This window comes from Lepeophtheirus salmonis, chromosome 5 (genome assembly GCF_016086655.4).
Source record: "Lepeophtheirus salmonis chromosome 5, UVic_Lsal_1.4, whole genome shotgun sequence".
Classification (NCBI taxonomy): domain Eukaryota; kingdom Metazoa; phylum Arthropoda; class Copepoda; order Siphonostomatoida; family Caligidae; genus Lepeophtheirus; species Lepeophtheirus salmonis.
Window position 1 is genome coordinate 66,555,229 of NC_052135.2, and position 144,179 is coordinate 66,699,407.

Sequence of the window (144,179 nt, forward strand, 5' to 3'; positions counted from 1 at the left end):
CGAATAGCCTGTAGCCATTCAACTCTTAATTGTGGAATGCCATGAAATGAAATTTAGTTTAATTTCCATACTACATTACCATTACTACATTTATTGGAGTACAACTTCTAGCCATTTTGCCTTTTTCCACAAAAGTAAAATAATCTATTGATTATTAAGCACGTAATTTCAAAATAATTCCTCTTGCCCCCAACTAGTCGAGCCAAGTCAACAAGTTTTCGTATATCATATTTTGATAGGCCTCTCTACTTATGTATATTCTCTATGGAAAACCCCCTAAAAAGAAAACGTAGTCAACTTTTACTGCATCCTCCCCAAGATATATACTAATCACGACTCGCCTAAACCATTGGGTCTACATTGTACATTTGAACATTGGTTATGTTTCTTTGAATTAAAATAAACATAAATTGTAGGGCGTATCAATTTGTAATATTATGAGATGTGAAAAGGGGAAAAATCTTTGGGAGTGTAAATTTAAGAAATATGCAAATGTGTTTAATCTTTAAATTACTAGTAAAAATTATTAATGATATACTTTATTTGAAAATCCAAACGAAATACCGAGCAAAGATTATAATACTTGTATATTGTAAGCATTTTTCGTATGTACAAAAGAAACCAAAAAAATAGTATGGTAACCCTGACAATTGGGAGAATGTTTTGAAGGAGAGCAGTTTAGCTGTCATACCATTATATTAGCTTACCTGCAAAAAGCTATGAGATGAAGGAAATACTGAAAAAACTTACAAAAAATACTCCCTTGTCAGTTTTCCATTCTACGCTGAGTCAATCTAATACGTACATTTATAACTTTCCAATAATATGATTACTTCTTTACTTTGATCTTCAATTTTCAAGATTGAAAAAATAATGGAAGCAACTTTTTAAAATAAAAAAACTTGAATGATAAGAAAATCTGATGATTTACAACCTAGCCTGGTGTCTAAGACATTTTTCTTAGTATACTTTTTTACACGGACAACAATGTCGAAAAATAGCACATCTCTAGCAATATTGTACGATTATTGCGCACTGTTGTGGAAAGACTGTTTTTAAGACTCTTTTGAATTTATGAAAGATCAATTGCTCATGCTTCAAATGAGTTTCTTAGGTTTTATATCATAATAATCATTATAAATCTACAAAGAATTAAATTAAAAATATAAATTTACGTATATGTATATAGAAATGTAAAATTATTATCCATATAACAAAGCATCAAAATGAGGGACACGACTTTGTATATTGAAAAAACAAAGTCAACAATCGATATATGTGTATACAAGCAAATATATATATATATATATCTTAAGACAAACATAGCAATATGTCGCACAAAATATCTAGCGCTATAATGTACAAATATAATATAAGTTAGATTAGTTATTTAGCATGATTGTTTATTTTGTTATTAAAAAGTGATCAAACAGTTAAAAATTAGATTGCTCCTATCTAATTGCATATAATTATAAAATATCTTTCTTTTTAACCGAATTAATGTATAAATTCTTTAAATTAATTTAATTTGTCTTCTCTTTATTACTAAGGTCTTATATATGGAATATTTTAACAACCTTGAAGATTTAAAGCCTCATAAACACGTATATGTACAGTCAACTAATTTGTCAAAATGGCACAGAAGTGAAAAATTATAAAATGTGATCAATATGTAAGTAGTCAAAGAAAATTTATGATGTCCATCACAAATTTCCAAGAAAAATTGGTAGAATCGTTAACTTTCAATGATATTATAGAGTATCGTAAACTCATTTATTTCAATGGATTTTATTTAATCTGATATAAAAAACCGTTATATTGTAATTTTGAGCTCAATTCTCATTCTATTCTCGAATTAACTTTTTTGTTATGTTGGTACATATATCCACAATGTTTGCATTAATCATTTATTTTAAACAGATAAAAGGTTAGATGACATTTATGGTTCTCTGAAATTTTCTACTATTTAAAAAAATAAAAAGAGTAAATCAATTTGGGGGATAATTTTTTTAGAAATTTTAAAAGATTATTAATTCTTCAAAATGTATCTTATTAAAAAATAGTAGTATATTTGGCTATTGCTACGGAAAATTCTGTTTTTCTTATTGTTCCCCTTATGAAAAATGTTACTGATTCTACGTGTAAACTTTTGGTCCTTTTATTTGAAATAATCATAATCCAAATTATTCATATCCCTTTTTGGCTTAAAATTCATTTTTGTACACACAAAAGAGATAATAATTCTACATTTTCACAGAATGAATTGGAATAAAAAACATAATTCACATTATTTTATAGAAAATATGTTATTTAAAAAACGGACTGCTGTTGTCTCACTCATGTAAGTACGGAATTTTTAACTATACACTTGATTTATCTATATCCTATTTAAGTAATTTGTAAAGTTTTTAAGATGGGGTAAAGGAAGTATAAGTACCTTAAGTTAGTAGATGATTGATTTTATTTCCTTACGAGATTGAGTAAAAAATTGAAGTAAAGAAATATTTCAGGACAAAAATGGTTTTCTCCAATTTAAAACTATCATTTTTTTTTTTTTTTTTTGAGCTACACAAATCCTTTAAAATAATGTTTCAAAGTACAAAAATTATTGAAAGAAAACCACTAAAGTTATGGATCATTTGGAGGGTTCTACCGCTCCTTAAGTTTTTGAAAAGAATTACCATTATACAGATTTGGACTGTACATATAAAATAACATAAGAATGAAGTTTAAAAAGTATTATATTACTAAAATTAATTATCGAAATCATAAATGAAAGAAATGAGCAAATTAAGTTTAGAAACATGACTATTTGTATAGTAATATATTATACTCCTCAGAATGTTTGCAAACAAATTAAAAGTATATATATATATATATTTGTTCAATATAGTATTTAGGTGTAAGAAATACACGACGACTTGATATGCTTGCAAAATCATGTTATGAGTTGCTGGAGTATTTTTTAAGGTATAAAAGTACAGTTGCACCAGTATTACAGTTTAAAAAGTTAATTTTTGGCTTATAAATAATGAATTTGAGGTGGTAATAAAACTGTCTGTTGTATATTAGGAACATACAAAGAACTTGATGATCAGCACCTACCAACTATTTGGGACGTAATTAATTTTTTTATATTTTTCATGAACGACTTGAAGTTAAAATATAATGGAAACGCTCTATCCAATTAAAATATTTATGCAATTATTTATAAAGAGGTAAATAATATTTATACCAAAGATTTGATTGAAACTGTAACTAGGGATCGAGCTATATGCCTTATAAAGTGTAACTAGCGTTAGTTCTAAAGATAGTTGTATTAGAACCCTGTTGTAATCTCGACATAATTGATATATTTTAAATGCAAATATAAGTTTAAATTATATTTATTTGTCGTAGTTTGATAGCTGTAGTTTAATTATTTTATTTGTCTATGTTTTGTACAATTTGTTTTATTACTAAAATACCTTTCAAAATTCATTTGTATATTATTTTATATATGCAAAATTTGAATATATGCAAACATATATTTTTTTTAATAATTCGAAGAGCCGTATATCCTTCTAAATTATACATCATTTTGGTTATTTACTATATCTGTAATTTGTGTAAAATGAAACAAATTTTGATATCTCGAGCGTTTGTTTAGCTGAAAGAAGACATGGACAGGATACCCTACCCTCTATGCTTTGTAGTGTTAATAAGAAAAGTTATTAGTTAGGAGGGAAAATAGGGTACAAATATAAATAGTTTATTTTGTATTTTAAGAAGAAGGTTTATATTTTAAACTAGTCGTATTCATAAATAAGAAAAAAATACAAAATTTGTCTTTGTTACCTACATACATTAGAGGGTGAAGTTAAAATTAAATATACATTTATAAGTTTTTACAAGTGTTTTTTTTAAACATCATTTTTTATGGATGCACATACTACATCATTAGCACTCTAGCATAAAAAAACTTTATCTTAAGTGACTTTATTCATAAGTATTCATTTTTCATTTAATGAGTTACACATTTAGGAAGCTTCAACGGGGAAGCCTTGAGACAATTTTCAATTGTATTTTTTGAAAAGATTAGTAAGTTATATCAAATGTTTCAGTTACTCAACGGATTGATGTGGTTCATAGCTTTCCTTTGATAGATAGAACATAAGCAATAGAAACAAGATAACTGCGATGTAAGAAGAAACAGCTTACATTGACTTTTAGTCTGTGACGGCAAGACCAGGATTATTCCTCTCATTAGTTTCTAATCCCTAACGTAATTATAGAGTCGTGATGCATGGTCTTGGTTGAAGTATTAACGTTGCTGCTTGTATTATCCAACCAAAGAAGCAAATTACTTTGCTTGTTGTAGACAGGGTCAACAGTGAATTAGTTCCATATAATAAATATTATTCTATTTCCAATGTGTTTTAAGTAACTTTGAAGCTTCTGACAATGCTCGTGACAGATTCTTTGATGTTCTATTAAAAAGAAGGCCCTTTCATTCTCTTTCATGACTTACCACTAGCCTTTTTTTACAGTCTTCCCAATCTTGTATTATACCTTCTTCTTCTTTGTGTACCCGATTAAATTCAATGACGGGTTGTTTTAAAAGTCCATTTTTACCTCTTAGGCCTTTAACTTGATAGTATATCATTCTCAGATTTTTCCTTTCGGTTGTCCACAAAAGCCAAAGGATTTCTTACTGGACACAGAGAAAAAATACAAATTTTCTTTTTTTTTATCATAATAATTAATCATCTATAACAACTAATAAATAGTTACTCATAATTAAAATAAGTAGGGTGATCTTTTTCTACCATAGAGTGAGCAAAGGTTACTCATTATCACAAAATAAATCAATTATATAAAACATAAATATTTTAAAAATATTTATATATATTGAAAACCTGTTAAACACACTCCCTCAAGCTCATACTTGACGGAATTTTTTTATACCAATATATAACTTTCATCAATACCCTTTATTAAATTCAAAAAGTTTGATAAAAAGCCCTCAAAACGACTCACCCTAATATACATCAATATTAACATAGAAACTGAATTTCCAATTAGGAGGTAAGTAGCTCTTAGTTTGCTTCATAATTGCAATGTTAATTAGTTATAATGAAAAGATTTGCAAGATAAATTATGTAAATGAGTTCTTATTAAATTGGAAAGTAATTTGTTAATATATATAATATGTACATATTATATATATTAACAAATTACTTTTCTATATAATTTTGCATTTACATATTTATCTTGAAAAGTAAAAAGACTTTGGTTCTATAATCAATTTTCGAATACTTCTAACAATCTAATAACATAATGTTTTCTTCAAAATTTGATATTAAAGAAGTGACGATCAGTATCATAGATTTATTTACTTTTAACACTCACTCTTTTTTCACAAGCAAAGACAAGTGTTGTACTGCGTATAGTGCGCACCTTTTTTACTACATATATATTGCATTCATTTACAAAACAAAATCAACATAAAATATTATTTCAATGAGAAAAAGTTTTAATCTTAGCTTATGTTTGTTACATAAACTTGTCTGTGAACAATTATTTTTATTCCAAACATGAGATAACTTCGAAAAAATGGAACAACGAAGCTGAATGGCCAATGTGCTCGGGAGAAATTATTCTCTTGAACTCAATGTGCGTAGGCTTGTGTCTCGGTTATTCCACGCATTATATATGTGGTAAACCCAAATAATTCAAAAGATACATTTTTGAGATAATGTTTTCTCATATATTTTTTTGTTAAATTACAATATAATTTTGTCTTCACGGTTTACCATAATAATAATTCTTGTATCCTGTTGCGTCTGCTTGAACATAAACAATAGACACGATATCGATATTGTTGGTAAATAATAATTTCTTTTGCCGACTATTAGTTGACATGAATTACGATAAATTGGGATTCCCAAGGATTCCACCAATTTTTACATATTATAGTTTTGCCTGGAGATGTAAAAAGGGGTAAATCTAGGCACAAATCAAATTGCGAAAAAAAAGGTCATTTAGCAACCGGTCAACAGACTTAAATATATTCCTCATATATAAAAACTCTAAATTTGTTAAAAACAGAATAACAATGTGTAAGGAAATTATCTTTTTATTATACCAAATTTGATAATACAGTTATGGTGAGTAGGTTTCAACCGAAAAAATAGGAGGCAAAAAACATAACAAAATATATATAAATTTTTTTTTTCCAGAAACCAACTTACAAAACTTCGGAGTGATCTGCACAAGCTGGGAAAAGAGCTGTTTATACAAATTTCTGTATACTATAACAACAAACGTTTAAATTTTAACGCCTAAGTTTTAAAATTGTACTGGGTCGCTGAGATAAATCTGGACAAAATTCTAAAGTGTCTCTCTAAAATTGTAGACTATTTAAGCAATAAATTAATAAAATATTTGTTTGACATTTATGTTTTATTTTATTCAATGTGACTGCCCTCAGTGGCAATCAGTTTCTCGCTCCTGAAGCTCTTGCAGGCATTCTCTACATCTCCAGCCGAGATCCTTGCCAATTCCTTCTTTCGTGGTTGTCTTGAGGCTGTCCACGCTGTTGTGGTGCTTTGAGCAGACTCAAAGTAATGCATTGGATTGCAATCGGGAGAGTTGGAGGGCCTTGTGTTAGGGGGCCAAAAATCGTAAAAGTTGGTCCTGATGAACTCTTGGGTGATCTTGGACGCGAGGCAGGTGGCAGATAACTGTTGCCACATGTGGGAGTCAGGACGTTTGCCTGCACCCACGGAAGCTCCCTGGATCTCCAGCACTCCAGATACACAGTAAAATTTACCTTTTCTTCCTTCTTTAAGATGAATGGTGGCATGACCATTCTTGTGCTGGCGATGACGCCCAAGACCATGATGGAGCTAGAGTTCTTGGACTTGTACACATAAGAAGTATTTTCTTGGGACATGGAGAACCATCTGTCATTTTGAAAGTTCTTTTTGCGTTCAATAGTGAATATTTTATCATCTAAGAAAATGATGGTGTGACCTGTATCGGACGTTTTGAGCCTAGAGAGCAGAGTCTTGCAGTGGGCTGACCTCATTCTGTTTCTCAGTCACCAAATGACTCATTGACAACTTGTAGGAAGGCATACCAAGCTCCCCTAATGCCTTTTGCATGGTGCTGTAAGCCACACCCTTCCTCCTAGCAAGTTTCGTCTGATTCAAGGATGGATCAGCGTTCGAAGTCCTCTTCAGGACTGTCAGAAGCCTAGGAGTGACATGAGTATCATTTGTAGTACTATGTGGGGATCTTTCCTCCTTTTCCTCATTTTTGAGCCTGGTATAGATGTCGTAGACAGTTTTCCTGGCGTATCCCGCTAGCTTGATGATAGGTACTGTTCCATGGCCTGCACGAGCAAGTTCGATGACAGTTGATCTTTTGGTTTGCTCCATGACTCTAAGTCTTTATTTTGAAAACAAAATCAGAAAAATATTATATAGAGTTCGGAAGAAAAACGTAGACTGTTAATAAATGCTAATTACGTAATTAAAATATTAAGCAGTCGCTTTTTCCCCGTGCATGACTGCTGCATATAGTTTCGACTGTATGCAATAAAAAGATTATTAATTCGAGAAAAAAAAAAATGAAATTTTATAACTATGACAATCCGATGTTGCCAACAATTCATGGATAAGGAGCTAAACACACTTTTTCGTTTTTTATTAATAAAAAAGTAATATTATTTTAAAAGATCAGAAAATTCAGACAACGTAAGAACGTACTGGGCATTATTGGGTAACCCTTTTTGAAAATAAGTATCAGACTTATCTTCAATCTAAACTGTTTTCATTTTAAATTGAAGTAAAGATTTTATTATTCTTTCATGTATTTACCTATGTTAGAGGATCACTATTTTTAAATGAAATAGTATGAGTAAGACTGTTCGTAGAATGTGGTTAATTTTAGTTTAAAGTTAAGAAAATATAGAGATTTTAGACATGCCTCAGGCAATATCTAACTAAGTTGATGGGAAAAGGCCAGTTAATCATTGTCAATGTATCACATAAACTACCAATTACCAATGATTTTTGTTCATTATTCATGTTTCAATTTAATTTGAACCGTGACACAAAATGATTCTTTCTTAAGACATTTTAAAAGTTTATAATTGAGTTTATGATAATGTTTAAATTATGAAATTATGTTGTAGACTGTTTGTTAGTGCTGTGAAGAGCAAATTTAATCAAACCACATATGAATCAATATATATTCTTGCAACTTCATACTAAAATTAGCTAAAATCTTAAAAATAGCTATGGTGAGTTTTGGTAAGAATTAGAGTTAAGTGATATTTTTTTACTGTTATCCTTATATTTGCTGTATTTATTATTTTAATGGACATTTCCATACTCTTTTATTTGCAAAATAGTTACCATTCTAATATGTTCAAAAGAATGGGTCTAAAATCAGAATTTTAGAAATCCATGATGGGGAATATTGAGAAATTTGTAAGAGTATAAAAAACTATTCAATTCCTAATTCAGGAAAATGATACGAAATTTTGTGGTTTTTTAATTGAGTTGAAACTTTGTTAATAGGTATTTTGTGGGTTTTAAAAAAAAGACTTTTCCATTACTACAAATTATGGTCATAAATTTGATTTCAAGATTTACTGGACTCGTATGTTTAAACCAAAATAATCAAATGGTAATATTTACTACTAATCAAATTTTGTATTCCCTGTTAGAGTTTGAGTTATTTTACAATAATAATTTCCTTATCATCATAATTAACTATTAATTATCCTCACCATCTAATCGATAGTTTCTCCGTATGGTAAAAATAAATAGAGTAATCTTGCCTTTTGAATAGAGTAAAAAAGGATTAATCATTTCCATGTAAGAAAATAATTATGAAAATACATATACATTCTAATAATGTAAATGTATTGCAGAATCTCTGAAACCCACACCCTCGAGCATTAATGTTTTCAAAATAATTTTCATACATAGAAACAGCTTTTCTTCAACCTCCTTTTCAAAATTCGAAAAAGTAAATCAAACCCCCTCAAAACAACCCACCCTTATATAAAGTCGTGTATTTCAGACCCATTCTATTAAATTTATATAAGTGGAAAGTAATTTAGTTTATAGTTTTCTATACATATGATGTCGGAAACACAATCAAGCTTTATCATTAGGAAAGAGAAAGACTAGTTGGTGCACGGGGCATGTCTGCCTTCTTATATTTATATCAAGTTTCTACAGGTTTTACCAAAGTAATATTGTGGAATTTAGATACAGTTGTTACAAATAATCATTAGATGTTACTTTTTTTTCTGAATTAGCAGCCTTGATAATTTTTTTATGCTTATTAATTTTCTTATAAAACTCAAATATTAGATAATTTTTGAAACCCTTTAAATTTTAGTTGTCGAAATTATTGATGGTAAAGTAGATTAGCTATTTTAATGCCGTTTTTAAAATCGGTGCTATTATTTTTATGGACCATTTTAAGGTTTTGTTTTGGTTTTATTAATTTTTGTTGTAACATGTGTGACTTTAGTAGAATAAAATATATCCCAATTGTAGGGTTATATGTTACACAGTTTAATTGGGATTTTCATGGCTTTAGGCGAAGCTGGCTAATCCGTAGATGTATCCTTAACTCGTTTATTAAAACAATATCTATAGTTAAATTTATTTAACTCCTCACTAAAAACAGCCCACCCTAATGTACATACAAATGTATCCAATCCAATTAGTATTCTATACAAATATAAAATTCTACCTCTCTTTCTTCACATGTTTAGTCATCATTAATAAATAAAGAAATAAATCATTTTATTTTATATATACATTCACGCTTATTTCAATTTGTGTCAATTCCTTTCAATTCATATATATGATGCTGACTCAAAGTTTTAATGATAACATGTAATATTTTTTTTGTATATTTGCATTTTGTTAGTTCATACGAGGACCTTGGGTGACTTCCGTTATTCTGTAAATCAAAATAATTAAATGTACATTAGTGTTCTTGGTATACACGTACTAAACTAAACTGGTTAGTGTTGAATGTTGTTTAGTCGTCATCCATAAATAAAGTTGGACTTTCGGTGATTAGAAAAATTTTAAACGCCTTTTGTATTAGTTTTAGTAAAAATAAGTCCACTATTATTTTTTTTTTTTCTCACTGATGTTTATCATCTTGGCAATGCTTATATGACGGTCGGACTCGACACGCCAGTGAACATATTAACACCCCTTCCTGATAAAATACCTCGCTACGATGACAGCACCTCGGAGCAAATCCAAACTGGTACGGTAGTCCTCTAATACACATTTGTCATTCATCTCAAAGTCGAAGGTAATATTGTAGCTATATAAATTTTGATTCTTCTTAGTTGTATTGGACTGTAATGGACTTATTGATATTGTAGACAGCACATATTGAGATGCCAACGGTCTTAGAATGTTTATTCATGTTTGGGGTTCCCTCTCTGTATTCGTATCAGAGCCTGTACAAAATATTGGTACTGTGACAACACTTACATTTAAATTATATATGAATTGGTAAAAGTTTATTGGTTATTTATATGATTATAACTTTTATTTTATAAAAAAGAAAACGATTCAATTGAATTTCATAATTGAAATATTTAAATATTTGCAAAGAAGCTTCAAAAAGTAGTTAGTACAATGATTACATACATCAAAGTGTTTATCGTTAAATCTAATTCAGCTATTTCAAAAAAAATGCTCATAGCGAACAGATGGAGAAAGTTTCATAATTTATTTTTCTCCATAAAAATATAGCTTATTAATCATTAAACAACTCTAATTTCTACATGTTCTATAAGTTTTATGTTTTTTCAATATATCCACGTCTAATTATTTTGTTGTAAAGCATTAACAATACCGATAATTATATTTTTTTTAGAAGCTTCATCCTGAATAATAATAAAAGAATAAGATTATTTTTTACATTATTTTTAGAAGCTTAATGAATGCTTTGATTTGGATATGGAATAATTATGGTAAATACGAGTAAATATATAGATAGGTCGTCTAATTTTTACCACAATTAGGACTGTAATGTTATCACCCATGGAAATGTAAAAAATGTAACTGTATGTAACAAAAATAAACGCAAAATTAAAGTGGTAACCCTGACAGCTTGAAAAAGTTTCAGAGGAAATAATTTCAGCTAATATGACGTGAGAAAAAGGAAATAGATACAAATCCAACTCCTTATTTAGCAGGGACAAAAGCAGGAATTACTTATATTTTGATCTTTAAATATAATACGTGTCCAAAAAGGACATACAATTTTCCCTCCCCAACAAATAAAAAGAATTACTTTCCGACATTAATAGAGCACGTGCTTCATACTTGCAACTACAAAAGTTTTGCTCTCGTCTAAGGTCATATTATTTACAAATCTAATCGTATATCCACTTCCCTTTTATGAATATTATAAAGAGTGTCAAACTAAAACAAGAAAAAAACCATATAAATAATCAGTCCCCTAGAGATAGCGAAAATAGGTTCTGAAGGGGCGGGGCGTTTTATGTAGTTAAGAGGGTGTATAATTAAAAAACAATCATAAATTTGTTTTCTAAAATAAAATGAGTCGAGTAAAAATATTCAAAACTCACTTGATGAAATATTTTTTTAAATATTTTTGTTAAATAAAAAGGGGGTATAACTATTGTAAATCTTGTCGTTTCACTTTGTCATTCAATAACTTACAGCGTATTCCATGTACCGACGCTTCAGGTTAGAAACTGTTCTCAAATATTTAAAGATACTTGACATTAAACTACGCTGACAGAAGAACAAATTAGAGATTTTTGTTCTATGACACAGAAAAATAATTATTCGAATCATATTTTAGACAGCCTTCCCTAGATCGAAGTGAGTGTGGGGGTCTTTCACTGGCTCAACGTTTTTATATGGTAATACAGATAGGGTTTAACTTTAATAGTAATACAAATAAAAAGTCGCTGAAATGGCTCCATGAATTCAAAATTTATCAAATTTTGAAAGATAATTTTTCCATTCCATAATGAAACGTGTCTATTTTTTCAATATTTTGTTAATTATTTTCACTTCTAAAACCATATTGTTAATTGAAAAATATATAAATTTTTATAGAATTTTGAAAATTGAGACATAACAAAAAAAATGGTATCTCTCTTGATGTCTAATTTTAAACTAAAATATTTATTTATATTTTTATAATGCAATTCCTCCAGGTAATTTATTCAGTTATTAATTGCAGTAAAATGTAATAGATAATAAAAGAAGACCCCAAAAAAATTAAAAAAACAATAGCCTGAGAGATATCAAACATAGCCAAAGTCGGTTTTTTAATTTTTCAAAAGCAGAATAAGGTCTTTGTGTAGGGGAGAAAATATTAACTTCAAAATGGAGAACATTCCTCACACCCAAATAAAAGATTTTTTTTACTTTCTTGTACAAATTTTAATATTAGAAATTTCATTTAACTTTTCAAATTTGTTTTCAAAAAAATTTAATTTTTGTGAAAAACAATAGATTTTTAAAATTACTTCCCAAAAAATTGAATATTTGCTTTCGTTTTTTAAATTTTTTGTGAAAAACAATTTGATTTTTCTAATTTCCTCCTAAAACAATTAATATTTGAAATTTTTTTCCACAATAATTTATATTTCAAATTTTCTAATAAAAATGTAATATTTCAAATTTTTTTGAATAAAAAAAAAAATCTTAGCCTCCCCCCTCCCCATATAAACCTGCATTCATTTGCTTATAGTAATGGTCGTACACGAACCATAATATAATAGGTATAGTGAAAACACTAACACATAGGATGTACATTAATCAATATTTCTGTTGTAATAAAAGCCTAGCAAGATCGGTATATATTGCAAAATTGATATTTTTGATTTATTAGATCTATTTTATTTACACACATTTTTATGGATGCCACATGCTATATATAGAAAGATACATCATATTGGAGACAAAGTTATCGGTATATCCATTAAAAAAATGCACACTTTCATTGAAATCCTTCAAAATATTCCTGCATGTTTAGACATGAATTACAAAAGAGATTCATAGCGTTTTCACATGAAATAATGAAGAAGATAATTTGCTATTGAATTTTAAGAGGTATGCTATCTCTTATTCTCTAGAGAGGTTCAAGGTCAATCATATTCAAGGACTAATCATATGGTATTCCTTATTCGGATATTTTTTCAAAATCCAAAGGAATATAATTGAAAGTTATTTCTCGTCTCGTGAGTTATTCAACCAAAACTATTACAGTCGAGGGACTTTTTCATGGACTCAGACTGAAGTTGGACTCAGAACCAGGATGACTCAGACTTAAATTGGACTCACAAAAGAAGGATTAGAATACAGATTTGGGTCCAACTCCACCCTTTATCCATCTGTAAATCTTAATGATAAGATCTTGCCTACGACAACACAATTAAGTATCTACCATGGAAATGATGAAACTTTAAAATGATTGAAAGGTAGAAAAATATCATGACACCAAGAGATTTGTTTGAATTTATAAGTGCTAAGATAAATTTATCAAATGTTGGTCACTTATTTTTATTAAGTATATAACGTCCTTTTAAATTTAAAATAATCAAAATGGAAAGAGATTGTTAAAAAGTATAAAAATTAAATTAAAAAAGATCTGATTTTCTATGCAATAATATAATTTTAACAACTCATATATACATATCCACACTCAAGAGAGCAATATCTATTGAATAAGACCAATTTGTCTGAGTTTACAGGGATCCCTTTAAGAAAGTTCAATTCGATAAATTTAAAAATGAATCAAAAGAAGCACTTTTTTAAATGGTTTTGCAATGAAAAATATTGATTATTTGATCAAATCAAATTAAAAGTGAGCAAAAACCTACTGAACGGTCCAGATTTTAATAATTTAATATAATTGATATGGATCAGGGACATAAATTCGGCAAATAAGGCTACCATTTTCATTTTTATTGTTTATTTTTCCAAGTGGTCGACTTCGATAATGTCGTATCAAAACCCTCCATATGCATAGTTCATTTAAGATATTAAAATTAGTCTTCTTCAAACATTGATTTTTTTAAAAATGAAAGTGTTAATTGTGGATTTAGGAAAACTGCCCATGATCGATTCCCAAATATTTTCTAATTCTCATCCTTTCACATTTTGAATATGGACACCTTACATCTTAAATTGCAATTAAAATAGAAAAAAATAATATTCAATAATGAAAAAATGAGACTTTTATAAATTTATTTAAAAGAGGTAATATCAAGGCCCAATAAAGCCAATAAAATTGATTAAACTATTGGTAACATTTTGGGAATTGCAATCCTCTATCTGACATAAAAATTGTCTTTGAAATCCATATACATTAAGTATATTTCTTTCTTAAGGAACAGCCGAGATGCTACGCACCTTGAGTCTTGTCTATTGAGCTACCTCGTCCCATTTCTCGTTTTCTTGATTTTTGTTCAAGATTGTTTTTGTGTTAACTTACAACAAACATTATATAATTTGTGGTTTTGTACGATTTATGTGTGGAAGGAAAATACCTTTTTTTATAATGATAAATTATATTTTCTTCAGTATCTGCAAATTTTGGTTTAAAAAAAAAAGTCTTAATGTAACATATTTGGTATTTAATATTTAATAATTTACTCGACTCTAAAGTATTCAATATATTATTGTGGAGGTTTAATGTTTTGATATTTAGTCGTTTTTCCTCAATATGCTAGGTATAAGCATAAAAGCTAGAAATATTGAATTATCTAGCTCTAACATAAAACAGGTATACCAAATAGGGAATTAATCGATAATCGGTTATATGCTGCCAATTAATCGATAATCTGCTAATTTTTTGGGTGGTTTTTGTGCATATATTAGGTGTAAATAATAAAAAATAATTTCATTATTTTTTTCTATAGATGGTTTTTGTAATGTTTATATTGCGTTGTGTAAGTTTGATTAGTTTCTGCTAGACAGTGTTTGAATTATAGGATTTCGTACTAAAAAAATCTCCAAGGATGTTTAGTAATTATTCGGTACAGTATAGTTAGAGTGTGCGTCAAAGATGGACACCTCCAAAGTAAAAATACGCCATATTTTATAGTTATTCTTTGATAAAAATCGATAAAAAGGCGGCTAAAAATGTCAATAGTGTTTATGGGCCTCATACTGAAATAACCATACAAACGCAATTTTAGTTTTGTTGATTCGGTTCCAGACAAATACACCCCGCTCTTGAAGGGAAATTGTCGAAAAAGTGTAATAATTGAAGTCGTAGAGTCTGACTGTCATGTAAACACAGTTTTGATTGCCAAGGAGAAAAACATAAATGGAAATTATAACAACTGGTTTCTTTTTAATAGACCTTAAATTTAAAAATGTGTTAGAGTAGACTGTTGTAGATTCTGGATATTCATCACTTAAACTGTTTCTAGCCTAACAAATCCGAGGGTTTTGAGCTGTTTATCCTTCTCACTTCTTCCAATGTCTATTTCTGGAGTGACATGTATCTGAAATGTAAAAATTAACTAAATGATAGATTGTGCAAAGTTCTATAATTTTAAACTGTTATAATTATTTCTACCTTTTAATGGGTTTGTTTTAGTTGATAACTTAACAATATCAATAGTAGAAAAAAACCACATGATTATAATGGAGTGTTCTTGATCTCTTTTACTTCAAAAAAATGAAAATATATTTATAGACCATACTTTCGGCAGCATTTTATATTCTTCATATACAATTTGATAGCTTAATAAGTGTAGAAATAATATTTTCTCAAGTAACAAATTTTACATAGATATTAAAATAAAAAATAACCATAAAAATCCTATTTCAAAAGTTATTTTCACTTGACACTAAACTATGATTTTCACTATTGTAATCAGAATTGGGGAATTTTGTAGGGTTTCAAAGAGAGAGTTAAGAGGTTTTTCATTTTTTGGTACTCACAATGATCTTTTTTTGATTCAGAAGAATATATAAAAATAGTAAAAGTATTTTTGGATTTGAAAGTATGTACATACGACTATATACTTCGTATACGTAGAAATTATTTTTATATTTTTTTCTTTTATTTTGATCTTTCAACGTAAAATAAATATCACTAAATCACGCAGGGGTTGTAAAAAAAATGCACTATGTAGGCTACAATTAGCTTATTGGACCGATTAACAAATGTCAATTAATCGGTAATCAACCAAATTGTTTATCAGTGCATATATGTTTAGATACCTATAAATATTTATTATTTATGATTATCAGCATGAACACTTTGCCAATTTAATCTATATTAATAGGTTAATTTAATAGACACTATATATTTCCACTCCATTATTTACTTTTTATGCTGAGTGTGTACTCTAAAATTTCGAATAATTTGCTTATAATTGCCATTTTCTCCATGTGATCAATTTCTGTCTTGACTTCTTCTCTATACACATATGGAATCGTTCTTGCTGTTTTAATCGCACAAAGATTGTAGTTTTCTTTTAATTGAATGTTCATAGGTTCAAGCCCATGGGTTTCAATTCTTCTCCATTATAAAAAAACATCTTCAAACTCATCCATCATGTGCACATGTGATTACTTATTACATCTCCTCAATGGTGCCACTTAAATTTAAATGGGAATTTTTTTTGGAATTAATTGAAGTTCTCTACACACTCTTTGTGATAAGTATAACTCGGGAACACGTTCACATACTATTACTGTATCTTTCACTCTCACTGTATTTAGTGTAAATGTAAGAAATATTTTCTCAAGGATCCTCATTTTTGATCCTTCAACACCAAACAAATCTTCCTTACCATTGTATTTTACCATTTTCTTCCATAAATCCAAATTTTCTTATACTGCTTTCATTTAGAACTGAGACTTCAGCTTCTGTATCAGGGATTGCTTTGATTTTCCCAATAAATTTTTCCTCGCAACTAACATCGAGAAATATCATTCTCTTATCTTTTATTTTCTCCACACCATTCACTCTAATGACACCAGTTCGAATATCCTTTTCTCTGACAATTATTGCACCTTTAACCATATGCTGAACATTTTTCACCTTTTTTATGAAAATCGTAACCACCATATGAACACTTCTTCACCTGAACTCCCTCTCTTTTTGAGTTTTTCTTCTCGATACGATGATTTACTGGACAGAGCTTCTTATTGAACTTTGCCTTTCTCTTCACTACGACAAATTGATATCACTTCTGACAAAAACATCATAGGTGATTTTGATAAAAGTAGTTTTCTAGTTTCTTTGCACTGGACTCCAAGTATAATTAGTGTAGACATGCAACCTTCAAATGTCATTTCTCTCAGTCCTGCATATTTGGCTTAACAACGAAGTGACGTATAAAAAGAATCAAAATTTTCATGCCCCCTTATTTTCTTTCCACTAATTTGACCCGTTCCAAAGCGATATTTGTCTGATTTCGCAGGTAAAATCCTATTTGTTCCATAATATCTTTCACCATCTAACCGTCATCTTCTATTTCAATAAACATTGCATGTTCTATTTGATTAAGTATATTTGATATTCTATACCATATCATACCATTGTGGATTTATGTGAATTTTGACTTCCTTATTACTAGTTGAAGATCGTTGTATCTCTTAATTTTACCATGGACATTATGATTACTCATCATTTTTCCCATGAATTGACGATATTCTTCATCCCTTCTGATGGGGCCGCCCCGGGTTCGTTTCTGTTCTTCCTTCCGCATATTAACCAATATATTTATTGAAGCTTCCTGTTGACGTCTGACATCTATCCCAACATTTTCCTCCATTGTACTGATTTGATCTTTTAATGCTTCGCTTTATGTTTCCAATTCGTTTTTAGTAGGCATCTTGCGTTATGACTTTTCCATGCAAATTAGGATTGCCACTTTTAATTAAATAATTACATAATTTAATTTTGTTTAGGGTTCCGCATATTCTTAGTTCTCACTCAACTGCACAAGATTATGTTCCGATCATCTACAATGAATTGCCCCCAAGAGTTCTTATGATACAACTAACTTTGTTCTAGATTAATACAAATGTACATCACACAAAATATGTTATATTTAGAAGAAGATAATACATCTTTTATAAACTAGCTCGATATATATCTAATATCACACTAGTGTATACTCTAAAATTTCCAAACAAATTGTCTGATATCTCACTACAAAGGGAGTAAAATATACTGTTCACTGCAAAATGTGAATTATTAATTGATGCTTATTATTTTTCTGTTATACAGAAAGGTTTATTGATTATTTTTTGACATTTTAATTCTGCCATGCTTTGTGGAGAAGCAAACTAGAGTAAGCATCTCGTCAACTCGTCATCGTGAGTGAACAAAAAAAGCCAAAAGGCTGCAAATCTCAGATCTCCTAGATGCCGATGTTGAGTGCGAAGATTATTGACATTATGAAGTGCTCAAGGAGAAGAGGATGAAGAATGATGGGGAAGACCTCTCCAAGAAAGCAAGAAGTGGGATGCACGATTTAATAGAGGGATCCAGAGTTCCTTTTCAGCTTGGAGAAGGGGATCAAGGAAGACCCTTCCAAATTAATTATAGGTTTTCCCGAAATATATATATTTTTTTATTATTGAAAATGAAAAATTATGAAATTATTTCTAAAGCAACCTTCCGAGTCCACGTTATGCCACCCAATATTCTATAAATAATTAATTTACTAAAGAGTAACGTCACCGAAATTCACAAAAAAAATTATTTTCTCATTAAAAAGGTTATAAAAAAGCTTTAAAAACTAAGACCAAAATATCTACACAGAAATTTGATACTCCCTACAAAATACACCTGGGGGCTCTGAAGAGATGAAAGATTTAAGAACCACTGGTCTACATTGTTAGAGTGAATATCTTTCCGTTCGACGAATACAACATAATTAAAATTCTGGATTTGAAACTAAAAGAGTGCAAGAAACAAAGACACCTATTATAAAGGATTTGAACATATATTCTGAGAGTAATATACTTGAGGCGTATACCAAGCTTAGGGCCAGAGTTGAAGTTCTGATAATGCTAGAGTGGGACATACAGAATACTTTTATTAGCTTTCAAATATCATTTATTTTTAACAAAAAGTTAATTTATCAAACCGTACATTTGTACGCACCCACTATACCTATTTTTTTATAAACTTCAGAAAATGATCCTTTTAAAACACAACATTGTACAGGTTGTAGTATTTCTTAATTAAATTAGACTCAAAAAGGGCCTAAAATAAATTACTCAAGGGATTATTTATATTTGTTAGAATAACTCTTGTCTTAAAGAGTGTTTTTATGTATAGCACAGAGTGCATACTAAAGCAATAGCGACGCTATTTTGAAGACATAAATGAGAGAAAAGCAAATATAAAATAAGTTATCCTCTTGATAGATATGATATTGATTGTTTACAAAAAAAAATAAAGATCTTTATATTTCCATGTAATGGCAGTTGATTTTTGCAAAAGACATTTTTCTATTTACTTATTCGTAGCTCCAACAATTAGAGGTGAATATAAAAATATCCCAAATTGTAAGAATTAAGAAAAGTTTCATTGTTAGAAAACAAGCCAGATTGCACACTATACAGAATATTAAATAAGTAAGTTTATAATGATAAGGTATTCAAAAGAGGTAAAAACTCTTATTTATTATATGTATGTTTTGTGACTTTTGCATGAAATTCAATCTAAAAGAGCTGTAAAATATATTTCAATATGAAATCTTGGTTTTTTATGGTGTATAAAAAAGCAAATATTATATTCAGCTCTTTTTTCTCCTATTCTTCTTCTTTTTTATTTTTTACTTTGTTTATGATTATTCTTTACTAACGTATTAACACAAAATGGTGAATAGCCACTGTTAGCTTCAGTTGATTTCTGGTCCTACTTATTTAGTTTTCTACTAAATAAAATGTATTTTTTTATAATACCAATATAAACAAGGCCCACCGACTAAAATGCAACACTTTCTTAAAACGGGAACCTTTGTCTTATATGCCTTTATACTTATCGTAAAAAATTATTTAAAAAAAAGTAAATAAAAAAGTAAAGTAAATGGAAAAATAAGAGTGTCATAACGGACAACATGGAGCAACGGAGTGCTACATTTCTGGAGCTATACGCGAGTGGAAAATCACCATCAGAGATCTTTAAATTGCTGTGCTGTAACTGCTCTCATGCGTCATGAGTGACCTCGAGAGATACGCTAAAAGCTTTTACAAGGCCTAGATCAAGGCTAAAGAGCCTAAAATAATTGTTTCAGGCAAGGTGACCTTCATTGACTGTGCTCATGATAACAGCCAGGCCACTATGCACCACTTGGTGAAGCAAGACTTAAACTTTAATGCCTACAAGAGAAATCCTTTTTAGGTTTTAAAGTCCTTGGATCGAGTTAAGTGTGTGACACAGTAAAAAATCCTCTCCAACAAGCTTGAGAAGCAAGACTTTTGGCCTCTGCACACCCCATACTGTTCCTCCTGGACTTTGGTATTTTTGGGCACCTCAAGGGGAAGCTTTCGATGGTCCATTACACATGAATGGATCAACTGTAGGCCGCCATCATCAATGCTTTATCCAACCTGGAGCTAGGCTTGGTAAATAATTATTGCGTAAAGTTCACAGCAGGCTGAAACTTATTTTTGATGCAATATAATTTTTGTTTGAGAATTTAAATAGGACGTCTGCATTTATATATTAAATTTTACAAATTTGGTGATACTTTTTGAAATATAACAATTTTTGTAATTTTATAAATTTGTTCCTTTTTGATGGAGGAGCCAGTATGCCGTCATTTAATCATGTTCTGTCATTTTGTCAACTTTTTTTCCCATTGTCTACCAATTTATCTTCGAACTTAATTAAAAGAGTTAATTTTTGTAGGATTTATAACTAGTTATAAATAATATTTATATTTTATACAACACCCCTAGCGGAAAAAAGTACCACTATATATATAACATATTAATCATATAGTTTTTGTTTCTCCACTTGGTCTATACGATCCACATGACCATTAAGAAATACAAACTAAATTATTAAATAAAAATCTTGCTGAATCTTCATTCTATGGTTATAAAAGCCTCTAAAATAAATTAATTATTTTAAAATGAGGAGTAAAAGTTTTTATTTTTATAAAATTTGGTTTCTATGACTTTTTCTATTGACGTCACATAAAAAGTGACTTAATGAGACTAATTGGAGCATAAATTTGATGCTTAATCAAAAGCATCAACTTAATGTGACTAATTGGAACATGAATTTAAAGGCTTAATGCTTATTTTAGCTTTTTTCTGAAAAAAACTACATACAAGAGACAAAATATGTTTACTGATTTCATTTATCTTGTATACGAATGTTTACCACATAAACCTACTCTGTGTAAGGATTTATTAATCTTTAAAATAAAACATCTTTCAGACGCTTCTATCGACTTTTCTTTGTTATAAATTTTGAAAGACTAGAAAAAATTCATTTTTCTTTATTATTATTTTTTATTGTCAGTGATATGTATGTAATTAAAAGATAGCATCATCAATTTTTCAATATTATTTTTTTCTCCTTATTCAAATGAGTAACAATTTGTATCAATAGAAAAACTAATCAGAAAGATAAAACACATATGAATAATTAAATCAAGAACAATACGTCAATATCTTTAAAGAAAGAAAACATACAGGATATTATTTCTATCGATGGAGTTTATTACAGTTATTCAAGCCTCAACTAAGACGACGAATTATTGGCGTTCATATTGTTATCAACAAGATTACATTGAAATCCTTTTTATGTACTGGGTACTCCTGGAATTTACCACACAGCTTATTGTAAATATTTATAATATTTAGATAATCGATGTCTACAAGGAGAATTGTATCTGTTTGCTTTTGTTATTTCTCCCTTATTTATATTATCATAATTCATATGCATTTTAATTATATGTTAAGATTTGAATACAATATGTATGCCGGCTGTAAACTCTGAAGCCTTTTTGTATGTAGCATCGAGTATCTATATATGTTGTACTGCTCTTTTAATTGAAGTCTCTTGAGACTTAAGTACCCATCAGTCGTTATTTTTCTTCTCTCTCAAATTCTAATTATTCTTGAGAAAAAAATAAATATTGTTTAATATATGGATTGAGTAATTACGTGTGAGTGTGTTCATGAAAGAAAGTGAGTATAACTGGTTTTCTCAAGAGTTATCTTCTATTTTTTAAAAGCAAAAATTGTTTTTTAGGCCCCACCTAATTACTCAAGACAATGCTGATTCTACCACTTGAATAAAAATAGAACAAAGTATGCCTTGATAAAGGGATGTTTGGATGTCGTCAAGTAATTTTTGATCTGAGAAATAAAAATGTGGGAACGCATGGGTGTACCTAACGTTCAGTGTCTTATACTTTAAAAAAAATATATACTGTATAGCAAAACTTAGCGCGTCATATTAAAAAATCAAATAAAAACAAAGTACACATTAATATTATTGAAGCAACGTTAATTGACACCTAATCCCTTCGACCAATATTGGGTATAATAATAATAATTAAGCAGAAAATCTTCGTATATTTTATTGTTAAAAAGTTATTGTTGTTTTAAACAGGGTTTGAGCAATATTAGAATACAAAATCAGAAAATTAATTATTCCACATTTGCCATATGCCCCTACAAACATTAATGCCTTCATATAAAAATGTTTATAATGTATAAAAAATACACTATTTTCCATGTTCTTTCTGTATTTTTTTACATCAAAATATACTATGTTGTAATAGTTAAAGAATAAATACATAAAAAGTTTTCATGATTCACTGAATTTTGACTTTCCTACACTGCAGCTTTTATCTCTACGTGTATATTTTAAATATAAATTTCTTAATTTTTATCTTTTTGTATGTACACTACATAGAAACATATAATATGCAGAATCCACAAAAGAATTCTTTTTGTCAGCCATTGTCACTTATTTATATATTAAAATTACATTCATGTTTAATGCATGCATCCATATCGTGTTTAAAGCAATAAAAAGGCTTTTGCTTGTTAAAACCTCTATTTAATCAACCATGCAGATAGGAAATATAGAATCTAGACAATTAAGAAAATGATGGACAGAGTCTTTTGCCAAATAGGAGTCATAAAAACATGCCTAAAATATTTTTTCATTGAAGAAAATGAGGCTTGCGTTCTAATTCACGAGGCATAGATAAAACCAATGTAAGTACTTCTATATATTATCATATCTATTTGGTTTATCATCTCTAAAAAAACAAATTGTCTAAGGTCACTGTACTTTTAAGGTCGGGTCTTACCATAACAAAATTACATTTGTTAAGCGATTTTACTGGCCTCAGAGGTTATTTAATAAAACAAAAAAAAAGTAATGGCTAACAAATTTATACGATTTTTCAACAAAATTTGAATTTTTCTTTACTATTCAATAATGATTGATTTTATGACAAAAATGATCTTGATAGGACAAGATTTTTGGTTTTGTGCCCTACAAAGTGATTTTTTGATAATATCATATCTAGGTATATGATTTAGTGCTGTTGTTCAAATTGTAAGATCTTAATTTAAGGAACATTATAAAATATGAGTTTGTAGGTACATATCTCCAAAATGCCTTGTAAATATTAAAAAATGAGAAAAAAATTACTGTTATTTTGAAAGTCTTTTAAGTTTTTCATTTTGAATCACAATAATAAAAAATATCTAATATTTAAAGTGAAGACATACAAATTCATTTTAAAAAAAGCATCGTAAAAAAATTAACAGTTCCAAGTAATTTAAGATTAATTGCTGGTTATTATATACTGTTTTTCTTCGAATATTCTAGGAATTATTATCAATTAGTATTGAATTTGATTTTTTGGATCAAGGTTTTATGAAGCAAAAAATAAGTATTGAATGATAATTGATCTGGAAGTTTGGATACCTATTAGCAAATTATAATTTTTTATGTTACAAATTCTTTATGGGTTCCTCAATATTTTTTATGTAAAAATTAAGGCTTCTATCAAAATAACAACTATTCATTACCTCAGAAAGATACAATAACGTTAAATTCAAAGTTATTGAAAATATGATACTCATATTTGCTCGGTATTGAAATTTAAAAAAATAAAACATTTTTTTTCAAAAATAAATTTTGTATAAAGTTATATAAACTCTTGTACATGTATATATAAGAAAGGGATTTTTAATTGCCATCAACTTGCTTGTGTATGCCTCTTCCAAGATAGTTAAATTTCAGAATGATGTTGTTTGTGAAAAAGCGCTATTCATAAAATTACTATATCTCTTTTTTAGTAGTCATAAAAGCCTAGATCATCAACAGGATGTGTGATTTGATATCTCCTGGAGATTTTAATTTTTTTTTATCTTTTTTTAATACTGGATTATCTTTTTTAGTTAAAAGTATTACTCGATAATTAGCAGTTGTTTATTCTTTCTGTTAATTTTTTAATGCCTGAGCGCCTCAACGGAAAAAATTGAATGATAAATGGGGGAAATCTTTGTACGGAGTTCACTTAGACGCTCATTACTTGGCTCTGTTTTTATTGTTGACCAGAGACAAATTTACCGAAGGACCATAGCTAAAACCAAGGGCTGAAACGATATGATTGATTTTTGTGCAAGTTCAATTGACTATAAGAATAGGTTTTGCCAGCTAAGGGATACTAAGGGTATATTTAATTAACTTACAGCTAGTTAGTGAAGCCAGATAATTAAGCGGTGTCATTGGAGTACCTCAAAATTCACAAAAAAAAGTTTTTTCTATCCAACTAAACTCGTACAAAAATTGATCATGTGGTCGTTGTTTCGCTTAAAAAAATGAATTATTGAAATAAAAAAAGTTTAAAAGGGTTTAAGCCATGAAAATAAATTTTTCTGTTATGGGAGAGTAGTAAACAGTTTCACTTTGTTTTTAATATTGGTATAAATAGGTAAAATCTGATCAGAAAGATTAAATGAACTTACCTAAAAATAGAGTTCTGTCTCTTATAAAAAATTATTTAGTTCAAAATAATTTACACTTAAGAACTACACTTTTATCAAATTTTACAAACATTGTATACATATATTGTTGTATATAGTATACTTGAGGGTAGAAGATACAATGGAAACAATATATCATTATAATGTATATATACACAAATTAAACATAGATACATAGCAACAATCGGTAATTGATACATTTTCTCAGAAATAAAGGTACTTAAGAGCCATATTACAATATGGTAGTTAATAGTGGAGTTAATGTATAAGTCAAGGTTCTCTAAGCTAATAATGATGGTTTAATCAGTCCCCCTGTGATTATTAATATATAAAGAAGCTAAGATTTGTAAACTTAAAATACAAAGTAAAACTGTCTCACAAGGATAAAAAATGGCCAAAGCCAGCATTATCGAACATTTTTGTACTTACTGGATAAGGTTTTGTGACATTATAAATATACGTGCTTCAAATTGGTAGCTAAATAAATTTTAATTAAACATCAAATAAAATATTTTTGAAGCCCATCTAATAAATAAAATCTTGCTCTTTACTTAAATTTTTCTCAGCCTCTGAAAGATTTTATTATTTAAATTTTTTCTTTTGCCTTATTATCACTGTTCTTAACTTGAACTCATTTTCTTCAACTGAAGATCTTTTAAAGCTCATTTTTGGTACGTATGACAAACAAATAAAATGAAAAGTGACAAAAAAAAGGAATATTATCTACTCTTCAGAATACACTTTCATATAAGGGCTTGATGGACTGTCAAATAAATAAAAAATAAGCAAATAAGTTTATTCAGTATCTGAACTTCATATAAAGTATGTAGATCAAAATAATCTGATATATAATCTTTCCAAACAAACATTACACAGCCATTTCACGACCTTCTTAAATGTCCAATTCTGCAAACTAGACCTTGAACCCTTGTTAAAAAAAAGTTAAAAAAGAAAGTTAAATAGAAAAAAGAGGTTAATCAGCACTTTGGTGTACACAAAAACTTAACTGGATTAAGTTAACCCTTTATATACACAAGGATTAAGGTCCAGTTAACTTTTATAAAAAAATATAGTATTTTATCCACTCTGATTAGCCTACCAGTAGCTTGGTATAACTATTATGCCAACTTTTTTTATGGAAAAAAACTTTTCCAAAGTATTTATGTGTATTGTTTACCCATTTTAAAAAAAAATTGTTTTCATACATATTTTAATTTTATTTCATAATTAAACAACTCATCTCTCAATTTGATGTACAGGGGTATGCAAAAGTTAGATTTGGTGGGCAAAATTTTGGTGCTAAAGTATACTACCTGCAATCTGATTGATCGTTATGCAATCTGAGTTCAACCCCTTTCTTCTGATATAAAAAGAGGACCATTAAAGATATTCTTATTAATCAAGATGTATAATCTAAGAAAAGCCGATAGTGTTTGATGCACCTTAGTGCTAAGGGTAGATAAAAGCTTGTATATGTAAGTGTAAAAAAATTTGTTTATCTTAGCTCAGAAGTCATGCTGTGAGATGTTTATACAAAGTATGTTAATATATTTTGTTGATAATCTTGCATTGCTACAAAATTTACCATAGATAAACTGGTCATCTATAAATTTAAAGTGTTTTAAGCGTTTAATGATAAAAATATTATATCTTTTGTTGAGCTGTGACCCATTCCTAACTACTTTATGTATCATATTTAAGTTTCCACTAAAAAAAAGTTCAAAACTTTATTAAAAACTAGTTTGTGAAGACAGTGAGAACAAAATTAAATTTATATCTAGTAAGCTAAAACTAAAAGTGACATTTTTATTAAATTTGGGCTGCCTTAGCCTCAATGACGGTGTCCACCCTCTTCCCGAAGCTGAAATAACTTTACAGATGTAATTTTCTCACGAGTCAGTCCATGTGACTTTGATGGTGGATTCCTCAGATCTCACAGACCCGTACATGTTGAAGGCAGCTCCCTCTACCTTTTCCTAGATTGAATTATCCAAAGCATTAAGATTGGGGGAGCTAAGAGGCCACATCTTCTTGCAAACATTCAAAAAAAGCTTGGCTCGATACAACCTCTTCCACTTTGTCGCTGTTATAATGAAATGTTTCTTCCTCGCTGATCTTGATTTTATTTACACATCATTATCCTTTGGAACTTAGTAACACTCACTTTCATCTTCAAATAGCTTTTTAATGCCGTACATGGTCCTTCAGCTGATCCAGGATCATTGGCAATCTTGGTTGGGTCTTCTGGCTTGCGAGCATTTCAAGCATAATAATTCGTGTAGCTTTCATATATTCATAAAAATATATACAAATTATTATTAGAAAATAACACAACCTTATTTTTGTAAAAGCTTCCATCAAATTTTGAACTTTGACCATTTCTTTAAGTGTAAACTTAAATATGAGACACTAGTATATATAAATAAAGAATATTCCCATCTTTGCGAATCATTCAGTAACAACCGACAAAAAATAGTGTATCTTTGTCTTCCTCTTTTTGTGGTAAGAAGGGGTGAGATATAGATAAATATAAGTGCATCGGATATACACCTTTAAATCTTAAATTTTTCTTTCTTTTTGAAATTTGAATTTTCCCGCGATGAATTAGAATTGAAAAAGAAGATAAACTAAAATAAAGTAAATAACTTTATTAGAGAAAGGCAAATGAAAAAAAGAAGGAATCATTGATTTTTTTTGCTTCCCCTCTTAGCAGAGACCAAGAAAGAAAGGGCTTTCATCAACTAGCCTCTATAAAAACTTCCAACAACATAAATTGCTTTCTACTCTTTCCTCTTATTTCTCTTCCCCTCCTCTTTGTGATAGTAGGAGAAGCAGCAAAGAAGGAAAAATTTCCAACGCATTTCTAGAATTACATAAATAAAAGTCAAATGGCTCTATAACTAAGTAAGAATATATAACAAAAAAGGATCTTTTAATTTAAAAAATCATTGTTAATGCCTTAAATACAATAATATATATAGATATCTTTAAAATTCACAAGTTTTTAGAATAATTTCCTATATTAAAAATGAAGTCTTTTGTATATTAATAAACATAAAACTAAATACATAAAAAACATAATAGTATTCGAATCCTCTTGTCTTGACTTGAGCGCTCTCGCTTCATAGTTGTTGGAAGAAGAGGAATAAAAGAAGAAGAAAAAATACTCGACTATATAGAAGAAGGGGACTCCTTGTTTGCTTCTTCTAAGAGTAGTCGTTAAGTTATAAGTGTGGGGTGAAGTCTTCGGAAGTTTTATATTTCTTGAAAACCCACAACACCAATAATTTTTTTTGTCATATAAAAAAAACCAAAAGAAAAGAGAGAAACCTCAGAGTGAATATTGATAAAAAAAATAATACACAATAAAGTAAATTTTTTTACTAATATTAGAAGATACACAACGTTGGATGATCGAAATGCAATCCCTTTTGGCCGTACTTGCTCTAATAGGGGCTATTTCAGCTGTTGCTCTGGCAAATGAGGTATGAAGTTATATACATAATTTTTCACTTTCTTGAACATAATTAATTTATAAATGCATATAAAGGATTGTAAAACTCAATCATTTTTTGGTGATATTGAAATCCAAAAATTTAGTATAGTTTCTTTTTCTCCCTGAATTATTAATGTTTATTTTTTCTCTATACGTATATACAAAAAAAACAAACAAAAAAAAACACGATATTATTATATTATAAAGTAGAATATAAAGATATACATATATTTTTGTACATGTTTGTAAACTTTTTACGTAGTAAAAAGTATTTTTCTCTCTCATAGGGCGTTTCATTACTAATAAAAAATATATGTCCAAACTAACTTTGTGGGTGTTAGTATGTAATTCTATCCTTGTTATACCTTATATATATGAGTTGTATATAGCTCCGTATTTTTTATAAAGAAATAGTTAGCTTATATATTCTTATATATATATATTTATAAATACATGTGTAAGTTGTCAATACAAAAGTAAGCATGGATGATTTTTCTCATGCGAATGTTCAATTTGTATTAAGAGTATTTTATTTCTGTTTGCAAATTTTTCTCATTAAACTTTAGAAAGGGCCTTAAATCCCTTTTAAAGATCATTGGTCATATATAATGTATAATAATAAAGAGGATATATGGATCATTATATTTGAAAGGTCATGTATTGAATTCAAATAAAGTTTCATACATCTCCAACGAAGGTTATATGCATTCTAGTTAATATATCTCAACCAATTTCATATATTTGAATGTAAAGTGTTAACCACTATAGCCGTATCTGGTTGCTATAAAATAAATTCGCCTTGTCAAATTAATTATTTATTTTATTAAAACTAACTCGGGACTTTCTAAAAGTCATCTTTTTGTACATAATACCCATATTAAGCGTGTAAGGTTTAACGGGGTAGTAAAGCTTATCTATAATTTATTGGAATAATTTATTGCAGATTTTGTTAATGGCTAATATGTATTAGTTATTGATACTTACTTTTTCTTTGTTTTATACTGTTTTTGTGTGGACGTATTATATTTATAAAGCTTATTCAATTATTGAATATTTTTAATAAATGAGAATTAATTATAAATATATTAATTAAGTTGGACTGTATATCTATAAGTGACCGGAATAATATATCAAGGACATATTTAGGGGGGTTTACATGTATTAACTTTATAGTTTTAATACTCTATTTATGTTGACGTATCACATTTATAAATGTAAAGAGTGTTTAATTATTGCTTTTTGGATGATTGAGGATTTTTGAAAACAAAAGGAGGTGAGCTAAAATAAAATAAATTACTGATAACTAGTGCATTTTGTTAACTAATATGGAGAAAAATTAATGCATTTAAAGTTTCTTTTTATAGGGGATGGGGGGTAGAAATAAAACAATGGACTACTTTTATATAACTATTTCTTCTTATAAGAATGGATATCTTAATGAGTTAGTTAGATATCCATATATATCTACCCGTACAAGCCCAACAGCTTATATAGATATTTTATCATACCAAAAAACTCATATTCAAAAAAATAAAACATTATAAGCCCGACTGGAGATCAGTGGATTGTAAATGTAAATGTATATTTAGGTAGAGGTTTTGATCTACAAATATTAGACTTGTCAAATACCTTTATAATTTTGAGGGAACCTAAATAATTTGGTCTTTTACAAAAGTTCAGTCTGGACCGGTCACAAACAAAAGTTTGGTCTGGATCGGTCCCATTTAAAATTAGGTTTTGACTGATTCTATAGATAAATTGATGATCAAATCACTTGTGTTGCAAAATGGTGAAAATCAGCGTAAACGGTATATGTATATTGTAATTTTTTTGCCTCACACAACCTTTCCTCCGAATAGAAACAAAAAAGGACCTAAAATCAGTTGGTTTTTATCCAATCTTTTCAATCTATGGAACTATTATTCGAACAATTGTTCACAGATGAATCCCCATTTAACTAATCAACCTTTATAACACTGATTAGGGGATAATAAGCAGAAAAATTGACAGCTGACATCGAATATACTACTGTTATTGGGTTATAGAGGAAGGCCATGTACGAAGTTTAATGAGTTGTATAAATCATACTTATACGACTCATGAATCAAGACAGGGTAGAAAATCGGACCTAGGAGTGATACTAAACAAATATCTGTTTAAATCGTGTTAGAAAAAATCCCATAATACTGAAGAGAAACATAAATTCGGTTTTGGACCAAGACTCAACACTATTATTTATATTCTTCTATGAATCAAATATGTTAAGTAGAAGAAATAGCGTGCGTACATTTTATATATGTACATTCTACAACTGGTATGGTTCTGATATTTACACTTGCGTGGGACGACCATGCATATCTTTTCTTTCCTTTTTACTATTTATTTTTTTAGTGCAGAGTATACCAGGTGTGAGATTGGTGGGTTTATAAAGTCTGTGAGATAAGTGCAATTTATTAATTCATAAATAATAAATATGCTCACCATTGTCACCCAATGGTGTCTGCATTCATTAAAGTATTGTATGTACTTTATTTGAAACTTTACTCTGGAAATAAAAGTATATGATAAAAACTGTCAAGTTTTGTCAACTAACAAATAAAATAGTCCAAGGCCAAAAGGGATTGGACTTTGTTTTAAATATAGAGAAAAGAAGTGAATATATATAGTTACATATTGTTACTTCATTATTTAAACATAATTTAATTCTATTTAAACATTTTGAACCTAGAAAACATCACTTTTGAAGGAGTTTTTATTTTCTTCTAAATCAAATGTTTACAAAATAAGATTTGAATCATGATCATCAAAAATAAGGCAATTATAAACCTTCAAATAAAAAGTTCATTATTTAATTACAATTAAGCAATTTCCTCAAATACAGATTTAAATACATAAATAAATTGTAAATCATATGACTATTGAGTATGTTAAATAAAAGAAACCAAAATCAGTATGAGATTAGCTGCGAGCAGATAATCACAAATGCCACTTCTTAACTGGTAGGGATATAGCAAAAATAACTTAGAAGTCAATCCACAGGTCTACTCTGATTTCAATAAGGACTTACACTTTTAACTCCCACATAAATATTTAATGTTACTCTCCACCATTCATACGCACATTCACTTTATACTCTGATAACCTCTCCTCAAAAATTAAATAATAATGATAACAGGTTAGGAAAATAAGCAAGCCAGTTCAAGTTGCAACTACAAAATATTTTTTACAGCTATACAGTATAGACTGTACTGATTTTTAAAAAATAGGAATTTTAGTCCACATAATTTTAATTTGATACATTTTAACGAAAAAAATAACAGAAAAATCTTTTTTTTACCCCTTGTTATTTAAAGATCTGTAAAGTATTGAAGAAACGATTTTAAGATAATGTTCCTTAATGGTTAAGAGTTTCATAGACGGTTTTTGTTCTGTAAAATAATACATAAGTATAATAATTTTTCGTATTTGGCATAAGTGAAATATGTTTCGTATTAACATATAGAATACCAAACTTGATGTCAAACAACGAGGATTGAGTAGCTAAAAGGAAGAAAAACTTCTGAATATATGCGCCTGTAAAATATAATAACAATGTTAACAAAATATACCTTTTATTTACAATACTTTATTTTAGGAATAACATTTATCGTGATTACACTCAATAATTTTTAAGGAACGATATAAAAAAAAATTGTTTATTTCTGAATATTTTAAATATTTTTAGATCAAAGTGTAAAACATTATTGATGATAATTTTTAAACTTACGCAGATGGAAGATAACCCTGAAAAAGTTTGCTTTTAAATATATTAATATTTATTTAAATGTGGAATTACACAAAAAAGGAACTCTTTGAATTTTGCATCGACTGATTCCACTTGAACAATTTTGGGTTTACAATTTAAATGTGATATTGAGATAGAAAAAAGGAAAAAAAGACGAGAGGGAAGCTTTTTCTCTGTAATCATGAAAATGTGAGAGAAAGAAAGAACAGAATAAAAAATGAATAAATCAACCAATTATAAGGAAATGCTTGTATTAGTGGCTATGAAAAAGGAGAGAGAAAGATTACTCATTGGCTATAAGTTGGGCCTTGAATAACTCTTGATATATTTATGACTTTGTCAAATATTGGAACACAACAAAATATGTTCATAATACAAGTGTTGAAATTCGGTTCGAACCCGATTTCTTGGAGAGTCCGGTCTTAAGTAATAATCAATATCAACCGTAGAATAATTGCTCATTGGACTCAAACTTTCGAGTGTTATTTAACCAATTGTAAAAATTCATTATGCTCCTATTTACAAATCATCCAAATGTTTGTATGACGTCAATGTATAAAATTCTAACCAACATAACTTAAGCTTAGAAGTATTAACGTTACTGCATTTAAGCAGACCTACATTTAAGCCGAGTTGATACAACCCAAGCAAATAAGAAAGAGACTATTTTAAAGATAACACAGATGATGTCACTTTATTTTATGTCCTCGTGATGTATGCAATTTATCAATTTACTTCCCTGAATGTACCTTTTTAATTGATTTGAAATGGTGAATTTATAAATATGACCTACCGATGTGTACAAATTGAAGAAACCGAAAAACGATATTGTAACCTCGACAATTTGAAAATTTTTATAGAGAAAATCAGCCTAGCTCTCATAAAGTCTTAGCTTATCTGGAAGCATAGAAATAACCATAAATCACACTCTGCATATAGAAAATTCATAGGCAGTAATTAATCTGATGTATATCCTTAATTTTGCTTTGAGTCCAACCAGGATTAACACTTCTAACTAAAGCTCTATACAATATACCTGCCGGTATGTAAAAAATAAAAGAATCCACAAAATGATAAACATAGTAGCGCTAAAAATTTGAGTATTGTTTTGGAAGAAGACCGGCTTAGCACTCATGTCATGTTAAACACATATCCAATTACTTATTATGTAAGGACATAGGCACCAATGATTCCGAAGTTAGCTATATAATAATTCATAGTATCTTGAACACCCCAAAAGTACCTTAATGTAGGAGTTGTTTGAAAAAAATAACAAAAATCCATAACTATTCATGAAAAAAAATCAAAAATTAACAACCAAATTTTTTACTTTTTGAACAAATATTTCAAATGTTAATTTTTTTGAAATTTTTTTCATAAATTCACAGTTAATTACAAAAATTGGATTTTTTTTATTTCCAAAAAATTTTCAAAATTAAAATTCATGTATTAAATTTTTTCGAAAAAGATTTCCAAAATGCACAATTAATCTGAAAAAAATTCAAAAGCCTATTTACAAGAAAATGGTATCTATTGAAAAAAAAAATGAATATTTGAAATTTTAAATCTTTAGAAAACATTCCAAAAATCCTCTGCTCTTGACAAAAAAAATATATTTCTTGGAAAAATATGTCAAAAATTAAATTAAAAAGTATTATTTTTTTTGTATTTTTTTTATTTAATCCATAACTATTCACAAAAAATTATTTTTTGCTTTGCTGCATAGTTTACCCAAATGAACTTTTGTAAAAGAAACGAAATCTATGATAAAAATTTTTTACCCCTATCTTTGCGAATATTTTATTCTGACCCAAAAAAAAACTAGTTAAAAGTAAAAATTCGTTAGCCTAGGGGGGTAACAGCATATTCAGCCCACACTCTGTGGACGCCCCCAATTGGCAATCCACTACCAATCCATTTCGGCCTTCTTTGTTTTAGTTCCCATTTAAAAGAAAAGGTAAATAATAAGTAATAAATAAAGGTAGTTTACTTTTGTCAATTTGGTAAAAAGTGGACCACGTGATCGTTGTTTCTCTACTGGGACTGATAACTTGAGTGCAATTGGAGCGAATAAATACATTGAACGCTTTAATCTATTTTCCAAATAAGTGTATGTTTCCTATTTCTCTCTTATTGTAAAGCCTACAAATGTATGTATGCTAATTGATTTTATTGCAAAGCCTGATTTAGTTTTTTTGATGATTCCCCTTCCCAACTCCCCCCTTCAATATCATCATTACTCACTATATTATCATTTTACTTCCATTCCCTTATACAAAAGAGTACCTAACATACATATCAAAATAAGGTTAATACTCTCATGTTATTCAATACCGTGAGTTGAATAATAATAATATGAAATTAATAAAAACTACACATAGGACGATGATGATGATTCGTCAGAGCCTTTAAAGAGTATCGGATGTATGCATTGTTACCAAATGAGCAATCCTCATTTCATTTGCATAATCACTGCCTCATATTTCCGTTATTGTCGTTGTTTTTAATGAAAAAAAGATTATTGTATGTATATATGTTCTACAAAAAGATGTGGTGTCATTGCTTCGAAAATATGCGCAGTAAGCATACAAACTGTTTTGTTAAGTGTTTTTTTAACTCTCCCAACCTTTCCTACACCAAAACAAAAATTGACAAGTAGCACTAATTCATCGGTAAATTATAAAATTGTCCCACTCATACATTTTCAATGCTCATGATTTTCATTTCCATTATTATATATAATAGTACACAGATCCCATGGGCTTAACCCGTCATTTGTGAATATTCTTTTTATAAGGTAGTTAGTGAACTATGTAAAAAAGAAACATTTAAAAATAAAAAGTACATCATAAATATTTCAAAGATTGGAAATAATTGTATTATATATATATTGAATCATTTTTCCCCCTATTCCATTGATTTGGCACTCGTAAATATAAATTAAATTTCTACAAAAACCTATATGAATAGAAAATATCGGGAAAAAATATGTCGATAATCTTAAATAATCTTAATCACAAAATTTAATTTGTAATTTAATTTGTAAAAACATTACATTTTTTGATAAAAGTTTCTATGACATATTCATTAATTTATCCAAATTTTGCAAATCAAATTAGTAGGACCTTATTTAAGGTTGTTTGTATTATAATAGTACAATCTACAATACTACAATTTCATCTCTACCGTTCCGCGCCTCAATCCTTCCACTGTAAAAAAGTAAAAATTAAAAATCAAAAAGAAACGAGTAACTTTTAGCAAAACAGTACCTAAAGTTCATTAAACCTTCATTAAAAATGGCTATTTAAACGAATAAATCATATACGGAGTATTATCAAGATAAATAAAGAATTGTATAAAATTTGATGTTTAATGTTGTAGGAGCATACTAAAGCGTATTGGCGATAAAGTGTAGATTAAAAGGAATTAGGATTATTTTCATACATCTCGGGTTGTATAATATCCCAGTTCAATATGAAAGGGTTAAACCGATCCGAAAACAATCATAAATAATTAAATCGTTAGTTGATGAATTATCTAATTTTGATTGGATTATATAAATAAATAAATGAAACTTATTCCAGACAATAATTAAATGCAGGATTACCCAATACAATCTGAGATCCGTAGAGAGAAACTCTTGTAGTGGTAAATATAATTAAAGTTCAAAGACTCATTATTTTCTCGTCAAAGAGCACTGCTCCCGAACATTCAAAAAATTACATTACGTTAACATGTAATTTTCTGCTTTTTTATATTAAGAAAATTTAAATATAATTACGTTTACTTAGTTGCTTTTAATGAAAAAATGGATATGTATGTAAGACTCAAGCTTTGCATGCTTTTAAGGTATTATTTTTTTTATTGCAATCTCTTTTTTCCCTCCACTTTTCTCGTTTTTTCCCTACTTTTTATACGCTGGAAAGATATCCTTAAAAGTAATCCTTTAAGTACTGGAAAAATGTAACTAATAAATTATATAAAAGAAATTGCTTTTGTAAGCATATATTAATAATTATTATTGAAGTAGTATTTTATAAACATTAAAGAATTATATGCTTTTGGGAATTTAGGTCTATTTTTAGAGGTAGATGGCGCATAGGAAGCATAAGCGCATTAAAGGAGATCAGAGAAGAAAAAATTGAGATATCATTATTTTAGGTATCTCAACAAATTGCTACTGTGAAAAATAAGTACTCACAATGGAATGCATTTTTCTGTGATGTCCGTGTTCTTTTGCTGCAGAAGTTTATCTAATAGTACGAAGTAAAAAAAATTTCATACACCTAAAAGTTAATAAAAAACAAATACAATAATTTAAGTCATTTTAATAACTAATCTGATTTTCTCGTTAACATTCCATTCCATGGCATTTTTCGCTTTTACTTATTATTTAAAAGTCATATTTTCTACAACACTGCACAATATCATGTTAAAAGATAATAGTTCATAGCTAAAGAAACACATAGAGTCGACAAAATGCAGAGATGATTGAGCAAAGATATCAAGTGACATAAAGGATAGAATAAGACCTTTCATTTATTTTTCTCCTTAAATTAATAATTGGCAATTCCAAGTAGATAAATCATATTTAACTCTGTTGATGTAATAAAAATTTAAAATATGAACTTATTTCCTTTAGCTTATGTTGAAATTATAATGCACACTTATAGTCAGAGATAAAATTATGTAAAGTTATATTTTGACCTACGAGTTTAATTCGTTTCATGACGGAGATTGTAAGTCAAAGTAATTTATTCAGAAATAACTTATTATAAAATAGGTCGCTTGAAGTGGCTCTCGCGTTCAGTTGCCAACTCTGAACCAGTTTGTATCATAATAAAAATTCATTATTTGTGAAACTTGTTTTTTAAGGGTATTACTTTATATTTGTTTCTAGACCTTTGTCATCGATGACAAACATTAATTCAGATAGAAAATTCTAATCTACTACAGCCTTAATTTGCCGAACTGCTAATGTACATACATTTGTTGGCTCTATGTATTTCTTTATCTATAGTAAGAAGAAATGACGACATTGGTGGCTTAGTCCTAGTTAGTTCTAAGCTCTTTTTCTTTCTCTGTTTGTAGAGGAAAGTTAGAGAAATACACAATGAATGAAGAATTTTGAAAGAATTTAAGATGCTCATTCAAAAATATTTACATCAGTTGTAGATATGTTGTATTTACTATTGCTTATAAAAATACAATTATTGTGCCATTCAAGTAGTACAAATGAATCATTATTACTCTTTGCAACTAGCACTCTAATGAGACTACTCTAATTACATAAGCCTTCACGCATGGGTTCTAGAATTACATAGGTGTTAGTATGTATAGGTATAATGAGCTCCATTATACTCGTATGCTACTTTTCATTATAACTTTAAAGTATTTTTGAGGTAAATTATTATAAAAAAACACATTATGGACATTCTTAAGTTTGATAAATAAGTATAACTATAAGAAATAAAAAAGATGAATTGACTAATTAGAAAAACAACTTTTCAAATGCAAAAATTAGTTCTGTACAGTCAAATTGATAAATCATCCATAAAGCCTATAATTAATAATAGAATATATTTTATTTTAAGCCACTTATTTACTAATTTGGATACATTTTTTTAATGCACAGTTTGGCTTTAAATGTGACAATGAGTCATATACTTAATATATACATATTTATTGGTCTATTTTCATAATTATATATAACTCTAATTATTAATACCCACCATACCTTAATCAAAAAAGGTTTCTAATAACAATTAATGATAATTTCTTAAGAGATGTGGGAGGGGTTATGAGGGGGGTACTTGGTGCAGAAAATCTATGAGTTCTTTCATGTTTTTTCTTTGCATAAATTACATTAAATGGAAAGTTCGAGACTCCATAACTAAAAATTAGTGTTGGAGCAGTTTAAAAAAATAATTATTTACTTCTTGATTCTATTTAATAGTTCTTTGTCGATATTTAGTACTAGATTATTTCAATTGTTGAAGTTTCGTCAATAACCGGGATCATAAATGACAAGGAAATTAATTTAAAATTAATTTTGAGTATCTTTAGCTATATAGTATTCTAACTATCGTCCATTCTGTTACCTTTATTTCATCATGCAATCTTTCAAATCAAAAGAAATAGAAAAAAACAACATTTATCAGTTGAAAGTTAGTCAATTCTGGGCTAACTATAGTATTATTATCTAATAATTGTTTGGAATTGTGCAAAGCATCTTAACAAGAGCTAATTATAATTCGACCAATTCATGCTTGGAACACTGCTTTGAGAAAAAGAAATGGAAATATCGACAGCTGAGAACAAAATACTCGGCACTTTTTTCTGGTAGTGTAGTAACACCATGTTGAATGGATATACAAGTTTGTATTTATTAGAAAAAAGAAAAGACTCATTAGTAATTCAGTCCTAGAATCGATGCAACACTACTAATAAACTGTACATTCACCTCGTTAATGAATGAAGCTCCACACTTGTTTATGTACAGCGTACATAAATAGAATATATAAATATCTATTAGAGGATTTTTCAGAAAAGAGCATCACAATATTGTTAAACTTTTTCTGATGCAGTAACTATGTATGTATGTACGTAGGTATTGAGGAACTTATCAACAGCATACCACAAAAGTATGAATTGTACACTGTTTGTTGTATATACGACTTTGCCTATCCATTCATTTAAATATATATTTTTCATTTAAAGAAAAACATGACAACTTGATTACGTCATATTTATGTATATTTATATGCTTAATAAGCTCTTTTGGAAAAAAATATTGTAATTTAATATATTAGTCATGCATATGTAATACTTCTTTCTTGTTAAAGAGTAGACATTAATCATTTAACATAAATATAGGTATAAAGTAATAAGGTTGATAAAAAAAGTTATAAAAATGATATAATACCATGTATGATTCATTGAGATGAGATTAAAAATAGAAATGTGATTAGAAGACCACCTGATCATTATTTGTAGAACGTAGTATTCTTAGCAACACTTTTTTGTCTTTTGAATAATATTCCAAAATTAATTACTATGAATTCACCATTTTAACTGAATTATCAAGTTAAATTCTTCTAAGAGAAAAAAACGTTGTTTACGTCATATTGAGGAAATGAATTGTGGTATGTGATAAAAAGTAATAACTTCCAAAACAAAAAAGATTTCACAAAGACCATGAATTTAATCAAGGTGACAGCTGTGATTAATCATATTTTTTATCAAGTTATCTATTGACCTATTGAATTATGCAATCCGTCAACGGCAATGCAATCTAGAATGAATTTTCTAAAAGTTGAGTCTGGATCATACTTGTTTTTGTAAACGAATCCTCCTAAAGTTTCATTATCAACAAGGATGGTTCAGATTAACCCTTTTGAACTATGTATAGCGCACCTTAAAGTAGAAAAAATTGTTATCATAATTAAATAATTATAAATTGATAGAATTGGATTGAAAGGGTCAATTTAAGTCTCATAAACCAAATAAAGGTTTCAAAATATAGTTCCCAATCTTAAGAATTTTAAATCATCCCTGAAATTATGTAATATATATACTTTATTTATCCAAAATATGTCCATGAAAAACTGAGCATTTTGTTAGTATGTTTTAAAAAGTAAGTGAAGGAAGGCTCTTTTTTAATTTAATATTATTTTGGAGTTGTCTCACCACAAATTTGTTTAGTACATTGATTTTTTAAACTATTATTCCTATTTGAAAAGGCTCACAAAATTTACAGCCTTTATTGTTTTCTAAGTTACAAGGGTCTGTTTTTGTCCCTCTACTTCAAAGAACACATTAATTATTATAATTTTTATTTGGAATTTTTTTTAAATATATATAATTTTACAGAGTATGTAAAAGGAAATCAATTTTATAAGTATGACTACACCTATTGATGGTACTTAACAATTTTTTATTGCTATAATATTTGATAAAGTTAGAGTATTGGTGTTAAAATTTCAGACTGATATCTTACATTTTTCATGCTGACATCTCATTATTTCTGACTCTGATATAAAATGAATTTTTTTCCAAAAACAAAATATACGTCTTTGTGTTTCCTATAATAATAAAAGACCTATCTTAATATATAAAAAAACTCTTATATATCAGGGTTTAATGGGGGACCCTTTCCTAAACTGTATAGATATATAATTTGATACTGTTATTACATTAATAGTTCATAAGTATTATTTCGATTGTCCATGCAGACTGGCCCGCTTGTCCCCACTCCTGGCTTCGGTGCGCAGTTTAAATACACTACCTCCTACGATTTTATTACCGGCAATATTTTTATTTCTTAATAAAACAACCATTACAATATCAAAAATAAATGCCTCATTTGCATAGTCGAATGAATTTATGGATTTCATAGCCATATGTTTATTTTATACAGCCCAACTAAGGTATATATAGCAATGTATATCATCCATCCAAAAAATATTGTATAATTAATGGCCAGTATTTTTTTAAATGAGCAAATGCTGTGTTACGTGTTGTGTTTACGACTATTATACCTTCACAGATACATTCCTATACACATTTATATATATTTATCTGGAGATAACATCTTTATTCTATTTTAAATGCATATACCTACATGAATGAATGAAAGAATACTTCCCCAAATGGAAAAGTGAAATTGCGAGGAGTATATGCTAAAGACCTTGAAGTCATACTGAATTGTCTAATACAGAATAATACTGTTTATACATCCTATTAAGGAATCTTAACAGTTCACGAGTCCAATTTAAATTTCTTTAAACTATACATTTACAATCGAAGATAAAAACTTCAAACTAGAATTATCCTCGAGGCTTTAACTTCACACAAATCCTTGTTTATTGTAATCATTATTTAGTATAATTTACGGAACTTTTTATAAAATTAAATGTAATTACTGATGGTTCTGATTGAATTAGACCTACAGATTTCTATGCAGACATCCAATGGGACGACATAGCTCAATGGACAAGACGCGCAAAAGAAATTTTTCACTTAAGCTCAATGTACGTAGGTTTGGGTCTCGGTCGTTCGTAGCCAAAAAAACAACTTAATGTATTCGGAATTTAGAGACCATTCCTTGGCCAGATGGAGTAAATGTAATAATGTAATGTCATAATCTGTTTATGTAGACATGTAAATAGGTTGACATCCTAACGAGTGTAGTTTTTAAATAAAGTGTAGTAAGACATTTCTCCCAACTATTATTTATCTCAATAATATCTAATTCAACTTCAACCTATATGTGTTTACAACACTGAAATAGAAAGCAAAGAAGGAGTAAAAGCGAGAACTTACAACAAAATACGCAATTAATGTCAGACTCTGTATGAAAATACTGGGAATCTAGCTTCTAAAAAAATAATTTATAAAAAAACACTACCTATCTTCAATGTTGTTGCGTTCAACATATTATTTTTCGGGTTTATATGCAGTAAGTATCATTATTAAAAATGAAATTCTTAAAATATTTGCATTTAATTTCAATATTGAATCATCATTCCTTTAATTCGTGCACGGAAAACTATCCTATGGAAAATTGACAGTGGAAGATTGTCATGGAAGGAAATTGCCTAAACTTATTCATTTGTTCCATCCCCCAAGGGAGTATCTTCAAGTGTGAGTACTATTATTATAATGTTTATCCTTCCTGAATGTGGAGGAGTACGTTGAAGAAGTAAAGCAATTTCAAATCTAGAAAATATTCTTTTTTCACAACTCAAACTCAAAAACAGGTCATTTTGACCAGCAAGACGACACGGGGGTTAAGACTTTATAACTGCCATCATATTCATAGCGTTAGGTTACAGTAAATAAACTAATCCCTACCATATTGCTTTTCATATAATCTGGCAGAGAATTAATTTTTAAACATCAAATACATTCATTTTATCTACATAATTCATCAATTGAGAAGTGAAAATGCGTACATTCTTAAGCGATCAAAGATATATTTGTGGAGATTTTTATCTGTACAATCAAATCGCTAGGGTAAACATAGATATCTTCCTGATTTCGTTAACAAAATCTGTTCATACAACACTCTTAATTTAATTACGTTTAAGTTAAACCCACCCCGTATAAATATATATGTAAAAAGTATATCTTTATCTAATAATTGATTACTATTTTTTTGATCAAAAGTTAATAAATATATATTACAAGAACTTTTAATTAATTGATTGTACAGAAAAGTATGTATCAATATATCAAAATATATAGTTCAATTTTTGAAAAAAAGAAAAGGCTAAGAATAAAAAAATAAAATATTTTTTTCTCATTCTTCAAAAACTAATCTTTTTTTTACATATTCTAAGATAGTTTTTTTTTCTTGTTATATATGTAAAAACATATAAGATATTCTTAAAAAAGAATAGAACCTCTTAAGAAACTGATAGCCTTACTTCCCCTTCATCATTTCTACTCTAGTTTTATCATCAATGAGAATTTATAAATGAGCCTTCCTCTCATTTAAGAGAAACGTAGATATATGGTAGGGATACAACATTCATAAAACAACCCTATTTGTAAGTGTGAACAGATATTAGTATGACTCTGCATCAACATTTATGATAAGTAGGTAATTAGTAATTAGAAAAAAATCCTTAAATCGTTTTGTTTATTCATTATATTACTTCTAGGAAAACGTTTTACACTGGAAAAAATATTTTTAAGCCAAAAAAAAAATCATTGAAGGATTAGATTGTAGCACCCAACAGTTCGGTAGTGCTATTTAATGTATTTAATGAGTGCATAAACTTTTGATTACTTTAAATTTGTATGTTATCAACAGCTTTAGAAAAAATATAAAAGACTGTTCCGATTGACAAATACAAAAAATCGCACGATTAGAAATGCTTAGGAATTACAATTCTACAGATGAATAGATAAGATTAAAAATGTGCGTTTTTTAATCGCACAAAGTTGGATGAAGGTCAAAGGGGAAAGGGGCAGTGCAGTTTCTAGGTTCTGCATGGACTCTCAGATGCCAAACCTGGAAGCCGCCTGGGTAAAAAATCAAAAGACGTTCTTTATGTTTTCTGATACGAAGGCCAATTTTTTAAAAATACTGCTGGACCTTTATTCATTTATAGATACATCGTAGGAGTATGTTTGTACCCTAAAAAACGCTACTTAGTTTTAGTTCAACGAATCAATATTTAGCTCAATAGTAAGAATATTAAATAAATTACATTAATTACACAGAACAAAGCTATAAACCATGTGACAAAACGAATATCACATTATCAGCATTTTCCAAATATAGTTATTAAGTAATAATATTTTGATCTACTAGAGGCGTTGAGTATATGTACCATAGAGCCTGTATCAATTCGGCATTTATACTGAATTAACAAGGTTGGGTCTACAAACGGAAGAAAAAGTTGCATACGTTATGAGGGAAAATGATGAAGTGTCGTCCTTTGTGTTATAATAAAAACGACATAATGAAGGGAAAAAAAGATTTCATATTGACTGTGAACATACTTAAGTGAACAGGGCGGTTTGTCACTTGGTTAATAGTTATGAAACTGAGTATATTTCCGTACTATTTGTAGAATAACACGAAATTAATAATATAAGCTAACGTAAATCTAAATTAATACAAAAATAAATATGTCGACATGAACAATATGTTTGTAGATGTAAATAATACAAATTAAAACAAAAGATGGTTAAGATCTTAGGATCATCCCCCTTCGGATCTTCAATAGCTGTACTTACATAATAAAAATGTATTATATGTGAGTTCCACTTCCATAACAAGTCAATTCAAGGTTAGTGCCCTTGTAATACCATTATTGATTATACAAAAGAGCTAAATAAATATATCCGTCATGTAGACTGTCGACTTTGTAGTCCTACATAAAGAAATAAACATTCCATATGTACATTTACTTGTATTATTTTTGAAAAGTCTGAATTTGACATGAATAATTGTATGTATTGCGTCAACATAGAATTAAGATAAAATAAGAAATCAAACAAATGGAAAAAAAATCACTTTTAAAAACCCAGCTGATAATTCCATAGTATTTGAGAGTTTTTTTGTTGTTGTTTTTTGAAATATTTCTGCTTAATATCTAAATGGTGTTGTTTTTTATTTACATACCTGGATTGATTTTTTTTAATCTACAGTTAGGTGTTTGCAAAACTTAATCCATGAATATGTTTTAATAGCTCATTAGGTTTATATTTTGCGGCCTATATCTGAAATTTGCAACGCTTCCAAATGATTATTCAGAATAATTTATTAAGAAAAAAGAAATATAATTATTGGGCCGGAAATACAAAGGTAACCCAGACTTAATTAATATGAGAAAAATCTTTTTTACTTGATTTGTTTAGACAAATTAACTATATATCAATCATTTCATAATATTACACTTAGATGAGATATAAGACAAACATAATTTGAATCACTTTTCGCCGTATAAATTAATATGTATTTTTTGTTCTTACTTTTAATATTTACATTTATGTCAATAGTAATACTTTATCAGGTTTCCTAAAAGTATGTACAAAGAAAAACAAATGTGTGTTTTTGTTTTTTTTGCATAAAATAACATTTTGAAGCCACTAAAAGTCTTTGAACTATATACATATATTTACTTTACAATATTAAATACAGATTGTTTCAAATATTCCCATACATCTTTTTATGTTGCTCGGCGTTTCCTACCTAACACACTAATTTACAACGTATTTTGAACTAAGCTGTGGATACTTCTGTTTTTTTTCTAATAACCAGTGTACTGGATGTTGATTGGTTGTATAAAAGTAACTTTGGCTAAGTAGCTGTGAACGATTCCTAACAATTATTTAATAATAATTCTACAGCTGCGAATTAATGTTTTTTTATACAGAGGTTAGGAGATAATTAAAAAAGGGTAACAACCTGGTTGGTTGGTTATTTATTATTATTTAAAAGATATTAAGCTTGCATGGATAAAGTTGAAGCATTAGTCTCACCCTAATGTAGTTATACATATTTCTCAATTCTCAAATATTTACCGTTAATTGTACTTACTGATATTCAATGGATGATGAGCAGAAAAAAAAATCATAAAAGTACAAAGTATATTTATAACAGTCAATATACATTGTTGTTGTCATGGGAGGTAGCATTGACTCTGTGGGCTTTTGTTTCTATGGTACCAAGAGTAACTTGTAGTCTATTTAAAAAAATGTCTATTCATAAAGAAAAATAATATTGCTTTCATACTTACTGCCTATTGTATGAAAGAAGCAGTAATTATTATCTTAAATTATATGTCGAGGCACAAACATAAAAGAATAATATCCCGCCCCAACAAAAAAAAAATATATGAGTATCGTACAAATTCTTACTTCTGCACTAATCCTCTTTAATTTATATAATATGTGTTGTTGTAGTAACCCTTTCTAAACTCTGATGAAGATTAAAATAGACCAATAAAAATAAACTTACAAATTGATTCATCACCACATTTAAAGCAAAATTGGAGATTAGGCAAAGAGTAATTAATTGATGTAATAGGAATGATCGACTCGACTGTTGTCTATTATACCAGTATTATATATATATTAGTAGCGTCATTACTCTCATACAAATACTGGCCCACCGATGACGTAACCCCTTTATTTCTTCTTAATCTGTTAAAACAATAGTTTTATTTATAAAGACTTGAAATATTTGAGCTAAAACTCTCTCAACAAAATCATGTGGACGTCGCTGTAAGTGGATAATATTTATTAACGACATTTTTGTTCCCATGTACGGGTACTATATTTGGTACCTGAATAAATACGAACATATCAGTATCGTGACTACATTAATAAACTCTTATTTAATAATAGCAGGAGTATATGAATAGTTTAGATTTATTATTCTACACAAACAAACTAACCCAAAGCAAACTTTGCTTAAATAACACTTCAATCTCTACTCCCCTTTTATATATATATATAACGTATTGAGCTTTGACCACACACACGCGCTGCTATATTATTATTTATTTGAGTAAGTAGTCAAGCAGTTCAAAGATATTAAGGGCAAGCTCAAAAATCAGGCGTAGACAGATAAACTTAACTTAATTAATATTTAAATTCCTTATGTTTGTTTTTTTTTAAATTGATCTAATTGGGTCTTGAAGCAAACGTACTTTATACGAAGGGTTTTGTTCTCAAGAATTGTTTTGAAATATAAAAACACTGTTGATGTTGCTACTACAAAAAGTATCGCGCTTGTTTAAAGCCATCTCTTTGACAACTCTAGGGATTGTGGTTAAATATGTTATCGCTTGGCAATGTCTATACTAAGTTATATAAAACTTGTTTAAGAACACCAACAAGGCTGCGTCTCACAGTCACATTTATATTCACGTAATTATTCATCGATTGCCAATTTTCGATAATAAACTACTTAATCAAACACATATATATTTTATTCCTCCATATTATATATACATATATAATTCAATTGTGCCAAGAATATTTCGCCCAACTGCCTTTGCCTATAAAAAGGAGGAAGAACATATTTAAAGGATATTATTGGTATTTTTTTTTAATAATAACAAAACTCACATTTTTGGAACATGGCTCTTATAATTTTATACATTACTCCTCTCATACATAATGAGTGTTTTTGTTAACACATCTCATAGGTTTGATTTTGAAAAAGAATAGTTCAGCAATGTTCAATAAGAAATAAACAAAAATAATATTTTACAATTAGTTGAATGATTAATATATATATTTATGCTATTACAGCATTAAACTGTATATTTTGCAAAATTGAGATAATTAAACAAGTAAAAAAATTAAAGATTTTAACATTTATAATGAGGATTTGTAATATTATATTTTGCTTTTAGCGCAACCAAAAAAGGGAATTTTAGCATTGGTTTTTGGAGCTAAAATAAATTACGTATTCAAAAAAAAAAAAATGTATGGACATCAAAGACATAACTTCAGAGCAACAATTTCAAGTAACAAAATAATCTATCATTGTAAAAATAATCGCAATGAAAGAAAAATTTATTAGCTAAAAAAAGTTATGTTGCTGTCAATAAAATTTTTGACTCTTGTTGTCAATATTTCAGGTCATATATATATATAATGATTATTTCATATAAGTAAAACTAACAATCAATTTTCTTTTTGTTTTTTAGATTTTTTGCAAAGGTTAGATTTTCATGTTGAAGTACAATATATACCTACATTTGTACACTTCAAAACTTCTCTGTTTTTATTGGTCAACTTAACAACAAAGCTCCACTCTCTATATTTTTATTGTACAAAAATATTAATCTATGTGAATGGATTTTTTCAAATTGTCATCCTATACCTACCCATCATTTTTTCTTTGCAAAAAAAGGATCAGGCAGGCCTTGTTCATTTTTGCTCACATTGTATATGTTTAAAGCAACTAGATTTAAATAACTTTGTTATAATATATACACTCAATATCTTTACAAATATTTGGTTGCTTAGAGATAAGACACAAAAAATGACCTGTTTCAATCATGACAGAGAAATATAGTAATATGAATAAAAATAATAAATTACACTCAACGTGTATATGTGTACAAGTCAAAGAGAACTAATTCTGAGTGTGTACATAACTTAGAAAACTAAAGAATATATCCTATGCAAAATTCACAAAGATAATCTTAACAAAAATAAAGAAAATGAAAAACTTCTAAATTTATTATTTAGATTTTATGAATAACAGCGGTTTAATATTATTCATACCCATGTTATTTTACTCAATTAAGGGTGGTACATTCAAATTACTTTGTTTGTGATAATATGTAGAACAAAATGTTATACGATGTGAAATCATGTTTCTACGACTTGCCTATTATCAATTTAAATGCAGCCATCTCCTTATTTTAAAACCAAGCTTGCGATATTTGTTCAATACAGGGGGTATACATTTAAAAATCGAACTTTTACGGGTTCAAGGCAAGTCGGAGTCCATTAGGCTCCGAGTCAAGTCTTCATACATCTTCTGCTAATCTGCCACAATCATGAATTCGTTTTGAATGTGTAACTTAGAACAAGTGATATTTCACTTCTTTTGGAATGAAAAACCCTTTCCCTCGAATTCCCTTACTGATACAAATTTATAGAGAGTGTATTTATGTACATTCAATTAACTGTAGGAAAATATTATGTATACATTGGTACATTCATAAAGAAAGAAGGGAGATGAAAAACGAATATATTTACACTCAATATAAATATATCTTTATGTGTTTGCTCTTAATTCGGAAAAAGTAGGGAAAATCCTATATTTATTTCTTTTTTTCTTGGGGAACAAATATTATGTTGTGTACCTAGGAAGTGAGTCATGATTCTATTTAGGGTTTCCAGCAGTATGAACAAAAAAAACATAACATGGAATCGGAATTATATAAATACATAAAAATGTACATTAAACTGTTCCATTTTTAGATTAATATTTTTCTGGTCCTGCTCAAAGACCTTTTCTATTAAAAACAATCAAAGAACTGACTTTGAAAAACTTTTAAGCCTTTTAAGCAATTTTTGGCATAGTACAGAGCATTTTGCTTAGTAACAAAAAGATTACTTTTCTATTAAAGTTTGTTATTCTTAGGCCTAAAAAAATATCCATTTATGAATCAAGAATTGTATCATTTCATATATTTTATAGTGATGAAGTTATCAATTAAAAATATTGTTTCATAAAACAGACCAACTGCAATGCCATTGAACACATCAAATACTTCTTGAATTATTGAAAACAAGTTTTACCATATTTTTAACTGACAATCAGAAAACCAAAATAGTATAAAAAGTATAATTTTTGAATCATGGCATCATATTTGTAACTGTAGAACAAGAGACCTAAAAATGGCAAATTATGAACCAAAAATAACGTTTTCATAAATTAAAATGGTTTTTACGACTCCAAAAAAACCCTGAAACTTGCCAAAGTTAGTTACTTGATTTTACCCAGAAGAAAAGGTCTTTGTGAAGGGGAAGAAAAATAAGAAACCAAAAATGTGACATTGTAGTGTACACATACATCAATAAAACAACCAGTAGAAATCATCCACAAACAGGGAAATGTTTAACTTTATTTATTTAGTGATAGTCTGAATTAAATACATTTTTTCCACCCTATTACAGTCTGAAAAACTACATAAAATATATAATTAATTTATATATATATTTGATACATTTTATGTTTGCTCCTGTAACAGCACGACGTCCAAAATAGTCACAATAGTCAAATTAAAGATAATTCCCCAATGAATCTCCCTTTACCTTACTTTTATCAAACACCAAAAAGAAATAATAAGCTATAAAAACAATGTCTTTACATTTCACATTGGGGATTATATAAATGCTAGAAGAAAATATTATGGTCAAGCTGTTCATGTGTAATTTTAATGAGTTAGCTCCATTTTCGAGTTTTGTGAGAGCAATTCTTAATGCAAGTTATCACATATATCATGTGTGTACACGTATATACGTAAATTTGTATAAAGTTTGACCTGAAAGAGTGCAATATTCTTTGTAGTTGGTAATCTAAAGAGTATTTTATTTTCCCAAGGTGTTGCCATAATTATTTCATTCTTAGGGAGGGAACATCTAAGTAAGTATACAGTTAAGTTTGTGTGCTCATGAAATACTTAGGGTAACAATGATGGTTTTTGGGAATATTATAAGTAGGAATGGGCAAAACCCAAAAAAAAATGATAGTTTTGAGATTATAAAAGGAGAAATGGTTGATGTTAGTATTCTTTTTTGTCGTTAGTTCATTCTTTAAATCATTCTTTTGTAATATGTTTTGGCATGCATAATAAAGTAATCATATAATTATACAATATTTTCCTAGCTGTACGCGACGATAAATAATGACTGTTCTCCGCTTTAAAGCAGTAATCGACTTTATTCCCCTCCCCCCAAATTTATATAACAAGCAGCTACTTTAACAGGGAGTTTAATTCAGTAGTACCATATGTGATGATCCCACTTTCTCCTTGCACTATCCAAATATCCCATCCCTAGTAATACACCTTTGGTTAGACTCAGAGCACAATTGAGGATCAATATCGAATTCATTCCTCCCAATGTATTTGCTTGATACGGTGTGAAATTTGAGTTTATATTCTTGCTTGCAGCATTTATTTCTAAGGACTTTTCATTTTGTAAACTTCCAACCTCAACAATTCCCCTTTCAAAATAGAGAGATTTTGGGATTTTAAATGTGCCTTGTTTGTAGAAATGGAAATCCCACGATACATTTTTAAAGTTTTTCAATCACAAAAATCACTCATGGGGTATTTTCTCTCTCCCAAACAAAAAATGTTTAAATCACAGAACCTCGTATCATGGAGGTTGTAATTGGTTAAGTTTAAAATGTAAAAGTTATTTAAACTATGGATAGTTCCTAAAAATATATATTGCGTGTACACCCATGATAAATGTTATAACCTCTATTTTGTACTTTTCAAATAATACTCAATATAATTTCCCACATCTACGAGGTGTGTACTCGTTATGTTGCTATTCATTTTGGAATGGATCAATGAAATATATTTATATGAACTCTGTATATTTTAATCTCCCATTATCAACCATTCCAATTTTTCAAAATGAATAAGTGCTGTGTTTTAACAAGTATATCATTTATAGAAGCAAAAATGTCATAGTAAATCAAATTTTGGAAACAGGACAAAGATTAACTTAATTATAAAAAATTATATCTTCGTGTCAATTTCTCGGCTACCAACGAACAAAATTTTAAATTATAAGACCTATTCATTTTGAAGAGGATAGTTGTTGATGTTTTTAGATTTTTATAGTTCCTAAAAATAAATTGTTCACTCCAAAACTTGCCGGATAGGTGGGGCAACTCATTTTTATTAGCATGTCGCAAATACGAGTTCCCATCTCTGAAAGATAGAATGTTACTAGTCACTAAATAATCGTACAAAGACACCATTTTACAACATACGTTTACGAGTATTAAAGAAATTGCATCATTGCATGCACAAAATGAATGTAGTTTTATTTACTACAAATCCCTATACTGCACATGTAAATAAATTTATTTCCAAATGTACTTAAATTATCCCTTTACTAGTGTATTTATAAGGGTGTCTTCCACAAAAAATAAAATATCTACCCCATTAAAAAGTCTCGAAATGCTTTCCAATAAATAAAACTTTAACAAAAACATATGGTACAATTTTTATTATTTTCGACCATTTTTTTATTAATATCAATACTCTTTTTTTTTTTTTGCTTTGATTTGTTGTAAAATTATTCCTATAAAAAATCAAACATTTATTTTTCAACATTGTTATAACTCTTATAATTAATACTTTAATTTAATATTAACTTTTTTTTATTACAGGTAAGAATGTATATTAATAGACCATAGGGACAGAAATAAATGAGAACAGGGATTATACGGTATTTAATTATAATTCTTTTTGCAATTATGTACAATTACTCTGAAATTATGCGTACTTAGTTATTTCAACTAATATACCAGAAATCTAATAAAATCAGCTTTTAAGCTCTTTTTCAGAATAATCAAGCAATATTTTTCATTTATTATCGATATATTCTTCCATCAAAATAATTAACATTTTTAGTACGGAAAAAATATTAAGATCAAAAGTTAGTTATTATACCATAATCTGATCATATACAAAACTAAAAAAACCTTGTGTAAAACCTTAGAAATATCCATATCGATCATTAATACAAAACACCTTTGTGTCTATGCTGCAATCCATTAATATTTTATGAATTTTAGGCGGAAATTGTAAAAAAAAAATTAAATCTAAAGTTAAACAGTGAAAAAATATGATATGCCCAATATTTTCATTATCGGGGTTTCATATCTTCATTTGATAGACTTTACATGAGTTAATTTTTAAAAAAACTACTTTTTTTCGTTAAATATTTGTTAATGGCGTCAAAAATTCATGTTGGTTAATTCTCCTTTTTTCTTATTCTTCCATCTGTCGAATCAGCCAAAATAATTATTTTTCAAACATAGTATTCTAGTAAACATTTAAATTCTCCAATCTCTTTTTCTCCCATTCCACACCCCCATGACCAATTAGTTGACCATAAAGTCTTAGCTAGGACTGAATAAAAGAAGGAACGATAGCTTTATTTATATTATAGAAGTTTGTTATTTGACTTGATAGACGCAAAATTAATTCACCATCTATGTACTTTTTATAATTGATGATGTATGGTCGAAGCTGTTTATGAAACTTCAACACTTGAATTGATGTTATTTAATCAAACTGATAAAGTTCGGTCCAACTACTGATAAATTAATCAGGACTGAACTGAAAGAACTGCTGTCTTTTTGGTTTTTTACCGATTCATACTAACTACAAATGCTAACGTCGAACTCCGAGCATAAATAATACTTTTTTATAAGAGTCACCTATTGGCTAAAAAACGCTAGCATTTAGCAAATAGGACCCATTGCAACCATGCTACATTTATCTGCTGTATTTTTTTAAGTAGCTCACTATATAGCCATCAAAATATTGGCTCAAAAATGTTCAAGCATACTTAAATACTGCAATAAAGTTGAAAGTAATTTATAGTAGTGATTCATTTTTTAATAAATAATTGCTTGTGCAATAATAAACGCCTAAAAAGCATGATTAATCATTAACAATATTAATAATGTTTTAAAAACAAGTCACATTTTTTTCAAAACGTCATTTCTAGTCATTTTGTGCTTTCTAATTAATATTAATATACTCAAAATTAATTTTAAATGCTTTCTTTCTACTTTTGTAACCATGATTTATATTTTTACGTACGTTTAAACTAAAAAAAATATATTAATCATCTACTTTATAAGATAAGAGTGATTGAGTCATTAGACGATAATCAAACCATATTCTAATAATGGTAATTACTAGAGGTAGTGACATGGATATGAGATTTGTGAATCTATTTGGAGTCGATTCCAGATTTTAAAGACTCGATACTCGACATCTACTTAAACTCAAAAGTCGTTTCAATTTATTGTTGGATATTAAGTACTCTTTGGAATATATTTTCGTTTCTGAGCACTTGATGAACATATTGAAAGACTTAAGACTCGACGCTGACCGGAAGTATAAGGACTTTTTATCACAACAGCCGACATTGCATTGCTTTCTACTTATATTCCTTTTGTTTTACACCAAAAAAAAGTTTTGGTTGCTATTAATTTATTACGGCCTTGTAATACTAATAGCATAAAAATTAAAATATTTTCTTTTTGTCAATTGGCAATTTTTTTTACTAATTTTGTTATGGACAATAGTTGATTAAGCTCAAATCAGCCTTTGTTAAGAATTCCGATAACAAAGTATTTATTTTTTGTTTGCATTAATTTAGTACCGTTGCTTCTATGACAATTTGTTGTAAACATTTTCAACAATATTTTGCACAAGGACAATTTTGGGACATTTGGTTTGAAAAAAATATAATCGACTTATTATAATATCATTTTAAATTATATGAAAATATACAATAGCCAGAAATGTCACTCATTTGGATTTATCTCAAGATTTTGGGATATTGACGTTATATTAGGATTCATTTCTATCAAAATGTCGAAATCTTGAGATTTTATTCATTTAACAATTACAAAGTACTTTCGTTTGATTATATTAATTAAATATTCAAATTTTGGTTATATAAATTGTTAAGAATGTAATACTCGTTTAGTCATTTTCAACTAGTTGAAAGCCCGTTCTACTTTTTTCTGATTTATTAGAAAGAACAGTTTGAACTGGGAGCACCTATAGCCATAATAACAAAACTTGAAAACGGAAAAGTTCATCAAATGTACAAAGATAGCCTTAGAACACATATAGAAAATGATTTGATGCAGTCATCAGCAGATATTATTGAAAGTGCGGAAAAACAAAAAATAAAACTTGTCAAATTGTATAGATATTTTGTTAATTATCATTATTTTCTTGTGATTAAAGGGTTGATTCTTGGAATTTTAGGGGAGAATCTAGAGATATTATAAAATTCTGAGTGACATTCCTGGAAATCGTATATTTTTCTATATTAAATATCTTCTTTGATCAAACGTCTCTAATTGCCCTTCGGCAAAAAAATTTATACCGAATAGTTATATCAAACAAAACAATAGATAAACGATAAGTAGGTCGGTTTACATACATAGTCACATATTAATGGAAAAGAATTGGACAGTTTTTTTTTATAGAGGAAAGGTTGAGAGATATATAAGTATATACAGAAGTAACCTTAGAAAATAATTAGAGCAGGAATATTTATTACATGTAGGTATCAAACGCTATACATTCCTAAATATATGTATGTATAAACATGAATACATAAGACACAACCATGTTGTTATAAAATATGAGTATATTAAGGGATAAAAAATATGTATGTAATTTTAAATACTACATAGGAGATAAGAGCTTTTCTGCCTGAAAACAGTTCTTTAATGAAGCCATAAATATAGCTGTAGTAGTTTCTTTTTTCTAACTCCTTACGGAGAATGAAAAAGGAAAGAGGAATATTTATATAAGTGGAGAAAAAAAGATAAAACTTAATTTCCGGCTGACTTAATTATACTAACTCAAGCATTACATATATTAAATACACTCACACATGTATATATATATATATAAATACTATTAAGATTCTACAAAAAACGATGCGATCTTTTGTTTGAATCTCACAACCTTTCCTTCCACTAAAAATTAGTTTCAAATAATATTTAGAGAGACTTTAAAGAAATAAAAATCAAGATTGTTTCACTAAAAATGATACAAAAACATGTTTCTTAATTATGTATATTTATTCACACACTTTCGATCAAAAAGTTACACGGGATGAGACTTTTGTTGAGCGCGAGGAAAATAAAACTGTAACATTTATCTTCAAATATCATATCCTTAAGAATAATGCAAGTTAAATAATAGTTCTAGAGCAAGTTGACAATTTTATATTTTTCAAATTTGAGTTGTATAAAATGTGACATGTTGGTCTGGTAAAAAAATAACATGGCAATTATGACAATTTGAAAAATGTTTTGGAGGAAAGCATATTTACTATTGTTATGTTTGTATAGATTAGCTACAAACAGTTAAAAATTAAAGATAGAAAAATTGCAATCCTTAATAAACAAAAACACATTTAAAAAAAATATTCCCTTAATGATATTTTGTAAAATAAGTAGCAAAAAGTATTGAAAATTTTGATTACTTATTTATGTACTTGAACTGCTATAAATGTATTAAAATCGTAATATTTCTAGTTGTTAGTTTGCTAGTTCTTCTTAACTATGGCTCTATTCACCATTAAATAGTTACATAATCATTAGAGTTAATTATCATAATACCGTCAACTAAAAATATAATATTTAATTTGTATGGACAAAGAACTTATTTGGTGGTGAGATACACTTGAGTCATCAACAATGATCAACTATTCTTATTATGACGACAGATCTGTTTATATGGAATATAGGACCACTCAAAAATTATTTCTTTATAGTTAATGATATGATGATAGAAAACGGTACCTACCGGAATAGATAATTGTGATCATATTAAATTTGAGTGCAACAATTACCTTTCAGAACCCTATTTAATAAAATGTAGCAACAGATAGAGTTGAAAAAATATACAGTGAATATTATCATATAGTTTAAAATTAACGCCGAGTTTCCAGAAATCTAAAAATATATTAGACACGTATATTTATCAACTCTTAATAAATTTCAATAAGTACATATTTTGTAAAACTGTTGTATATATTAGATGTATCCCACAAAATTTTTAATGTTCTACTCTAGAAAAAAGTTCGTTAAAGTATGTCAAAGGTGGTTTTTGATTTATTCATAGTGAAGTTAAAAAATAATTGACAAAAAACTACAAAGGGTATCCAATTTCGAAAATAAGTATTTGATCCCTTGGCAATTTGGTAAGTTTGCGGTATAATAAGAAAAAAAAATCACATTACTTCATCAGAGGGATGATAAAGGGCCCATGTAGCCGGAAATTTAGGACAAAAACCTCTTTTTTTCAGGTCAAAGTACTAAAAATTGATTGTTTAATGGTATTCCAGTACGACAATGTCCCTAATTATACGGAAATGACAACACAGAAATGGTCTAAAAGCAGTGCATTAAGGTCATGAAGTAGGTTAGCCAATCCTTATACCTTAATCCTATAGAATCCTGAGCAAATTTACAAAATCAGTAGGGGATTGAGAACTTATTTCTTCCACTGCATATGCCGAACATAAAATAATGTACTAATAAAAGTCTAAATACCTAAATAACTCTGACATCTATTTGTAAAAAGTTGTGCGGTCATGACGACATTTCTTTGCATATGTATAGTTCACTAATGTTTGCTACATATTTATTCATTACAGCCCATTCCACTAAAAACATAAATATTTAAATTATTTTTTCTTGTCGGACGTGAATTTTTCTACTACTCTTGTTCAAAACTGTGATTGGTTGAACTCGAATTATCCCGTGTTAAATTGTAAACAATTTTAGTACAATATCAAAATGAAAATTTGGCCCTTCTTTCTTTTTTTTTCTCTCTTTTTTTGAGGAAAAAAGGTTGGTAGAGTTAATAAAGATAGCATGAAAATAAATAATTGACTATCAAATAAAAAATAATTGTTGTTATATTTGTATTTATACTTATATTTATATAAAACTGCCAACGTTAGTCTTAATAACATATTGTTATATCAAAAACACAAATGGCTTGAGGTAATTTATTGTTTGAAGCTGTTTTATGAAGTAGAAAAAAAGAAAAGGGGATATTTAAACTTTTAAAAAATCATATAGTTTTATTATTTAAAATCTTTAGTAGGGTTTTTAGTGGGTAAATTATATGGTGTTGTTGAAAGTCTGAATTGTATTTTTTCCTTCCAATGCTATTGTATATGAGGAAAGTTGAAAGTGTAACCACAAATGCAGGTTCTCATGAATGGTTGGGAGAAACATTGATAACTTTTTGGGGATTTATAAGCCTGGGGTTTACTCAACGTGGAATTAAGGATCGAAAATGGAGTCATTTTTTCCTTCTGTATATTTCCTTCCTCTTTAATCTAATAAAACTTAATGCCAACTAAACTTCTTTAGTCAAAAACATTTTTAAATAATTAGTGTTACCATGTTAATTTTTAGATTATTTTTTTATTCATATACAAAAATTCGTAAGATTTACAACCCTAATCATCCTATTTAAAATTGAAGTTGTATTAACTTCAAAATGAACAATATTAACGTATGAACGTAATATGAACATTATTTCTTCTTGAGATGGATGTATTCTCTTTTTTAAATAACTTTCTAAATTAACTCTCTCTCTCTCTCTCCTTGTTTATTTTTTATTATAAATATAATAATTAAAAAGGAAAACTCTAAGGAGTGAATTGATTCATAACAATCATTTATGAATATAAACAATATTTTCTACTTGACATCAATCCATTTATTGATAAAATAGAATGTTTATAGTATGTGATGACAAATTTATTTGAAAAAGGAAGATAATTGATTTTGTTTTAATATTTTTTTTACTACTTCTTACAAAAAAAGGACTTGACATAAAATTTAAAAGAGTCTATATGTGGATTATTTTGAATTTATTTATATATAATTTATGTTCCTTATTGATGCATTGCCTAATGCTTCAGTTGACTGAATGCATGTGCAACGATAAATATAGTTCTTGATTCTTATTTTTATTTGGATATTTCTATCATTAATTGGATTTATTATTTGGAATCATTTGGCATGCAGTATAATTGTTGTGTACACAAAAATCATCTTTCTGGAAGCAAAAACACGCTCAAATAGCATTAACATGTCCAGTTGCTACTGTTACATCTACTTGGAGCATTTGATGGGAGCTCACATAAATAACCACTCAAGAGCTAAAGGGGATAATTTTTTCCAAATTTTTCAGGCTTCTTGCATTTTTTTTTTACATAAAAAAGGGAACAAGGATAAAATACAAACAAAATTCTGCTCCTTAATGATATTTTTTTACATGTACCCAGATTAAAAAAATATTGACATGTTAACCCTGACTATTTGAGGAATGTTTTGGGGAAGAGACGCAAAGCTTTCCTAAACTTTAAGCCGTGTGGTCCATTAAAATGTGATTCCTTTGAGTTTTAGACTTCAACATGATATAATTTATTAATTAACAACAGAATAGAATAAAAATTAATACTATTAATAGATGTGTATCTGAGTTCTATTAATAATTTTTGTAGCTACCCTCAGCGCCAATTATGGCTTCCATGCGGTACTGGAAGGCTTGTAACCACCTGCATATGTAGTCTTTTGTCCGTCGCAATGCTTGAACTTGAAACTTTGAAGGCCTCTGTGTTTGGATGACGAATATTGCAGGTTCCTTTCATTGGTGGTGTCAAAAGCGGCCTCTCCACTCCCACAAGGCTATTTCCACACACTTTTTGAGAACACTCTGGACAGTCTGGTGTGAAATCCTGAGATATCTTCCACCATGAACCCTCATAGACATGAGGAGATTGGTGATGGCTGTTTTCTGTAACTCCTTCGGGTCCAATTTGGCCTTTTCGACAAAGTTCTTCTCCCTCTTGCGCGTTTCAGACTTGTTGACAGTGTAAACGGTGGTCCTGGAGATGCCAAATGTTTGGAGTGCGCGAATGGAGAACTGTTTATCCCGTTGAATCTTTATATTACTCGTACTAATGCTTCAGATCTTAGGGTTTTTGGTGTTGTAACTAATTGTGCATGCTTTAATATATCGAAATATAAATTGATTTCAATCACTTAACTTTAAATAATTATTGAATTAGTAAGTGTTCATATTTCAATGGACCACCCCAGGTAACCCACAAGTAGCCGTAAGAGGAAGAAAATAAAAACTTTCTCACTCCGTGTATAGCATGGACATATATAGAAATTACTTCGTGATCAGCCCTCAATTATACTGTTAATGTAGTTATATTATAATAAAAGTTTATCTCCTTAGAAATGGAAAAATAATGATAACAGTTTTGGAAAATAAACAAATACTCCTCAGATTGATAACTAAAATATTTTTTGACTGCTGATTAAGGATATATTTTTATTGCTCTATGTTTTCATTACTTATCTATTTGAACATTAGTATTATTGTTGTCATTAAGGAAATGTTGAATAGTGTCTGGAGTATAAAAGGGGGGATGACTTTTTATAAGACCAAATATCTCAATTTATTTCTAGTTCAGAAATTTAGAGGGTCATCTGATATTTTTTAAAAGAAACAATAAATGACAAGACAAATACCTTTTCAATCACAATACCGGCATTTAAACTGGTTTTATTACATTTATATTTCAATTTATTCCAATGCATGTCTTTTGATTCATTTAATGCTTCATTGCTTTTCAATTTCTATTCAGATATACATAAAAGAAAGAATTGTATGTTCTTATTGAAGGATATATATGGATAGGGAGGTACTAAAGTGTATTTTCTCCCGGGAAACAATCTTTTTAAATTACGGTATTATTAAAATGTCGGTGTCCTGTTATTAAATAATAAATACAATGAAATTAAAAGATTAATTTGTATACTTTAAAAAGATATAATAAATTCAATAATAACTTTTTCCCCATGCCAGATGTCGCCATTAATTCGTAATTGTCCTTTTTCTTCCCTTAAGCATAATTTGACCTGGTAAAAATGTTAATTCATGGAGATTGCATATTTAGTTATGGAGTCATATTTGACATATTTGAAGGGGAAACAAAATTATTGCTGAGACCAATACAAATATACGAGTAGACCACGTGGTTTTAATTAAACCACTTGATTTACATATTTAGTCTCACTTATATTTTCTCAATTCCCATACTTTTCACGAATGGTGCAAGGTCGTTTCTTAGAGGCATCGAGTACAGTGTTTTGGAATCCCGTAATCCAATATCACCCGTGTTTTAAAATTAAATAGGAAGTTATGATTTTTTTTGTGTGTTAATTATGAAATAGTTTTTTCCCGGGAAACTGTTTGTAAAATGAAATCCATTAGCTAAACCTTCTTGGTGTTCTATTACACTAGATATATGGATATAACTATATTTTTTTTTGCTTTCTTTTCCAATACCTGAGTTTTCAGCTTCTCTCTTTCTCTTTCATTCTTCCTTCCTCGCCTCTTTATTCAGTATCAAGGTTGTATGTATATATATATATATATAGTAATTCTATTTTATGTGTTTTATTTCTGAAATATCCATACATATGTATATTTATTAAATATATGGATACAATTTATACACAACTCAGAGGTTTTTTTTTACATACAACCAATTGTATATTTCAATTCAAAATTGAAATGTCAAAGTTACAATCTGTTTCATTTATTATTTCATAGGTATATTTCTTATTCGTTTACACTGTTTTATATATAGGTATATTATTATCTAGTCAATGATTTTTAAACAGACCGTTATTCCAAGGATTTCTTTCTTTCCTTCCTCTTTCTCTCCTAAATATTACTTGTTTACTTCTTTACTCTCATGAGGCCTAACAGTATATACATATCAATTATTTCAACGTTTTCCTTTAGCTTATTTGTAATACGTAGAAAATATACCTAGCTTATAAAAAAATATAAACATTTATTATTTTTGATGGATTAATGTATTCCTTTTTTCATACTTTTTTCTTGCAAAATTTGATATGATCAATTATTTATATACCCTAGTAATTTTTTTTATCCTCCCACTCATAGGTACATTCATATTTTAAGACAAAACTAAAATACCTTTCAAGTCTGTATTTGTAAATTTAAATAATTCATTGATTGATGATTTAAAATAGATATGTATATTTCTTATAAAAGAAAGTTTATCTGTTTGATTGACAGAGAACGATTCATTTGTCATAACGAGATTGTATAGTTATATCTAAGTGAGTCACATTGGGAAAGAAAAAAAAGTAAGTACATAAATACAATAATGACAATGAGCCTGGTGTAGTAACGGACGTGTGTATGTTAAGCTCAACTTGTCATATTAAAAAATAAAATATATGGTGCTGTAAATCCTAAGCTTTTTTTAACTAACAAATTTTGTTGGCAAACTGAACAATGTTTATTATATTTTCAATCCGTTTTCTTTCATTCTCGAGGAGAGAACGTCTGCGTGTGAGTGTGCTTTTGAGAAATGTTGAGTAACTCAAGGAACTTCATGGGTAGTTATCTTTTATATAAATAAAGCAAATATATATTGTTAAATAAACGTTTGTTTGTTCTCAACGACTGATAACTCCGATCAATGCCGGATACTGCTACTAGTATAATGTATAATAGTAAATCAATTAAGGGAGTTTTTTTAACGGTACACTACTTCCTTGTGGTTAACCTGGAAATTTTCTTCGTGAAGTAAAAATATTGGGGGTATTTTCTAAGCAAACATCGATTTGATCTATATTTAGTGATTTCCTAAAAAAGTATATATTATTTTATTTTTTGAGAAAATTCAATTTTCAGAACTTCAATTCCTTTTGGTGATTTTGTATTCTAACATAAGTTGATGAATTTTTAATTTGATTTTTGTATTAGCATTTCAAGTCCCAAAGATTCTTTAATGTTCTTATATTATAACACTCGGTTAATCCCTTCATGGCTTACTTTACCCCCGAGACTGAAATATCCTTATGATATCTTGTATTAATAATATTTTTGTTCCACTTTGCATATATATTCTTAATTTATCATATGCTTCCTTCATCCTTTGTTTTTATTATAATAATTTTTTATGTTATTAACAAATTTTTGAATTATTAATCAATATCGAAGTTTGTATGAATGTTTTTTTTTACGTTTTTATTTTATATCTAATGATGAATATGAAAAAGAAAGATATAGGAACGAGTAGAAGATGTATTATTCCTTCTAAAATATGGTTTATTAGATGTTAATGTATAAATAAAAAGAAAATTTATCTGCTATGTGGTTTACAAAAATTTTATGATATAATTTTTAACTACTAATCGAAGAATATGAATTCAAAGGTACATAAAAATATGTTCAGTAACGCTTAGTGTATCAAATAATAATGTTCTATATGCTAAAATATTAATTTTAAACTTTGGATTGCTAAACACCCTTGGCAACAGAGGCACCAAAACAAAAAAGGGGCAATTTTCTACTCTTTTGCCATTATTACAGTGACTTTAAAAAATTGTCTTGCCTAAAAAAAAAATTTAAATTAAAGATTTTTTTATTTCTAGTTATCATTTTTATTTAAATATTTTTATTATTAACAAAAATATATACAAATCATACATAACATCATACAAAAATTAAAAAAATAAGAAAGTGTACGAAAGTAAATATCATTAATAAACGTTTTAACTTTCTAATTTATCCCCCTTAAATATAGCCTTCATTCCATTTATATTCCTTTAAAACATAATATTGACAAAAAGTTTTCACTAGCGATTGTAATTAAAATGTACCCATTTAGTCTTCATTAATATTCTATAATTTGGCCTCATTACTTGCAAATGCATTCCAGTAATGATGTTTGGGTAAAGGTTGCTTGGTATTTGAAAGGGACATCTGCAAATTGCGTTTTGGAGGGTTTAAAAAAAGATCTCAGTTTGATAATATACCTTTGAAGGGAGCTACTGGTAGAAAGTTATTTTACCTTATCTTATATATTAAAAAAGCTTTCTTTCTTTTTCTTATTTATATTTCATAAAGTTGAAAGGCGAGTAAACAATGTTGATTATGTATGTAACTACCGTATTTGTGAATATGTCAGAAATAAGTTACTTTTTATTTTCTTCTTCAAAAGTTGTCCAAAAAAGTATTATTTTATATTGTAAATATATATATAACTATACCTTGGAGGTAATTTATATATACAACAGCATAAACAATAGAGCCCTTATCTTAATTGCTATTGTAGGTAGAAAAGCAACAAAAGTAATTAACAAACAAAACTTTTATGGTAAAAATTAATACTGAATTATGTAATTTTTTCCTTTGCTTTTGTATATAAAAAAGTATATGAATAGATCTATTTATACTATACATATTAATAAAACAGTTTGTCTGTGAATGCCTCATTTTGAGTATTTTTGAATATTTTCAAAAATTTAGAACTTATTGACTACTTGATCTTAGAAATAACAGTGTAGGAACGAGCGTGTGCTCTTAAAGCTCAGAACGTCATATTAAAAAAGAAAACAAAGAATGAATACATATTTGTATTGTAAAAACCAATTTTGACCATCTTTTAATTTTTTTTCGACGCTTAACGCTCGGAGTCATTATGAGTACTCATGCTAATACATCATTTGCTACTTTTCTATTTATACCACCTCACTTGAGGCTAAGGAACCCCTATGGTGTTGTTAGGTAAAATCTAGAATCGCTATGAAAATTCAAGTATTGAGTCATATCTTCAATCAACGAACGAATATTTTCAATTCGAGTTATTCAACCCTAAAGTTGATAGTATATATTCGAAATAAAGGACATTAATTATATAATTTAGGGTCTAATTCTACTTAAATTTGTCCTCACCGAGACTCAGATCAAAGCTTAATATTTTTAAAAGAAAATTTCATCTTAACAGCTCGGGCATGACATTGAAAGGGCTGATATAGAGAGAAACGATACCAGTACTTTCAACAATTGTTCCCAAGAACTACTTTACAATAAAAATAACTATGATGTCTTTCTTCGTAGGAACACAATTAAATCTTCACTATTTTAGTTTTTGCTTATAGTTCAAGACTAATGCTTTTAAGATTTACGACTTTTTTTCTTTTTTCTTCTAAAGGGGAAGAAGTCCATCTTCAAAGTAATATGTTTCAACAGTGAAACATCAAAAAATAAAGTCGTCTAAGTTTTTATTTGAAAAAAAAAAATGTAACTTTTTTATGATGCTAAGAGGTTCTTTTCCTTTTATTTAAAAAGTGTCATATTAAGAGTTAAAAAAAATATTTATTATTATTTACATTTCCATGTAGTTATGTGAAGAACCATTCGTTTTGTAAAAGAGTAAGTTAGGGATTCTTTGAGCTTTTTGTACGAAAAAAAAACATAACTTTTTTCACCTTTTAAGTAAGTTTGTTTTTAAACATTTCAAAATATTTGACTTTTGATATAAAACATCTATAAAAAGATGTTTTGCTAAAATATATTTATGAATCATAAAATTTATCAAGAAATAAATAAAATAATAATTTTTTTACACTCTAAAGCAAATTGAGTATGGTATAGTAAAAGTCAAACCAAAATTAATAAAGATATTTTATGTGTCTTTTTAATTTATGACATCTATTTCCCCCCTTAAAAACTAATCATTTTTACTATAAGAAAAGTGGCAGCTTTTTAATAAATATAATATGTAGAAAAAATTATGGTGTTTTATAGCTTAGACCATTAAATGTCTCTTTGTATAGAACATTTTGTAATAAAGCCCCATTAACGCTCATAAATGTACCATTATTTTTATTGAAAATGAGTTCTTTCCAACACATTTTGTATGGTTTTATAATTTAATTTCATTGAAAAAAAGGTTCGAGTTACCTTGTATTTGTGTATAACTACACCTTATATTAAATTGAAAAGATATAAATGTTCAATGAATCTGTGCGTCTTGTAACCCTATACTATCATCTTTTATATTCCAAATGTATTTATGTACATCAGAGGGGAAAGGTAATACAGAGTAGATGAATTTCCTCTTCTATTATAAAATAAGATGGATGGACATTACATACATAATTGAGAAGTTGCTCAATATTATTATATATCTTATATCCCTACAAATATTATCATATTTCCAATTTGAATAATTGAATTTATAAGTGTTTCTTTCAAGAAGGAAATCATAACTTAAGACAAACGTTTTCATATCTCAATAATGATCAAAAAACTTAAACTTAATATATGTTCAAAATTATATTAATTGTAAATTATACAATTAATTTGTTACCAGTTAAGAGTCAAGACGTTTATGTTATTCTAATAAATCACCTGTAAATCATATTTTGAAGAATAAATTATTGACCTCAACCTTATACTAATAGTTTTAAGTGATTAAAAAACAATCAAACAATTAAATACATTTTTTATTAAAGAATAAACTGTTTAATTATTTTACCTCATCACTGCCTGAAATTGTCCCTCGTTCCCAGTTTGGGAACATAATTTTTTTTGAGATTTTTAGAATATTTTTTTTTTAAATTTGTATTTTTCTTCTAATGAGACCAAAAAAAAAACAATACCTGTAAAAATGTCTAATAAAAGGATTGTTTACGCTGAAAAGATAAAAGCCCAAATTTTTATAATTATGTCTTTGGACAGCTAGTTCAACTTAATAATTTTCCTGGATGGGTGTAAATTTTTTTCATTCTATTTATTGCATATAACTGATGCAACTTTCGTCTTTTTGTTTGTTGCCGAACAAAAAAAATTTATAACCCGTGTTTTTGAGCCTCTAACGACAACATCAAGAATCTGAAGTGCACCATAATTTTTCTTTATTTGAAGGGAAGAGCTAAAAGTCTCTTATTGAGGCCCTCGAAGACTTCAATGTGTCCAAGCCATTCGTACACTACACAATAAAGTGGTAAAAGGACAATTGGACTGTCGATTACAGGCCCAAGAGCGGTTGTCCTAGGTCCATGAGGACACCAACTTTGATTAAGGGAATGCCATGGAGATTAATCTGAGGTCTTACCAACGTTTTGACCCCTTGAAGGCACCATAGTGTCAACACGGGACAACTTGTTGTATGATACCATCTTTAAAGTATTTTTAAAGTGTCTGTGGACTATAGTTGCCGCAAAAAAAGACAATGGTGAATGAAATGTTACTCATTTTGAAGAAAATTTTACGCTGATTGAAATAGTGTAAAAGATGTTTCAATAATTATACATTTGTGTACTTTCTCTGCTGTTAATATTTTCCTAGGCCTTTTGGGTCACCCTGTACATATAGCATGGTATTTATCCTGCTATTATTCTATATTTCTCTTTATGGATAGCCTTTTTTCTAATAAAGAAAGCCAGTCAAACTAAATCACACATTTTATTTTCTTTATCCTCAAAGTGACCAATATTCTCCATATTTGTCTTCTTACTTAGACGCTCTCTTACGTCATGTTTATTTCTCAACTGTATTAATAGAGTACTTATATATTTATGTGTATAATGTATTTAGGAGTAATTATAACACTACATAGAAAGGGGAAAGCCATTTTTGGGAATATAAAGAGAGTAAGAATAGGAGAGAACAAAGATTAAACTAACGACAATAGATTTCTTTAATAACTATTATTATATTTATAAACTAAATACAATAGGCCTTTCTTACACAGTCGCTGTTAAGTACTATAATATGTTCTTTGAAACAAAGGAACTACCAAAATAGAATAATAATATAGGCAAAAAAAATTGGTTCATACACTACAAACTTTTTATCTATTAATATACGTTAAAATATAATAAAATTTAATGATTTTTATTATATTTACATATGAATTGATTCTGTAAGCCTACCTGAAAATAAATTATTACACTTTACCTTTGAAAAATAACAATATGTTTTTTAAATAATATTGAGTGTAAAATAATTAATTAATAGGACTGATAGGGATCCCTATCTTTATATAATACGTAAAAGATTATATCTAATTTTATATAATCAATTCTTAATTAATCAAAGCGGATTATTTTGGAAAAAAATGCAATGATTAGAAAAAATTCTATAAAAGATTAAATGTAAATAAGATTCCACTAATCCCTTAAAATACTTTTAATCCATATTCTGATCGTATATCAAAAAATGTCACATTTTAAAAATTTAGCTAAAATAAGAACTCATCCAAAATATATAACTATAAATTCCCAATTATTAAAGATTATAAAAGAATCCCATGGTCTTTATATATTAATTAGCTTATACCAGGACGAGGAAAAGTCTAGTGACAATTTTCAATTGCATTTTTTGATAAGGTTAGATTATAAAATTAAAAAGTTTCTTTCACTTAACTTAAATTTTAGGTTCTTCTCATACATTTGATGTATATAGCATAAGCAGAAGAAGAAGTATAATCATGATAGATGACAAATGAGCTTGCAATTGCGTTCTAGCCTGCAGACAAGAAAAATTGTGGCTTTAATCTACAATACTATTAACGAAGCCGATAGCTTGGTATTAGTGCCTAATGTTGCTGCTGGTATCACAAAAGCAACCCCCAGGTATTTTTTCTTGTTTTAGGGAGGGTCCATAGTGAATGTATTTTCATCAGAAATAAATATATCGGATTTCCATTGTTTTTTAAGTCATTCAGGAGATTGTGACAGTACCGTTACCCGATAAATATATATGTATAAATGTGTAATCATTTATACCTAATTTGTAAAGATTGGGCAATAATCCTTAATTAGTACACATCTGTAGTAAGTTAATACAAAAGCAAACTTAGTTGACTTTTTCATCATAGATGAGAATGGATTGCATTGGTATTCTGGAATTTATTACTTATCTTCAGTCTTTATTTTTAAGTTATTTTGACTAATTCTTTACATTTTTCTGTAATTGTACTTGTACATTAATAACACAAATGAAAGTACTAGACCAGTGATTCCTAACCTGGGTTTAATTTTTATATATGCTTATAAGAGTATTTCAATTATTTTCAAAATCCTAGCCTAAACATTATTTATCATAGTGTTATCCTTCTATAATATGAACATCTATACAGAACTATTTATTTTTAAGAATTCAATTTTGTTTACTCCTCTTGCATCCACTATCTGAACGTTGATTGGTTGAACTTGAACAGAAGTAAATTAGTAAATAGTTCCCTATAATTTATAAATAGAGAATAATCCATCAGTAATTACTAACTAATTTTGGACCTCTTTCTTTTTTAATCTTTTTAAAATAGGAAAGGTTGAGTTATTAAAAAAAAAAAAAATTATGTTAGAAATAAAATTAATAATTTAAGTAATATATATCCATTTTTAATATGTCATAAAATAATTTATAATTTTTAGAGAAAAAAATATTTCTCTTGGGACCTTAACTTTTCAACTAATACTGTTTGATTTATATTAGATATACTTTTCATTTAACTTATTCTAGGCTCAAATGATTAGGGTATATAAATATGACAATATTCAAAATTTAATAATAAATCAAGAAATGTAAACATCATTGTTGCATATAAAGCCATATTAAACAATAAGCATTTCATCAAAGTAGCAAGTAAGGTTTTCAATATATATTTTGGGAAATTTTATAAAATAAAGCAAAATATTACATGTATTTTGATAGGTCCATAGAAAAAGAAAAAAAAAGAATTATATAATTCATTTTTTTCCCAATTTTTATTCATTTTCACAAATAAGGGTTATATATAGATATAACAGCAAGAACCGGACATTTTGATGCAATTTGGGTGTGTTTTTTTCTGTTTTTTTACATAAAAGCCCTTTGTATACTGCAGACAAAATGATTCCAAATATGTTTTTCTTTTTAATATTCTTATACATAAAAAAGGGCATTAAACGGGAAATTGGGCTCGTCCCCACCCTTATTTACAGATGTAAATATATGTAAGATTTAAAATAAAATGCAGTGGTTGGTACGCCCCCTTTTTTTCGAGACATCGTCGATAGTAATCTTAATCATAAAAAGAAGCAAAAGATAAGAAAACATACAACATTTCCTTCCACACCCATCGTTTTTACTGGCTTTCTCTTTTTTTATAAGTATAACAAGAGACGGCCGGAGAAAATGTAAGGGGAAGCGCTCTTGGAAAAAGATGAAGGAGTGGAGAGGGGGGGGGGAATGTTGTCAATTATCGATCCTAATAAGAAGAAGTCTTCCTCCCCCCTTTCCTTTACTTCCTCTTCTTGCTAGTATCACACCCAGTTGTTGAAGAAGAAAAATATATGACTCATTTCTTACTTACTTTATCCATGCATTCATTCCCTCATTCAACATTTCAAACCATTTAACATAAACTAAAAGAATTGACCATAAAGAGAAACGTCTCTAATACAATATTTGTTTCGGAAGAACTGTTGGCAAGCAATGTAATCAAGTTCTGTATCAATCTTCCCCATCTTTATTAATTAAGAAAAGTATAACTGCTTGTCTGTGAAGGACGTTTTGAACTGCACTTACAACATTAGAATTGCTTGACTACTTATATCTCAAAAATAGCAATGCAACAACGAAGGAGTGTAGCTGAAACTAAGACAGTTATATTTTAAAATAAAAGACAAATGGGGTACATATCTATATTATTAAACCAATGACTTTATATATGTTTATAGACGTCAAAATAGCTCTCCAAGCAAATTGGGGATTCCCCGAAAAATATTTGTCTCATGGTCATTAACCCAAAAATGACTCAATTGAACAGATAAAAATAGATTCTAACCAATATACTTATAATTTCGAAATAAGTAATGCAACGAAAAGAAAACATTAAAAATATCCCTCTAAAACAGTGCTGGTCAAGTATTTTTTTTCAAATCTAGGACGCATTATTAAGATTACCAAACTTAATGAACGTAGTATTGAATAAATTGTTTGATTTGTATTTACTTATAGATAAGAAAAACATAAATAGTATTACCATTTATTTGATTCAAGAGACTTATTTTACCCTCTATATCACCTTTCGAATATAATATACATATCAATTTATCATTCTTTTATTGTGACGATCAATTTTGACTATTGTAAGTACATTTTGCAGCGCTTCCAAAAGATTATTTAGATTAATCAATAATTTATCAATTAAACGATAATTCTTCAAAGAATATAAATGTAATCTACCATTTCGGGAAAAATCATTCTCACTTGCTTTTTTTTTTTTTTTTTTTTTTGAAAATCAAACATAAATATACAATATCCTTTTAAGCAAGTACTTTTCTTGATCTATTTGAAAAGCTTTCCATTTTCTATAATCATTAATAAAAAACATCTGTATAAATTTTACATAAGAAATGATCGAACCATGGGTATAGGATCCGTACTTTTAAAGTTCCTTTTTCTCTAATATAATAAAGATAAATTATTTTTACCCTTTCTATGATTTGTAATTATTAACACAGATGTTTTTTTGAATTCCATAAATCATTCATTATTATACATAATGTGAATATATGTAATATACAAAAAAATTTGTGTTCTTATTGTTATACATAAATTTGTATATAATTATTTCAGTGACGCTATCATTATGTAACATGACCATTTTGAAAGATATATAAAAACCATGATTTATAAGAATAAATAACACTTTTTTCAACATATATCAACAACAATTTAATTTATATCATTTTTAAATCCTTTTTTTAAGATTAGTTTAAAGGGTTTCTATCTTTGCTGAGTCAAATTAGTATTCGAACAATTTACTGTATCTTGGATTCGGGAACGCTCATCTATAAGAGAATTTCTCTGTTTTATACATCAACTATTCTTTAAATAAGTGTCTGTTTGCAGTTCTTTTTTCTCTCCGTTTCGGTGTTTTGAGTTTTGTTTATTCAAGTTCAAATACATTTAAATTTTACCCCAAAAATCGGAAAAGGGTTAGTGATACCATATGTCTTGGTCTCATCCTTTGCTAGCACTCTACAAAATACCAATTCCTACTACTGAGTAGATTTTATGATTCTTTAAACAGTATCAAAATAATTTCCGTCAAATTTAAGTTAACCAAAATAACGCAAGGTTTCTATGTTTAGGTATATTTGGTTCCAAACACACATTCTTTATTTTCCTTCTTTCCATATTATTTAAGCTAGAAAGCCAAAAGGAATAAAAATTATTTTTTTCCTGACTATTATATATTATTTTTGCTTTCGGAAAAATTTAGTTTTTTTATTTGATCAAAACCACTTTGTTTCTTTTTATGTATTCTCATTATTTAACTATGAATGTTAGTAACGAGCGTAGTGTGGCAACTTACTACGTAAATAAGTTGTTTTAATAAAACTAACAGACTTTTGATTATCAATTCATACACATTTTATCTAATAAATATTAAGTCTGCTATTTATCCAATGTTAATGAAAAACATTTGCATCCCGTAGACTAGTGGATTTTAAACTGTGAGACTTAACTTTCTCCCACTGCATTAAAAATAACATAAAATTTTCTAGTTTGCCCTCACAAATTTTAAATGTTAATTTACTTTTAAACTTGCACATCCACCAATTCTGTTAATAAATAAACTACAAGTGTGTTTTATTTATGAACCCTCCCCCCCTAATAATTTTAACTTAATAAATAAACAAAAACCAAGAACATTTGCTTTACCAGATTATTCCAACTTCAAATGTTAATGTTGTATACATCCATTATTAGATATCCCATAAATTAACAGTTTAGCCAATAAATTACAAAATTAAACTGTTTAAATTTCAATTAAATTAATTATATTAAAAAGCTTTAATATGATTAAATACCTCATGAGGGATTTTATCTTTTAAACTATATAGATATTGGAGAGCATTCAATAAAATTCAAATATATTTTTATTTGCCAAAAAGTATTAACTTACGTATCCATATAGTTTTGTATATGAAAGGATTGCATATATTTGGCAACTCTTCATTGTTTCTTTGTCTTTTAAAGTATGAGTAGTAGTCAAAATATAAAACATCCCTATAAAAATTGATTTGACAAGATATCAGATAAGCTTTTCAAATTTAATTAAATATTGATTAAAACACTATTTACTAAGTATGTTTTTGAGAGTTTTTTTATGTTTGTTTTATAGTTTTATATTTAAATATCTTATCTATTTAGTTATATATCTACGTCATATTCTATGGTAAAAGCAACGTCCATAAAATTAGTAGGTGTTTAGAGGCGTTGGATCTTATTGACAAATTTATGGATCAATATCAAATTATTTTTTCATCTTGTCATTACGTAAACTTTTAAAATATCTATTATATAAACGTAACTCCTTCTTTTCTCACGTCTGGCCTATCACCATAAATGCAGGAGAAGATCATTTTAAAATTGATGACATTTATTTTGGAAATACAATTTTTGAAGATTTTTTTTTTTAATAAAAGACCTTTTCTAATGATATTTTTTGGGAAAAGTCAGATATTACCCAAATCTCCCACTATACTTCCTGACTTATTGACACATTTTTATTTGGAATGACACAACTCCCCTCCTACTTTACTTTTGACTATAGCTACTCTAATAGTCTAACATTGAATTTTTCATAATTGTTTTCATAATTTTCAGCCCTCTTCCCCGCCCCTAGCTGAGTAAATAATTTGTCCATAAACTCTTATCTATGTAAGCAGATGGTGGTACATTGTTATTTAACATAGAAACTCTGATATTGAGCATGTTCAGAAACACATTTAATATATGTACATAGAATTGGATAGCTTTCTATATGATTTATTGGATGACTGTGTTTTTAATATACCTGATAATATGTGTTTTTCTCCAGATAAATATATAGGTACGTAAATATACAATATGATTTGGAAAATGATACGATATACTTTTATATACTTGCATGTAGATATATATACGCTTTCAAAGGCATTAAAATGGCAAAAACAAAAATTTAAGACAGGTTGGGAGATAAAAACACCTCATAAATAAAAAATATTAACGATTTTTATTTTTATATATTTTTTATTCAGTGATACCTGATATATCAAAAAGTATATATTTATTATTATTGACATTAATATAATTAATACTAAGATTACAAAGTTTTATTTGAGTGATATTAACTTAAGAAAGGTATACACCGATATATTAAATATTTGTACACCGAAAGAGGAAATTATTAAGTGCATTTTCTTATCGTAATTGAAATTTGAATATATGTAGTATACAAACATTTACTCTATATTTACTTTCATATACATATGTATAAGATTGAAAAACCATAACGACCTCGATATTCAAGTAATTAATAGACTGCAAGTATAATTTAATGTGAGTAAATATTATTTTCTTTGTCTGGAAAATATCTTAACGTTCAAAGTTCGATAATTAAATCTTAAATTTATTGCTTGAACATTTTCAAAATAATTTCCAATGAACACACTTATTGAGAGATGGAAATCCTAAGCATTTTTAATATATACAAAAAAAAACCAAAGGTTTTGATGGTACGGCTGACAATTTGAAGTATTTATAAGAAAAGAGCATTTCATCTGTCATGACGTTTTATTAGATTACCACTCCAAATAAAGTATGGATAAATAAAGAAACTACTCCGTTTTCAATCTGAATCTAACAGGAACAATTTTTTTTTCAAAAAAAATAAAAATACAATAATAAGTTAAGTAATAACCTTGGTTACAGTTTATACTTAGATGGTCTTTCCATAACAATTTAATAATATATTTATCAGATTTAGAAAATAAAAACAATGTTCAGGGTCTCAAAAACGACCAACATCCCACTCATTAACATATTTAGAATTTAAAAACTTACATTTAGATTTGGAATTGATAATTCTAAACATTGCCGGTTTGAGAAAATAAAATTCTCGATCATTGACGTGGAAAAACTGATAATTTGAAAAATGTGTAAGAGGATAGCAGCTTAGCTGCAACAACGTTTTATAAGATTAACTAATAGTAGCTTTGGAGATTGACTGTGCTGGAAAATAACACTATTCAGATTGTCAATTATAGATGATATCACAATTCTAACCATATATTTGTTAGGAACAAAACTATCATAAGTAATTTTTACCTTTTGAAAATTGAATGTTAAATGGAACTATAGTATACTTCATATACATTTTAGAAACAAGTAATTTTTTATCTAATAATTAGAGCTGAAATTAATCATGAAAAAACCCCAATAGTTTTTCAGAATAAAGAAACTATTTTCCAAAATTACGGACTAAAAAGTGCATGAAATTAATAAATAAGGGATTTAAAATAAAATATAAGGTTTTGTTAATAATATGTTGATAATTTGTTTTTTTTAAATTGAATAAAATAAAGTTGAATTTGTATTTCAATATTTCTGTTGATTTTTTAAAAACTAATAACATCAGTTTTTTCTCCTTTTCCTCTTTTAAAATGATGCAATTTCATAATCATAATGATAAATTTACAATTTTTTGCATTTCATTACCAATTTATGATAACGATGTCGGAAAATATAGATGAAGAGGTTGAAAATACAAATTTGAAAATTAGATTAATATTTAAACATTTTATAATAAATTTTAGATTGCAATTTTTCTTCAAAAAGAATGAACATTTAATAAAAAATAAGCACTCATGTGTACATTAACTAACCATGAAAAACCCAAATATTTATATGCAGCAAATAAAATTTATGTATGTATTTGTGTTACTTAAGCAAATAATATTTTAAGAAACATCTTTTTTTAATTATTATTTTTCTTTTTCTTTCAGGTAAATTTGTTGATTGTAGTTTTTTTACTCCTGTGGATAAATAATAGTACAAAACATCAAAGCAATTCTTCTTTGATCACAATCTCTGTTTACTAGTTTTTTTTTAAACAGCAATGGAAAACTTTTGCTTGTAATGAAGAGGAGAGCAAGTGCTATGGGTTTGTATGTAGTATATTCTGTTAACACGGTTCCTTGTAGGGCCGTACAAATCGAGCTTCTTTGTCCTTTTCAAAACTCGGCTTTTCTAAATGGGAAAGGAAACATTTAGGAAAACTCATAATAACCATATAAAGTTATGAATTGCCAATATTCCTTGTGAGAATCTAAGAATCACTCCTTTTAAACTAACAATAGGAAGAGTTAGCTGCATTTTTTAATGTTCCATAGTTAGGCAGATTCTGTTGCACAACTTTCAAAACTTGCAGCAGTATTTTATAACAATTTAATCACTGTTGTTTTTATCTATAATGTTTCACTACGCAACCAAACGGTCGCTAAATTACATGCTTTGTTTTTTACCTATGCCTCTAAGTGTAAAAGGGTTGGTACAAAAACAAAAGAGGAACGTGTGTTCCATCTTCTCGGTGCAAGTGTCAGTGCCAAGAAAGTTGGAGAAACCGTAGGCATTTCTGTCTTGAATGCTTATTACATCAAGAAGTGCAATAAGGATATGAATGATGTTGAAAGCCCCTTACCCCCAAGAATACCCCCTTTTCTGGCCGCCCTCCATGTGAACCTCCTCCAGCCCTAAGTTCAACCCTGTAGACTATGTCTGCTACACCTCTCATCAAAATTTGGATTCGCTCTTAGATGCACGCGTGGGGCGCACAGAACACAGCCTTTATCATCAAGAGCTGCCAATCTGATTGCCGACCTGTTTGAGGCTGCTATTGAGTATAAAGAGAATCATATTGAATAAAAATATATTTTAATAAAGTATTTGAACAAATCACAAATTGGTTTTGTATTGTCTTTTTTTATTCAATAAAGATCACGTTTCTTATAATTTAGTCATGCTGCTCCAAGTTGTGGGACCTCACTTTAAAAGTAAACATTACTTTTTTTAAATTACTCTAGTGTATTTCCCCGTAGGTTAAGTTGCTCAAACTACTTGAATTGATTAACTAGTCAACTGTTTCGAATAGCTGAAGGGAAAATAAATGGTATTTTTTTATCAAAAAAAGGTTGTCATTGTTAGTAATTATTTTTGTATCATTACTGGACGGCTCACAGATTTACATGAATCTTTGTTTTACATTAACACAATCATGGTCTGGTAAAAATCTGTCAACCCGTTTGTAATCTGAATATGTGACTCATATTCACGTACCAAAAACCCTCACAATGATAACGTCATGGATTGTAGCAGGTCATTAAAGCAGTTTGACCAAAAATTGTAAATAAAATAAAACCTAGTTTATCGTTTCTCACTTCTCAACAAACCAAGCAGAACTTGGTTGTAGTTATGACTATTGCGATTGGAGGTGAACCAAGCATTTATTTATTGTGACTTACAAAGTATAACTTGAATTCTTACCAAAGATTAATATTAACTATTATGGGGATTTCAAGATATATTTCATAAATTTTTACATGTTCTTTCTTGAAAAAAAAATAATCTATACTTATAATCCTTGTTATTTTTTACTTTGCACGTATCTTGTCAATATTCATAAAGCTATATAATCTATTTGAAGAGTCAAATATCACGTATAACAAATCTTTCAATTTTCTTTCATAAAGGATTAATAGGATTTATGAAAGTTTTCATTTCATCGACATTTAAAATTCTTTAAAATATATACATACATATATAAAAAATTAATGTTTATCATTAATAATTCATCAAAAATCCTGTCTTTTCAAATAATAATATTTTCAATCATTGAATTCTTACTATCACATTAATCAAATTTCGAATACGATATTGATAATTCCTTATGTTTTTATATATGGAAAAATACAAAAGAAGAAAGATATGTTCTTATTATTTGAATAAAGATTAAATACAAATTCTTGATATTGAAATTTTAAATCATAATATTGTTTGGCATCCCGTTATTCTCCTAAAAATCAATGAGCACGCATTCAATACCCAGTAGCTCCTAGAGAAATAATCATTATCTTTTCTACCATTTTCTAAATAAAATGGATTAGTTATAGCACTAGAATGGCGACTTATACCTGATCGATATAACAAAATCAGATCTAGAGGTACAAAAACCCAAACATACTACTATCCTTCATTGATCATTTAGACGCAATACATGAAGTACAATACCGTCTTACAAAAATATCACGGGGATAACTTAACCTTCCAAATTTATGAGCTAGAAAATCGTTTTTTATATTTAAAAAAAGGCAAAAAGAAAAGTTTTTGTATATAGTCTTCAAGTTTCTGAGCTAATTCCTCCCTTCACCCCCAAACAAAAATCTTCTATAGGTCTCTAAAATTGTCTTTCAAGACACTTTTGTTTATAATGTAAGTTGAAAACCAATCAAAATACCGATATGAAGACCAAAATGTAGATCTTTCTACATGGCTATTTATACCAATTTAAACATGTAATATCTCAATGAATATTTTATTTATTTGAACTTACTTTTTTCTTTAATACTTTGCTTTTGTAATATTTGTTGATATATTTATAAGAACAAAATGGTTCACCTCAAAATTTCAACGTAGTGTAACGGCATTTTATCCTTTTTTTAGGTATACTATTATTTTATTTTATGAAATACATTAAAAGAATAACAAAGTTATTTTTTTTTAAAGTTATCATTTCAAAAGAAAAAAGTGTTCAAATTGGGTAAAAATATTAAAGGGTTAATTTTTTGAACGAATCCCGGTACATAAATATTTGTAGCGTGGAAATCATAGTTAATGTAAATGTGATCAAGAACTGGTAATCCAGTTGGAATTCATTAATTTAAAAGAGAGATAACCTTCAATCTATATATTTTTTTCCATTAGAATACATTAAAAGAATATAAATTTTTGGATTTTTTGAAAACAAGTGAAGGAACTTGTGTTTTAATAATCCTATTGTGCTTTCTTATGACGCAAAAATAGTAAAAAGTGGTTGTTCTGTAGGATATAATATTTATGAATTGATAAATTATTACCAAATAAGATTTTGTTAATCAGAATAAGTCATCTTTTACACCCATTCCCTCTCATTTTTTCATATTCATCGTTTGGGAAGATCAATAATAGGAAACCATTAAAAAAGTAATTTCAAACATTGATCATTAATTTAAGGATTTCTTACTAATTCAGAAACCCATGAAGTAACATTACAATAAAATTGGAATATAAGGGATGTTTGATAAATAAGGAAGGGTCATAGAGGATTAAGAAAAAAAAAATGATACACACAAGGAATTTTACAAACACCTTAAAGGAGCAGAGGAAGGTAAAATTATACTTCAATTTAAAGAAACTCTTTGTGCCCTATTCCAATACCAATTGTAGAAGAGTTAAACAAATTATAGATATTATATAAAAAGAAGTATATTTGTACAAATACTTTTAAAACTATATACCTAGTCTTTTATTTTTTAATATATATATATTTACAAAATTAGAAACTAAAATGTTTTTATTTATTTTACTTTTTTAAGAGGTATCAAATGTCATGTTTCTAATAAATATAGATGTCATGGAAATCCAATTTATTAGACGATAGAAAAAACTAAATAAATATAAAAAAGTTTTGTTTGTATCAATAAATATACTTGACTAATACAACTCAGTGATTTACACATGTTGTTTTCAAGTTGTAACTCGAACATTTTTCTTGTACGAACTACAATTTGTATCTTTTAGGACTTGAGTTAGAGTGTGAGCGTGAGCTTTGCTCTCAAACAGCTTTGGTTATGTGTTCAACGGATAAACATAGGGTTTTACATTATGAGCATTTTCTGTATGTACAAAATAACAAATAACATGGAAATTCAGACAAATTGACGAATATTTTAGAGTACAATTTGTTCAAAAATTGATGGCGGTGTTAAAAATATCCGTTTTATAGGTTTAAAAAAATATTTTTGCCCGGGATAAAATGAAATTTGGCGGATACAATCATAAGAAAATATTAATTTTTCTGATTCAATAATTTTTGATAATTGCATCATACATCAGTATGAAAGGGATCAGAAAACAAAACAGGATGTTAGTTGAAATCCAATATTCGAAATGGAGAGAGAGCACTCTTTGGTGACTAGGTCCAAGGCTGTTGGCATGATAGAAGGTGAATCAAGCCAGAGAGACGTTGCTCAAAGGTTATAGATTCCTTTCAGGACCATTGATAATTGGTGTAAGAAAAGTATGGATGGACAAACCTACAAATCAGAAGGGTCGAGGAAGGAAGAAATAATTAGGAAAGTTCCCGAACTGATGATTTCAAAATCTTTGACCAAAAAGAAGCAATCCCCAATGAAACTTGCAGCAAGATTGAATCCAATATCCAAGTCATCTGTTCACAAATACCTGAGGCACTCTTTGAATGCTTTACCATACATTGTTCGTCTGCACACCTAACTTTCAGAAAACCAAGGGAAGGCCCGACTTTAATTCTGTCGTGAGCAGAAACACTGGACCGAAGATGACTAAAATTGTATCTTCTTCCTCCATTTGAGCTATTTCATGCCCCAAATCCCCAAACAGATCGGGTTGGGCCACAGATAAGGGAGATATGGAACGAAATCCAACTGTGAAATTTCCTCTGATCATAAGATTTGGGCAAGTATCAGCCACCAGGCAGTGTCAGATCTTCACCTGATTCCACGAAACTAAACTGTGATTGCCGAATACTACGTAACGGAAAATCCTCAGCAAGTGTCTGATATCAGTTTTTTCTCGTATTGAAGAAACTTACCTCCTTTGAAGAAGAAAATGTTGTCTGACACATCAAGATCCATTTTCCAGGAGGATGGTGCCCCTCCTCACCACTCCAAAAAGGTACAAAAGTGGTGTTCAGACAACTTGGATTATTTCTATGGCAAAGACACATGGCCTGCCAACAGTCCTAATTTGTCTTACATTGAAAATTTGTGAGCCTTGGTCCAGAGGGAACTCAATGAAAATGCGCCAGCAGTTTCAGAGGATGAATTAAAAAAAAACAGACAAAAAATTGGGAAAAAATATTTCCAGATACTTTGAATAATCTGTAGAAAAGGATGCCAAAACGCATAAAAAATGTATTAAGCATAAAGGTCGTCATATTGGGAAGTAAATCAAGTTTTTGCCAAAAAAATCACTTTTTTAGGATATTTTATGATTTTTTAAAAAACACCATCAATTTTTGGGCAAACAACATGGGGGTGTAGAGCAGCTGGCCTATAATGACGTTCCATTATATTAGCTAAAATCCTTTAAGAGGGGAAGGGGGGAAAAACAAGTTCTACGTATATAAAGTAAGGACATTATGCAGGAATTAATACCGTAATCCATTACTTGCTTTCAGTTTTTAATTTTGATATGTTTCAGGGATAGTATATTGCCAAAAGAGAAGTAATTTTAGATTTTGATTTATTCTCTTCGGATTTTTAACATGTTACAAGGTATAATATCTCAAAGTAAACACAGCACAATACCTTCAACTTCTCAAGATCAGAATATTTATTATCTGTCTGACTAAATAAACCATACAGTCAAAAAAATCCATGTCATTTCTGTGCTTCATACTTACTTTCCTTTTGCATTAAACTCTTTCTCTTAATTCTGTATAGTTTTTTAACATTTTTAATTTATCAATCCTTGTATAGAGATAGAATGCACTTAATACAATGTTTATTGTAAAATAAATAAAAACATTGGTCACATAATTTTTTGGCAGTACTGTAATGAAAGATCTAAAATACAAATATAGTAGAAATGAAAATAAATTGGTGCTACTCAGATTAAACTTTATAACGTAAAAAAAGAATACACATCAAATTAAAAAGTGTTAAAGCCTAGCCAAGTTTTTTTTTCATGAGTGCAGGATCTAAGCTGCTGAACTGCTTTATAATGGTGACTACCAGAGAGATGCTGGTGTTGTAGGTGGGCCTGCTGATAAAATTATAGACATAACTCCACACAAAAAAGTCAAGGGGATTTAAATATGGAAAGACAAGAGAACAATGGTTAAAAAAAAAAGGGTAATAACATTTTTCTCTGAGCCATTCTTGAGCCGTATTGCACTAGTTAAATGGAGAAAAATCATGTTGCTAGACCTAAGGCCTATTCCCAGCTACTTTATAATACCAAGGGTTAACTACATCCTTTTGCAAATCCAGGTAGACAGAAGTTTCAGTTTTGAGTCCCTTCTTGAAGATATGAGTGGGCATCCTATCTCTTTCACTAGAAACAACGGCAAAGACAATGGCAATGCCCTAAAATTTGGTCTTCATGATCCTGAAGACAGCATTTATGTTGTTAAAATAAATCCTACAATGATTGTTATTGTGATAGTAATGATTCCATTATCCACTTCAAAATTAGTATTGATTAAAATTATAGTCACAACGCATCTTGAATCTCTTTTGTTGATCTTGAACTTAATTTTTTCCATTGATTGATGATTTAATGTAGTGAAATTATGAAACAAACTAACTCACAAACGTACACGGTACACTAATCAACACTAATATGAAATCAAAACATTTTAATTAGAAAATTCTCATTTTATTCGATATTAGTCTAGTATTTGATGCACCACAATTGCCTCTTTAGCTCAATAGATGAACGTACGAAAAAAACATCATGTTAAATTTCAATATTTCTTGATAAGTTCATGGCAGGATTCTCTTTTTTGGTTTTATTTTTTTTATAAAAAGTTGTAATCTGTTGGAATAAATATTTATGTATTATCAAAGTTTCTTCAACCTCTAATAAAATAGTTAAAGTTGTTTTTCAGGAAAGAGAAATAAATATTTTATTTACAACTTCTTTTTCGGCGAGTCGGGGGAGGGGAAAAAAGTGGTTGCATTCAACCATATATTATATATTTTCGACATAAAAACTAAAACAAAAACTATATGGCTGCTATTAAATTCAGGGCAAACTATAATTTTGCTCATTTGTAAGTTTTTATTTTTTGTAAAATATATTTTATACATAATATATGCTTAGTTTAAATAAAAAAGTTATATAAAATATTTTTTAGATCATGGTTCAACAATTATAAACAACATATACATATGCCATTTAGCAGACATAATCCTACTTAAAACAAAACGATTGTAAGGAGATATATCAATTTAAGACTAAAAAAAATGCTCAGGATTTCCTTTTTATTTCTCAGTTGGTATCTCCTTTTGAATAGTCACGGTTGACATGGCCACCCTGACAATTTGAATATTGTTTTGCAGAAGAGCAGCTTAGCTCTAATTACGAGTTTTTATTAGCCACTTGCAGCTATGAGAGGAAAAAATTACACACTAGTGCAAATCTATGCTTAGCAAAGACATATATAAAAGTTATTTTACTGTCGATCTTTAATTCTACTTTGTGTTCATCAAAAATGGACACTGATAACTATTTTAAAAATTATCAATGTAACATACATAACTTATAGGTATAGTCTATATTTAAGAACTAAGAGATAATGAATTGTGGTTTTTAATAAATTATAAGAGACACTCTTCACATTGCAAACTTCAAAAAAAATAAAATATATATAGGTTAGTAAATACTAAGAATTATCAACATTTATAGATTTGTTTTAATGTAGAAAAAAGCAAAACAAAAAAAAACTAATTATAAGTCATTTTTACTTTCATATTTCGTTATTTTATAATTCCTAGAATATTTTTGATTTTCTTAAGCGAGAAAAGCGATCATTTTTTCTTGTAAGCAAAACATTTGTATTTAATTTATATACTTTTTTGTGATGATTAATTCCATCACATAACGTAAGTGGACTATAAAATGAAGTAAAGATATAATTGGAATATCTTTATTGAGAAAAACATTAAAATAGCTGAAAATTCAGTTTAAATCTAAAACGAAACGTTTATGATAATAAAACTTTTTTTATCTTGGCGCTTTAAAAAAAATCATACTCAGCTGAACACAATAACTCGCTGCCCCGATTAAAAACAACCTTTTTGATATAAAAGGCTAATTTACATTTTTTATAGCAGGTATTATTTATTTTATGTTCTTATTACTTTTTAATGGCAATTTAAAAGGTACTCACTTTTAAATAGGGAATATAAAAGACATTAAAGATTCTTAAAAAGAAGTAGAAAAAACTCGGTAGAAGTTTGGTATTTTTCTTAGATTAGGAAACATAAACTTCGATTTTATTTTATTTTTCTCTTCGAGTCGATTTAAACTACTCTGCATTTCTTTATTCCAGCATATGTCATTTTATACATATATATACTTTATTTCTAGGACCAAGTATGTGACAGTCCTTATAAGACAAAATGAGTAAATAAAAACTTTTATTTCATCTCAGTTTTTTTTATATGAACATTCTTTTTATTTTTTAGAAAGTTAATAATATATAGAAAGTTGGTAAAAAAAGAGCATAATAAGATTTTGGACACTCACAAGTATACCATAAAATGGTCAATGGTATTTTATTTATGATTACTTTCTAATAAGATCAAAAGATGGTCGATTTTTTATCTTCAGTCAAGCTTATTGCAGACGTGTATTAGTTCTTGTAATGTTGTGGGGGGAAGGGATAGATTGATTAGGTTTTGCTCATTTTAAGCCTTACTTTAAAAAATCCTGTCAAAATAGTAAAGGAAACTCACATAAAAATATTTTTCGTAAATGAAATTGTCCTCAAAATCTGAAAAAAAAATATGCTTGAAATTTATTTATCTGTATCACTTTCACTCATCCAAACTTGTACTAAAGTTTCTTCATCTAAAATACTTTGAGATAACTCATTTTTGGTATATATGACATGAAGATTGGAAGGGCAATAATCAAACAAATAATTCACTGACATAATATAAATTTCAAGTTCATGCAGCCTTTTCGGGATATGAACATTATATGAAGTCTTCGAGTCCTTTTGAGCCAGAGACAACATACATTTATATAAACCACTTTTCAAAATGTTCAAATTTTGTACACCTGTATTTGATCCTAGATGAGGAAAAATTCAACAAATTTTTTTATATTAAAGTTGAAAATAATCAGTGCTTTATATAAGAGAATGTCAAAGTAATTTAAAAAAAAAAATCACAGTACTCTACACTCAGAAGTACAGTTAAGAAATATTGAATACTGAAATGTGTCAAACTGACCCTTCACATATAAACACTGTCAATGTAATATATGTAATAAATTTTACTTTTTCAAAAGTCAAATAAATTATCTATTCAATTTTAGGAGTACTTTACGCATTGATTACAAACTTCAAAATAGTTTGGTTTGTCCCATCTGTTTTTGAGAGTTGGGGAATAAATTATAGCAGATTATTACAAAAAAAAAGTGTCAAAAACCACTTTAGAATAATTTCTAATAATCTTAAATAACTCAAATATTCTAACCACTTTTGTTCTTTAATGTTACAGGTCGACCCCCCTCAACATCATGAGCCAATGGTAGCCATGCTATGTCCCGAGAACGGAGGAGATAAAATGTCCAAAGTCTATCATAATCAATACATGAACAAGAATGGAAAATGGGTTACTGACAATGATCACAAAGCTACATGCAGACAGGACAAAGTGGAAATCCTTGAATATTGTAAAAAAGTAAGTATTTATAAAAAGATATACGATTTTTTTTTTTTTTTGTAGAAATAATGTTTATTGTTATAAACTGAAATGTTCATAAATATAAAATAATACATATATATTTTTTTTAAATTGAAATATGTCCAATGCAGCTGGCTTATATATATACCCCAAAAGTACTTTTATTTATTTAAATAATATGTACATTGTACATACGTATGACATAAACAGACATACGCATAAAGAACTGTCTTTTTAAGACATTTACAAAAACATATCAAATTTTTCTTTATAACGAAGCAATGTATCATTGTAATATATATAATATTTGTATTTATAAATAAAAAAAACTTACATTATTAGTCAAACAAGTTTCTCCATTTGTTGGCAGAGAAAATCAAAGAACCAAATTTTTTGTCTTCATTTAAATACAAATGTATCAATTAATTATTCGAAGGAGGAAAAAAGTCCTTTTACTCACAAATAAAGTTATTTTATAAAACATTTCTATGTTCATGTACTCCAACCAAAATAAAAAATAAAAAGGGTTCCCTATTCATTTTTTGTTTTTTAAGTCTTACTTTCAATTGTAAATCTAATATTTTTTTAATAATTATCCTTAAAGTGGTCATACAGAGTTGCACTGATTATATATAACTCTACAATACAGTATTATTTTTCCTCCATACAATTTAGTTATTGTCATTCAAGTCTATATATAAAATGTATATTTTAATTTCTAGGAACGCCCGAGTATCGAACATACGCACGAGTAATTTCTTCTTGCGTTATTCATTGAGCTACGTCGCTCAATTCAAAGATATGTAAATGTAATCCTGTAACGGTCACTAGGTTAAATTTTGGGCAGAATTTTCTAACTATATGAAATTGGTATTCTTACATTCCTTATTGAGAGCAAAAAAAAAAATTTTTTTTTTTTATGAAATCAAAAGATTTTTGATTTTCTTAATCATGATTTTTGCGTTTATGGTTAAAAATTAAGAATTTTTTTATGTTTTTTTAATTGCTTGATTCAGTTGCACTGATGAAGTATAAGTAAACATTATTGTATTACATTTATGGTACACGCACATTAAAGAGCGCATTGTTCATTGAGCAACTTTGCCTTATAATTTAATAATAATAATTGACTAACTTTTCTTATTGATGATTGTAAAAAAAAATATTTTCTTTTATAATGACACCTAAAAAATCAGACTTGTAATTTTCAAAAAAACAAAAAAACATACAGTTTTAACAATTTTTCCTTGATCATAAACTTTCGCAACAACACTAGAATTTTTAAGATTGGAAACATTCAAGTGATTTTTTCTAGAAAGTGATTAGGACCAATTTTTCGGTCCAGATCGTACATTTGACCGAACTTTATTTTTGTTCGTCACAAATTAAAAAAAAATATACTTTTTTTGCATCAAAATATATTTTCATGCAGAAAACAATGCGGAATCAAGAAATATTTCTTTTGTAGACTGAATTATTACTATTTCTATGAGACCAATCTAGATCGAAATTGAATCAAATTAATTTGTTTTTAAACGGTTTTAGACGGATTTATGATTCTAAACCATAGTCAAATTCTAGTTTTATGAACATATATCTTACACTGATATAATTTATCCTTAATGAAATTTTTATTACAAATGTAGTATGTAATCGTAGTTATGTAAATTAATATAAATTCTACAACATACTATAATTCCTAACATGCATTCAGAATAGGAAATAAGGAGATATAATTTTAATATCTAATAATATTAATATATAAAAGAGAAAGCCTTCGTACTAATAAGTAACTTATTAGTATTTTTACTTTCTTTCTGCAAAGGTATACGACTTTTACATAAATACCCGTACGCACTATTATGTAATAAATTATTATTATATATTTTGCTCAGTAATTGATTAAAAAAAGACGGAGAAAAAACGGAACAGCCAAAGTAGATTAGAATGATGTATGAGAGATATTTAATAAAAAAAGGACTATATATTATATATATATATATATATTAAAGTCTGCTTAAAAATTTGTCTGGTCTGTGAACACAAAAACATAATTTTTTTCATCAATAATCAATCTCAATTTTCTATATTATACATTACATATAAGAACTTCAAAAAGATTTTTGTAAAAGGTTTTAGAGAGTTGAATACTTTGGACAAAAAACTTACCATAAACTTATTTGCCAATATATTTAATTTAACGTTTGAGACAATCAGATGATTAAATCATGAGATATCTGCTATTCTGCAAAGGTTTAAGAGAATATATGCTTTCCCGAAAAACTCTGGTTCAAGATGTCATGATTTGAACAACCCTGGTAATTAAAAATTTCTTTGAGAAAAAAAAAATAGGATGAAATCTAGCAATTCTCACTCTCTATCAATATTGGTTTTAGGAGTAATTCCTGATCAAAAAAATTTGAAAGTTTCAAATTTGTAGATATTATAATTAAAATTTGGAACTTTTCTGCAGCTCCCAACAAATAATAAAGTCTTTTTTCTAAACAAAGTTTTATAAATCCATCCACCTGTTCTTCTTACTGTATTGTTTTTATATTAATTAATTATTCTGACTAATCTGGTGTGACGCCACAAAATAAACTTAAAAGTCCCTTTAAATTTAAGAAATATATTGTTTGAAAAATTATTTAAGGCAAGGCCTCAAGGCCAAATGTAGACTCTACAGGGTAGAGTCCTAATACTATATAAAGAAATAACTTGTAAAACTGTTTCTTTGAGTGTATTGTCTTTTCTTTCGTAAATTAGGGATAACAAACAATTGTTTGAAGGAAACTTTCATGACAATTGATCATTAATTTATAACTAAATTTTTTTCAATATTATTTCTAGCGTCTATGAGTTATATAATTCATAATTTTTTTAAACATAATTTAGAGTACATACTGTAGACCAAGGCTAGTCAGTTACTAATTTACTCATACAAATTTTCAAGTCAAGGTATTAATGTTGGCCAAAAGTTATAATATATTATAATTATCAGGCCAATACCTACTAAATCACAAAAAAAAAATATAGTCAGAAAGTTGTTTGTCAGAATCCCGTCCTGCCCATTAACAAAAAAGTTATCAGAGCGCCAAATAAATAGTTATATTTATTTTATCTAACGTTCATGAATAACTTTAGCCATACAATAAATTGGAGTATATAGGCCATAATTTAATATTGACTGAAAAAAAGATGTTTTCTTATTTTCTTTCATCCCGGAATTTCCTTAAAGAGATTGTAAATATTTAATATTGTAAAATGTAATAGTTTCAAATCCCAAATAAATATTGTTAAAACAATATTTATTTTCCTCCTCAGTTGAAAAGTTGTAGACTTTTGTTAGCTGTGGACATTTTGAGAGCTTCAACGGTACATAATACGACTCCATTAGTCCCCTTTCTGTCTTAAGAGTTATGAACTATTTCATATTCTACCCTTGTGCGTAACCTGAGTCGAATAAAACAGAGAGAATAAAAAAACGCAAGAGCACAATCATGAATAAATAAGCATGACCAAAAAAAACAACATATGAATCCTTATACATATTAAGCTTAGTTGTAATCCTTTGCCCTCTTTTCTCCTTTTTTTAATATATACTGATATGTTTATTATTATGTCGTGATCTGAATATTTAAACAACAACATTTTTCTCTCCCCTCTCCAACCAAAAAACTTCATCCCAGAACTAATTTTATTTTATCTTATCTTTTATTTCTGTAGGTATATCCTGATATGGACATTAATAACATCGTCGAGTCTTTTCATTGGGTTAAGATTAACAATTGGTGTAAATTAGGCCGTAAGAAATGCAAAGGACCTGCACGTTGGGTTAAGCCTTATAGATGTTTAGGTAAGGGTGTTATTTTATTATATCAATTTATAATTAATATATATATACTAGGTCTTCTCAAACTAACTGATGAATGCGCCACACAAGAGGGGGGGGGATTTACTTACTTTTGTATCGACTTAACTTATAATGCTAGTCAATTTTCTAGTTTAAAAAAGTCTGAGTACACTTCATATTTTAAATAGTCACCTTGATTTTTATTGAAAAACATCATTTGCTGTCTTTAAGTCATCTTCTAATTAATCACAGTGTCTAATAATGCTCTTGTATTTTCTGAGGAGATAAGATTTTCTGACTATACATTAAAGTTGAGCTTATTATTTAAAATACTCGAAATATGATGTCCTTAAGGTACCGAAATGTTTCTTTTAGTCTATAAATATCATTGGCTTATTTTGAGCTATTTTGTAAAACATTTAAAGGTAGCTCAACAGCCTTAAAGCTTGGAAATTTTAGACTTTTTTAGGAAAAAAAATATTCTTTTGATATCATCTATATTGTACACATTACAACATATTAATTAAAAAATCAAATTTTGTTAAATAATATTGCTATCAACAGTATCATATACATTTTTTTTTAATAAATTTCGTCTCTACGTTTCCAAAAGAACGATAAGTGTTATAAAATGAGTTATAGATTTCCACCTATTTCTATTATACCCTCTTCTATAACATATCACAGGCAAACAATTCCACTGAAACTCATCAAAATTTGCAAGTATACATATTGTTTACTTCGATAAACAAAAAAGTGCAATTTTGAATGACCTTGAACTGAGTTAAATGTATTATTTTTACTCTAAATATTTTTTGTAAATGATTTAAATTAGACAATGAAATTGATAAACTAAAAGGACCATTTGAAGACCTAAAAACTAAGTTCTACTCCACTTGAAATATAACACATCACAATAGATGAAAGTTATGGAAGTTATATACAAGGTACAGACTGAAAGTACTTCTTTTAATATTGTAAGTATTATATGGGCAGTAATACTTCTCAATTTTCACCTTTTCGAATTTATCACCTCGAGTCGATGCCTCACAACTCGAATTGACACAAGTCATCACCACACTAACTCTATCAAAAAATTTATTTATCATTTAAAAGATGGGACGCAAATCAAAAATTTGAGAAGTACCTCAGTATAGTAATAATACTCGGTGTAAAGTTAATTTTATTTTTTTACATAGAAAAAATTATATATTTTGAGACTCACTGCATGAGTATAAATATATACTTATATGTATATTTTTTATCTATAGAATAAAGGCTCTTCATTTTATTTTAAATATAAATATTTACATACTATGTATATTCAAAAAGTTATTCATAATTGGTTTAAAGTATGAAATTTTTCATGAAATAAAAAAAGTATTTTCTTTTGAATCCTAAAAGAACTTATTTTAAATGATGTGGTTTCGGTTATTTACTTCTACTGTACTATAATTATTTTGGATAACTATCATTATAATAACTTTTTATTAAAAAAATTAGTTGGTTTCAAGTGACTAATATTATCTTCTCTTTTTTTTCGCTTTTTCTTTGATTGCTTTCACTTATTTTGGGACATGAATCTTCATTCTTCTACTTGTTAAAAAATTTGCTCGTAAATGTTACTCTATATAAAAATAACAATAATTCAGCCGGACCTTTTCAAAGCGATGCTCTTTTAGTTCCTGAACACTGTCTTTTTGATCATATTCACAATCAAACCCGTTGTCTCGCGTTCGATACTTGGAACGTAACAGCTGCAAGTGCCTGCTCTGACAGAGGAATGAAAGTAAAGAGCTTTGCTATGCTTTTACCATGTGGAATAGATGTTTTCTCCGGAGTGGAGTTTGTCTGTTGTCCACGTAAAAAGAAAGGTATTTGAATGGTTACATAAATTTAAAGCTTTTCACGTACGTCACAGGTTGTATAATCCATGCAAAGAGTTGATCCAAAGATATTTCTTAAATGAGGTTTATAATTATTTTTTTTCAAATTTTCCAAGTTTTTTTTTTAAATATAAAAATTTATTTAATTTCTACCAAAAATAATAAAAAGGCCTTTGTTAATAAATAATTTTGTTTAAATTACCATTGACCTGACTGTGGTTATATTTCCTTAAATACTATTTTTTCAAAAGACCCACAAATTTGAGTTTTTTTTTTTTTAAAGTGAATGCATAAATAGTCGAAAATTTTAATTCTGAAATCACATTTTTCCTATTCCAATACTGTATGGAGATGTATCATAACCGTCCCCAGCCTCCCAGCCACCTCTATGTGGACCAAAGTAACTAAAAATGTACTTATTTCCAAATAAAACAAAAAAAAAATAGTTTTTATAAAATTAGATTGTTTATGTCTATATATGGACAATGTGATGACGTCACGTGATAACAGGCTATACAATACTTCTATTACTAAATTATTAATTTTACTAATATTAACTTACGATCAATATTGGAACTTTACATTCTACATAAATATATTACAATAAAAGATGTGAAAAAGAGCCCTTCCCAGTGGACATGGCTCACTCCAAAATCATATTTGCTGCCGAAATTCTATTACATTTTTGTTCTTTCTTAATTATTGTTGAAGATGCATCTAGTAAGTAGAAAACTGTGTTTTGACTTAAAACATTTACTTAACAATATTGCCTATTTCATATTATTACTCGGCAAAAAAAAATAAAAAAAATAAAGAATGTTTTTAAATTAAAAACTAAAATATAACATTATCTTCTGTTCCGTTCTTAATTAATATGATATCTCAGGGCTACTATACATTTTATTACATCTTTTCAGGCGTCGTGGTTTTTATGCTCACCGCGAAAGACTCTTTTTTAACGTCTTGTAACAAGTAGATTAAATGTTACAAAACCAACAATTTTCAATGAATGAAAGAAACAATTATTGTATATAATTTATAAAAACTATCAAATTGAAAAATAAATGCTTTTTTGACATATGTTTTTATTTTTTTTATAAGTAGCTGACAAAAAGGCAAAACCCGTGAGTTCATCCTGGCCTAATGAATTAAAGTTGCAAGAGATTGAGGACGATAAATTGAAAAAGGACTCACTCACCGATGAGGAAGAGGATGATTATTATGAAGATGACGAGGATGAAGATGAGCTTGAGAGTGAATTTGACGAAGAAGAGGATTGGCTCGATGATGAAGAGGACTATGATGAGGACTACTATGATGAAGAATACTACGAGGACACAGATGACTCTAAGGTAAGATAAATATTATATTTACATATGTGTATGAAGGTGAAGTTTAGTGACCGATATAGTAATAGCAAAAAGACCAAAAAGTGTTTATTTGGTTATTTATTTACAATTAAAATTTTGGCTAGGAAAAACTCGGAGATATTCAAGTAGCCGTCCATTTCCCACAGGAGGAGTCCTCATCCACACCATTGGCCACATCAACCACTACCACCACAACCACCACAACTACAACAACCACAACCACAACAACAACCACTACTACCACAACAACCACCACAACTACTACAACCACCAGACCTACAGCTGATCCCTACTTCACTCGCTATGACCCAAGAGAGGAGCATGCAGCCTATGTTCAAGCTGAGAGACGTTTTGAAGAGCATCACAGAGCTAAAGTATCAAAGGTAATTATGAGCTAAAGTTATATATTACTATCTACTATCCAGTATAATCTAAAAGCCATACTGCGCTAAAAATCCAAGTAAAATAATATAAAAAAACTATTTTTTCTTTGAAAACCCCTTTGATGCTTATTTAATTTCCACAACAATGCCCCAAAATAGAGAAAATGTTTACATAATCGATTATACAACGTCCCAAAGGAAGTTTATTTTCACTGTAAAGGTCGAATAATAAATTACACGGGGATATTACATAAATTATTTTATTACAAAGCTAAGACAAATATCCTTAGATCATTTTAAGGCTCAATTGAAGTATATATTAACAGTTAAAGTTCGTTGAGCTTTGGAAACGTCGTTGATTGATATCTAATTACTGTTTTTAAAACCCTGAGCAAAAGACTACTAATTAAGTGCTAAAGGTAAAATGTTCGACATAAAACTATTAATTATATGCTAACAATTGAGTACAGAACACATAGAATATAATAAGAGTAACTTAGTGACGCTGGTAAATTTCAGTAAAAACTCGGTCCAAACATCCCATCTCATAGCTTGCTCATCTACTTACATTTAACTTGCTATATACCAGCTTAATGTTTGTTGTGATGTATAAAGGGTTGTTAATTTTGTTGAGGTGCGTGAAAACTAAACAAGTTGTTATTGAAAATAAATAACAAACAATAATGCTACAAATGGCCAAAATACATGTACCAACTGTTCATTTTCTCTCATTTTGTAAACACAACATTACTATGAAACCTTTTTATGCTTTTCGTTATATGTGCATCTATGACATAGCCATAGATACGTTCCTCAATTTTGTTCTTGGGGGTCTTTTTATCATTCCAGCCGCCACCGTAGAATAAAGTGAATATACATATTATATGTATACATAAAAATGAATAGATCAAACTTTTTGAAAAGAGGGAAAAATATACTTTCTTCTCGAATGATCATTAATATTTCATATCAAATGAATAATGTATAAGCAGAAAATAAGAACTTTCATATTCCCGATATAAAATGACCTCTTTTATGCGTAAAACTCGAGCACGTACATAAAAAGAAAGCTTTCAAAACCTACAAGGATAGAAATGGATTGAAATTAGAGAGCTTTAGAAATATATATACATAGTAAGTTTTTTAACTGACGTCATAGATTGTATTATAAGCCAAACGCAATGCCATAATAGACTCATATTTGTCTATATATATTTGTATTATAATAACGTACCTATGCACATTGAGTTCGAAAGAATAATGTCTACGTAGCCACTTGTTCACTGTTCCATTCCACATATTTATCATTAATCAAGAAAGAGAAATATCTAAAGGATACAAAAGGATATTTTATCAAATAATTATCTTAAAAGTTAAAATAAGATGTGTATATAAAATAATTCAAATAAAAACTGATTAATTATACTTTGTAATGAAATCATAAAAAGATGCCAAAGAGTAAATATTAGCTCTGTCACAATATCTGTATTGCATCGTAGAAACGTGAAGATGTGCACATTTCTAAGTGTGTAAGACTAAAGTTGTATAAATAGTACAAGATGTAACTTTTATAATAAAAAACAAGTTAAAGTGAGGAGTAATATTTTACAATTTATAGTATTCTCTAACTCAAAAAGTTTATATTTTGATTGTTACCAGTAAGTATACAACTAAAGAAGCTCAAGCAAATGTCATTATCATTTAAAATAACATTTTTATTTTCTATGTCATTTTGCATCCTATTTTTGTTTTACATACCGGCATACTCACAAACATATCAAGCAGTCCTTGAGAGCGCTCTCTACTTTATTTGTAAGGATATTTAACGTTTCCTAATTAGTTGTAGGTTGAGAAATGATATGACAGGAACAGCGAATAAGAAAGTGTAAATACTAACATTCTTCTAGAATAAATAGCCTACAACTATTATTACTTCCCTTTTTTTAATAATTTATACACACCGGGATGTAGCTTTTATTTACGTCTCTAGTTAGGATCTATAGCCCCTTTTTCTAAGATATCTAATAATAACCAATTTTAATCTGTATCGAATAAAAATTTAATATTTTATTTGAAGGAATATTGAACCAAATTTAAATTTGTTTCATATCCAAATGATTTGACTATTATTTATTGATAAGATCTAAGTAATCTAATCAACTTATTTATATTTAAGTTTGTCAACTATTCTTGAATCTAAAATATTGAGTACTTCTAAGAATTAGTTAATTATTTCGAAACATTTTCTTGCAAAGTTACATTTATTTATTAAATACTCTTTAAGAAAATTTATAGTATGACTAAAAAAATTAGTCAAAAATAATTTTTTTCACAAAATATCTTTCTTTTAGATATAATATGAAGTAAATAAAAATATAAAAACAATATCAGTTTCTAAATCAGACCCTTCATTTTAATGGATTTTTGTACTACCAGACCAAATTCTTAGGAACTGTACTCAAGATAACGTAATGCATATTGTATTTTTCAAACGCCGGAACGTTTCGTATAATTTTTTTTTTAACTAGGTATATAGATATATCATTTCTAAATATGGCTGTGAATGAAAATTATCTCTATAAATGTGATTTTAAAAAAACGGGCTAAAAGGCCAAACTTCCTGGTATTGAATATTTTAAAGATCATTTTCGTGTTCTATGGCTTAAATAGCAATAAGTAATGTGGGTTTTAGCTGGGGGGTATTACAAGACCTGAGTTTAGTCAATACTATTATGTATGGCTATCGATATTTTTTGACAGTCCTAGTAAAAATAAATCAAATGTACCGAGGCAGTATTCTGTGTGAAGTATATTGTCCAATAGTTGAAGGGATAATGATGTCAAATATTGAAGCCTTTCATTTCAACTTTTTTACCTTCTAAGAGCCTCCTTTTTCTTTCATTTCATTCTCTCACCTTATATAATTAATCATTTTTATGTAAATTTGAAATTGCACATGCTACAAAAATACTCACGAACACATTAAAATTAGCTTCTACTAAAAAAATCTATCATTATTGTTACACTCCATCATCTTTATTTATAAAAAAGCTGCTTCAAACATACACATTACGCATATTTTTTTTTTTCAAGATTTTGAAGAAATTTTGTAGTTTTTGAAATACAAAAGATTTTTTTTTGATATTCACAGGTTCTTTTCATTTCCATACTAAATATTCAGGAGAATAAAAAATATAGAAACGAAAAAGGAACCCTCTATAAACTCTAAATCCTCTCAAATAAATTAAATTAATGATTGGAAAAAAAAGTCTAGGATTATGGAAAGTATTAGCATAAAATAAAAATTCTTCAAACATGAATTTTATCTAACAGAGGGCTTTACCGAAATTACATTATTAGTTTTTTTGTTTTTTTTTTCACTTTGAAAATATATATATGTATATTTTGATACAAAATTAAACTAATTCGTAGCTTAGTAGGGAACTAAACTTAAAAAAATTGCTAATATTAACTAATAGAAGAAACATGTACTTCATTGATTGAATAATATATGCTAATGAAGGAACTTAATTTACATATATTAATTAAATCATTTGGCTCGCTGTAAACTATTTGGAGGTTGAATGAATTATTTAGTCTGAATTATTACTCAATTAGAGTGTATTCATATGACCAATGATCATTATTTAGAAAGCACATGATATTTAAAAAAATGTATTTTATTAATCCATTCAAGAAATTTTTTAATTAAATTTCCAAAAAATGTCATTTAATGACGTGTTTTGATTTGAAAATCTGTGAAATGTTAAAACAAACTATTCCTAAAAATGATGAAGTTTAATCGAGATACAAAATTCTTATAAATGAGATATTGTATAGTATAAGTAAACTTTTTCAACATTATTTTAAAAAAAAGTTATTCCAATTTACCTCATGTTATAGTTATTTTATTGTCAAAAGCCTTTCAAATAAACATTTGATAACACATATTACCTTCATATATATTTTGGAGTTTTTCTTTACATTAAATATTGAACTATCGCTATTTTATACCAAGTGTATAATACATGATTGTGAAAACATTTTTATTTTTGTATTTCAGCCATATAAGAAATAATATTTTTTTATCATTTAAATCAACAAAAACGGTCCATACCCCATTCCGTATTATAATCTAAGAATTTAAAATGACCATCCGCAGTTTTCAATTATTTAACATTATTATTTATATATTTAGGTGATGAAGGATTGGTCTGACCTTGAAGAGAAATATCAGGATATGAGAGAAAAGGATACGAAAGCAGCCGAAGGATTTAAGAAAAAAATGACTGAGCGATTCCAAAAGACGGTGCAAGCCCTTGAAGAGGAATCCCAAGCTGAAAAACGACAACTACAAGCCATGCATCAACAACGTGTCATTTCACGTATTAATCAAAAAAAAAAGCTTTCCATGAATTGCTATACAAATGCTCTGAACCAAAGCCCGCCCAATACTCATAAAGTGCAGAAATGTCTTCAAAAACTTCTACGAGCTCTTCATAAAGATAGACACCACACCATTCAACATTTTAGGCACCTTTTGGAAACAAGTTTTGAGCAGGTTAGTGATGACGGGTGTCACTTTTTTAGAGTACGTAAAATCTTTTATTTTCTTTATACAGGCTGAGCGTGAGAGAGAAATCACGATTGAGCATTTGGCTGACATTGATCGACTCATTAATGAGTCCCTGGAAATGCTTTCTCGATATGAGGATTTGAATACCAAAATTCTACCCTTGATGGAAGATTATCTCATTGCTCTTCGATCCCGTGACAACACACCAGCTTCTCTTCTTCGTATGGACAAGGAACACGAAAAGGAAATGATTGATAACTATACGACTGATATTCATGAGAGGATCAAAGGTGCATAAACTTATTAAATTATTTGCCGACTTTGAAACCTGATAAGAAAGTGGTATCTGCTTTAATTGTATTAATATATATTCATACGTACATAGGTACAATGCCAATATAAAAAATGACTTGTATTTTTATTTGTATTGTGTGTGTGAAAATTGATCAAAACGCTGAAATGATCTTTTAAACTCTGGTCTTTCAAATATATATATATATATATATTTTTGATTAGTTAATTATCATTTATTTATACTTTATACAATTTAACTTCCAAGTTAATTTAAGAATTATCTTAGTTTAATCAATTTGTGGATGCATATACTTGAATATTTTTACCATGATAACATTTTCAAAGGGTTTTTGGGTTTTAAACCTACTAAAAGTTTCCGAGAAAACAAACATTTTTCGAGAAATCTTGCATCTCAGTCTTTTTTATAACACATGTTTTCGAGTTGTAATCAATTTAATGAAAAGTCTAACACATATTGGACTAGTTGCCAGAATCTCCCTGCGCCCTTTCTACAAAATATAGCTTCTAATATAACAATAAATAATGCTAATTTATAATTTTTACTTACAATGTTAGTAATTTTTTATGTCCTTTGTAGAATTCACCTTGTGAATACAAAAGTAAATGATTGATTTCTAAGAGATAACGTATTTATTTATAAAGTAATTCATGACAATATGAGGGCCTCAAGTAGGGAAAAAATTGTTTTTAAAGCTGTCTCAGTTTTGAATTGTTTTGATTGCATGGTATTTGTGTCACCAGTAGGATTAAAGATTGGGGCTATGGCTTAGTTGCCACATCTATCATGAACTTTGTTACTTGTTTAAATAATGCCCATTTTTAATCACATGACTTATTTATTTTGAAAGGGAGAATGGTTGAGATTTAAGACTCACAAAATTCAAATTTCTTAGCAATAAATTATATTTTACGTTAACATGGAGGATTGATGTGCTAACTCATCATAACACTAGCTTAAAATTTATTTTTTCTCCTAAAAATAAACAATAAATTACTCTCACTTCCCAGTACTAGGATTGATCCTTTTGCAGGACATTGTATCTTAGTGAAATCCCGGTAAGTTACGGAATAACTTACCAAAATTTCCCTGAGATACATTGTCCTGAAAAAGAATCCAGCCTAATACATATATTGAACAAGTAAGTATGTATCTCAACACAACATTACCCTAATGGTTTTTATTGTATTTGACAAACGAAAAAATAAATATAAATTCAATTTATGAAATTGAATTGGAAAAAACCAACATGTTTCTCAATTCACTTTCATACCATTACCCCCTCCTCATACTTTTTACTTATACAAATGTATATAGGTAGAGTGGAGATGTGAAGTGTGTTATACTCGGTTGACTACCAAACCTCCCTCTCTTATCTTTATAAATTATCTTTGGTTTTTGTAGGTTAAGTTTATTTTCATTCAACTTAACAGAAAAGTCAAATTTAAAAATGGGATAAACATAGTAATATTTATGAATTTTTACTTTTTTAAATGTTAAAATTATAAAAACTATAGACCTTTCTTGTGTGAAATTGCACTATATTTATTCGTGTTGGGCTTACATCCATACCAAGCCAGCGTTTTTGTTTTACCTAAAATGATTTTTTTTGTAAATGGCTTCTAAATTTGTAGAATCTAAGAACACTGTTTTTAAGCGTTTTTGTGTTTACAGTATTTACAAAATACTTTTATATTTAACAAAATCTTTGTTATGTACATCAAACTAACTCTAATGATGCAGTGTATCTTTAATGAATAGAAAAAGTAACTTTTAAATTCGAACAAAATAAATAAAATATCACCTTATCAACGTGGTTGTGTAGACCGGGCCTAACTATATAAAATATACATGTATGTATACTAAATATTCAGAACTTACAATAATCTTGAACTTTAGTTCATAAAACGTCACGGATCTGGCCATGTGTTTTCTTTTTTTTTAAATCAAAGTAGGATCACCTTGGTAAGTTTCTTACGAGTTATTTGTAATAAAAGAAGTTTTTTTTAATAGCCCTGTTCGTATTTTAGCATTTTTTAAAAAGCTTTTTATTGTTTTATGTTTAACAAATTATTATTTTTATTACATGAACATAGAGCGTGAGCGTGAAAGACTCGTAGAGAAACGTCAACGTATTGAACAAAAAAAGGAGGGCCAATCTGCTGCTTCCTCTCCTGTTTCTTCTGAGCGACAAGGCAGAGAAGAGACCTCTACTACAGGAGGAGTTATGACGTCAATTCCTCCAAAACAGGCCGGCAGTACGAGTAAAACAACTACAACCTCTGCCACAAGCTCTGGACAACGAGGAAAGGAACTTAAGATCGAAGTTCATGCCACAGCTATTCATCATAATAACATCAATACTAATAAGAATGCTGAAGAACGAATTGAGCCTAAAGTGGCACATTCGAAACTACATGATATTTCGCATCAAGCGGTAACTAATATATATAAATATATAATTACATATGTCATAAAGTGGTGGTAAAAATTGTAAAAAATTTGTAATTTTTTTTTGATAATATGCGCACGCATAACTAACTAACCAAGGGGGAACTTAATGAGCACTCATGACTTTAAATATAAAGAAATGATTTCCTCTTTGGAAAAAATATAAATAAAATGTCAAAGGAAATGATTGCTATTAACAAAAAAATATATACATATATAATCATAATATTATTATGTTGTAGTATTTCAAAAAGGGTCTTTTTTTATAGACTGTGCGTGCAAATAGAACCTGCAAAAAAAAAAAAAAAAAAAAAAGAGCAAAAAATAACAGCACCACTTGAGTTATAATAATGTAGAAGTACCAACTACTACCTTCCATGCAGCTTTTTATTGCCTTATATATTATTACTCCTATTCATTAGAGTGTTTGTTCCTCTTTTTATATATTTATTTTTACTATACTTACTCTCTGTATGTAGTCTTACTCCGTTCGTCGAGTTGAAATGAAAGAAAACGGTTCTGTTTACATGACATTGGCTTTCGCCGGAATTGCTCTCGTTGCTGCAATGGTTATGGGAGTTGTCATCATCAAGAAAAGAAGTGGACGTAGTCCTCACCACCAGGTAAATTTAATATGAAAGTTGAATTTACAAAAAAAAACATTTGACAAAATTATTTATGAATTCCCTTTGACTCAAAAAGTACATATAACAAGATATATAAATAATAAATTTTGAAATAAATGAGTACTAATATAGAATGAACGAGGAATAAAAAACAAAACTTTTGATATGAGCACATAAAAAAACCCTATGACTAATTCAATTTTGATTCTTCCCTCTCCTGTCAAACAAAAAAAAAAAAAGAAGCTATGTCCATGAGGTTTTTCTCTTCTTTTGTTGACTTTCGTTCATATTTTCTTTCCGTTTCTTCTGTTCTAAAAATATAAATTCAATTCTAAACCAGGCACCCTTATTCACTTCCTTAACAAGGGTTGTTAATCTTAAGCATTTTTTGCCTAGAATGTTGTTGTAGTAGGGTTCTTGTGTAATTTTCTAAAGCTGTTTATGCTAATCTTTCATTCATGAGTTGAGAATATCATAGTATAGAGCGTAACCAGGACTGTGTGTGCGTAAATATTTTTTGAAGAGTAACTCAAATCATTTGTTGTGAGTTATAAGGATAAATCCTTATTAGCCTCATAATAGAATTAAAATTCGTTAACTGAGAAAACCGTTTCAAAATAATATAGAGTTGGATTTGAGTTTTTTTCTTCCCTATCTAACCGCTAACAGCTAATCTCATGAAAATTCATAACAGTTAAGCTGCTTTAACCTCAAATACTCTTCACTTTGTCAGGGTTACCAAGTTAATTTTAGGGGTGTTTTTTTTAAATACATACAATTTGCAACCCTTTCACATGGGGATCAGTATTCTCATTACCACACAAATATGTAAATTGAAGAAGTAATTCAACCTTTTTGTTGTTTGATATATATTTATGAATATTTATGTGTTTACCCCTTTTTTTAAATAACTATTCACTATTTCTACAAAAATAGCAAAATCCAGGGTTTTTTGACTCTTTCAGGGTTGTATATATTCTTCTATTTTAAAAAATAAACAAAGTTCTAAATCACCCCTAAATCCCTTTCACCTGGATATAAAGTTCAAATATGTAAATTGAAGAAGTAACTTCAACATCCTGTTATTTGAGTAATAATAATTTCATTTAGTTAACCCATTTATGTTTTTTTACTATTCACTATTTCTACAAATATTATATTATATATTTTTGCAGTTGGTCTCAGTTCAGACCACACGCTCTGGATTAGGGAATAGAGAGGTGGGTTTTTTCGCTTGTTTGTTTGTTTTCTTACATTACAAATCAAATTTGCTTCTTTAATTTATATATTTGTGACTCTTTTTTTTTTCTTTACGCGCTTATCATTTTATCATTCTCCTTATTTTTTTAATATTTTTTTTGGCAGCGTGGTTTCTATTTTTTCCTGCTATTTGTGTGTGCTTTTTCTAAATACATCTATAAGATAACATAATTTTATTATATTATTATTTTCGTTTATTAGAATTGCCTATTATTTTTTTTTTTATTATATCCCCTATATTAAATAAATACATTTTATAAACCGGGATGTATAATGTTAAAGAATTATACGATATGGCTTAAGTCAAAATAACATTAAACATTTAATGTACCCTTTACTTATTTGGCAAAAAAAAGTGAGAAACAGGCGATGAAGAAGGGACAATTAAATGCAGGGCTCTTTGATAAAAAAAAATCTCATAAAAATGTATAAAACTTTGAACGCCTGCTGTTCTAACTCATTTTTTAATATTCAAGTTGTTTAAGAACGCACATCTATTTTATATGATGTTCTTAATTGCACATAAATTTAATTTCTATGAGGTAGATAAAAGTGATGTGGAGTATAAAAAGAGGCTGTAATGGTTTTTGGTAAAATCGATTAGTAAGCGCAAATAATCGGTAAATTCTGTTCTTGAAATTACGTTAACAATTTTTTTGGACTCGTTGTGTGGAAGTTGTTTTTTGTAAGCTATTTTCCTATGTGTGGCCGAAATTCAATATAGCATGTTAAACATAAAACTATGGCTTTGATTAAAAAAACATCTTTAACAAAAGATATGATCCTTTCCTATGAAGTAAAAAAGTATCAAAAAAATAACGTTTTTATCGATTCCTTTTTTCTATTCCTAGCCTGCTTATATATTGACACGTCACAAATACTCTACAAAATTACGTAGCTGCCATATATTTATCTCATGGGCAATGGATCTCTATTATTTTCTTTTTTATAATTATTGTACATATAATTGATTCATTTCTCCTGCGAGCATGCTAGTTAAAAACCAATCTTAGGTATTACATTAATTCCCTCAAGATAGAAATTAGGTTATTTATAAATATATATTCCCTTCAATTATATATAAAGCTAACCTACAGAAAAAAAATAGGTACTTAAAGTTTTAATTTGATAGAATAAGCATAACAAATTTTCGACAAAAAAATGTTTTTAACATCCTTAAACTTTTTATACCAATTGAAGTGATCTTTTATAATGATTTCATTATTCATCTTTGCCAATTTTCTTTCCAAAGTTTATCACATAATTGAATTTGTTTCAGCTATCATGTCAATAGTAAACACATTTGTTTTATCCTTGGATTGGTGTGTTCACAACTGCTTTTACCTCAAGAAATTTAAAAATATACACTTTATAATACAAAATTGATGCTTTTGTACCATACAGAATGCTGCACTTTATGCATTAACAATAAATCTTGATAGCTTGTTATACGTACAAACATATTATTTCAAGCAACTAATCTTAAATTGCATATAATAAATATACTTTTATATTTTTTTATAATTATTCACATATATCTTTTTTTTTAATGACAAACTATGCAAACAAAAATGAAAAATTTATTAGACTTTTGATTAAAAGCTTATGTTTGGTCATTTTTTGTATTTGCATTTTCGCCGTTATAGAAAAATATATAACTACAATATTTTTTAATCTAAAATCTATATTTTATTTTTTTGGATATTTTCAGACAAAATTTCACACTAAATAATGTCAATTTGGTGAATAAATATGTTTTAGAAAACTACTGTACTAGCCACAAAAGCAAAATTTATGTAAAAAAATCATTTTCAAGTTTTTAATTGTAAAAACTATAAAAGAGGCCTCATCTCAATCTGAGGGCGGAAAAAAGTTAAAATTTTGTTGATTCGTCTAATCAATATAATTTATTGTTAACGAAAATAATATTCTTCCACTAATTAGAATATTTTTATTTGTATTAGAATACTTGTTTGGCAGTTTTATCTTATAGTATCTTTTTATTTATACACAATGTGATTTGATAATCGTATATTTATTTTATTTTATTTTCTAGGGATTTGTTGAAGTGGATCAAACTGCAAGTCCAGAAGAACGACATGTTGCTAATATGCAAATTAACGGATACGAAAACCCAACCTATAAATACTTTGAAGCCTCGTGTACATAAAAAATCAATTGTTTTTCTTTTTACAAAACAAGACAAAATGTAAAACCAACCAGCAACATCAAATGAACTTACTATAACATCAAAAAAACGCGGTGAAAAACGTCTAACAAAAAAACTTTTTATCTTTCAAAAGAAGTTCAGAATGAACAAGGCGTGTTTTTCAAATAAGAAATTCAGACAAATTTAACTATTAATATTTAAAAAAAAATCTTTTACTAGTCATCAAGAGTCAAAATTGTCTAAATGATTATTTTTTTCTATCAATTCAAAAAATATTTATTTTTTGTTTAGATGCGTTATGTATGTTTCGATAAAGACCTTCAATAACAACTAATAAATATAAATAATTCGAGATAACCCTTTCCAAAAACATAAAAACCATATGAAAAATATATTTTTTTTGTGAAAAATTTGGTTGTCCCCATTTGAAAAACTTTAAAAAACATTAAAAAAATAAATAAAATACAATATTTTTTGGATCATTTTAATATATTTTTAGGTATTAAAAAAACTGTTAAATCTGTTTGATTGTGTATTTTGATCTCCTTTACATATGTATAAATATGTTATATATATCTATCATACATTTATTTCTTCATAAAAATCTATCAGCAGTAATTATTCAATTTTCTAAAAAAATATAACCTTTTTTTCTTCAGTTTTCCCCCAAAATATTCTTGATTATATTTAGTGCTACAATATCTATCTTTGAATATTTGTAAACTTTCAAATATATATATATAAGAAAACATGTGCTAAAGTTTTTGACAGAAGTGCACCCACAATTTTTGTTGCAAATTCTTTTTATTTTTAATTCATTCAATTCGTCGTCAAATCAAATTTGTACTTTCAAATTACTGCTGATTCTACTACTACTATAATATTACTTCTTTATCCTGGCTTAAATGTTTCTTAAATGTAATAAAATATTTATAAGTTATTTTGTAATCAAAATTGCCCACAAAACTCGTATTAGTTCAAATCATGTCAGTAATTTTTTTTTGTAATTACAACACTACACATTTAAATGTTAATTATTTGCTGTTGTTTTTCATTCAATTCGTAGTTGTGATTGATTGTTGACAATTTTCGTATTAATTAGTCAAATTTTGAGATTACATATATAGAAAAAAATATATGTAGTCATAATTGGTTTTAAATAATAATAATAATTAATCAGAGTCTAGTTAAGGGCAGAAAAACAAAGTAAAAACTCATTTTTAAAAAAATAAAAAAACTAGGTACTCATAATTATGCTTAATTTATTATTTTATTTTTATTTTTTTGAAGAAGAAAATCTATTTAGTACATAAAAATACATATATTTAAAAAAATCTGCTTTTTTGACTTTTTAGCAATTTTTACATTTTTTCGGATTTGATTTGTCATTATTTGTTAATACAAGATAAAAATATTATTAATTTTACTTCTGTCACGACCGATGTAATGTACCTACAGTTTTGGAATAAAAAATATTTTAAAAAAATCTGTAAAGTGTTTAATGAAAAAACGTATAAAAGAAAACAAAAGGACTAAACTGTTTGAAAACAACTTTTCACATAAGTGACTGACACTATCTTAAATTACATTTTACTTTTGTATTCCTTGTTTTTAAAACTTATAAGTACATTATAGATTCTAGCAAATCAATGGTTTCTCATATACTTTTCCGTATATAGTATGTTTTTAAATATGGCGAGATGCTGAAACAGTTAGTTTTGATTATACTATTACAAATATATTGCAACATATTTGGAATTTATATTTATTCAATAAAAATGAATATACTTGACTATAATCTATAGTAATAAAAATATATTTTCAGTCCGGTATGACTTACAAACCTATCCATATAAATTCTTAAAGTTCATCCATGTAACATGAATGAAAAAGAAGAACCAAATATTTAACAAAACAAAATCACAATTCTATATCCTTTTTGATTATACAAAAATAATCTTTGATAAAAATCATCTTGATATCTATATGATATCTACCTTTGTCTTGGACTTTTCATATTATACTAAATTAGACAAATATTTTTGTTGGGAGACTGAGCATTCTGTTATTACTTTTTATTTCCTATAAATAATCCGTCTTCATTAATTAAGAAATGATGATATCAAATAAAATACAATTTTATTTGTATTTTTCATAAACATATCACTCTGTTTAAATTAAAAACTATTAATTATATACAGTAATATTTATTACAAGAAGGAAATGAAACTTTAGATAAGTATGACTTTTAAGTTGTAAATTAACTTAATTATAATCGTATAACATGATCATTAAGAAACTTTAGTTAAAAATTATTACTTACTTAACCTTTTGTTATTTATTTTTAAATCCTTGGAAAAGTACTTTCTTTGGGCATTTAGCCACTACAAAATTTAAAATTATATTTTAAGCAATGTAAAGCTTCACTTGTCGGTAATATTTTTAAATATTATATGAAAACATCAATGAATAAGTTGAATAATTTTTACAATTATATTTTATACTTATGAGTTGATAATAGTAACTTAAGATATTAATTTCAAATTTCGTAGACTGTAGAAAATGTATAATTTTTAAACTATCATTAAAAAGGTATGTTCAGTACAAACTAAAACATCTCTTAATTCTATTCCATCTTCGATTGTATAATAATTGTTGTGGGTATATAAATAATAAGAACGCATAAAAATGTTATAACCTTAATTAAAGATTACAACATACTAAATTCTTTCCACTGATCTTTTTTTAAATCCTTAAAAAAGTACTTCTTTTCGGAAATTAGCCACTACAACATTTGAAATCATATTTTGAGCAATGTAAAGATTTATCTGCCTTTAAAAGTTTTTTCATATTAAATTATAAACATGAATGAATAAGTTGAAGAACTGATCATCACTAAAGGTCTAACTTTAAGCCAAAATATTTATTCATATTGCTATAATGCAATTCCTCCAGATATTTTATTTAATTATTAACTGTAGTGAAAAAAATTAATAGTTTATATCAAATACAACATCTTTAAAAAAATCTTGCAACCCTCCATAGTTAATTCTAACATTTGTTATTAAATAGTAAACTAATGAATTAGGATACACAAAAAAACCAATGAAGATTTTTATATGATACAGATTAAATTTGGCTAATAAATGTTTAAATAAGAGAAAAAATATTCCCCCTAATGGTCAACTTGGGGCCTAAAAAAGGCTGTGTTCATATGATCTTAATAGACAGATAAAAACAGTAAACATATTTTTTATTGCCGTCGTTAATTGGTCCATAAATAATTATCAACCATTGGAACAATAAATTTAGAAAAATATAAGTACCTACAGCAATATTTTAGTTATTTTTTCCCCAATTTTGAATAATTTAATCTAAAGTATTAAATAAACTATCTTTTCTTTTTGAAAAAAATAAAAATGGAAAGAATGATATTCACTACAGAAGAAAGAAACTGTTAAAATTATCACAAATACTTTTTGAAGGATAAAAAAATGATAATAATTCATATTTTTAAATTAAGAGAATTCATTTTATTTGGAATATATTTAAGCGTAAAGAGAATTGTCCTATTCATATTATCACGATAGGCGTAAATGGTATATGATAAATTCATAATTGACATTGAAGGTAGAGTAAAAAGTTAAGATTTCTTTATGTCTTTGAATTTGATAAACAACTGAATAAAATAAAGTAGAGTTCAAATGATATTGCATATATATAATAAATTAATAGAACATTATTCCGCAATTTCAACTTCTTTGTTATAGTATATTGACTTTGTATTCCTATACTTTGACTTTGACATTTCATATGAGTTATTTTTTTAAAAGGTAATATAATTTACAATGGTAAATGTTAATTATTAGGAACAACTTGCTAGTTCATTATACATATAGTTATATTTATATTCTTGAGAGAAAAACCGTTAGACAAATACAGTAAAACCCGCTTAGAAGTGAGGCGCTACATATGGAAATTCGTATATAATGACATAGTTTCAAACTAGTTATAAGAGTACATAACATTGTAAAACAGCATGGGAGCCCATCAGAAAGGCCTTTTGAAAAACAGGAAGATTTCAGATTAATCACGCAACATTGAAGGTTCGATAGAATCATTGGGTTGGCATATGTTTGAAGCTATTATTGCAATTGACTTCAACAAAGCTTTTGATTTTATTTATCATCCATTAATCCTTTATTCTGTCAAACAATTACTGCCCACTCGTTGGGACTCCTAAAATCACCTTGGATGGTCTCGAAAGTGCTCCATTTCATCTTAAAAGGAGCTTCAAACAGGGATGCCTACTGGTTCTCCTTCTTTTTATTTTTGCAATTGAGGAATTCAAGGTATCTCACTTTTGTCAAGGAGGAAAGGAGATTTACGGTTCAGTTCTAAATTTCGACAGCCTATATTTACTTCAACTCTCCCTGTTATGACTGTGGAAAGAATTTTAACTCTGTTATTCAATCATTTCAAAGATGCCCTACATTATCTGGTCTTCGATATTTCTTGGCTTTGAATATTGATATTTTTCATTTGAGTGATTACTCTCCCCAGTACTCGTTTGACTATTCTTTCTGGAATACACAAAGGGGAGGAAAAGGCGATCCCAGAAGCTAGGGTTGTCGGTTTTGCTCTAGTTAGCGCTAAAGAATATATAGCTAGCTGCTTCACTTCTGGGTTTCCAATAAGCTTTTACTCTTTCAGGAAATTTTTCATTGCATCTGCAGCAAGACGAAGATAGAGAATGGAATTACACGGCAGACATTGTTCAATTTTCCCACAATGGTCATGTAAGTTCTGCTCAACCCTTAAACGTTTAGTAAAAATATACCTAATGACGAGGATACGAATATCAAAGACATTGTTGATATTAGTTTTTCTGTTTTAATTTAATAATTTTGATATTGCATCTACTCATACTTGGTTGTGGTAGACATTAGTATATTTTTATATGTCTATAACAAAACATAAGTTGTTAATATTGAGGGGTTGGACTTTGATCTAGTGTTTAGTTTTCAACTATAACGTTTATTTATGATTAATTTTATCGCTTTATCACATTCCCTCTTGATGTATTGTATTACTGTTTTAATCTTTATATTGTTGTTTTAAATTTTAATAAAATCCCAATTAAAAAAAGCAAAAAAAAAACCAGTATTTTCATCTACTGGCTATGTCCACATTTATTATAGTTATGTAAGCTTTAGAAAACGAAATGATAATAAGAAAAGCTATAACCGATATATGTCTGGCATTTAAAATCTAGATTTTAAGAAAACAATATTTTTGATTATAATTTTGATTCAATGTCATATTTGGACGTGAAATAAGCTTTTAGATTTGAATAAAAGTTCAAGCACAATTATATTTATTTTAAAATTTATAAAAGATTAATTATTGATTATGTTATTGGGATCCTAATTCCTGCAAATGTGTTGAATTTTACAAAAATTTGGTAAAATAATGGATCTTATTTGAAACCTAATATTTTTTCCAGTTGTTACATATAAGCAATCTATATATATTCTCGTATATGTAATATAATTAAGTCCATTCTGTAACTAAAGGAATAATTAATTAATATTTTAGAAGCAAGAAGATTAACCCCCAAACAAATATCATTTTTATAGAATGTTTTTGGTACTTATTTGTTGCAGGTTTAGTTATATTATTGACTTATTTGTACAAGCTAGTTATGATATGTCAAGAAAACGTAACATTCATTTCTATTTAAAACTTTTTTCTTATTTATATACGATAAATTACATTCAGAATAAATTAAACTCGTATGTCAAAATTTTTATTAAAAATTACTTCATCTCAATTATAAAGGTTTATTATATCATTCAACTTCAGCCAAACGAAAAAATTGATTGATTAACTTTTTTTGCATCATCTCTATTTAAAATTACCGAATAATAATATAACTAACAACAAAAAAATATTAGCCATTTGTCAGCTAATACCTTTTTTAATTATAGTAACCATATACAAAAGGTGAGAAATGTAAGGTTCATGTACTTTTTGCAGCTATATTCTACGCTCTTGCTATAGAAAATAGAATATCTTTGAAAGTGTTCCTAAAGTTTTGTAAAAAATTAGATATTTCCCATGTAAACAATATATTCTTGTAAGTTATCATGCTTACTTTACTGGAAAGAGGTTAATTTTTTTAACCAACTAATTTAAAAACTATAAAAATATTTAAACAATGAATGAAAATGTCTAAAAATAATCCTGGGCAACATCAAGCTCACAAATAACATTTTTAATTAAATTTTAATATTTCAACCATATACTTTACGAAATACTCACATTTTCTTGGAAGCCATAATTTTGAATTGAACAACGTTATCCATTAAATATAGATTCTCGAGTAATGAAGTGCCATAACTAATATTTTTATAATTTTTAGTAAAGTGCTCAAGATGACCAATAAACCGAAACCAATTAAAAATATTACATGTATATATAAAAAATATTCCTTATATGTAGTGGTAATTTAATTAATTAATTAATTTAATCTATATTGGGTTAAGGACGGAAAGGTTTCCATATATTAGAGAGAGAAAAAATAAGACAGACTCAAAGATCCGAGATATTTCATCCTTACGATAAGATGCTGGAATTCAGATATCTACAGAAATTATGACTAGATTCAAAGGAAGACAGCCTAACCAATCTAATCCAAATAAAATAATGGAGTCTACTTTTTCATAAATATAATTTATATTATATATCGTTAGTAACCATCACACATCACTTGGCACTTTGCATTTCATCCATCAAAATTAATTCATTACTTAGTTGTTTTTATTTTTGCCTACATTCTTTCTAGCTGTATACTTATGACAGCCGCATTCATATCGTTATGAAGATAGGAAAATATCTTACTTCTGAATGTACTCAAATATTCTTTTCTACATTCATCAGAGTTAATGTGAAAATAGTAGATTTCTGGGCTAGCCCTGATCGTTCAAAAACAAGCCAGTTTACCATTTACATTATATTCGCATTTTTTTATAGTTATATTGTCTTCTAGATTAAAAACTGAAATTCCACAATCTGATACACTGTTATACATGACGTTACCTCGATAATACAAAAATATATTGGGTATTTGTAGTCAGCTATGGATTTATCTACTTTTATTCTCCTAGTCATGGTTCTTGACGTTAATTGGTTAAATTAGATTTATCTCCTTAAAAGCTATGAGTAATTCCCAACAATTATTGAAAAATAAATTCACTGATTTTGGGCCATTTTTATTATTTTTTAACAATAAAGGCAAAAACCTCCAAAAAATTGATCAAACGTGATTTTTGTAAATAAATCTGTATCAATTCTTCTTTTTACGACTCTATTTATTTTATCATTACATGTAGGATAACCATATATTAAAAGCATTTACCCATGCCTTTTTTATAATGACCATTAGTAGCCTATTTGAAATGTTTCTTACGAGAACTTTCAATACTTAAAGACATGTAAATAGACCTAAATGTTGTGTTGTAATTTAAAGAAAATGTACATACAAAATTAGATATCTGTTGCAATTTAAGATAGTTATTTTAATAAACCAGGGGAATAATTAAGGAGGGGGGGGGGAAGAATTTTGTACAAATTAATTGACGACAATAATTGAATTTATCTTTGAGCGGAGAATCCAAAACTGATAATTGAATATTTTTCTATACTATAAGCTTTGATATTCTTTATCACTATGTATTATAAATAAGTTATAAGCGTCTTAAGAAAACTGTCGATTTTCATCATTTTTCAGTCTAAAAATGGAAATATACTGTGTTCAGAACAAGATTCAGAATCACTAGAAATATTTTATGATCATAAAAAAACCTGTTACATAAGTTTTATTAGTCCTGCTTTTAAATTGGGGATTGTTTTAAGGGTAAAAAAATCACTCTGAACGATAATAATCCCGAAGTGCTATAATCTCGTATATTTTAGAATTCAACCAACTGAAAGAAAAATAAAGATCAATTTTGGATTCTGCGCTCATAAATAAATTCATTTTGTGGCTAGAATTCATTTTTATAAAATGAGTGTTCCCATGTGCAATCAATTATTATAATTTAAATACTTAATTTGACTTTTTAAAGGTATATAAAACATCGATAATTTTGGATACATACCTATATAGGAATATATAATTTATTTATCCATAACTTTTTATAATAACAAATTACATATTTACATAAATTTTATATTGAGTTTATTTAATATACTTTTTCCTCGTTAAAATTTAATTCCCTGTGATGTATTTGCTATTAGTTTATTGACAGAGACATATATTATTAAAACTGCTTTGGCTGTTACGAAAGTTTTTTTTGAAAAAAAACAACTAAAAATGCAAATATTTTCTAAGTTATTTTAACATAAAAGAAGGTTATTCCAAAGATCTTGAAAAAAACAAAAATGATTCAGACGAAGAGGATGTATAAAAAGAAAAGGATATCAGTGAACAGTGAAATGTTGAGATAGAAAACATAACTAAAAATAACGAGATTGTGAACGGATATTAAGGCCATCTTGAATAAAGTTAAAAAACTTGCAAAATTTTCTGGAAGAACTGTAAAAAATTAAAATTTACAAAACCAAATAGTTTTTAGGAATGGAAAGGAATTCAACCTTTTTTTGATAAAAATAATCATTTGATTTCATCTGTGATAATGATTAAGCGCTTCCTAAAGGTAAGACACCCTTTCGAATTTGCATAGATTGAAAAAGTTTGATTTTGCTCCAGAAGAAATATAATTAGTAAAACTTTTTTGAAGCTTTGGTTTTATGGGATAAAGCTATATTTAATTTTTCTGAAAGACATTCCAATCTCTTCACATATGAGTAGGTGATTATTCATACTAAAAATGAACTTTTTAAACAAGACACGGAAATAAGCCAAAATTTAAGATATTCTGTGTAATTCCTAGAAAGAAATCAGTCTAAACTAATGAGCCTCATTCAGTCTTTTTATCATTGTGATATATGACTAAAAATGAGAATTATTTTAATGTTTTGATTAATAAAACAAAAGCTGTCAATCTTGCAATCGAGTTGGTGAGAAAAGTCATATCAAACCTACATAAAATTTCATGAATTAAATTAAAGCATTTGAATTGGGACTATCAAAATATTGCTCATGGTAAGGTCAAATGTTATACCCGAAATCTTGAGCAATATTAAGTAATATTGCGCAATGAAGCGTACTAGTTAAATAAGTATTGTCAAATTACAACTTTAGGCAACCTTTTTATATTTTGTAAATTTAAAATAATTATATAATTGCAAAATTACGAAAATTTAGTAAAATTTGAAAAAATGGCTTAAACTGCTTTGAGTCTCTAGATACAGTATTTTAAAATTCGTTGCTTTCTTCAAAAATTTAATCACGTATTTTGAAACCAATTAATAAAAATTAAACAAAATATAATTAATGTTCAAACAATCCAAGGTTTTTTTTATTTACCTATTTATTCATCGCTATCAATTAAATTTTTCCAATTATATTTCTGGGAATATATTTCCTGAATTTTTTTTTTGTATGCGACATATAGGATGTCAAATTATTCAATATACAAAAAAAATGATGACAAGATTGCAAAGGCTGAAAAACATTAAAAATAAAGTTGTACCCGCTCATCCTCATCAAACATTATATAAAAAAGTTTAACTTTATATATTGAAATTTAATGTGTCTTTCCTATTGTAATTGACAAAATAATTGATTGATTTAGCTTCAAAAAGTTCATAGTTTATAAAGTAACCGATTTCTGAGATTTTTTGTGTATTCAACCCTGTTATTGAAACAATGCTTTTGATATGATGAATGTGCTGCTTAATACTTTCCTTAATATTCTATGTCTAATCAACGAAACAATATTTTGTATGAGCTTTCTGAAAAATGAGATCAATTCTTAAGAATGATCATAAAAAATAAGAAAAACATAACAACTAATAAAATTTAACATACTACAATATTGACTCCCCTTGATCAAAACATGATTGTATATACTTTTTATATGTACCTTTTTACCTCCAATGGCTTGGGATACAAAAGGGTTTGAAATTATTATGAGATGCAACTCTTCCAAATACAAAAATCTCATGATTTGTAAGTAAGGTTTTAGAAAGTGTTAAAAAAGTAGGATTTTCCACATTTATTAGATAAGTTCCCGATCAACTTATGTTGTTTATGTGTGAACTCATTTTCAAAATAAATAGTTTATAGTCTGTGAACTCTACATTTACTTATACATAGATATGAAGAAAAAATGAGTTGCCTGACATACGAGTGGTTTTCCATTTTATCTTTGGATCTTCCTTATCCATGGCAGCAAAATGTCCAAACACATAGGCTTTATTACTCAATTGAAAAATAGGTAAAATACACTTGGAAAAATTGATTTTGCCCAAGAAAAATGTATTAATAAAAGATAAAATAAAAAAATAAGTTTTATTTTTGAATGCATCCAAGGGTATTTGAGAAAAGAAACAAACATTTTTTTACATCAATCTACATCAGAAATATATCCAACAGATGACGAAAAAATTGCATAATTCAACACAATGATAAGATTAATCTATAAAGTAATCAATAAGGCATTGAAAGATTAAATACTATAATAAAATAATTATATTCATTTCAGATCAACCGACTAATAATCTATTCTAACTAACATCAATTTTATCTTATCCTTATAATCTAATTTAATACTATGTAATATTTAAAAGGATACTCCGTATTTTCTAGAGGATTATATATTTTTTTTAATATATTTAATTAAACCCAGGATTCTCAGCAACAACACCCTTTCTCCGTTTTCGGAATTTTTGACAAAAAAACGAGGTGAAAATTTGTACCACAACAATAGTTTTGTCTGTTTTCTCTTGTTTATGAAACAAAAATAGGTAGAAGTAGAACAACATGTTTTCTCCAGTTCTTCTATTAGTCTTTGTTTATTTCTAGTACTAATATCACAAATAAATAGAATAACAGTGGAGCTTATAAATTAATATATAAACATCTTATCGATTCTATATTCCTTATTGAAATAATAAAAAAATCAATATTGGAACTGAACTAAACGTTCTCGGATTCTTTTTTAAATAAAATGACTAAAACGTATTCAAACAAAATCAGTAAAATAATTGAGTATCCCTATTTGGTTATTATGGTACGGCGAAACTATGTTTACCATATTTGTTATTATCATTTTTAAGAATGGACCTCGTTGTGCAGATAATTCATAAAAAAGCTCAGTTAGTTGACTAGACTTAAACTATTAACGACAATATTAGGAGAACATGTAGTGATTTTAAAAGTGAATGAATATATAAGACGCCAAAAATCATCAAAAATAGGTTACATTAATGACTTTGAAATTTTTTTAAAGCTAAATCAATCAACTAACTGTCAATCAGCATTGAGTTTTACAAAGAATTGACATGTGGGTTACTTTTCCTTCTTAAAAGTTGTCTCAATCCAATAAAAAGGTGTCAAATTCTAAAAGAAATGTGTTATAAAGCAGATTTAATACGAAAAAGCTAACTACAAATTCATGATAAACCTGTCAAGTACAATTAGAACTGAATATGAATTTTAAAAATGTTCTATACAGATAAAAACATTTTCAAATCCCCGTTCACCTCTCTTTTTTATTTTAATTGATGGTGTTGTGAATAAATAATAAAATATTATTTTTAACTTCTATCAGTAATTCCAGAATTTATTATTAATTTATATAGATGCAGAAAGTCTACATAAAACCAACAATTTAAATAGAAAATGGAATTCATGGATCGCCTTTATCTTCTTTCTATCCGATTCTATCCCATCTCTACAAATTATATAGCCAACATTTATGTTTACTTAGAGTAATGCCATATTCTCTACATCTTAATAGTATTTTCTGTACACTTTCAATGTGAGATTCGAAATTTCACTCATCCACTAGGACAACATCAACAACTTTATGAGCATTATGAATTCTTTCTAAAAATCTGATTGCATCATAATTATATGAATCAGCAGTAGAAATGAAACCCATTAGTGCTTGCTTAAAATAAAATCTATCATACGGTGCTATAAATGGTGTTAATTTCTAACTTCTCTCTTCGGAAGGTATTTGCCAATATCGATTTACTGCCTCAAATTTGGTAAATTATCCTGATTTCTGGTTACTTTCCAAAACGGCCTCTTTATGTGTCCTCATAGAGTAAACTATTCTTTTTACTTGGAAATTTAATTTAGTAAGATCTATTGTTAATCGTATTTTTCCGTTAGGTTTTATTACAGCAAACAATTGTATGACACCATTCTGTCACCTCATCGTTGATCTTCCTTATTACATCTTTCTTCGCCAAGTCTTCTAACGTGTTTTTTTATCTATTGATCTCTCTTGCAATATGGTATGTTTCACGATCCATGAAGGGCAAATGGTTTGGCATCTTCCAAAAGTTATATTTTCATCGGAGGGAATTTGACCATCTTTAGTTCTTCTTCAAAGGTAAATACATCTGAAAATTTGGTCATCAAGTCTTTTAAAAGAACCATTTTGACCTTTTCTGAAATGTTAAAATCTAAATTTATATTGCATTTCATACTTGTATTCACGAACAATAGACTAATCCATTTTTCCTTTAATTGTCTAGGGAAATCTGGATGTATAATTCCCAATACTATGCACGCAGGCATAGATAAAACTTATTCTCTTGGCCTACATTCTTCAAACAATAGACACACTCTAGATAGTAAAGATTACTGAGTCTAAATATTAGTTTAATGCTATGAATAACCTCCAATCTTGAGCCATTTACTCCGACTATCATGGGGCAGCAAATCAAAGACATGGTCTCTTTGATGGCAAATATAAATCTTTATAAACTCGTGAGCCTGATGTAGAAGCCATTGCACCACTATCACCAACAGAAATTTTATTTCCAATACATTATCCACGTACATACAGAAAATCAATTGGAATTCTATTCAGTTCACATCCACCAACTGAATCAATGAGTAGCACATAACTTATGTTATTGGATCGGCATACTTTCGTATAATGACCTTTTCTTTCTACACTTTCCGCATTCGATTTCTGCATCAAGCTATGGTCTTCCATATTGATGCGCTATGAATCCACATTGTCAACATATTTGATACTCTTTTTCTCATCCATGGTTTTTCTCGACTCTTACTTCTTCTTCTTTTGAATCTACTATTATCATTATCAGTCATTGAAATTCTATTAATACCTTTTAATACTTAATTATTTAAACTTTATTTATAACTCATTGAATGTCTTAATTGTTATGCAAAAATTAATGGTCTCTTTCAAATTAAGATGCTTTGTGTTTTTTTAAAAGTTTATGGCGAACATCATCCTCCCTGACTCCATATATGATCTGATTGGCCAACCAATCTTCTGATTGCATATTATAAGTTTCTGCCTCCCCGCCAACATAATTTATCCAGCTCACATACTTGAACACCATATCTAGACGAAAGGTCTACCTTGCTTTCCGAAATCACGCAAGTTAGATGGTGAGAAGTTAAACTTTATGCAAGACGAAGTCATGGAATTGTTGTAGAAAGGAATCCTACGATCGTCTCCTTCTAATTTTTCCTCCACTATTCACGTCGATCCTAAACCCAAATGAAGCTGGCAAATGTGCGGCGACTATCGCCAATTAAATAGTATGACGGACCTTGATCGGTATTGATTTGGTGGCTAATCTAAAAAGTATGATTGTTTTTAGTAAAATGGATTTACACAGAGTGTATAACCAAATACCTATGAATAGCACTTCGATATATAAAACTACAATCATTACGCCATTTGGTTTATATGAATATTTGAGGATGGATTTTGGTCTTAAAAATACAGCTCAGACATTTCAGAGACTCATCGATTCAATTCTACGGGAATTCCAAATGTGTTTTTGTACCTTGATTATATCCTTGTCGCTTTGGAGTTGATGGATGAGCATTGGAAAACGTTGAAGCTGGTTTTATCAAGACTTAAAACAGCTGGTATGATCCTCTCCCCCTGAAAAATGGAAGTTTTTCGTGAAATCAGTAGACTTCCTTGGACATTCTATTTCATCGAATGGTTTTAGCCCGCTAGAACGGAAGGTAAAAGCAATCGAAAAAGTACAAACTCCAAAATAAAACGATGAACTGCATAGATTTTTGGGCATGACACAATTTTACTCTCAGTCGATTGAAAGATTGACTCAATTGACAATTCATTTGTACCCCCTCTTAAAGAAGACTGTAAAGTTTAATTGGAATACAAAACATGAACACACCTGTCCAATTATTATAAATAGTTTGTCTAAAAGTATTTAACTTGTATTCAGAGATAGTTCATTGTCTTTAGCCCTGACGACTGATGCATCTGATACAGGCATGGGAATTTTTCTCGAGTAAAATGTAAATGGACACAGGCAACCTCTAGCTCTTTGGTTTCAGGCTCTTTCAATGACAGAACAGAAATATTCTACGTTTGACAGGGAATTATTAAGTGTTAAGGAAAGCATCAAACATTTTCTCTGGGCTTTAGATGGACAAGTTTTTAAAGTTTTCACGCTTAACAGTTTTTAAGTCACTGCCATTGACATTCCCATTCCCTAATGAACACCAAGAAAGTTTTTTTTTATTCATAGCAGAGTTAGATTGTGATATCGAACACGTTTCTTAAAAATTAAATCATACTGCAGACGTTCTTTCTAGAAGTATAAATATCCTCACAATAGGCCTAACCTTCATTAAAAATATAAATAATCATACATTATGTGCACAAGGACAATCATCCGGGATTCCAAGGAATGTTAAAGAGGGTTTCACTTTTGTATGCTTGACCTAATTTGTGAGTAGACGTCAGTCACTATAGAGTGTTTAGCATGTCAGAAAATTAAACCTTTAAGGACATCAAAACCAACGTCGTCTTTCGATCCTCCATCTGAAAGACTTTCCTTTATTCATGAAGACATAATTGGTCCAATCCCACTAATTCAGGGACAGCGCTATGCCCTAGCTATTATGGATCGTTTCAAAAGGTGGCCAGAAGTTATACCTATTCCAGATATAACCTCCATGACATGAATTTTTTTTTAGTGGTTGGATTTCGAGGTTTGGAGTTCCAGAAACCATTGTGTCTAACCGAGGAACATAGTTTACAAGTTCATTATTGATGGGTGTTTGCAGAAAACTTGCGATTGCAAGCAAGAACACAACCTCCTATCATCCAGAGTCCAATGGACACATAAAAGTTTCCACAGATCATTTAAAACCGGACTTGTAGCACGAACGCTGGAAGAAAAAGAAGACTGGATGAATGCACTACCTGTATTGTTATGGGGATTGAGGAACTCAGTATCAATAGACCCGGGCTCTAAATATTCACCTTTTCAATTATTCATAGGTCGCTCAGGATCTTTAGCCTTTAATATCTTTAATGCGCCCATTAACAAACAATTAAAAAAAAACAGATTCGTTTTTGTTAAAAATAAACAAATAAAAGGGTATCTTTCTCCAGCTTTCTTGGGCCCCTTTAAGGTGATTTAGATGCACGATCGTGACTATAAATTGGACTTTGGATCAAGAATTGAGAATATCTCCATGGATAGACTTCGACGTGCATTTGGAGTTCTAAATATCCGGCCAGCGTCTCCAACTATAAGATGCACAAGATCTACAACTGGAGAATGATCTATTTGTTCATTTATCAATGTTTTTATGATGCACTTTATTTTGTATTACTAACTAAACGATCTCTTTACTCACTCTGTCGTCTAGGGGAATAGTGTAGGAGTTCGACTTGTTTAGATGATATTAATTATTCATCATAGTTCCTTGTATTATTTTTCTAGTTTTTTTTCTTTTTTTTTTCATATAAAGGAATGATCATTATTACTCAGTGAAAATGAAGATATTTAAATCTTAACATATTTACATGTATTCAATATTTGTGTGTATATATTTTTTTTTAAATGAAACTTATAACCTGCAAAATATTGAAATTTTTAATATTTATTTCACCCTACATTGAAAATTTAAAACGAATGATCGAGCAAGAAGTACAAATGTTTTTTTCCTAGATTAATTTCTTCGGCTTCAACAATAAACATTCCCAGTTTAAATCTTTAAAGTCAAAAATTTCCATAGAAAGTTTCTTATTTCGAAAATTACCTAAATTTTTAACCATAGTCTCAGTTTAGGATTATGCTTACTTAAGCCTTAACAAGACAAAATTAATGTAGCTCTATTAATTTAGTGGTCTACACAAATCCTTGAATGAAACTTCAAGAAACTTACAAGAAATTACAGAATGCTAACTTGCCCCTTACGCCAAATATCTTATTTTTAAAGTAAGAGATACGGGATTATAAGAAAGTTAATCATACCCCTTTAGTAGAGGTTACTGGAAGAAAGAAAGTTTTCTTTCAAAAGTTCAGCTTGATACACTTTACGGTTTAACCTGATGTAGGAAAAACTTAAATATTACTAGTCAATTGAAAAATGTATTCTTTCTTATTTCATAAAAGCTTTCAGTTTTAATATAACCCCGTTTAGAAATGACATAGATGTGTATTTTCTTATCTAGTACAATTATAAATATATATTTGTTATGATCATGTTTGCACTTTGATTAATATTAAGGCTATATATTTTCAATTAAGTCTAACGAGCAGTCTATTAAAATCTAAACACTTTGAATTTTAAATTTCAACAAGATGTAATTTATAAATAAGCGATAGAGTTTCAACAAAATTAATTATGTAAAAAATGTATGTCTGAGCTCTCCTAATCATAAATGTAGCCACCCCTAGAGTCATTGATGGCTTCCAGGTGGCTTTGGAAGGCCTGACACCCACTGCAGATATAGTCCTTTGTCATGGCATGTCAGTGCTGGTCGACAGTGCCTTTGAGGGCCTCGTTGTTTGTATGACGGACACTGTAGGCTTTCCCGTGACACGCATACAAAAGGTGTAGTCAAGGGGGTTGGCATCAAGGGTGTAGGGGAGGAAAGGGTCAAAAAATAGGTCAAAGGAAGTTAAAAGTGGCTTACAACGAGCCAGATAATTTCTTTCTTTTTCTAGTGCCAAAAATGGCTTTCCACCTTCACAAGCCTCTTTCCTTACTTTGTTAATGTTCTTTGGACATCCTGGTATGAAACGTGGATATCTCTTTCAAGAATCCTAATGGACTTGAAGGGATTGACCTCGGCTGTTTTCTTAAACTCCTACAGATCCAGATTGGTCTTTTTGACAGAGCCCTTCTTTCTCTCCAACGTTTCGGACTTGCTCATGAAGAAGGTCCTGGAGACGTCCAACTTCTTGGCGTGCAAGAACAGAAATTCATTGATCATCGCCTCCAAGTTTCATTTTCTCTACTTGTAGCTAAGCTAGAAAGCTGAAGTTTTTTTGTTTTTTTTATTATTTTTTGTCAACTTTAATTGTTTATGCTTTAATTTATCAAATGATGAAATAATTTAAATCACTCAACCTTAATTAATTATTGTAGTAGTAAGTATTCAGATTTCAATGGAACACGCGGTACTTTCATAGTATAGATAATGATGGATTTAAAAAAATCGAAATAAATTTGTATCAAGAAAAAACAAATTTCTTTTGAACCATCTGTTACATCTTGGGAGTGTATATCCATCCCAAGTACAATGATATCCTTTTAAAGTCTTATGTGTAAGATATTTTTGCTCCAGCTTTTATGAAAATTCTCAATTTATCATATGCTTCTAGTATCTACTTTTTCATACAATAATATTACTAATTTAATGACAATAACTTTGTATATAAATTCACATTCAACTATTCCTTAACTAAAAAATTTCAACGAATTATATTTATTAATGACTAACTTCATATTCCGGAACCGGAAAATACATATATAGAGCACCTTCGATTGCTTTGTCCTTAAATCCATCTTTTATCTTTAAATTGGTGGAACTCACAATATTTTTTTGATCACTTCTGTATGCAACCCTTATCAGTGCATTTTGTAGCCTGTCTTACGGGTGCAATGAATTGGCAAAAGTAGAAAAGATGTCATTAATTTATTTTCTCCTTTTTACAAAACGAGCACAATCTTTCTTCCGGATTTTTTTTCGATTTATTCATAAATACGGATGACGTTGCAATTCGGTAAAGAAACCAATTCTCCTTTAGATTCATGAAGGAGTTTTTTATAACAACATTAGGGCTATTTATCATATCTTCGTTTATTTGGTTAGAGCTCGAAATAACATCATAAGATGTTATTTAAAAGAGACATTGCCCGAATATATGCTACAATTAATATTTTTTTTTTAATGTTCCTTTAATTGGTTAGATGGAGTTGCAGTGATTAAGTATAAGTAAATATTATACTATTACAATTACTCCATCTAACCTAGGAGTCTGTTAATATTGATGGACTCATCTGATCCTAGCAAAGGAATTATTAATGCCAAAGTGAAAGCCCTTGAGCATAACATCTATCCTCAATAAATGTTCAGCATTTAACACATTTTAAATGTGTGTTTGGGCTTATAGCTATAGTATTTGTAAACAGGTATTTTTGGTATGATTTTTACTAAGTTTTGGAGCTAATAAAAAATTCATGAACTAAATATCGATAAATCTAAGAATGTTTTTATATTAAAAACTCTAACGATGAATATAAAAAAAAGAGATACAAGATACTGGGGGAGAGATGTATTATTTTATATTAAACAAATTGCCTTGTTTGATTATAAACTATTATTTGAAGAATAATATTTTCTTTTTTATCTACAAAATTATTTTCACAAATAATATTTTAGATTATAAGCTCACAAGTACAAAATGAGATGGTAAAAAATATTCAAAATGATTATTAATGCGTATTACATTTATAGGTTAAAAATCCAACGTATTTTTTTAGTGTTGGAAAGATTTTCATTGATCTCAATCTGAATAGTGTTTCTTTCACTTAAGAAGCTATGATAATTATTTAATTACTAAGGAGTGAATATCTAAGCATAAATCATTCACTATGGTGTGTTTCATGAACGACAGAAAAGTAACATTGAGTGTTAGTTGGATAGTTGTAAATGTAATTTCTTGTTGGAGGCGGAGTAGAATTGTGGATCAACATCGTAGTCTTCCTCCATATTTCCTTGTTTGATACGCTGTGGTATTTGTGTTTATTTACTTTATCTAACAGATACTTGCTCTTAATTTAATAAGAAGTTATGACAAGTCTCTCTTTTTAAAGCATTCATCAAATTGTCAGGCTTACCATGCGCATTTTCAGTTCCGTTTTTATGCAAAATAAGCTTACAATTTACAAAACTACTTATAGGTTCAAATGTTACAAGTATTAAGACTAATTTAAATATTGCTGACATACTTACGTTAAGATTTGAAGTGAAGTAACGGCCGATGAAGTCTAATTTCGTTCCATTGGTAATGCCTTGTTACATAACAGTATTATTATTATTTTTTATAATAAGAAACTATTCCTTTACTTTTTTAATCCTATCAAAACAAAACTTATTGTAATGTTTATAGTAACGGAAGTATTTTCCATGATATACTTCAAATTTAGTAAATTTCTGGATTAATGTGAGTACAACAAATAAAATGCATTATATATTATTTTTTAACACATGTAACATTTTTTTTCAAATAAGTTTTTTAAGGGTTAATAGTTTAAAAAAACTTTTTACTTTTTAACCTATTAATTTAAATAAAGTAGAAATTTTAATTTTACGTACTTTTGAACTTGCTTTGGATAAAAACTTGGAGCAAAAATTTAATTTTTTAATCGAATTATTAATTTGTGACGTAAAATCAAGGATTCTTCTTCTAATTCATATTTCAATCAGAAAAGGGAAAAAGAAAAGTAATAATCAATTAATTTTTGAATAATAATAAAAAAGTAATCGTGAATGGGGTCTAATAAAGGCTGTAACATTACGTGTAATGTTTTATGATACTATATTTAGTTATTGAATTATATTACTGATGAAATATAAATACTTTACACGCCCCCAATTCTGTACAAACATGTAAGATATTGGAGTATCATTCAATACACAGACCAAACAATTTCTTAGCGTAAGAGTTTTATTATTGGTATATTCATACATGGAAATCCGATATGTTTTTTAGCTGGCGCGTGGATTTGTAATTGGTAATATAAAGAAAGAATTTGATTTCCTTAGTTACTGTCACCATTATTTAATTCCTGAGTAGTGAATTTCCTTTCATAAAAAGACTTAATTATATTTAAAACCTGTTTGAACGTTCGTATGTGCTTATAAAAATCGGAGCGCAACCTTGAGGATTTGTAGCATAATTTGAAGTCCTTGTTGGACTCAGAGTAAAATTGGCGATCGACATCGGGTACTAGCAAATGTCATTGTTTATATCCTTTTTCTTTCCTCTCTTGTCACAGCTGATTGTAGCTGATCTAATGGAACTTCTTGAGCATTATTATTTCTCTCCTCCAAAACATTCTTCAAATTGTCAGGATTACCATGTTGATTTTCGGTTGTTATTTTTTAACATGCCCATTCCACACTGGAATTTCACCTTTGTACATTATATACAAAACATGATGGAATAAATATAATTGGCTATGACGTCATAATTATTAGTTCGAAAGAATTTATTCAAATTATTAGGATTAATCAAATGGGAAAGAGAGGAAAGAGTTAGAACTATATGTCAAGACATTTAATTTATGAGGATTGTCATGGATCTTTCCAAGGGAACATTTGGATATATGGATCTGTGTCCATTCATCCTTTGTCTTCCGAGGAATTGATATTTTCCCATTAGGATATTCGTGCCAGTTGGAACACACCTTTTCATCTCAGATCTTCTCTTTAACTTCAGGTTGCACTTATTCAAGGGGTCTCGCCTCTTTATGCATCACTCGCTAGATCTAATCTCCTTAAACACAAGTATCGTTCATTATATAGATGTCCCTTAGCAACAGAGTATCTCATAGTTACTTCTCACCTCCCGATTCATCGCGATTTTATACAAGAAAACATCCATTACTCCATATCTTCTATAGAATCATATATACTTCTACGGGAGTTTCATAAAACGACATAATAATCGGATCAAAGTCCCAATATGGAATGAAGAGAGTTCTCATTCTCCATCCATAGCTCCTTCATTAAAAGCATTGATGTCCATCCCTCCTGAAGTCAATTCTGCTTCTTCTCATACTCTAAGATAAATATTTCATTGATAAAAGTCCTTCAGTGTCCTTGATTCATATAACACATGTAACATGAATTACTAGTCTGTATCACACTCATTTCAATTTCAATTATATATGATTCCTGATTTTATCATATTTGTAAGTTTGCCTTATATGGAAAACATGGGAAAGGCTATCTTAAACTCTCTTTCTCGATATATTTGTCTGCAATCATATTCTGTTCTACTATTATGTCTTAATAGTTCCTGGAACTGTTAAGTGATTATACGATAAAAAAAGTGACTTCTTTACTTATGTACACTTCTACAGGAATATATAAATGGCATTGCTATTCTAAAACTTCATGTGTCGGGAATCATCTTCTAACTAACTAAATTACTTTTCACCATATTATAATATTACACTAATGAAGATCCAGTATCTCCACACAAAATAATTAGTTACAGGTAATAAATAATTGTTTTCCATAAGAATTTATTAATTTAAGTGGTTTTATTTACAAAAATAGTGAATATGTAGGAAAATAATATTCCATTCTTTTCAGTATTGAAAATACAAATAATAAATGAATTATAACATTAGATTCCATATTTATAATTTTTCTGTTATATAGTTTTTTCATTTTCTCGAATTCTTCAACTATATTTAAAATATACAATAAATAAGTAAGGTCAATTTTGCTGCGAAAGGTGCAGAATGTTGTACATATGAGAGATACAAGTTTTTTATAGAGTCTGATTTCTCATTGCTCTAAGTCCAATCCTTATACTATTCTGTCTGAGACGGGGTTGTATTTACCAAATCCGAGTAATCATATACCAAGTTAATGAAAAAACGATGTGTATGAAATATGAATCACTTATAATGATCAAATCTGCTTCATTTACTTAAGAGTAGACTTATAGATAATACATTTGAACACACAATGTATAATTGAAAACTTAACCATACTAATAATATTCTAAAAATATTAAAAACGATATTACTAGATTCTATTATTTATTAAAGTTAATCAACTTGAACAGAAGGAACTTAATTATTATATTATTAAGATGCATCTATAATAAGTAATTGATTGAAAGTAATGAAAAACTAAATAAAGTATTCATTGAGAATAAAATGGGTGAAACGCCAATTCTGGCGCGAAAGCTGCAGAATCTTTCAAAGTATAATACACTTGTAAGGTTTTGATTTATTCCAACTTATCATGCGTCTTATTCCAATCCCTTATACTATTCTTTGCGATACGAGTTTTCACTTTAACAGTTCCAAGAAACCATGCAGATAATGAAAGATGACAAACCGATGTTTAACAAGAATATACCCCCTCTGATAAAAAGTAGTACGAAGGTTCAACTGCAAAATTGATGTGTTATAATTTATACTTTTATAATACTGCTAAGTAGATAGACTAGTAATGAACGGATGTGTAACTTTTCCCTTTCCTGTTGGGCTGCATTCTATGAAATTTATTAAAATTTCTATAGATGTATAGTTTGTCTCATACTAGAGAACTTTCATTACATGAAAAAGATTCTTACTTATTAAGCGTTTCAGCATTAATCACGGAGATAACATTATCCAATACACATGAAACTCTATGAAGAGATTTGCCTATTGTCTCTTTTGTACAAAAAAAATATGTTTACCAATTTTTAATTGATAAAGTTTAAAGTTTCATGTATATCTATCAAGACATCAATAAAAAAACAATCTCCTATTTTTAAATGGGTAGATAAATTTGAACAATTCGCAAAATAGGCCCATGGAACTTTCAATGGTTAATATTACAATAGAAATAGGTTATTTGATTACCCCTTATTATACTACATTCTTCTTAAGTCATTTAATAAATATTGGTTCTTGACTGTCTACATCTGATCAAGTTTGAGTCTTCCTTTTTGGGTTTTTAATGCCAGCCAATGGAGGAGCGTCTATAAAATTTCCATCAAGTAGGATGCCATCACAAATGTAAAAATTAAAGAGTAGATCATAAGTTCAATGAATAATTATCCTATTTGAGAGTTATGGCTTCCTAAGATCCACCATTTGTAAACACTAAACTCACCTAGTAAATCATTGACGTAAATAATTAGCATTTAGATTTTCCATGATAAAAACAATCAGAGTATATTTTCATTTATTTTTGATATTGCTAATTAGCATCATCAGAGTAAACTGGCTCATAAATAATGTCATTACAACAAAATGTCTATGTCGTCACATATTTACAATATTTCCTTGTAATAACCGGTTATAATATGTATCAATATTCTCAATTAATATCAATAACTATATGTTTTGACATTTGTCCCAATATCTTATGATATCACTACTTTTTGATATCCCTAGTTCTAATACAATGTGGAGAAGTACAAGCTCCAGACAAACAGCTTGTAGTAGTGAAAAACATCATTTCTCACGGAAAATTCCTGATGGTCCACTCAGATAAACTTTATACAATTATTAAAACTGTAACATATGTTGTATTAACAGCACGTGGTATTTTTAGCAACTCTTCCATTCTGGGATAAAATGTAAAATCCTAAATTGCAAAAAAGGTTGACCTTAAAGGGACCAATGGATGGCATGAAGTAAAGAGGTATACTAATTGCGTCAGCGTCAAGATACATACCTTTTGAATTGAAAATAACTAAGGACGATACATTGACATTCGATTTAGCACTAGATATTGTACGGATTTTTCCGGAAAACTCAATCAAATACATTAAAATTATAAATCATATTATCAAGATATTCAGTAGACATAAAAATAGGTAAATCTTAGTTACTTAGTTTTGGATTTCTTATTTTTTTTTTTTGGTTATTTTATGTTTTTCTTTGTTGTTAGGGTTTCTTCTTAGTCTTTTTTTAATTTTTATTTATTGTAGAGATTTTTAGTGTACTTTTGTAACTAAAAAGGTATTTGTCTTTGCGAAATCATTTTAAAGTACAATGTTTATTTACATTTTTACCAAATGTAGTTTCCCTACTTATGAGAATGTATTTGTTTATATTATAAAATTGTAAGATAAAGACCATAAAAAAATCCCAACAAAATTATGGATAGACTGAAGGTATATACCATTAAAACAAGAACAGGCCTGGATATAAAATTCATTAATCAATTATTGATAAATCAATCATATTGGTTATATTTTACTATTTCCCTCTTTTTCTAGTTATATGATTAATTAGATCGATATAAAACAGTAAAGTTCGAATCGATAATATTTATAAAATAAAAAAGCAGTCAATATGTATGTTATTCGGCAAAATTTCCTGAAGGAAAAATTACTGGGGGTGAGAATGTTCGAATTTTGAACCACCAAATATATGAATTATTTATTATAAGTCCTTTCCTTTATTTTTGTTTTCTATGTTTATTTGAAAAAAAAGAAAAAAAAGATTTTATTTTATATTTTAAGAAAAAAGACATATCCCCTATACACTAAATAAAATTACATTTTTTAAATTATTTTTTATGATAAATAACATAAGTTAACAATTTTTTAAATGTATAAGTATACATTTATAAATTTGGCCAAATATTTTTTTCATCATCTTTATGACTTAGTGTTATTTTTTCCCCATTGAAAGAAACAATTAAAAAACAAAATTAATGTTTGAAGAGTTAACAGATTCAAAAAATATTCTGAGTAGAAAATAATGACTTTTAAGCGTAAAAAAAATGCAAGAATGGAAACTTCTTTCATAAGTCTAATAAGTTCATCATTTTTATTACATTAGTAAAAATCATAGTTTGCTGTAAAGTAAGGATATACAAGTACAAAGTATAAAGAGACCCTAAAAAATTACCTCTTTGTATATTATGTAGGATATCTTGCATAAAAAAATATTTTTTTACATTTATCAAGCTATCATGGTTTACTAATAGTATATAACATATTGCTCTCCCTAGATGACAAAAACAGAAATTGTGGGATATATTTAATTTTATGTTTTTATTAATAAAAGCAATTCTGAATATTGAATACACCAACTCAGTCTATAAGCAATCATTTATGGACTAAATTAATTATCGATGAATAATATTTTGATAGGTATTACCTAATTACTCTCATTTTACTAGTATATGACACGTTAGTCACGATACTATGTAATATAAGTTCCTTAGTATCAAATCTGATTTTAAAGAATTTCCAATTTATATTTATTTTAAATGTTGGAAGAAACTTTAGAATTTAAAAAAATTATTAACCCACATATATAATAACTTAATCTTTACAAACAAATTATATTTTAACTTTAAGGTCCATTGAAATATAAACATTTACTAAATCAATAATTAATTAAGGCTAAGTGATTGAAACTAATTCATATTTCGAAATATTGAAGCATAAGCAATTTGTTACAAAACCAAACAAATCTGACCTATTTAGCTGAGGTACATTTTGAGAAAATGAAACTTGAATTTGATTGATGAATTTCCATTCGTGCACTTCACGTAGTTGGGCGTCTCCAGGACCACCGCCTACGTCGTCCGCAAGTCCCAAATGTTGGAGAGGAAGATTGGTTTTATCAAAAAGGCCTAACTGGAATAGGAAGAGTTAAAGAAAACACTCCAGGTCCACCTCATCAAGTCCATGAGGGTTCATGTAAGATATCTAAGGGTTTCACATTAGACTCTCAAGAAAGCCATCAAAAAATTGGATGGAAAGATCCTTCTTGATGGTAAAGAGTCCATTTTTTACACCGAAAAAATAGAAATAAAACCATCTGCTTAGTTGTAAAACTCTTTTGAATTAATCTTTTGAGTTCTTTCGAACTGTTTTTTTTCCTCTCACTTTTGGCCCGCCTACAGCCCTAATAGCAATCACTTTGATTACATATTTGGGTGCAAGACGAGGGGAAGGCATACAGTGTCCATCCTCTAAATACCGAGGTCTTCAAAGCCGCTACTTAACACCCAGCACTGAGACGTCATGACAGATGACTACATCTGCAGCGGATGCCAGGGCTTCCTTCGCGGTCTGGAAGCTATCATTTAAGCTAAGGGCGGCTACATTAATGAGTAAGAGAGCTCAGAGACACATCTATTTATATTTTTTTGAAAGTTTATTGTTTATTAATAAATTATATCTTGTTCAAGGTAAAAAATTAAAAAATAAAATTCAGACTTTAATGGACCACTGGTAAAAGATCTAGTTTAGCAGCAATATTAATTCTATCCTAAAATGGTACAAAATTCGAAGGATAACCACATATATTAAAATGGGCCTTTTTTTTTTTCAGGATTTAAATACTACCTAGTTCTGAATCTAGTTAAAAATTTTAAAGCAATTGGCTCATTAGTCCAAGTAACATGGATGTATAAATTTAGTATAACCAAATATATTTCTTGGAAAAAAAGGCATCAATGCTTAACTTTTCTTTTAGATCAATAATTTACTCAATTTTTATCGAATTACTTTTAAAATTCGTAAATAAATTGAAAAAATATATTGTAATAAGCAATTATAAATTTTATACTATGAGCAGACAAATAATCAAAGTTAAATTTGATATGAAATAATGTAATATGTAAATTGATGCAAGCTATTTTTGAGGGGTTAGTTAGTTAGTTAAATACTTGTCATACATACATTAAATGAAATTGTACAAAAAAAGCCACAATTACGACCATAAACATGGTATCTGTGCTACTACAGCAGATTCTAAAGCCTAGTTTTCATTAAAAAAAATTACACAATATTTTTTTTCTTTAATAAATTTTAAAAATACAAATGTCTTCGTTTTCCTAATTCATGGGTTGATGTCTCTCGTAAGATGGGCGGCGAATCTATTGATAAGATGGTCTCCACTTTGCAATTCTTCCAAACATACATTGTACGTTGAGCTTATGTCCTTCCAATTGCTGAAGTGGTCTAAAAAAGGGTCATTCCCCGTGTAGTCTTGTACAATGAGTCTCATTTTTTCTCTTCCCAGTTGGACACACTTGAATTGGGCTTATTAAGCATAGTATGTGTATGTTTCATACTTTGATATTTTTATTCTTGGGCACACCAATACAGGGAGACCACAATAAATTGGAACTATCTTAAAATTCAACCTGCTTGATAAAAATTGAATTTAGAGTGTATTTGTTAATATGAAAAAGTTAGACATGATATTAAACAATAAATATATTCAACATGTCCTCCCTCAGCAGCCACTATCTTCTCCATCCTGCCCCTAAAGGATTTGCATGCCCTGATGACTTCCGCGGAATCGACAGCATTCCACTCCCTCGTAATGGAGCCCTTCAGGGCCGCAATACTCTTGTGGCTGACCTTGCACACCTCCCTCTCCAACTTCCCCTACGAGTAGTAATCACACGGATTGAGGTCGGGTGAGTTGGAGGGCCAGGTGTTGCGATCCTAGAAAGTGATGTTGTGGGAGTTGAAGAGGTTATTGGTCCTCATGGCGATGTGTGCGGCGCTGAGTCTGGTTGGAATATGAACTTCCAGCGGCCGTATTCTTCATCCAGGGGATGACGAACTTCTCCATGACTTTGTAGTACCTTATCGCGTTAACCCTTTCTATGGGATTGAAGAATAAAGGAGGCATCACCTCACAGGTGCTGCAGATGACACCAAGGGTTATCATGGAGGACGGGAACTTTGTGGTGAAGACAGCAGGGACCTCCTCTCTCTCCTTGGCAAGCCACCTGTCATTCTGGACATTGTAGCTTCTGTCGACAGTCCAGTTCTTCTCGTCGGAGAAGAAGATGATTCTTCCTCCATGGCTCTTCAGGTCAATGAGGAGACGCTTACCGTTGGTGAGCCTGGTGGCCTTCATGGAGGCAATGAGGATGTGTTGTTTGGCCATTTGGTATGACCTGTACCCGAGGTCCTCATTCATAGCCTTGGATACCAGCTGCTTGCTCACTCCACGGTTCTTGGCCAACCTGGACAAGGAAGTCCGCGGCAAAGCCTTGATGGACTTCCGGAGGCCTTCAAGGAAGCGGGAGTGCAGATTCGGTCACTTCTCATGTTGTGGGCCTTGCAGCAGACCTTCCCCTCAACCTTCCGGGCATTGAAGACCCGGTACACCGTGGTCTTGGAGTAATTAAGAAGCTTGTAGATAGTAGAGGGCTTGTGTCCCGCGCGAGCCAATTCGAGGATGGCGTCTCTCCTTGCTTGTTCCATGATGACTGTTGTTTGTTGTCAAAACAATTGTGGGGGAAGTTATAGTGTATTGTTCACGCAACCTTTTATATTAGTATGATTTAACCCCAAATATCCACATTATGGATCTGGATGAAGTTTAAAGTAGTTCCAATTTATCGTGGACACCCTGTATTGAAAGAAGAAGTAATGAATTACCTTCTTTATGTAGCTTGGAGAAGTCCCAATAGCAAACTGGTTTTGGCTCTCAGTACCCTTCTTTGCAAGATGTTCTGCAAATTCATTTCCTGCAATGTCAGAATGTCCTTTGTACTATTCTAGATTTATATTCTTCTCACTCAATCCTATGATGATGGGTATTTAAATTTTAAAACTTATTTACTATTTGTAAGTGGATTAAAGATTGCAGCAATTGCTGATTGGGAGTCTGATCGGATTATTATACTATTCAGTGTTTTTCGTACTTGAGAAGAACTTTTATACCTTGTGTCATTGCGAACATTTCTGATTGAAACACAGACCCCTTTTTATTCAATGAAGGCATTGAATGACAAATTGATGCATTACCTTTGTTGATGTCCTATCCAGTTGAGTGTTTCTGTTTTCGTCTTTAAACCCGTCCGTATAGATGATTGCGTCAGGATTCTTAATCTTACTATTATCTATTAAAATGTGATTACTTTTTATGTAGTCACTTTGTTGATGCATTCCCACTTGTATAAGTACTTTATCACAATGGAACCGATGCACAATACGTTTTGATAGATTACCAATTCCATCCCAGGTATAACGTAGGAAATGTTTCATTCTCCATCTTGATTTCGTCGCCTGTTCCTTAATGTTAATGTCCAGAGGAGTAATACCAATGCTGCCTCCATTCCTGCAGTTGGTGTCGATCGAAATGTATGAGTAATTTCCGAGAGTGTTTTCCATTGAATTTAATATTGTGTTTAATATTTTCCCTGCACTTTTGTTTGTAGTGATTGCATGCCTCCATACTAGACAACCATAGGCGATGAAAGGTCTGATCATAGCTTCATACAACCAGATAACCTTGTCTGAGGTAGCCCCATTTTTATCCTATGATTGTCTTGGTCGTATTCCATATCCAATAATTTTTGAAGGTTTTTTTTTTTTTCAAATGCTTGATTTTGATGAGTAAAAGGTAATACCATTGTATTTTCCCCATTCAATATCAGTATTGATTATCCTTTGCATTGCATTGACAAGGGTGTGGGGATGTTTTCTGCTAATTAAAAGAAGGATGTAATTTGCATAGCCAACGACCTTGATTGCTCCATTTTTAAATTTATTGTGTAAGCAATCCATAATCATATTCCAAATGATCAGCAATAGAGCGCCCCCACCTTGTGGGCTCCCACGGGTCGGATTCACACAAACTCATTCGCCTTTAAGCTTGTCTGCAACTGTACGGGCCCTTCGTAGATTTTTTTACCAGTATCTGATAAACTCTGGAATACCTAGTTTATCCATTGCTGTATCAGCAGATTGAAATTGTATATAATCAAATGCACATGTGCAATCAAGACAGACAAGTGTGTATTGTTCTTGATACATGGATTTTTCTATATTATCGGTTACTTGTGGAAGGGCTGTCTTAGTTGATAAGCCCCTTGTATAAGCATGTTGTGAGTGGAGTGTTGGAATGATTTCTTCAACTTTCCAGTGTAAAATCTGTTCAAGCCATTTATGTATTAAGTTGGAAGGAGCTTTTGGTCTGAAGATTTTGGCTAGCCTGTAATTGTTTTTACCTGGTTTTGGCAAAAAACTTATTTTCATTTCTCTCCAGCATCTTGGTGCATCCCCAGTAATGATGATGACTTTATAAAGTTGTGAGATATAGGTTACAATGCTGTCCCCAATTTGTTGCAGTACAACTTGTTTCTATTCACCAATCCCTAGGGTTTTGCATGAGCTGAAGGAGTTGAAGGATTCCCTGACCTTGTTGTTTTACAAGAAGTCTATGTTAAAATCATATACTAGCATGGATGTTCTAGAAGACGTACTGAGTCTACATTTTGGAAATGAGTTTCCATAAGGATTTTTAGTTATACGCATATGATTGCTTATAGCCCTGATTAGTTTTAAGAAGACCAAAAGAGTTGTACGTCGTTTTTTGAAATCTTATTAGTTGAGCGATATCTTTTGGACTTTCTGCTTTGATGCAGAAACTCCTCCACGATTCTCGCTGCGATGATTTTTTTAAGATAATATTCATCTCTGTTGGAGTTACGATAAAACTTTGGTTAAAATTTGCTGAGTTTATACCTTAGGCTGGTAAGATGTTTGGTCCACCAGGGATTTTGCTCCGATAGTTTTTCATTTTTGACTCCAAATACCTAATGTCATGTTGATAGCCTTGTTAATGATTCAGCACACTCATCAATAACATTTGGGATGGAACATATAACTGGTAAATATGCTGATTTTGTGTGGGATCTGAAGATGTTCACGTTTGCTTTCCTAATATTTTTTTGATTGCTCTACGATTGGCATGTATTTATCCAATCCAAAAACTATATATCTCTGGTATAAGTCTACATGCCACCCTGTTATCTCAAATTTGTTAAAGGCATGTTGATTCAAGATTGTGATGTGGAAGGTTAAACTAACTCGTTGGGTGATGAAAGTAAGCTTGTTCCCCTCGTTTATAACAGTAAGGTTATTTTCATCTATGATGTTTTCCAGTAACTCTCTTTTTGTATCAGTTTCTCTACCACCCCACATATGATTGTGGGCATTTGAGTCCATAGCTAAGAGAATTGTCCTTGTTTCTTGTTCACAATGCTTAGTGAGACATAACAATGCTTCATTTTCAATATGTAATAATTGGTCAAAGGAAGCGACGTAGATATACGTTATTAGTCCATCTATTTTCATACATATCGTGCCGGTGTCTCTATCTGAAAATTCTGGAACTGACCATACTTACAAATGGTTAGCAGATGGTATAGAAGCCCTTGGATTTGAACCAGGTGAGTCGTGGACTGCGAATCCTCTAAGACCGAGACTTTTCGTTGTGCTGAGATATAGCTCAGTTAATAGGGATATTTATTATGTTCTCAATTTGAGCTCCGAGTTTGCTGCTTTAGAGTGTTGAGTGTTAATATAAAAGCAGCTAATAATGACGATTTTCTGTGTGGTTTTGTGGCTTGGTCCATATTTATGAAGCACTATGTAAGAATTTGTCTATTTTGGATTGATTTTTTGGACTCTTCACAGTTGGCTTCGACTGGTCCTGATCGACTTTTTCAATACTTTGCTTGGCTTTTGCTTATTCTCTTGGTTTATCATCTTCACAATTGGCATCAGTGGCACCATCAATATCCATTGATTTGTTGCAGCCAGTATCAATCTCAGTTTCTTTACTAACTTCAATATTTTTTTCTTTTACTAGTGGTAGTATAATCTTTGATGCTAGTGTTACAAGTTGTTTTTGATTTATTATAATCTCCTTGATTTGGTTTTGTGGTGTTCCCCCCTACTTTCTCTTCCTCTTGTTGGATAATGGCTGCTTTCCTTGGGTCTTGGAAACGTACCTTTCCTGCAGAGGCTATTCTGATAGTTAAGTATATTAATTGCAGTGTTTCAAATGCAAGTGGGTCTACACATATGTACAGCACATTACTAAATTTAGTACTTTGCGATTATGCAAGTTCCTCCCTACCTTTAATCTGAAGAAAATTGCATTGGTGTGCTATGATGCAAGCAAGAATCTCGTCTCCAATGTTATCTGTCACGTGAGGTATTTTTCTCTTTTCTGAGTTATCTTATTCGCTCTGCCTTATCCCATGAGGTCACGAGGAGAGGTGTATTTGCTTTTTCAGACATATTGTCCAGAAACATCATCATTTAAATTGATACTTTCTCTTTTATTCGTATAGTAACGACGTTCATTGTTAGGAATAAAGTCGCCGATTGGTGAAGACATACTTAATACCTTTGCTCCATTGAATGATTCTACCCTTCTTTCTTGTAATTACAATTTCGTTTGCCTCCTTAGCAATGTCGCCGTAATGAAACTAATTTTTGGACCTGGTTTCTTTTTTATATTCTTTGTTATCCTCATCAGACATTTGAGGAATATGAGTCTTCTTTGAAGGAGGGGGTTCATTGGTTGGGCCCTCTCTCCCTCATTTCATAACGCTAGGGGCTTGCATTGAATCCTTCTTTTATGTGCCATGATTTATCTTGTTTTTAGCCTCTTTCGAGTTCGTTTTTGGTTACTTATTCAAGACATGGTTTTGGGATGTAAACCTCTTCCCCCACTTGTTGGAGGTGATGATGGTTTCCCATTTCATACTGATTGTTGGGTCAACGTTAGAAACATCTTCCAGGTTAATAGATAAGATAATATGTTGTTATATGTATGATATCTATGTAGATAAAGTTTGAGCGATTTTGAAGTCCGAAAAGTTCATTTTAATATATATTATATTTTATTAAACATACTAGAAGACTAGGAAAAGCTGAACTTCTTACTCCTTAAATCCCTCCATAAAAAAATGAGAGGTCCAGGCAGTCAAAAGCTTGCCAAAGCCTTCAAAAAGAGTTTACAGTGGTGTGTTCTACGACCGCTACCTAAATACAAAAGTAACAGACAAGAGGCAAAGCTAATAAAGGAAAAGATTAGATTGGGGTACAATCATACACTGATTGATATTAGTAAGGGATTACTTATTTAATGGATGTACATAGATTGATAATAAAATGTATACATACAAGTTTAACTCTTCTTGGTAAAAGGGTACATGTATTGACTATTGTTAAAAGCTAATCCCTACGTCATTAATAAGAAAAGTAAATAAAAGGTGAGAATATATTACATACAGGCTCTTATATCACTATTTAATTGAATGAATAGGTAAAAAAGCACTTATGTTCTTTAATTTATATTTAATATCACAGATGTTAGAAATGACTTGTACCTTGCTACACATAGGTTTCGTGAATCTATTTTTGAGTGGTTTTATGTATGTATGTGTATTTTATAATAATAAAATCTACATTTTAAATTAAAATGCTTTAATAAATTAACATATATTACATAAATTGATCGAGTTATTGATGTTGAAGTGAGAGTCCAGTCAAAGGAAAATATATATTGTTTTTGTAATTTTACATGCAACTATTTCAGGAAGTTTTTGATATTTTAAAATTTGTTGTATTTGACCCTTTAAAACTCTCAGATTGAATGTAACTTATTAAATACAGGGACTTGTATTTAGAGTCTTTTTAAATACTTTCTTATTTGAAATTGATTTTACTCTTCATAATTAATTGGATATTTTGTATTGTCCTAAAAATATCAAAAAATAAAAAAGCTTTGCTTTATCCCCTAAATGGTTATGTATATTTGCACATTCATCTTCTATTAATTTTATGGTACAAAATTACAATAGCTGTTAGTAAATGACAAATGTATATGTTTATAAAACTCATCAAAACATCGGAGACATAACGTGACCAAACAATACTTATGCTATTTATTTTTAGTTGTTGTTTATTTAATAGTCGCTTCTATTCACTTGTGTCAACATCTCTCTGTTGGAGGGTGGAAATAAAAGAGATATAGTGTTTAATCATAAGGACCATAGAGAAAGAAAGAAATAACGACGTCTAGTTTTTTGTATAGCAGTTTTGATTGGGTAAGGATGTCCTTGACTGGAACAACAAGTTTGGACTATTCAACGTTGTTTTTTTACATCAACTGAGTTAATTTCATTGATTAAATTATTAGCGTAAATAATCTCCCAAAAGGAATAAAATAATTAACTCCCTTTTAGGATTATTAACTCGTTAATATTATGACGTTTTTCTTCTTCCAAAGCTTCTTTACAACATCCATGTTTGAAACATCTGAAATTTTAATTAAAATTTATATCAGCTTCTATAAATTTAATTATCTATGATTAGTACCAATAGAAAAAAACATAAAAAAATAATGCTTCTTTTTTTTTAAATCATCATAAAATATGTTTTTCTATATAGAAATAATTAAATAAAAATGATTGTTTCTGTAGCAATAAATCGAACCTAACGACTTTTATTTCATCTTTCAACCTTTTTATCAAAAATGAACATATTTTAAGATGCAAAATAAAGCCTTCTGTCTCCACCCACTTCCTTGCAAACTCCGCCTATGTCTGAGGTGTAATTGATATCTAGATATGTTCAGTCAATTTCCTTTCTATGGTGTTAAACAATAATTATATATTTTTTCCCCATTCAATTACACAGATATAAACTTAGTTCATATGATAGGTTGGCGCTGGAAAACTGAAAATATCATTGTTCCAATGTTAATGAATATTTTTCAACGAAACTTGGTACATATAATGAGTCTTATAAGATTAAAAAATATTGAAACTATAATTTACATAAGACCACTTGTTATCTTAATGCACTGATGGATTAACTCACACTATGTAGGATCAAACCTTACAGTAAAAACATTAAATTCCATGGTTTTCACACTGAAAAAAAGGAAAATCTAAGAAATCAAAAGAAAAATTAGAAGAACTACTATTACTAAAATAGGTTATTAAATATACAAAACAATTAAAAATTTCTTAATATACAAATGAATCCTCAACAATGTATTTTTTAATTTGCTCATTTTTAAAATAAATCCTCTAATCAAATCATATTAGAAAAAATCTCAAGCTGTGATTTTTTTATATTATTCTTGAGGAAAGAACGTCTAAGTTTTGAGAGAGTAGCACGTCGTTATTTGTATTGTATCACGCTAACTTTCCCAAAAAGAAACAGAAAAAATGCTCAAAATCATCAAATAGTTTGCCAAATAACTCAATCATACCAACTGCCATTTATATATTGTAATATTTGATTACAAGAGTTGTTATGATTAGTTGTTTCTATGCAGAAATAACCAAAATTTTCTTCATCGATTTAATTAAATGGCAAATTTATATATTATATAAACTACAAGGGATTGTATTCCAGTTCTTTTGAAAACGGAGCATACGTATAGAATAACTTATTACTTTGTGTATTTATGAAAAATAATAAATTATGAAATAGCCATGAAGTACCAAGCATATGATTGCATACCGGCCGGAAAATTGAAATATATAAAGATAAGCTTACAAATCCCCTATCGATGAATAACAAAAAACAAAGATTAATAGGAAATACAAGTATTTAAGTATATTGATATCAATTTGGATACATTGTTTGTTAGTACAATGAAAAAAATAAGATTTCCAAAAAAACAGGTGACAATATGTTGCAAGGGAAGATAAATATAATACAAACTTTAAGAAGACTTCATTCTTAGACGAAACAGCTTTATGATATACAGAACAGAACATTCAGGAGCATAACCCCAGACATGCATTGAGCAGGCAGGAAATAACATTTCTGCTAGTAATGCTTCCACAATTTAATGATTAGTTATAGCAATATAGGTTATATTATGTAAATAATCTTGGACACGTTCAATTCTGAATTTTAGACCTTAACATATGAAAAATTGCAAGCTTAAGCCAACTCCTGCCTAGGTTATTTTCTTTACATTGGCATTTTAGGCCAATGCAAAAAAGTTGTAATAAATAAGATGTTGTTCTTAATAAAAAGATAATTATTATATGTTAACCCTTTACCATATGAATTTTATTTATTGAATTAAAAAGAAAAAATATCGTTTTTATAAACGATGACAGGCATCAGGATAATAAATAGAGACATGAAAAATCATCAAAAATATTTTTTTTTAATAAGAAAAATATATTGACAAAACTGTGAGATCAACTTGGTCACATGGCATATTTATGTACCATGGCTTTGAAAGTACATTCGGGCGAATGACTAGAAATACTAACATTAGAAATTCATAAAAAATAATAAAATATTATAAACATAGATAAATATTTATAATATCCTTCAAAACCATATTCCTTATATTCATCATAAACTAGAACTGTACTCTAAATTAAAAAAGAGACTTTGAAGTATATCCAGGCGGTAAACGGATAAATGGGTTACAAATAAGGTTTCTGACAGTATAGTTGGATTAGGCTAGTAGATAAATAATAATTGCTAAAGTTTGAGGAAGAACAATTTTTTGTAGCATAAAATCTAATTTATCAACGAAAAATAATCAGCACCGTCTTCCCTAATTCAGTATGTAATTTATAAATTTCAATCCAAGACACTTTCCCTTTCTAACATTGTTTGATATACGTAGTAATGAATGCCAAAGTAGTTTGGTGCAGCTTAAAGGAGAAAAACCCACAATATTATATAGACTTTTGTTTAAAAAGGAATAATGCTTCAGTTTATCAATAATGTTTCCGCAAAAATAATTTATAAGAGTGATATAAAATACCATATAAAAACTCTATTGTTTGTTATTTATTTTTTTTACAATTAATTAAGAAGTTATCATGGAACTATAATATATATATATTGACTTTGATTAGTTTTTGTGTAAAAAAAAATCTATGGCATACTGCTCCTAAATTAAACTAAGAACAGATTCGTATTCACCACATCAAGTATAAATTGGATTATAAATATTTTTTTAATATATGTTATTCAATTTAAGCAAGTTTATCAAAGAAGTATACAATATATTACTTATAAATTTACTACTCTTCAGGTAAAAAGTAAAAAACTTTACTTTGAAGTTCATATGATAAATCATATGTGGGAGCGAAATAAAATAATTAAAAAAAGAAAAAATAATTATTTTTTTCCCTATATAATTAACTGTTTTTATATTTGATGAAATATTAATCAAAACATTAATTACATGAACGACATATTTATTTATATTCAATAAATTACACCTGAAAACAAAATTTCAACTTTTTAGCATTTTGATTGAAATATTATCTTCCTGATTGTTTTTATCCTGAGAAACATAAAAATGAACATTAAGTATAAAACAAACAAAAAATGGTTTTGTGGTCCACAAAGTTTTATCCATGTGCATGATTTAGTGTCATTTTTTCGCCTTGAAGTATTTTAATAAAGGGGTTAAAATATAAATAAAAGTGTGTAAGTATTTTTTGCAGATTTATAACATATTTTAATTATTTCTTGTTTTTTTTTTCTGAATAAGAGAAAATGCCTAGTTAGTACAAAAATTAATTCAAAAAATTGACTTACTTATCGAAAATCAAATAAATTTCTATATTTTTATAACAATGATAAAAAACATATTGTTTGGTAAAGTGAAAACATAATAAAAAATTACATAAAAAATTGAATTTTTAGTTTTTTTTTCAAATCGATAATTAATGGTTCCTCTTCTAAGTTTGATAATATTTCACATGTGACAGTAATTTCTTCTTGATTTGTATTTTATTTATTTATTTTTCTAACCCATAAAATTTGGAAGCAATGATGTTCCATTTTTTTCATCTGTCTAAAGAGTAATGGCTAATGGTATAAAGTATGTAGCTTATATAAAATTACTCTCAGCCTAACCAAGAAGGACGAAAATATCAATGAAGCAAAATTGACCGACTGAATCTTTTTTTTTTTTTTTTTTTTTTTTTTTGTTAAAGGAAGGGTAAAAAATATTCAATCTCAGGCAGGAACAAATTTTTCTATTTTTTCACCCATAAGTATTCCCATATGATTTCGAATTCCAATACATATAGAATTCCATGTTTATGAGTTATGAGATTTTGGAAACTTTTTTTACAATCAAATTTATACTCGCAAATGTGAAAAATAAATTGATCTATATTATTCGATTTTTTTATAATAATCCATTGGTTAAAGAAATGGTAAATATATTACAAAAAATATATGTTGTGATTGGGTTTTATTATTTAAGAACATTTTTAAAAGTATTTAATTTATAATACTTTAAAAATAGTGAGATTACTTTGGATTAGGAAGGAAGTTATTTTTTTATTTGAGAAATGTTGAGTTGCAAGCGTCAAAAAAATTTCCTTTTATACTAAAGACACGGTATACAAATTTTGAAGGTTTTAAAAAATATTTAGAGGTAGCTCAACAGCTCCAAAGTTTTAAAACTTATTTTGGGTTCCATTCTGAGACATACCTCCGGTCCTAATTTTCGTCGATCAGTCTTCGAGAAAGGCACTTCCTCCCTCAGGAATGTGATTCAATTGGCCAGATTGATGAAGACTTCGTCCCTTAATTCTAGTGAGATGGAGCGGAAAGACGATGTCTTTCTATCAGAGTACATGGGCCACGTTGTAATATTTCTTAAGCTCACCCCATAATTATCTTGCTTTAAAATGACAATTTTCGACTAACACTATCCCATAATAGTTCTTAATTACGACTACTAACAAGAGTTTCGATATATAAGATTATAAAGGTTTTTTTATCGAAAAAAGGTCAGTAAAGGATCAAATTTATCGTAATTTAACTTGTTCCGACTACTACGAGTAATAAATTGAGTAGTAATGCTAATGATTTTGGAAACATAATTGGTAAATACGGACAATATTTGTTTTACAAGTAGACAGATAGATATGTAGCAAAAAATGCAAATAATAAAAAATTTTCCTCTTTTTGAACAGTGAGAACAAAATTTTGAGGAAATTTTTTTAAAAATATATTCCAATTGCAAATCTATTAAACTAAATTTCTTGTGTCATACAATTTGTTGTATCATTAAAGGTTTAGTTGATATTCACGTCAAAGCCCTTTTTTTTATATAAAATAGTTAAGTTTTAAAAACTTTACAACCGATGAGCTACCTCTAAATATTTTATTTTAATTATCCGTTTTTTAATATGTACAAAGCAATTATGTTAATAAATATACATAATAACTTAAAGTTATTGCTTCATATAAGAACTTTCGAAAAGGCCAAATGAAAAAAAAAACAGATTGTATTTTAGTCGGGGGATTAAATGTCATTGATTTAAAAAAATTTTAAAAATGAAGCGCATCAATAATAATAAAAAAACATACTTAATAAAATACATCTACAAAAGTTAGTACATAAAAATAATTGAAACCAAAATAAATACTAGCAATCAAGAGTCCGGGTTAGAAATTTTAAAACTTCTAAGGATTGACTTTATTAGCTTCTTATGTTGGAGTGATACCAATGGATAGAATTTCACTTCTTTTGTCGCTGGAATCCAGAACGTGTCCTCAGCATTGGCGACTTTTAAGGAAAGGGTGGTATGTCTAGCAGCAGAGGCCATAAAAAATGTTCTTTGTTCGTAAGGGGTTTCCAGTGATTAATGACTTAGAGCTTAATGAAGTAAAATTTCAAGGATTTTGAATTTGGATATTGAATTGTCAACCCGTCAAGGTCAATGTTCAAGTCTCCAATCAATATGAAGGAAAACGGGTTTTTCTTTTGAATATTGATGATACATTGGAAGAAAGGAGTCGACAGCTCATTTGGTCCATATGCATTAATTACGGAAAACGTCACTCCATTCGTGGTCATACATATTTTATTCCAATCACTCTTGCCAAAGTAACCCTTTACAAACACCTCTATTGTCGTTATCTTCAGTAAAAAAGGCACTAAACTTTTTCGTAAGGTAGAGAGGACAATTTGGATTGCAAAAAGTTAAAATTTTTAATTTTATGTCTTCAAAAGACATAAAGTCTTGATCCATAGACAGAAGACGGCTCATTAATGCATGTATCAATTTCCTATGATTTTTTTAATTCCCATATTCGATTTAAAATAATTGGATAATGGTTCCAAATAAAAATCTGTGATTCTGGTCTGTTTTTTATTAAGAGAATATAAATGTTCCAGATCTTTATTCATATTGATAGATTTATAAATGAAGATGAAACTAAGACTATGATGCCTGAGTTGAAGATTCCGAATCCTTTGATTGCTTTCCACTCTTAATAGGAGAATGGCCTGTATCAGGCTTATTTCTTTCACCCATCGATAGGGTACGAGTACGATGTTCTAATACTTTTGACAAATCAAGATGTGATTTGTTCTGTTTTTAAACTACCCCTAATTCTCCTCTTGCATATCTTATCCGAGAAGACTCCTTGAGATTGTCGGGTTAGGCTATTGTTGGGCATGCTAATACTCAGGGGGACATCCCTCGGTGTAATTTCAATTTGACGATTATTAACATCACTCTCACTGATGATAAAATACCTAGAAGAGACATTATTCATAACTTTACCGTCTTCTGGGGCATTGCCTATGTTTTTAGACAGTTCCTCCTCCTCAGGCACCGAAGATGGTTCTTTAGAGGGGATAATAGAACCATAGCTAGGATCATCATGTGGGACCTGGCTTTTCTCTTTAGTACAAGTGACCGGGCGTTGTAACGCTCCCATATTATTATCACCAAGCACCCCCTCCTCCTGAGGCACTGAGTTGGGTTCTTTGGAAGGGGTATTAGCATTAGTAATAGAACCAATGTTATGAGGGTATTTTTTTAC

At 28.6% G+C, this 144,179-nt stretch overlaps 1 protein-coding gene and 1 long non-coding RNA gene across 17 annotated transcripts; one reads left to right on the forward strand and one right to left on the reverse strand.

Annotated features, from left to right (window-relative positions):
• The first annotated feature begins 27,859 nt into the window (after positions 1-27,859).
• On the forward strand, positions 27,860-104,628 carry Appl (amyloid-beta-like protein). 16 transcript variants are annotated; one of them, XM_040712413.2, is made up of 12 exons: positions 27,860-28,519; positions 84,318-84,500; positions 88,230-88,359; positions 90,009-90,230; positions 91,347-91,594; positions 91,717-91,995; positions 96,194-96,556; positions 96,618-96,861; positions 98,981-99,321; positions 99,815-99,958; positions 101,137-101,181; positions 103,278-104,628. In XM_040712413.2, exons 1-12 carry the CDS (start codon positions 28,445-28,447, stop codon positions 103,389-103,391), a joined length of 2,388 nt encoding a protein of 795 aa, XP_040568347.1. In that variant the 5' UTR covers positions 27,860-28,444; the 3' UTR covers positions 103,392-104,628. The 16 variants fall into 16 exon arrangements, with proteins under 16 accessions (XP_040568347.1, XP_071745004.1, XP_071745006.1 ...); XM_071888903.1 differs by having other exon boundaries at positions 28,134-28,519; positions 91,759-91,995; XM_040712412.2 differs by having other exon boundaries at positions 28,159-28,519; positions 91,344-91,594.
• A 12,029-nt stretch (positions 104,629-116,657) lies between these two features.
• LOC139905296 (uncharacterized) lies at positions 116,658-119,205 on the reverse strand. Its single transcript, XR_011779934.1, has 2 exons — positions 117,209-119,205; positions 116,658-117,150 (listed from the first exon to the last, which is right to left on the reverse strand). It is a non-coding gene; the product is annotated as an uncharacterized lncRNA (long non-coding RNA).
• Between the last annotated feature and the right edge of the window lie 24,974 nt (positions 119,206-144,179).

Excerpts from the sequence above, each read along its gene's own strand:
- Appl (XM_040712412.2), top strand. The coding sequence starts at position 28,445 with ATGATCGAAATGCAATCCCTTTTGGCCGTACTTGCTCTAATAGGGGCT. Across the intron at positions 84,501-88,229 it reads TCCTTGAATATTGTAAAAAA|GTATATCCTGATATGGACAT; the intron begins GTAAGTATTTAT and ends TTATTTCTGTAG. Across the intron at positions 96,862-98,980 it reads TATTCATGAGAGGATCAAAG|AGCGTGAGCGTGAAAGACTC; the intron begins GTGCATAAACTT and ends ACATGAACATAG.